Source organism: Mixophyes fleayi, chromosome 2 (genome assembly GCF_038048845.1).
Source record: "Mixophyes fleayi isolate aMixFle1 chromosome 2, aMixFle1.hap1, whole genome shotgun sequence".
Classification (NCBI taxonomy): domain Eukaryota; kingdom Metazoa; phylum Chordata; class Amphibia; order Anura; family Limnodynastidae; genus Mixophyes; species Mixophyes fleayi.
The window spans coordinates 181,636,155-181,765,802 of record NC_134403.1 but is presented as its reverse complement, the minus strand read 5'-3'; the positions used below and the strand labels follow the sequence as shown (position 1 = coordinate 181,765,802).

The window sequence follows — 129,648 nt, the reverse complement described above, 5'->3', positions numbered from 1 at the left end:
TAAAACAACGGATTTTAGAGCATGTAGGGAATATCAGACATGCTCATTTGGACCAACAATGTTTTAAACCACTCACCACGGTAGCACGCCATTTTTTACAAGTACATGAAGGAAAATTTGAACATCTACATGCATTTGGCATAGAAAAAGTATCAATAGGGATAAGAGGAGGAGACATTATGAAGGAATTGTTGAAAAGAGAAAGCAGGTGGATATTCCTATTTCACTCCATCATGCCGTATGGACTCAATGAAAATATTAATTATTCCTGTTTTCTGTAGAAACACTTTTTGAAGATCTTGAAGAGAAAAGAACATTTCTCCTGTAAAGGAAATAAAAGCATTCTCTATACTCTCTATATCTTTGTAGAAACATGAGTCCATAGATGTGCAATAGGGTATCACATACGTATAGCTATATTGTTACATGACTACAATATACTGGGGGTATTTTTCTTCACTATACATTAGAAAGGATGGGCGAATAGGACTATGTATATTTTTATCTTATCCTAATCGTATCTGTGGATCTGTATTTTCTTATATTTATTTATATTTTCATTTCTGTGATTTTTATCATTCTACTCCATCTATACTCATATAAGAATCATATCCATGTTTGGATTTATTTAGCTTACTCTACAATATGTTCTTATGTTTATTATTTTATAATGGGTGCATATGTATAACTATTTAGTCACAATAAGTAATGACACAATAAATATAAAAAATAAAAAATATAAAAAATTATAAAAATTATAAAAATTATAAACAATTCTAAAAATAAAAAATGAATGAACAATATCAAATAAATATTAATGAATAAAATATTAGATACTCACCTTATAATTTTTAATAGAATTTAGTTTATTCATTTTGAAAGAATTCACATACTAACATATATTATATGGTATTATAATTTATATTTCACTTCATTTCACTTTCATAAAATTTGTAATATATATAAGAATATACACATAGTATTATAAGAAATATATGCACAAGTAATATAACATAAAAATAAGAATAAAAATAAATAATAAACATTTAATAAAGAACAAAAAAGAAATAATAAAAATAACAAAAAATAAAAAATAAAAAATAATCAAAATAAAAAATAAAAAATAAATAATAAAATAGAAAAAAACAAAAAAATTAAAAATACGAATAATAAACAATAGAAGGATATATAATTAAATATAGAATAGATAATCTATAAATAAGAAGACTAAAACGAAATAATGATGAAAGAATACTCATAAAAATCATAAAAATAATGAACAATAAATAATAAATAACCAATAATAATTCGACGAATAAAATGTGTAATAAATAATCAATACACATGAAAATCAATCAAAAGATAATACTTAATTATAAGTCATATAATGGTCAATGTATGAAAGAGAAGTGAATAAACAAGAAATAATAAATGAAGAATGGATATCAAAATGGAGAATCAATACACTATAATTTAATCACTATTTTGAATTACTCACCTTATATTCTGGGGTTTCATTTTGCACATATCTATCTCTTTTTAGAGTCTTAGGGTTTTGCTTTTCATATTTATTTTGCACTTTATCTGTCACCATAATCCCAGTCCCTTTATGATTTATATCTCACCTTAATATAATTTTATATTTCCCTTCACATGGCACTCACATCTTACCCTCATCCATACCTCACAATCCTTTTATCCATATAATTAGTCAATAATGTATTTGTACCTAATCCTATTAATAATCGCCTTATCCCCAAGTCAGCTACTATTTTTCTTTGTAGAAACGAGTGTACTTGTCCCCAGTATAATGGGATTTTTGTGATCCAACATACAATTGGCTTGCAAAGCCATCAATCAACAATCACCTAATACCATTGGACGCCTATAGTATAAAGGAATAGCTCTATCTCAGATGGGTAATTTCCCATGACTAAGCCGATTACGGCGAAACGTACGTCGGGCCACGTGTGACGCGTGACGTCACACACCCGGAAGTGTGAAGCCGGTCAGCGGAGTTAGCCGCGATCGTGTCACACTCTAATGTTCTAATGTTACAATTTTGAATCAAGTAGTGCGCTTTGTTTAGGGCTATAGCACCAGGGTAACTCTGTCTGACAACAAGAGGAGGATTGAGGTTCCTCATATCGCTAGTCAGACCCTTATCAGCCACATCTTCATAGGCTGAATTGACTTAATTTCCTATGTAGCAGATATGTGTTAGAAAGAAATCCTCTGTGGTCATGCCCTAGTTAATCCCTCTCCTCTATACACAGTATGAGAGGATACTAGGTTAGAGCACCAAGGTTTTGGAACTATATATACATTTATTTAAAGTTCCTTTGTATGTCTATGTCAGATTACTATACCTGAGTGTTTTTGATAAATTATAAACCCTACTAGTGCATTCCTACACTACAATCATCTTATTCAGAGTGGACACATTTGCTGGTTATATGAGATATACTATGTATCGATGAATATAGGGAATATAATTGAATCCCAATAAATTGTGTTATTTTTGAATCTCATTGATATAATGTCCATAATTATGGGCAGTATTCCCAGCAAATTATAAGTGTCACAATTTTGTGACCACCGGCTTCCCAAAAGGGTATTTTTAATTACTTCTATCACTTATCTTTAATTTTCATCACTTCTATATTTTAATATTCGCCGACTGTGATGTTATCTGACATATTAATTTTTAATAAATCTTCAATAAAATTTGTTTTTAAATACTTTTCAAGGGACTGGAGTGCCTCAATTTACAATCTCTTTAGGTGACTCTTCTCACCATTTTTTTCCTGATAGTAACTCTGGTTGTGAGAGCACCCCCTCATTTTGAATTATATAAATAACTTTCAGATACAAATGATGAGGAAGTCCTAACCTTAGAGCGAGATGGATTTGCTTTTTTCTACAATAGCTGCTTGCAACAGTTCACATCTCGCTCATATACAAGTAAAGACTCAATGTAGGTCTTAAACCTTGGATCAAGCACAGTGGCCAAAACGTACTGATCCGAGTTCAAGATCTTAATAACTCGAGGATCATTGTGAAGCATATGAAGTACTTGATCAACAAGGCCAACATACTTTGCTGAATTGCTTGCTTTCAGCTCCTCCTTCAGTTTCTCAAGCTGCTTTTCCAATAGTCTAATTAAAGGAATGACTTGGCTCAAACTAGCAGAGTCTGCACTCACCTCACACGTCACAACTTCAAATGGTTTCAGTACCTTGCACAGCACTGAAAGGATTCCTCACTGTGCAAGACTGAAATACATCCCCCCTCCTTTCCCAATGTCATGGCTTGTGCAATATGCTTGGATGGCTTTGCGCTGTTCCTCCATCCTCTGAAGCATGTACAGGGTGAAATTTGTCACGGGCACTAGGAGTCTTTACCCAGTATCACCCGCTGATGGTCTTATCAGAGCAGTAGAGTTGGTATATGATACTCTGGTGGCAGGGTGATAATGGAACTGGAAACAGCAGATGGTGAGAGAATGCTCAGAAAGTCTATGACTAGCAGCACTGGTAAACAATAGGTAATTGAACACGAGGATCCGGATGGACAAGGACACGTGAGGGTAGTCAGTGGTCTGCGCACGGCAAGTTGTACCACTGCTATAGTGAGAAGAATGTCCAGGAGTAATAAGGAGGTGGAAGTCAGCAGTCTGCGTATAGCAAGTTGTACCGCTGTCTGTAGTGAAGGAATGGAATCCAGGTGAAGGTAACGGGGAAGTCAGTGGTCTGCGTGTAGCAAGTTGTACCACTGCTTATGTGAGAGGATATATGCAACTGGTGACACAGGGAAACAGGAATCAGTGGTCTGCCTCTAGCAAGTTGTACCACTGAATATATATGTGAGGAAGGACACGAGGAGATAAATGCAATGCAGAGTCTACATGGGTACACTGAACTTGATCCCACGTTGAACTGCACACAATAATAATAATGAATGAACAGCACTGCACAGATAAACAAAGTCACTAGAATAGTCCAGCAAAAGGAAACAGTCAATAATAGCAATAGTCTCAGAGGATGGAAACTCCGGAGGAGAACAACTCAGTCCAGATGGATATGCAATACACCAGCACAGTCAATGAGAAGTATGCATACCGTGGTTCAGATGAGCAGGCTGTTAGAGATAGCTGCAGGGATACCTGAGCGGCAGGGAACTGACGAGATGAGAAGTCCTTGCAGAATGGAAGCGGCAGGTAGGTGCAGCTCACTGTAGGTAGGCCAGCAAGGACGACAAAATACTCAGGAAGCAGTAGTATATCGAATTGAACAGCAGGAGACCACGGGAGAGCTGAAGCGATGTAGCAGAGCTGGAAGCCGAGGAGCGTAGACTCGATGCTAACAGGCAAGTTGACACAAATGGACACACTGTAGAAGCAGTAGGCAGCGGGTCAGCTGACGGCAGGTAGAATGCAGACTGGAGCGCTGAGACGAGCAGGACTCTGTAGACACGCTGAAGTAGCTAACAGGAATCAGCTGGAACAGTAGCGATGTAACACAGGAGAGTTGGAGAGGTCTGTAACTTGTTAGACACACGGAGGCAGCGGATAGGAATCAGCTGCTGGAGTCACGATGAAACACAGGAGAGTTTGCAGTAATCTGTAACTGTAGATATACGGAGGCAGCGGATAGGAATCAGCTGCTGGAGTCACGATGAAACACAGGAGAGTTTGCAGTAATCTGTAACTGTAGATACACAGAGGCAGCGGATAGGAATCAGCTGCTGAAGTCACTAGGAACACGAGGAGTAGAAGTGGTCAGGAAACCACAAACGGCAAACAGGAATCAGCATAAGCTGAACACACGAGGAGGCACTGGAACACCTTCAGAGACTCATGAGGAATGAGACTCCAAGATCAGGCAACGTGGTATTGACCACAGGTGCTTAATATAGGGAGTGTTGCCTGATCAGCCAATTAAGTTAAAGGAACAGAACTGAAGGTTAGAAGGGACTGCACATGCGCAGTACGTCATTATAATGGACGGACACGGTTCCTAACTACCTTAGAAGTAGCACTCACAGTCCGGTGAGTGACAGTACCCCCCCCTTTTAAAGGTGGGCACAGAACACCTGGAACCGGGTTTGTCCGGAAATTTGATATAGAACTTTTTCAAGAGGGCTGGAGCGTTGAGATCTTCAGCTTTGATCCATCAACGCTCCTCAGGACCAAAGCCTTTCCAATGCACGAGGAGCGTAGAATCGATGCTAACAGGCAAGTTGACACAAATGGACACACTGTAGAAGCAGTAGGCAGCGGGTCAGCTGACGGCAGGTAGAATGCAGACTGGAGCGCTGAGACGAGCAGGACTCTGTAGACACGCTGAAGTAGCTAACAGGAATCAGCTGGAACAGTAGCGATGTAACACAGGAGAGTTGGAGAGATCTGTAACTTATTAGACACACGGAGACAGCGGATAGGAATCAGCTGCTGGAGTCACGATGAAACACAGGAGAATTTGCAGTAATCTGTAACTGTAGATATACGGAGGCAGAGGATAGGAATCAGCTGCTAGAGTCACGATGAAACACAGGAGAGTTTGCAGTAATCTGTAACTGTAGATACACGGAGGCAGCGGATAGGAATCAGCTGCTGAAGTCACTAGGAACACGAGGAGTAGAAGTGGTCAGGAAACCACAAACGGCAAACAGGAATCAGCATAAGCTGAACACACGAGGAGGCACTGGAACACCTTCAGAGACTCATGAGGAATGAGACTCCAAGATCAGGCAACGTGGTATTGACCACAGGTGCTTAATATAGGGAGTGTTGCCTGATCAGCCAATTAAGTTAAAGGAACAGAACTGAAGGTTAGAAGGGACTGCACATGCGCAGTACCTCATTATAATGGACGGACACGGTTCCTAGCTACCTTAGAAGTAGCACTCACAGTCTGGTGAGTGACAAAATTCCACCTAGTTACCACCTCTTGCTTAAATTGGTGGCAGGGCAAGTTAAACTGCTCTTGAAGCTGCTGTGATCTCCTACATGCTGTGGCTGAATGCCTGAAATGGCCTGAAATTTTACGGGCCATCGACAGCATCTCCTGCACCTCACGGTTATTTTGTAGGAAGCTCTGCACCACCAAGTTGATGGTGTGAGCAAAACAGGGAATGTGCTGGAAATCACCCAGCTGTAATGCTCGCACTATATTGTTGGCGTTATCAGAAATTACATATCCTTGGGAGAGTCCAAGTGGTATAAGCCATGTATCAATCACATCTCTTAGTTTGCGTAACAAATTGTCAGCTGTATGCCTGTTAGTGAAGCCGGTGATACAAAGAGTGAACTGCCTGTGACAAATGTTACGTAGTGGTGTACATGCTGCTGCTGAAGGTGAATGACCAACCCAGTGGGCCGTCACATTCATATAGTCTTTGGTTTGCCCACTTCCACTTGTCCACATATCTGTGGTTAAGTGGACAGTGGGCAGAATAGCATTTTTCAGCGCAATCTCTACATTTTTACATACTTTTTGGTATAGTTGTGCAATAGCTTTACGGGAAAAATGGTGCCGCGATGGAATTCTGTAACGCGGACACAAAACCTCAATTAACTGTGAAAACCAGCTGCATTTATTGTGGAGATTGGATGCAGATCTAACACTAACATTGCAGCCATGGTGTCTGTGATTCGCTTGGCGACTGGGTGACTGCTGTCATATTTGCTTCCCCTAGCAAATGATTGTTTCACAGTTAATTGCTGAAATGTAGGACTGCTAATTTTCTTGACCTGCCTCTGGGCTGACGATTCACCCCCAGCAGCAGCAGCAACAGCAGCAGTGGGACTAACGCTTTCTTCAGAGGAATCAATTAGAGTGCAGGAGTCATCCAGCCTTAATAAGTGGGATGCAGGACTAACTCCGATCGTTACTGAGGATATTGATGAGGATGGTGTGGTGGGTGTATTTTGTAGCCATCGGGATGTCGGTGACCGGAGGGTCTTAGCTGATGGAGTGCTGGGGCTTTTTTTGGAAGCAGTTTCAGCTTTTCCCAACACTTTGCCATGAACTTTAGTTAAATGGCGTAACATAGACTAGGTTCCGAGATGGTTAAGGTCCCTCCCTCGACTGACTGTGGCCTGACATACACTACAAATGGCTAGACAATTGTTGTCTGGATTTTGGTAGAAATAATTCCACACATAAGTGGATTTTTTTGTTTTATGGCCAGGCATGACAATGGCCTTTTTCTTGTCACGTGCCAGAACTACTGCCACTGGTGCAGGACTTACACAACCTCATCCTCATCATGATCCTCATTAGCGCCCTCGTTGCCTACACAAATCTCCCCCTCATCCTCCTCTAATTCCAAAGTGGCATCCTCAATTGGTGTATCACTGGCTACACTCGGGCTGTTCAGGCACACATCAGAACTGCTGAAAGGGCCCTTCTTTATGGGTACACTAACAGAATGCTCACGATTAGACATACCACTGTTGGATGGACTCTCCACAGGGATTGGTGTCATTTCGGATTCAGAGCAAACATTATCCTCTAATGCCTTACTGTTATCTTGCAGCTCGGCTTTGACGCGTAACAGTAGTTGTGCACCACTTGTAGGCTCGGTAACATTTTTGGATCTGCCACTAATAGAGAAAGGCGGAGGCCTCATTCTCTCTTTGCCACTGCGTGTGTAGAATGGCATGTTGGCAATTTTTTTTTTTTATCGGCTGTTAATTTTTCCTCAGTTAAGACTTTGTTTTCGCTTCAACACCGTTAAAAAATTTTTAGTGTGTGTTTTTTTGGATGATTTCAAAAGACGGTGTAGTTTGACATCGCCTTTCCCAGATGACGTACTGGGAACACTACCATCAGGACTGGTGACAGAACCTGGTTGCTCATTTGTGGACTGCTTTGAATCCATTCTGAGCCCAAATCACTTGTAGTGCTACAAATTGTTTTTGGCACTGCTGCAATATAGTACTTTTTTCACAGCCAGATAAATTTCAGCAAAAGAATGGGTGACACCCCAAAAGCAAATGGATGTGCTAAATATATAAATATATTTTTTATTAAAGTGCTGCAATATAGTTCTTTTTTCACAGCCAGATAAATTTCAGCAAAAGAATGGGGGACACCCAAAAAGCAAATGGAAGTGCTAAATATATAAATATATTTCTTATTAAAGTGCTGCAATATAGTTCTTTTTTCACAGCCAGATAAATTTCTGCAAAATAATGGGGGACACCCCAATAGCACTTGGAGTGCCAGAAACTGAACAAAAAACCCTCCTCTCTTCTCCTCTTACTGCTGTAACAATCTGGTATTAATCATTCAATGCTGTTTAATACAATCAATCACTGTCCCTGCGCTGATATAGCCAGTGTGACCTAACCCTGCTCTCTCCCTGTCAAATGGCGATGGATTGCTGTGGAGGCTGATATTTATGCTTTTTAAATCTCGCGAGATCCGAGCTCAGAAAAACTAATACATCATGATGACGTTTTGCCTCGATTTCGAAACCTAATGGGCGGGAGAGTACCGAGCGTACTCGGCTCGGTACTCGGATACCCTAAATTCTGATCTCGGGGAACCGAGCCCGCCCATATCTAGTACTCAATAGCAGGTCCCAATTCCAAATAGAGAGAATAATGTTCCTATTAACCGTTATAACCCATCACATAAATATTACATTTTCTTCAACTCGTTCTTATCTTTTTCATGAGGTGACAAAGAATAGTCCTAATTCCCAAATAAAGTTATTGAAAGACTTTTTACCGGTATATGAAGTCAAAAACAGCCTTACGGAGGAACTTAATATCACCATGCAAACAGAAAGCGATATCGGACTCTATCCCTAACTGGGAACAGAATACCTTTCCACCTTTTTCGGCCGTACACTTGATGTGCTTTATCAAAATATGTCTGACGAAGAACAGAGAGGGGAAATATTAGTTCTGCTTCATCTACAGTACTTGTCAGGTAGACAGAGGGAAGGAATTCTGCATCCTGTGGATCCTAGATGACATGTTTTGTCCTGTTGTGCCCAGGACTTTCTCAAAGCTTTGTCAAAGTCACTTTCCCATTTTTCCTGCTTCCAACACATCTACTTCAAGAACTGACTGTTCACTTGCTACCTAATATATCCCTTGACAGGTGCCATTGTAAGGAGATAACCAATGTTATTCACTTCACTTGCCAGTGGTTTTAATGTTCTGACTGATCGGTATATATACTGTATATTGTGAGTTTGAAGTGTTCCCTTTCTCAAGTATGATTGGGGAGTCAAAAAATGATGAGAGCAGCAGTGGAGCACAGAATAATTTACCTCCTACTGAAGTAGGAAATGTTGTTGAACCAGTTGACTGTATGTCGGACTTTGAAGTGGGAAAATATATTTTTGCCTCAGAACAGTTAAAAGACCCCACTCTGATAAAGGCTAGAGAAAATGTAAAAGTGGTTGATGGAATCTCAGTAAGGCCAGATAGTAGGTTGTGATACCATCACATGGCAATGAGTTGCGGGTTATTGTATTGAATGTCTAAAAAGGAAGAGGATATTGTGGAACAGCTAACAGTTCCCAGGGTATATAGAAGAATGGTGTTAGACCTGGCTCATGGCTACATAACTGAAGGGCATCTAACCACTATACCTCTGGTTCTGGAAGTAATAGTAGCTGAAAATCTCTCAAACACTCACAGCATGATGCTACAGAGATATAAGAATCAGAGACTTGTTTTTGGATATACCTGGTAAATGAACAGTTATTAAACATGGCATAGTCACTGAACCGGGTTTAAGCTCAATTTAAAACCTTATAGAATACCAGAGGCCCAACGGAAATTAGTATCTAAGGTCATTTAAAAAATGTTGGAATTGGGTGTAATTGAAGAATCACATAGTGAATGGTCACGTCCCATTGTGCTCCTTCCGAAACCTTACACTTCTACAATAACTTCCGAAAACGAAATAAGGTGTCTTAATTTTGATGCATACCCAATGCCTCATATGAATGAGCTTTTTGAAAAGCTTGGGACAGCATGGTGTTTAACCTCTCTAAACCTACCCAAAGGGTACTGGCAAGTACCTTTGACAGACAGAGCAAAAGAAAAGACAACCTTTTCTGCTTCTGAGGGTCTGTTTCAGTATAAGAGGTTACCATTTGGGTTACATGGGGCACCCACCACACTTCAACGAATGATGAATAAAATTTCTAAGGTCCCATAGAGGGAATATGTTGCGGCTTACCTTGATGATGTAGTCATCCTTAGTCCTGATTTGCAGTCTCACTTACCCAGGGTACAAGCAGTGTTGAGACTCCATCCTTGGGGCAGGGTTAACAGCCAACTGAAAAAGTGTAACTTGGGCATGGAAGAGGTGATGTACTTGGGTACACCATAAGCAAAGGTGTGATAAAACCCCAACTTAATAAAATTGAGGCAACACAAAAATTACCACGACCCTTAAATAAGAAGCAGGTGCAAGCATTTTGGGGAATCACAGGCTGTTATTGAAAATCTCAATTTTTCCACTACTGCTGTCCTGTTGACTGACCTTAGCAAGGGTAAAAAGTTAGTTGTAATTAAATGAAATCCTGAGACAGAAAAAGCTTTTCAGACATTGAAGGTAGCATTGTGCACCCAACCCGTTTTAATCACTCCTGATTTTAAAAATGAATTTGTCGTGCAGATAGACGCATCAAATGTAGGGGCAGTGGGAGTAGGTCTTTAGAGTCCAGCCGGTCCAGGGAATAGGGAATATATGTGCAGTAAGTCCACCTCAATTTAAACCCAGTCTTGTATGCGGTTTTGTGTTTGGACTTATTCTGTATCAGGCCTGCAGTACCTCTGTGTTACCAGAGGTGTTATGCTGTTATGATGTTGGACATATTCCCCTCACCTGCGGGAATTAATCTCATTCCCCTGCTGGATAACCTGCACTTGCTTTCCTGACTATTTATCCCTGCACCTCACCATGCACATTGCTGGTCATTGTTAATTGTTCTTGTTTTGAGCCTGTGTTTTAGACTATCTGCTTCCAGTATTTGTTCTCATGCAACCCTGGCTCTACCTGCTGCCACTGTATAGTGGAAGAGTGAGATATGTCTAAGTTTAAATCAAGTATGGTGTTGAAATCCCCACCTAGTATTATATGGCCTTAGAAGTCAGATGGAGCTTGTTGAAGAATTTGTCAAAGAAGGGCTCCTGTCCCATGTTGGGGGCGTAAATTGAGACTACTGTGACAGGAAGCTAGGAAATTATTCCAATGAGGATTATGTATCTGCCCTGATGTTCCAGAATTGTGGAGTCTAAAGTGAAGGGGACAGAATGGTGAATTAAAATAGCTGTGCCTCTGGCTTTTCGATCAAAATTAGAATAGTAGGCTTGTATATGGGTGCGGTAAGTATTCCAGATGGAACAAATCCCGACGGAACATATCCTTACAGATTTATCCCTCCATGTATAAAATACTTACGCTGAAAATCCTGACTTACACTTAAAATATTTACACAACTAGAATACTTACACTTAAGAAATCAAGAAAAAAGATGAAAAGATAGATATTCCTTATGGAATAAATATCGACACCAGAAATACTTACATGGAATTATTCCTTACAAACACCAAATACTTACAAAATATAACGTATGAAATACTTACAAGATAAAAATCCCGACACACAATTTATAAATCCCTACAAATATAATGTAAATGGCGGCAATTAAATCTATATCCCGCCCCAAATATTATGGCGACAATGTAATTTATATCGTGCCCGCCCACAAAAGTATGCCTACAATGTTATGCATATCCCGGCCACAATTTTATGGCTACTATGTAATGTATATTGCACCTGCCCACACAAGTATGCCTACAATGTTATTCATATCCGTTTCGTTTTTTTTGTGTAAGTATATATTCCGTGTAAGTATTTTAGATATGAGGGATTTTCATGCGTCAGCCAATCTTCCTTGTAATTATTTTTAGATGTAGGGATTTTCGGTGTAAGTATATATTCCGTGTAAGTATTTTATATGTGAGGGATTTTTAGACGTCAGCCAATCTTCCTTGTAAGTATTTTTTCCTTCGGGATTTCTTCGGTTTCAGGATTTTCATGTCGGGAATTGTCCGTAATTTTTTCTTGCGCCGGGATTATTACTACCTCCCCTTGTTTATAGATTCCATTTGTAAGACCTGGATGTGAATGGGCAAAATGAGTTTCTTGGGAGTAGAATGATATGCGCACTAAGATGTTTAAAATGTTGCATTGTCATTGTATGTTTCTGCGGAACATTAAGTCCATTCACATTCAGAGACAGAATCTTAAGTGTCATGGCAGATGGTGAGAGTGGGAGCTGCATTCAGGGCAGCACGGTGGCTAAGTGGTTAGCACTTCTGCCTTACAGCACTGGGGTCATGAGTTCAATTCCCAACCATGACCTTATCTGTGAGGAGTTTGTATGTTTTCCCCGTGTTTGCGTGGGTTTCCTCCGGGTGCTCCGGTTTCCTCCCACACTCCAAAAACATATTGGTAGGTTAATTGGCTGCCAACAAATTGACCCTAATCTGTCTGTCTGTCTTTGTGTGTGTGTTAGGAAATTTAGACTGTAAGCCCCAATGGGGCAGGGCCTGATGTGAGTGAGTTCTCTGTACAGCGCTGCGGAAGTAGTGGCGCTATATAAATAAATGGTGATGATGATATTAGTATGGGGAAAGGGCTCAGGATGGAGGAGAGACTAGAGCTTTCCATTTATTTAATTTTAGTATGTAGTATATCCCTCCCTTCTCTTTTTGATGAAATCTATGTGCATGAGGAAGGCAGATTTATCACAATTCTAAAAGTTTAAAAAGAAAGTTAGCCACTCTGGGCCCGATTCATTAAGGCACGCAAAATAAATGTAAATTTCATGCATGTATATCAGGCACATGCATTTCCGTATGCAATAAGGAGGGGATCTGAAGATACGTCTCTTGTTCAATATGGGTCTAGGTACGTTCTGGTCTAACAAACAATACACTGCCTGCGGGATACATTCAATACATATGTGGAATATAAAATCCAAATGAACGCACTGAAAATTTTTTAAGTATTCAATGATTGCCGTCTGTTAATATTTATTGACAAATTGTTTTCGTTCTAATACTTTTATCATGGTGTTGTTAATGTCTGTTGTAAATAAAATGCATTTTTACAACTGATCCTGATAGCAAACACATGTTCTAGCATGCATAGACGACCATCATCACAATCACTCTGCACTTAACATCCGACCTGTAGCTGGAGCAAGTGATACAACAAAAAAAACCCACATACTTTTGATTTGCCTAAAGCTTGAATCGAACGCTGCTGCGTGCGCTTGGCATGCCCTTACTGTACTGACTATGCACATATGTTTATTCCCTCCATGTTCCTCAGGCTATAATAAGGGTCCTTTGCGCTTGAGGATAATTTGGATGTTGCTATGTTCAAAGGTGTATAGTTAGGTTCTTGGCATCCCAAGCGAGATTTTAGGCATAATACGTAATGTACATTCCTTAATGAATCAGGGTCTCTCTGTGTAGCTTCACTAAAGGATAGAAGAGTAAACTGGACAATTTCACATTTATGTTTTAAAGAAAGCATTGCAGAGTGATATGAGGGGGTACATGTTCACTTTAAACTTAATTGCAAGTAAAATTATGTATTTCTGGAAAACTACCAGGGTTAAATATATCTAATAGAATATGTTTTCTTCATTACATAACCAACCCCCCTCCCACATATAAACAAACACACAAACAACTACAGTACAATTTGAATATAAAATAAAGACAATAATAAATGTTTTAGACTTTTTAACAAGCAACCTTAACATCCCAATTTATTTGAGGTCATTCTTCTGTCTCTAGTATTAAGGTAACAGGAGACCGATTAATACAGTTACTACAAAATTATATAACCTTGATGGTGAGGTACAAAAGGTAATTTATAAAAAATATGTATACATAAATTTGTAACACCTGTGGGTAGGCAACATGGTATTTAAAAAAGCCCTTGCAAGTGGTTGTTGGTACCACAATGAGACTACACATCACATTTGCAGAGAAGTACCAGATAATGAAGTCCCCAGTATAACAATAGAGTCACCTTAGGGTTGTGTACACATTATATAATTGGAGCAGCAGAAGTATTTACACAGCCCAGTTTAGCTTATGTATGGCTAGTCAAGCTGGTGATAGAACAATAGTATGCAATCATGGACTTAAGCTGGGTACACACTACAGAAATTGCGACCAACTTTTTATGCCGAGCAATTTTACATGCGACCGATGGTCCGATCGCTTGGTCCATGGACTGCATACACATTAGCCTTGTTTAGGACGATAAAGGGAAGAGCGGATGTCCCTTTAGCGACTTTTTACAGCCATGTTGTCGTGAGCAATGGCTGTAATTTCGTACTCACTGTTGTGGATCGGTCGGAAGTTTATACACACTACACAGCGGAAACGAGATTGGAACAAAAATATTAAACGGTACGACCAACCAAATGAGACGATAATCATCCATTTGGGCAGACTTTCGACCATCGTGTCACTGTACACACTGACCCGACTTTTGAACGAGCAGTCGTATGTTGGCTGTTTGAGCCGATTATTGGACGAAAACAGTGTAGTATGTAACCAGCTTAACCTGTCACATTGGGAGAGATTCAATTGATGGAGATGTGGCACGCGGACATTGCGCTGAGCACATTGCACGGCAATTACGGTAGGAATCTCTGCCCATTTGAACTCGTACATAAAAATAAGTAGATTCCAGCTGTAACATCGGTGTGAGGTGTCTCTGTGGATGTTCCGGAGACACCTCACACCAATTGGAAACTCCCCCATAGACTGTGAATGCACTGAGCTCTCTCTTTGACATCACAATAACTAGGAATAAAATAAATAAAGGACTATACTCAGGCAAGCTGTTACCCTCCACAGCTTTCTATAAGTGCATTTTTCACACAGTTTTCACAAACAGAACCAATGTAAAGCTTACAATGTGCACAATTAATGAAGAAAGTTACTAGCACACCTCCTGACATTGTGCCGTCTATGAATGTTGAAAGTCCCTGGCAACTGTAGTTGAGTATGTTAATTATAGCACCATATTCCTTGTTGCATGACTTCTGCATAACCATTTCTTCAGTAATTAAATGTAGTAGACTCACAGTCTCTATCTTGCAAATAAAGAACCTATTTATACTTTAATAGGTAACTGAATAAATCCATGTGGCATGCATATGTGTCCTCATACTATGCATGTGGCATTCAAAAAAGCTTATTAGTTTTCCTAGAAAAGTGGTGTAGATAGAGAATAGCAGAGGACCTAGGACTGAGCCTTGTGGTACTCTAACTGATAAAGGAAGCGAAGTGGAGATGTTCCAGAGAAATTAACACTGAAAGAGCAATTAGATAGATAGGACGAGAACCAGGATAGGACAGTGTCTTGAAGACGTAGGGATTGTAGCGTCTGTATGAGGAGAGAGTGGTCAACAGTGTCAAATGCAGAGGAGAGATCCAGAAGAATTAGAAGAGAGTAATCACCTTTATTTTTAGCTCTGTGGAGTGTTGAGAGCGAAAGCCTGATTGAAGAGGATCCAATAGATTGTTTGCAGAAAGGAAACGTGTGAGGCGAGTGTAGGCAATTCGCTCGAGAAGTTTGGAGGGGCATGGGAGCTGAGAGATGGGGCGGTAATTTGAGAGAGAGTTTGGGTCAGAATTTTATTTTTTGGGAATAGGTGTAATCACTGCGTGCTTGAATAGTGATGGAAAGATACCAGTAGAGAGAGAGATTACAGATTTTAGTTAGAGGTGGAATGAGCACATGAGACAGAGACCTACCAATTTGTGAGGGTATGGGATCAAGAGGACAGGAGGTAGAGTAGGAAGATAAGAAGAGAGTAGAAACTTCCTCTTCATTGGTGGGATCAAATGAAGAGAGGGTGTTAGAGGATGCTGGGAAGGAATTGTGCTGATTGCTAGTCGAGGGAGATGATACCATTTGAAGTCTGATTTTATCAATCTTGTCCTTGAAATAGGAAGTAAGATCCTGGGCACTGATGGTAGTCGGAGGGTTTGGGTTGGGAGGATTGAGAAGAGATTTAAATCTGTTAAAAAGGTGTTTGGGGTTAGAAGCCTGAGCATAGATGAGAGATTGGAAGTGTGCTTGTTTAGCAGTGTCCAGAGCACTTCGATTGGAGTGGTAGATAGCAGTATATGCGCTGAAATCATTAGACGTATAAGATTTACGCCAATGACGTTCAGCTTTACGAGAAAGTTTTTGTAGATTTCGTGTTACTTTAGTGTGCCACGGTTGACAACGAAGTCTACACGGAGTATGAAGAATCGCTGGAGTCACTTGATCAAGGGCAGATGCTAGGGTTTGGTGAAAATGAGGAACTGCCATATCAGGGGAGAGAAGGTGTTGGGGAGAGGTGGAAAACTGTTTAAAATCAATAGAGTTAATATTCCTGCGGGTATGAGGAGGCTTGAAAGAGTTTGACAGCAGGTAGGGTAAAGAACTGGGAGTGAGCGAGTAAATAATAAGGTGATGATCCGAGAGTGGGAAAGGAAGTGTTAAGGAAATTAGAAACTGAGCATAGTCTAGAGAAAACAAGATCAAGACAGTGGCCATCCTGATGAGTAGCGGATTCAATCCATTGGGATAGGTTAAGTGAGGGGGTCTATTAAATTTAAATATAAAAATATCCACAAAGAACACATATGACAAGGTACATAGGTAGTTTCAGGGACTGTTCTGAAGAATCATTTTTCACTGAGAACAATTTCCAACTATTCATAGCCTGATAGAATTGCCAATTATATTAGTATCAACTGTTCTCTCAGTTACAATGGTCTGATGGCACCTTTAGCCGCTGCTTTGTATGGACTCCACTGTAGAGTCTGCACATGGGTTTAAATGGGTCTCTAGTCAGTTGAGCATTTTTATCCATTGCCAATCAAAATTTTAACTACGACCCCAGTCAACAGCACTAACACAGCTATGCACAGCACCAGCCCGCGACGCAGAATAAGCTGTTTTAGGGAGAGGACTTCGCCTACTATATTGGAAGCTTCTGATGGTGAATCTTCTTCTAAAACCAGATGCTCTGTATGATTCTCATTAAAAATAGCATCTGGCAAAATGACAGCCCCAGTAATGCCTTGGTCCACAATAGAATACTCGTTGTCAAAGGACTGCATATCACCTGCAATACAGAACAGAGAATTCCATTATTGATATATTCTGGTTCTATTCTATCTTCTTTTCTTGAACAGAAATTCAATGGAAAAGTTTTTATATAAAATACACAAAGGGCATGAAATATATTTTTCTTAAGTGGTCTCTATTTTGTCAGGCAGGTTTACATTTGGTCTCCCACACAATTTATTTAGTCTGTTAAAATGCCTGTTAAAATGCAAGAGAGTCTCTGGGGTATATTTACTAAACTGCGGGTTTGAAAAAGTGGAGGTGTTGCCTATAGCAACCAATCAAATTCTAGCTGTCAGTTTGTAGAATGTGCTAAATAAATGCTAACTAGAATCTGATTGGTTGCTACAGGCAACATGTCCACTTTTTCAAATCTGCAGTTTAGTAAATATACCCCTCTATAATAAACAGCAGCAGGGGTGTCCTCTTGCTAAGACATTGCTGGGAGGCACAAGAGTCTGCCCTGCAGTTTAAATAAAATGACCTGCCATTATTTTGTGTCCTGTACATGTATGTATACTAACAATTGTCATAAAATGTATTGATATGTATTAAATGAAGGTTTTTATGTGTATTGCAGATCCATCCATCTACTGATAATGTGATGTGAAGTCATTGGTTGGTACCACATCACATAACACTTTGCAGTGTCAACCAATTTAGGAGACACTACGATTAGCCTAACATCTACGTGTACCGGTTACTCAGCTGTAGTGCCAAACAGCCATATCTGTCCAATTTGTCCATCCAGGTATGTGCAACTGTGACAGGATTGCCCTGTGTTTGCAGAGATTATGTTCTGTTATGCTACAGATTTTACAAATAAAGTCCATCTTATATAATTTGACCAAACATGTAACTTAGGTTTGATCTCTTCGTATAGAATTAGGGCATGTGCAAAGGATAAAACTCTGTGGGGGTAATTTGCTAAATTAACTTATGCAGTTGCAGTTTATTCCAGATGGCAAATATAATGCTGCACACCCTAATTTTGTATATCTCCCTTCTGTTCATGGAGACAATTTTTCAAATTTCACATTTGAACCAGTTCCTGAACGTTTTTTTTTTTTTTTTGTCACCCTAAATAGTGCTTACTTACTATTAAGTTGCAAGGTTTCAAGCTATGAGAGAAAGAGACTGGGAATTTAAGGAGTAGATTTTAAGGTGTGCAGGCTGGTTTTGTAAATTTCGGGTGGTGATGAAGAAACTAGATAAGGTTAAAGCTAGGGATGTGCACCGGCCACTTTTGGTGTCTCGTGTTTTGTGTTTTGGATTCGGATTTCCTTGAGGTTTTGGGTTTGGATTTGTTTCGCAAAACACCTGACGAAAGGTTTTGGTTCGGATTTAAAGGTTTTGGATTCGGATTTATTTTGAAAAAAACATAAAAAGTGTTAAAATCAAGTTTTTGGGTTTATTTTCACTCCTACGCTATTATTAACCTCAATAACATTCAATAACAATCATTTCCACTAATTCCCAGTCTATTCTGAACACCTCACACCTCACAATATTGTTTTTAGTCCAAAACAGGCTCTACTGAGGCAAGATGTCGTCCTCATCCTCAACCTCTGATTCCTCTCCCCCTACAGTGTGTACTTCCTCCTCCTCACACATTATCTATTCGTCCCCGCTGGACTCCACAACCACAGGTCCCTCTGTACTATCTGGAGGGCAGTGCTGTACTTGATTGAGGAATTGATAATTCATTTTTATGAACATCATTTTTTCAACGTTCTGAGGAAGCAACCTCCTTCGCCGCTCACTGACCAGGTTCCCCGCTGCACTAAAAACTCTTTCCGAGTACACACTGGAGGGGGGACAACTCAGGTAAAATAGAGCCAGTTTGTACAGGGGCTTCCAAACTGCCTTTTTTTCCTGCCAATAACAATATGGACTGTCTGACATGTCTATTTGGATGGTGTCAGCAAAATAATCCTCCACCATTTTTTCTATTGTGACAGCATCCAATGCAGCAACAGTAGACATGTCTGCAATGATTGGCAGGTCCTTCAGTCCGGACCAGATGTTATCAGCATCCCCGCCAGCGGGTCTTTTAGGGAAAACTGAGCTTTTTCCTCCAAATTTTTGTTTTCCATTATATGTAGCACAAGAGAGCGTACCCCTAAGCCACACACACTCGGCAAAGCCTTTAAAAATTATATGCGGCACAGGAATGTACCACTGGACTTATACTGCAGAATCAATGAACTTTGTAATATTGCAGTACCAATGGACTTATACTGCAGGATTGTTTTGGATATTTTTTTTTTATTTATTTTTTTTATAATTATTTTTTTTTTTTTTTTTTTATAACTTTTTTTACAATTTTTTATAACTTGGGAATAATGGGGAAATAACTATGCCCTTAAAAGGACAGAGCACAGGACACAGCACCACTGGACTGAACAGGACACAGCACAGGACCCAGCAGCACCACTGAACTCAGAAGGACAGAGCACAGGACACAGCACCACTGGACTGAACAGGACACAGCACAGGACCCAGCAGCACCACTGAACTCAGAAGGACAGAGCACAGGACACAGCACAACTGGACTGAACAGGACACAGCACAGGACCCAGCAGCACCACTGAACTCAGAAGGACAGAGCACAGGACACAGCACCACTGGACTGAGCACAGCACAGCATAGAATATAGCAGGGCAGAGGACCACCTAACACAACCTCCCTCTACCCTGATCAATGCCTGAGTGAAGATGGCGGCGGCCAGCAGGGAATTTATAGAATCCGAGTATCGCGAGATCCGACAACGGGATTATAACTCGGAGCCTCGCTTTCAGTTTTGCAATTAGCGGGAATACCCGGATCTGTCTCGGATCCGGCTTGGATCGGCAAGGTTCGGATGGGCTCGGATTTCAGATATCCGAGCCCGCTCATCCCTAGTTAAAGCTGCCGTGTGAGCAGCTTGGGGCTTGGTGCTTTGGATGGAGATATTAATATATATGTGGCACAACAAATAACAGAAGAGATATTATAAATGAAGCTTAATTTCTTGCACTCCCAAAGCCTCTGCTTCACCTTAAAGAACTTGAGAAAGAAAATAGGCTCTAGTCTGTCCTCACTGCTCTGTACCAGCCCATGTGACCTAGACCCCTGTGTTCCAACACATAGGAAGGCACCAAGGAAGGAACACGGAAAGATAGTAATATTTTTAGGACTCATAATAAGGACTATAGTTCTTTCTCTTTGTATAGATAATACAAAAATATTACATAAAACTACACTTGGAAATTAAATATTATCATCATGAAATACTTGCCATTTGCAACCATGCCAAATGCAGTGCTGGAAGTCTCCAACTGTGAAATGGGCTCAGGGTCTTCTTTCATTGGTTTCACTCCTGCTCGAACTTGAGCCTAAAAGATAAATATAGTTTAGGTTTTATTTTGAAATATGCTATAACTGTCTGATATACTAAAATATATGTAATTTACAGTAAACACAAGTGGCCTCATTCATTAAGGAAAGTAAAGCAAAAAAAAAAAAAGTAACTTTGCACCTTGGCAAAACCATGTTTCATTTGAGGGGAAGGTAAATTTAAAATGTGATGGCAGATTTATGCTTGGGGTAGGGCATGTCCTAGATCAACTTCAGTGTACAAATAAGCTATGAAGTATTTGTGTGCTACATGAAAAACAGACAGTATTCAACTTATGTGGAAATAAAAAACTAATTTACACCCCTTGCATTGTAACATGGCTTTGTCCAGGAGGAAACGTAATAATTTTTTTGCCTTACTTTTCTTAATGAATCAGGCCCAACAAGTCCATCTAGAGTGTCCTATTCACAAGCAGGACTGAGCACTTTATTTAAATAGCAATAATTTAAAAAGGACCATTAGAAAATAAATAGAAGCTGTCTATAAACACTCAATATTTATATATATATATGTATATATATATATATATATATATATATATATATATATATATATATATATATATATATTAAAAAATGTTCCTACATGTACCTAAGGAATCTAGTCAATAAGACCACTATTATGCTATCCCTGTTTATGGTACGTATCAATCATAACAAGAGACAAGATAACAGTAAGGATCAAGTGAAAATACTAATCTATCTGTTTTAGGTTCTATTGAAAAAAAGCTAACATCAGCTACACATGAAATACTACTGGGCCTGTTGCTCAAATCAGAGCCGTAAGGAGGGCAGTGCGACCACCTAGGGCGCAATTCCCTGGGGGTGCAACACCGCCCACTATGTGCCGATAGTCCAGATCCTAGGTGCATATGAATGCGGTGCTGTCACAGGGCAGCACATTTCAGCAACTGATTGCAAAAAATGAAAGGGCACGTGGCTCCCAGCTCCCTGCAGTGTTGTGATGTCACACCGCTGTCAGTGGAGAGGAGGTGAGAGGAAACAGGAAGGCAGAAAGAAGAAGCGGACAAGGAGAAAAGAGGATTTATGTACTTACGTTAAATCCGTTTCTCTGATTCCGTCTGGGGGCCACTGCTTACCATGGGTTGTGGAGGGAGCTTGGGGAGTTGGCACCTAACTAGTTAACTTTTAGTACTGCCGACAGACCCCTCCCCTCTACAATCCCCCTGCCTCTTCCTCTTCCTGTCAGTTAATTAAAAAGCCCCAAGGAGAAAAGACCAATCAACCAAAAGCACACAGAAGAAAAGCAGAAGGGAGGGATCGCAGTGTCCCCCAGACAGAATCAGAGAAACGGATTTAACGTAAGTACATAAATCCTCTTTTCTCTTTCATCCAGTCTGGGGGACACTGCTTACCATGGGGACGTTCTAAAGCAGCCCCCTAAGGGTGAGACTACTCTGAAAATCCCGCTCGTAAAGCATTACGAGCGAAATTTGCATCCGCAGATGCAAATACATTAAACTGGTAAAATTTTGTAAAGGTGTGGACAGAGGACCAGGTGGCTGCCCTGCAAAGCTGGTCTGCAGAAGCCCCATTTCTCGCTGCCCACGACGCCCCTACCGATCTGGTGAAATGGGCCGTAAGTCTCTCCGGCACAGGACGGTTAGCCTTTATGTAAGCTTGCTTAATGGTTGCCGTAATCCATCTTGCAATGGACTGTCTTGAGACTAGCATCATAAAGAACAAACAGAGAATCAGTACGTGTAATCTGAGAAGTTCTCTTGACATAAATGCGGAGAACCCTAACCACATCTAGACTGTTGATCCGAATGGGAAGTAGATGAGAAGACCGGAACTACAATTTCCTGGTTCAGATGGAAAGCCGAAACTACTTTTGGAACGAAGGAAAGGAGGGTTCTTAACACGGCTCTGTCCTCGTGGAAAACCAGATATGGTTCCCGACAAGACAGAGCTCCTAATTCCGAAACCCTATGTGCAGATGCAATAGCCAAAAGGAAGAGGACCTTCCAGTTCAACCACTTCATATCTGCCACAAGTAATGACTCAAAATGAGGCCCCTTAAGCATATCCAGTACCAGGTTGAGATCCCATGGTGCTGTGGGCGGAACATAGGGAGGCTGAATATGCAAAACTCCCTGGAGGAATGTCCTAATATCTGGTAAATCCACTAATTTCAGGTGAAAAAATACTGACAGAGCCGAAACCTGAACTTTTAGGGAACCTAACCGAAGCCCTGCTTCCAGGCCATCCTGAAGGAAAGCCAACAAGCGAGGGAGGCGAAAAGAGGACGAGTGACAAGTGTTATTTTCGCACCATCTGATGTAGGCTCTCCAAATCCGGTGATAGATGCGAGCTGAAACTGGCTTTCTGGCTCGCATCATATTATTCACTACGCTGGAGGAAAAACCTCTAGAACTCCAGAGGCTGGCTTCAACAGCCATGCCGTTAAACTGAGCTGAGGTAAATTCTGGTGATGGAAGGGACCTTGCAGAAGAAGGTCGTCTCGAGACGGAAGACGAAAACCTTGTCCTTCCGCCATAGAGATTATGTCCGCGTACCAGACTTGGCGCGCCCATGAGGGAGCTATTAGAATTAATGGCAGACCGCCCTGCCTTACTCGTCTGAGTACGCGAGGAAGCATGGGAATCGGAGGAAACAGGTATCCCAACCTGAACACCCATGACATAGTCATAACGTCCACTGCCACCGCTAAGGGGTCTCTTGCCCTTGCGCAAAACCTGTGAACCTTTCTGCTGTGTCTGGAAGCCATGAGATCTATGTCCGGAAGACCCCACCTCTGAACCAGAGACTGGAAAACTTCCGGATGGAGTGACCACTCCCCCGGCATCATCTGGTGTCGACTTAGGTAGTCGGCCTCCCAATTCTTTATTCCTGGAATGAAAACTGACGATATTGCTGGAACAAATTGTTCTGCCCAAATTAAAATTTGAGCTGCAATATTCATTGCCGCTGCACTCCTGGTTCCTCCTTGCCTGTTGACATATGCCACGGCCGTGGCATTGTCGGATTGAACTCTGACAGGGTGGCCCTGAAGGAGGGACTGGGCCCCCCGGAGGGCCAAAAGAATAGCCTTCACCTCCAGCACGTTTATTGATAGGGCTGATTCCTGAACCGACCAAAGTCCCTGGAGCCGGAGGTGCAGAATTACCGCCTTCCAACCTTTCAGGCTGGCGTCCGTCGTGGCTATGATCCATGGCCATGGAGCGAAGGACCTGCCCACTGTCATGTGATCCTGAATCAGCCACCACTGAAGCGATTCTCTCGCCCTTGGAGATAGAGATCCTCTGGAGATCCAAACATAGGTGGGATCCTGACCATTTCGTCAATAGATCCCACTGAAAACAACGAGAATGGGCTCGACCGAAGGGGATGGTCTCGAAGGAGGCCACCATCTTTCCCAGCAGCCGCATGCACAAGTGCATTGAGGGGTTGGGAGAAGACAAGACCTGAGTTGTTATACTCTGAATTGAACTGATCTTCTCGACAGGTAGGAACACCCTTTGCTGGCTGGTGTCCATAATAAGCCCTAGGAAAACCATGCGTTGACACGGAACCATCTGGGATTTCTTTAAATTTATTAGCAATCCATGGCCCTCGAGAACCGCCAAGGTGAGGGATAAGTGATGACGTAAGCAATTCTCTGTGGAGGATTTGATGAGCAGGTCGTCCTGTGAGATCAGGGTATCCAATTCCGGGCCGAACAAACCTGCTGCTGAAAAAGGAATGGTTTCCACTGACTTTTTTGATTCCGCATCTCCTTCCCAGTATTTCAGCCATAACGTTCTTCTTGCTGAAATAGATGCAGTCTGAATAGAAGAGGATACAGCCGCTGAGTTCTGGGCCGCCTCATAAAGGTACCCCGATGCCTCCTTCAAATGCAAAGCCTGGGGAAGTAAATCAGAGTCCTGCAAGGCCTCTGCCAGCTGGTCTGCTCATGCTTCCATGGCTCTAGCCACCCAAGCTGAAGCAAATGTGGGCCTAAAGGAAGAACCCGCAGCCGCAAATATAGATTTTAGCTGGGATTCCACTCTGCGGTCATTGACATCCAGCAGAGATGCAGAACCTGGAGCTGGAAGTAAAGTGTGCTTGGCCAATCGGGCTATTGGAATATCCACTTTTGGAATACTCTCCCAGCGAACCACATCTTCCTCCTGCAATGGATACAGGGGAGAGAACCTTTTGGGAACAGAGAACCTCTTATCAGGCTGTTTCCAGGCTCCTTCTGCAATATCCTTAAGCTCTACGGAAGGGGGAAAACGGATAGCCTTTGTTTTGGCCTTCTTAAATAGACTTCTGTCTCTAGGAGTAGTATCCTCCGGTTCTGGGAGGTACAACGCTTGTCTCACTGCTAAAACCAAATCATTAATAAATTGGCTTTTAGAGCTTTCTTCCTGTTCCAAAGGTTGAACCTGGTCAGGATCAGAATTAATTTCCCCCTCTTCCTCTGAAAACTCCTCAGAGTCTGAAAGGACCATAAGGGTATTATCAGATCTAGGCCTCCTTCTTTTAGCAGGCGGAATGTTTGGGGATTCAAGTAACTGGTTTAGTTTATCCAAACCCTTTATAAATGCTGCAGACCATGCCGGTTCTGTGGGAACAGGGGCTTGGTCTGTATGAGAAGAGGAAGGTCCTGGTATAGACGTTCCAATAGAACCTATGGTAACAGGGAGGCCCAACTGAGTGCTAGTATTATTAGCCACCGAAGTAGCCACAGTAGATAGCAATTGATTAGGTTGAAAAACCATCTGTGCTAAAGAGGAAACCGACTGTGACAGAGAGGTCACCCAGGTCGGTTCCTCCGTCAGTGGGGCTGAAATATGCTGGGCAGGGGGATTGTAGAGGGGAGGGGTCTGTCGGCAGTACTAAAAGTTAACTAGTTAGGTGCCAACTCCCCAAGCTCCCTCCACAACCCATGGTAAGCAGTGTCCCCCAGACTGGATGAAAGAGAAAAGTGAATTGCTTTTCATCATTGAGAACGGGAGAGAGGGGGCTGTAGAAAATGGGGGAGGGATATGTTGCTGGAAGGAACAAGGGGGGGATATTGCTGGAGAGAAAATGGGGGTATAGGGGACTGAAGATAAGGGGGATTCAAAGGGCTGGGCGTTAAAGAAAAAGGGGTATTTTCTTTGTGGTATGACGCATAAATACTATAAAACATAATAAGTAATTAAATATAACTATAAAAAATAAATCGATAATATATTCAAGCAGGCAGTGTTGTCTTTATTAGCAATTATGGTCTCTATTATATGTGGGGGAAATTTGTAAGCTATTGATTTGATTTTGGGGCTTGTGGAGATATAGGCTATTTTATAAAATAGGAATGTTATTAATGTAATGTAAGGGCTAGCATCAGGAGGGATATTCCTGTTTATTAAAAAGAAATGTTATTAATATACTGTTGGGGCTGCTACTGGTAGGGGAATATGTTGGTCAATTAAATGGGAATGCTATTAATTTAATGTTGGAGCTGTTTGGGAGGAAGGGGGCATCAGAGTTCTCTCTTGCCCAGGGCACTGAAATATCTATTTATGACTCTGGTCCAAATAAAATATCTATTAGACTTTTCTGTAGGTTTTTAGATGTACAATACCACATATAGACAAAAGAAGCATACATTTTGTTTATTGTAGCAGCATAAACAGCAATAGTATGTGCAATGTATCTCAAGACTATGCATACAGAGCTGGTATTCAACAAAAGCCAGTTCATATAAGGTAGTCAGATTAATAATATTGAGAGTCAGGACAGAATCATAATCTGAATGCATAACCAGTAATAATAATCAAGGTGCTTTTATCAGTCCTAGTTGGTATTGGCAGAAGCTATTGGTAAATGCATGTATTAGGTGATAGCAGAATGTGAGTAAGGATGATGAGTCCACACATTTGTAACTGGCAAACAGTCTTGTGGAACATAGGTATTTATATATATCAAAGGGTGCACTACGTAATACACATCCATGTAGTAACTGATATCCATATCACATACATTGTAGATAGACACTGGGGTACTTGTAAACTGCACATCCATGCAGCAGCATTAGTACAATCACACTATGCAGTACCTTTCAGCCTGATATCAAGAGAGAGCACCATGAACTGAAGAAGGAATCTTGCGCAGTAGTGGTGTGGTGTGCCAATTGATAATATGCTATTACATTTATGTCAACTTTTTCACTTGGTATTTTGCACCCTACACATGAAATTCCTAAAAAAATCAATCACAACCTTAAAAAATAACTTGGATTATTGAAGTTCTGGAGATAGATCACTGCATTCTGGGGCTGGTCCGCAGTCTGCAAAGGTGGGTACTGCAATCAGACCCACAAAGTTATGAAGAGCTTACCCCAGTGGTAGAGTGGTTTCGAGCTTTACAGCAAATACATTCACGTCAAAACCGACGCCACGTCAAAAGCCAGTTTTGACAATTCTTGCTACAAGGCCCAATGCTAAAACTGCTACGGACAGAGAGCGGGTTACAAAAGTGGCTAATCTGAAGTGCTTTAAATGTGGTGAGCCAAGCCACTTCAGAACAGTGTCCTAAACTACCGGAACCCATGGACTGTTCTGTTGAGTGTGTTGGGCCTGCTATCTCAAATTGTTGTACCATGAGTCCCACAACAGGAAGTTCTTGTTTGTTTCGGGTGACTGTCTTCTCAATCAAAACGTTGTCTTGGCGGTGGTTGACTCTAGGAGTGAACTCATGTTGGTTTCCGGCTCTGCGTTGTCCATGTCTTAAAGCACTGATAACACTATTTACATTATTCATGTTTATTTTTTATGGACTCTTTAATATTGTAAATTAATAGAACTTTAAAATGCTGTTCTGAAATGTGACATTAAAAAGTAAACTATGAAGGATATATAGTGCAGGTGACATTTCAATTCAAAACCAGAAAAGTTCAGATGAAAAAACAATATATTTCCAAAAAATGACAAATACCTCTTGACATGCTTTGTTCCAGTCCATACGCAAAACGTAGACCATGAAGAATGAGGCTTGCAAAAACACAGGGAACATCATTCCAGACCAAAGGCCTTCAAAAAGGAAATATGATGTAAACATTCTGATTACTTAAGAATACTGAATTAAATAAGTGACTTGAATATACTGTTTAAAGTTTATTTGTATATAATTTGTATTCTAACCCTTTACAGCCCGTTATGAATGGCATCCTAACTTCTGTTTTACATGCAAATATACTACTGATTTTAAGGCTGTTCAAAAACATTCATCCATTTCAAAACAATAGTTACTACATTTTGGAGAAACAGTCATACAAGGGACATACCGTCAACACTAAACAGCAGATCATGAATCTTTTCTGGCCAGTAACCTAGTTATTTCAGGCCAGTTTACATTTCGGTCTTTCAAATTATACTTTGGTCCAGTTCATCAGTAGGCTGTGAGTGCGTGCAGTGTAGTGGTGATATTACCAGAGCGCTCTGCTCACAGCCAATAAATGAAGCCCCCGGGAAGTGGGCCACTCACTCAAAAGGTCCATCCACATTGCACTTTTCTTTTGTTGCTTTACTTGTGTTAAACAAGGTTAGCGGTTATCTATGCTCTTCACCCATGAACTTTCAGATTGACAAAGAGTAGAGAGAGAAGTGTGGTGTGGTATCAGTAGAATCATTGGGAAGCCAGGAAGATCTGGCGAAAAGAGCTTGGAATCTAAGTTAGCATGCGTTTTTTTTATTATAAATTTTCTCTTACCAAACTCAATTCAAAACAATATTTTTTTTAGTGTTGGGTGGATTTGTACTTTAAGCATAAAGTTTTTATCTCCATAGGGTTTGTTTTGACATAGGGCAGATTATGGGATGAACGGTGCCTCCATGGCCCTGCTCTTACACCACTGTTCCTGCTCTGCTCTCTCGGGACTTGGAAAGATAAAAGGCACCTGCCAACCTATGCTGGAAACAAAAACATTTTTAGGCTCAGATGGGCTAGCAGGATGCCCTGGACCTGTGGCAGGATGAAGCCACATAATGCAGTCTCTTGCTCAGTGGAACATTATTGTTTTAAATCTATTTATTTAATATTTTACAAAACATATTTGAATACAATACAAATGGTTACAAGTCTTTCAATAAGATTAGACAGTTGTAGATAAACTTAGGACTTGAAATTATGACTGTTTCATGCTTGGTGTACATTGATCGATGTATAAGGTAACCAAGATAAAATGTGAGTTTTGGCTTGTTGATTGTGTAGTATTTATGTTTATGAAATCTCTCAATGACAACTCATTTAATTCATTCTTAAGTTGAGTTGTGAGGGGGTTTGTTTTTGTAGAGAGAAAGTAGAGATAAGGTAAGGCGATAGGGCAGGAAGTTTGTGGGATATGTTGTGGGGTGGGAAAGGGGGAAAGAGGATGAGGAGTCAAGAGATAACCATGTAGTTAATAATTTCTAATGTTCCTTTATAAGGTTCCTGCACTACCAGCTGTGCCCCTTATGTTCCAAGTTCCAGCTGTAAATAGAAAAGGAGTCGGCGAATGCACTGTGAGGTGGATTCAGGGAGCATGCACAGTGAGGGGACTTCACAGCGCATACACAAACTCAGGTCAGTGGGGAAGCTGCAGACCTCAGCACCAGCCCTTGGTGTGGAGTGATAGCAGGGATCCCAAATTTTATGGAGCTTCTTTACTATGTTGTTTTGCAAGCTGATTATGTTGGATATTAACACAATACAATCATCACCTCCTGGTGAGAAAGTGAAGCTTTCTCCATTTACAAGCAATCTGGTGTTTTGCTGCACATCATGGGCCTGAGTCATTAAGGAGAGCAAAGCATAAAAAAGGAGTAACATTTCACCTGGGCAAAACCATGTTGCATTGGAGGGGAGAGACAAATTTAAAATGTGTGGACAGATTTATAGTTGGGGTAGGGCATGTCCTAGATCAACTTTAAATTTCAATGTAAAAATAAGGCTATCACACATTTATGTGCTAGATGAAAAAAATTCATTATTTAACTTTTGTGCAAAGTAATAAACTAATTTGCACCTTTTGCATTGTAACATGTTTTGTCCCAGTGAACATTTACTCCTTTTTTTGCCTTACTTTCCTTAATGACTCAGGCCCCATATGTGCATTATAAGTTTACCTGTGGATTTATTGACATGCTTTGTAGAAAAGCAAATCTGAAAAGGTATGTGGATAACCTTGTGATATTGGAAATTAGTAACTGTATACCGCTCCAGTAAGATGTGATATTTAGGCAGGATCGCCAAATATGGAGAAAGCTACCTACATGCCCATATTGCCTTCAGCACAGGTCAGATGTGTGGGGGTACATACAATGGAGTGTCACGATAATTGAACTTTTTGTTACTCTTGTTGATATTTTTGCTTCCTCATCTTATAAGAGTTCCTATATCAGCTTCCCAGGCTAGTTCATCGATTTCTAAGAGTGGTGTCTCTGGGGCTAGAATTGTATGATAAAATAGGAAGATTGTACCACTTTTGAAATGTGTGGACAAAGTGGTGTATTTGAAGATACTGATAGAATTTTGGAGACAGGACAGAAGCTTTTCTATTGTAGTTTCGCGAATGTCTGCGATGTAAAATCCCCTATTACATACATGGTAGAAGCATGTTATACCTTACTACTTTTCCCCAGGGTGTGGTACGGCATATCGATGCCGAGAAGAACGACAAGACTCACCCCGACGTGACTATTCCGAACGAGCTGGTTCCCGACTCTGCCCGATGACGACTTCTCTTCACCCTGACAGCAGCCAATGACGATGAAGCAAGGAGGCGGCTGCAGCTGATGACGTCATTGAGCATGCCGACGTCATTATCGCTGTTGTTAAGGGGGTGAGGTAAGTATGCACCCATGTACAATGTATTTTAGAAAGGATTATACATTGTACATGGGTGCATACTTACCTCAACCCTTAACAACAGCGATAATGCCATTGGCATGCTCAATAAAGTCATCAGCTGCAGCTGCCTTCTTGCTTCATCGTCATTGGCTGCTGTCGGGGTGAAGAGGAGTCATCATTGAGCAGGGTCGGGAACCAGCTCTTTCGGAATAGTCACGTCGGGGTGAGTCTTGTCGGGGTAGTCAGCATCGATATGCTGACTACCACCGTTTCCCCAGAGGGAACAGGGGAAGATCCAGTATGGGTGTTAGTGGGGAGGGGTGATCTGATAGGTGGAGGCTTCTGTTGATGCGGTTAGTACTGTGGTACAATATTACATTTTTTATCTTCCATTGTTACAGTATGATTATACCTCCCAACATTCAGTGTTTTGGAATCGGGAAACAGCACCACATCATCTTTTGTGGACGTGGTTGTGACATGTTGATGTGCTCCCTTAACTACAGCCATGCATTGCTGCATGCCAGCCACTCATTCACCACTGATCTGCTGTGCAGAGGAACAGCGAGTAGGACAGTCCAATAGAATCAAGTCTGTCCCACCTAAATCGGGACCTTGGGCGGTACGATTTTCTTGTGATCATGTGAAGAGACCATACACTTTCATAAATTAAAACAATCTCTGTTGTAGGATGATATCAGTACTGTGTTAACAAATGTGAACATGCCCTAATTACATGTATAATATAGAAATATTTACTACGCTTTTACTCATTGAGTTGAACAAACCTGACCTTTGCTTGCTCTGGTTGTCACACTGAAGGTCATTTATAAAAGGCTTTTTGCTTCAGTGTGAAAAAACGGGCGGAACTAAATAAAAAAAAAAGTTGACCTTATTGACGGGACCATAGCATGATATTTATAAAAAAAAAAATATCACTTGCAAAAAAAAAACCCAAAAAAAGTGATAGTCCGATGCTAGGCCAGGTGTGGAGTAGAGCAAGCGCATGGTGCAAGGTAAATTTACAGATTTTTTTTTATTTGCCTATTCATTTCCAGCAACTCTTAATTTGCACTTTTTCCATGTACACATTTTATTCTTACCCCACTAGAGTTCATACCTATTACTCCAAGTTTCACTGCAAACATCAGTGATATTCCTATGGGTAAACCGAAAAGATAATACCCAACAGCATTTGTAATTGCACCAATCTTTTGCTTTCCAGTTCCTCGTAATATTCCAGCACATGTGCCCTGGAAAATAATGTCAGGTGTGAATTATTAGAAGTAATAGTGAACTACAGACTACTACATATATGACTTGGATACATAGATAGATACTTACAGCTACAGCATCACATAGGTGAAATGGAGCAAAGATGAGCATAAGACGGGAAACCAAGGCAACAATCTCTCTAAAGAAAACATAACATTTCATTACAGCTCAATATAAAGTTTAATAACCAGTAGGCTCTTATTCATGTATACGCAATATATTTGATGATTTGATGTTTAAAAAAAATCACTGATTATATTGAGCAAGATTTATTGGAGGGAATAAATACAAAATCACCAAGGGATTCTCTAATCAATGATCACCCATTAACTCCCACTTTGTATCTTTTGCCAAAAGTCCATAAAAATGTATGTGATCCTCCAGGACAATGTGTCAAAACATTATTCATTATTTCAGCCTTTGGTTTCTGACTACTACTTACAGGCCATTGTTCGCTAAGTCCCTATGCAAGATTTCTTATTAAAGTTTAAAGAACACTGAGTAATTAGATTTACTTAAGTGGTATCATTGATGTACAAAGTCTGTACACATCAATACCCCATGAGAAAGGTATTATCGGGAGAAAATGTATCATCACGTTTTGTGAATTTTTTTATATAGTTATTATGCTTTGTGTTTGAAAATAATTATTTTAGATTGCAAAATAATTTTTATCTTCAGGAACAAGGTACGAGTATTGGGGCTAATATGGCCCCATGTTACGCAAATATTTTCACATATAACTAGAAATGGTTGATATATGCTCGTTTTCAATATATACATTTTTTTTAAATGTTGAAAATGTTTGTTTGTGCACAAAGGTTATTTAGATAATATGTAGTAATATTTGCTGTTTTTGCTATCATGTGTTCTTAAGTTTTATGGGAGAAATATTTCTCTTATATGTTTAATCTGATTATAACATACCCTAAAGATGTACATTTAAATTATTATAGAATAATAAGAACTATACACGACTGATTGGCAATGCAAGAGTTCATGCTGTGTGCCCTCAGCTGTTTGACTGTAATAATGTAATAACACATGACACCTAGGAGTCATTGTGAGTGGTGAAAAAAGATGTATAAAAAGAGCATTAGTTTGTGCACATTATATATCCAATGAAGGGACTGTGATAACGAAACAAAATATATTATTCTCTCATTTCCTGCAATTGAAATAAAAGGACTAATCCTTAGTAAAGCCAGATTTCTGAGTGTGCTGCCATTCTCTGTGTTTGGATACCAAATGTTTGGTGGGATCAGCGCTGTTTCATCCGAGGGTCATGATCTCAGAGAATAAATGATGGAACTAGTAGTACAGATACGGGATCACTTATCCAGAAACCTGTTATCAAGGCAGTTTGCAAACCGAGAAAAAAAATAAAAATAAATATTTCTGCAATTTGTAAGTAAAATAAAAAAAAATAACTTTGTTTTTTTTTGTACACTAAATACATAAATCAGGATGTTCTTAATGCGTACTGTACCGAACAAGTAACGTCTTACTTGTTCGGTGCTATCTAGTGACACGCATAGGTGTAGGTTTTAATACAAAAATAATACCGTGACAGTAATCACTATCAGTCGGCACTTACACATGCCCTGCAGCTGGTGCAAACGATACGGGTAAAAATCACACTTAGAGAAAACCAGAACTTGTATCGCCAGCATCTGCTTTGTCACGCCCTCGGCACTCCGTTACTGTACACTCCTTTCAAGCGCCCCTTCCCTCCCCCAGTCTGCCCTCAAATCGTAGGCAGTTGTAGTTGTGATTTGCATGCGGACAAGAATTGCATGCAAATGTATTCATTGTCGTAAGTCCAGTTCTGGCGCATGCGCAGTGCTATTTCACGCAGGATGCGCCACACAAATGGACTTTGATGTCCTAAGAATAATCAGGGCCCAGATGTTTTGCACTTCGTGAATGACTGCCTGTGAGGGGAGAGACAGGGGTAATACTGAAATATCATTTAGTATATTATAGGCATTGTGCCTCTACATTATAAAACAACCCTCTAGAAAAACCTTTGTCCCATCACTGGGCAAGATTAACATTTTAGAAAATCTTTATATTTTGTGTTTAAATGTCTTTGAATTGTGTGTTTGCTATTTTATTATGGAACTGATAAATGAAAAATTACACAAATGTCACACATTATCTTTATCAACACAAATGTACCAACCTGTCAGTGGTAAAAATATAGGCAATCACATTTTTTAGTCCAGCCAGCATACTACCAGTCAGCACGGAACAAAACACTAAGAAAAAGAAAACCAGAATGAGAACAAAAGATATCTAAACATATTCTAATATACATTCTACCATACATACATAGACCTCCTGACACTACATTCAGGCACTGAGCATTTCTATAACTCTGCAATATTATCACTCCCCAAATGACACTTTTGGGTAAAATCATATTATGTATGTTTAATATAGAAATTAAAAGAAAAATATTTTTCTATTTTCCCTCTGTCTGGGGAGAGCATGGAAAAGCAGCGCATGATATATGCCAATTCCCTGGTTTCGCTTCAGTTAGGCCACATACTGATCAGTACTTAGTTCCAGGCAGCTTCCAACTTGCTTCACAGCTCTCCTTCCATAGGAAGCACCAACAAGAGAGTAAATGAATGATGGAAGCCACCCAGTAGTGAACTTTGAACATTTTGCAGACCAGCTTGGGGCCATTTTCATGCAGTTTGCTATTGTTCCATTTTGTACACATGTACTGCAAAAGACAATATGTAAAATATAGTTTCACTCAAAACCAATAGGTTGTCTTAAAACTCAAGCAAAGTGTATCTATTTAGTTATATTTACAGACTGACTTTGCTAGTTGTTTCGGTCCTGGGATACCCAGGGATATCTGTACTTTGCAGGTCCCCTCTGATGATCACCTTTATGATGCTGTGTGTTTTCTGGAGTAAGGGATATCCGATGCAGCAGCTGTAAATGATAGGCAGCTGGTAGCTCCCTCAATAAGCAGTTAAGTTTACAGCCATTGCATCGGATACCTCCTGCTCCAGAGAGAGCGGATATCAGTGCTACAGGCGAGTAGCAGAGCTGAGTGCCAGGATTCTACTAATAAACTCTGGGATTCCCAAATTAATTGTATATGTGTGTTTGGAGGTTTGAAGATGCAAAGTAGAGAACCACTTCAATACAATAACTTGCAAACACACACTCATGACATGATCTTTAAACACTGCCTAAACTCCTGCACAGCCTTATTAATACAAAATAATCTTGCATCACACTAAATTCCACTCTTACCTATACACAAAAGAGCCACTTTACAGGAAGTCTTTGCTTGCTCCACATCTCCAGCTCCTAAAGCATTTCCTATCCTCACACTTGCAGTCACACTGAATCCAACAGATACCTGCGTGCAAAAGAGTTCATTTGTGCATTCTTTGAATCATAGCACATTAAATCATTGTAATAATTCCCTTGAGCCCATTTATCATCATAATCATTTTCACATTTATGCTAGATATCCAAAAAAAGACCTTAATAACATTTTTATTATATGGTGTAAAGTAGAGATGGTCACTGACCCCCGTGTTTTGGTTTTGGATTCGGTTTTGGATCTGGATTACCGTCGTGTTTTGGTTTTGGTTTTGGTTTTGCAAAACCGCCATTGCGTGTTTTGGTTTTGGTTTTGGTTTTGTTTGGTTTTGTTTTGCAATTTGTTATAAAAATTACATTTATTGGTGCTAAAATAACATAATTTAGGTATTATTTTGTAGCTACATTATTATTAACCTCAGTAACACTAATTTCCAGTCATTTTTTATTCAATTTTGAACACCTCCTATGTCACAATATGATTTTCATACACTTGAAAAGAAAAATTGCTGCAGTTCTTGCCAGTGATAACAAAAAGGCCATTGTCATGCCTGGGCATAAGACCAAAAATCCACCTCTTAAGTGTGGAATTATTTTTACACGAATCCTGGCAAGAGTTGTCTATCCATTTGTAACATTTTGAAAGCCACACTCAGTAGAGGTAGGGACCTTAACCATCTGGGATCCTCATCCATGTTTCGTCATTTTTCAGCGAGTTATTGGCAAACTGTTGGGAAAATCAGAAACTTTGGTTAAAAAAAAATTAACAACAAGCATTCCAGCATAATCTACCTCCCTTCTCTCATCTACATCCCAGCACCTGCAATCTTCCCCCCCAACAATTGGCAAGTAAACAATCCTCTGCAAGAGGAAGCAAGAATGAAACCTGTCACCCAGTCGCAAAGCGGATCACAGACGCCCTGGGTACTATGCTAGCGTTAGATCTGTGTCCAATGTCCACTATTAATACAGTTGGTTTAAGACATTTAATTGAGGTGTTATGTCCCTGTTAGCAAATGTCATCACTATACCATTTTACTAGAAAAGCTTATTCTCTCCTGTACCGGAAAGTTCCTAAAAATGTCATTATTGGGTGACAAAATGGTATTCTACCCACTGTACACTTAACCACAGATATGTGTACAAGCGGAACTGGGCAAACAAAAGATTATATGACTGTGAAAGCCCACTGGGTTGGTCTTTCGCCTTCCCCAGCATGGACAGCAGCAGCATGTACCCAGGTGCATCACATTTTTGAGAAGTAGGCTACTCTGTGTATCAGCAGCTTCACTAAGAGGCATACAGCTGACAAACTGTTCCAAAAACTAAGGGATGTCATTGAAAGATGGCTAATCCTGCTTGGAGTCTCCTGAGGATATGTCATTTCTGATTACGACCCCAATATTGGTCCAGCATTACAGCGGGGCTGAATTCCATCACATTTCCTGTTTTGCACACACTATCAACTTGGTGTTACAGAACTTTTGAAAAATGACATGCAGGAGATGCTGTTTGTGTCCATAAACATTTAGGGTCAATTTGTGGTTTCTGCAACAGCATGTAGGAGAATACAGCAGCTGCAAGAAGACTAGCATTTGAGGGGAATATACTTTAGTCCAGCGAAGTAGTTACCTGTGAAGAAAGTGCAGACACAGTTAGCTTGAGTCAAGTGATTGCCTTAATAATAGATTTTGAAAAGGTGCTACATAAAATTATAGTGTGCAATAAAACAAAGTAAATGTGCTAACTATATTTTAATTGTAGATGAAATACTTAATTTTCTTTGCAAGGATCCCAGACTTATCAACATCTTGTTGGGACGTCTTCTCCTTCAGTTTCTCTGGCAACTGCTTGTAATAAAAGAAATTGCTTTCCCAAGACACCCAGTGGTGATGCAGATGAGTCCGCTAAACATTTTGATATTTGCTGTGCTGTAAAAGAATTGCCCAAAAACCGTGACAGCTCTGCCCTAAAATCAACTAGTCATTCCCTTTGGAAGGCCATTATCAGCAATTACATCATACTACACAGACTTCTATGATATTGGGATATTGGGATGAATTAGTATTGTTGGAGGAAGATTATCACTAAACCCTGCCACCTCTCCAGTTTCGCAATGAGCTATGGTACAATAAAATGTAACTGCAGATTTAGACCAAGACTGTCAGCCCTATTATTTCTATTTCAGCAATTACAATTAGCAATGGAGCAATGGAGCTCTTCTCTTTGGGTGTTACCTATATAACGCAGCACAATTTGCCTGCAAATTCTACAGACAAGCCTGCTTGTCTTCCTCTCCATCAATGACTCTTAGCAATTGAGCACTCGTCTTTGGGTGTATATTACACCCAAACATTATTAGTGAAAATTATGAAAAATACAGTTTAATCCCTGATAGGCCCTCCACCATCCTTTGCATGTTAATAGTAGGATTGGTTGGAATTATGGTCAAGGTCACACATTTTTTTGACAAATCCTTCAAACCAGCCCAGATGTCAAACTGTTGTGGTCTGCCCCCTGCGTCATCCCTGCTTGTGTTTGGAAAGTGCATATTGGTGCCAGAACCTCACATGCCAGAACTGCTCCCACTGGTGCCACACTGCTGCAGGACTTACACAATCAACCGCATCCTCATCGTCGGATACCCAAATCTCCCCCACATCCTCTTCTAAAGACAAAGTGTCATCCTCACTTGGTGTATCACCGGCTACACTCGGGCTGTTCAGGCACACATCAGCAGAACTGCTGAAAGGGCCCTTCTTTATGGGTAGACTAACAGAATGGTCACGATTAGACATCCCACTGTTGGATGGACTCTCCACAGGGATTGTTGTCATTTGTGAATCAGAGCAAATATTCTCCTGTAATGCCTCACTGTTATCTTGCAGCTCGGCTTTGACGCGTAACAGTAGTTGTGCACCAATTGTAGGCTGGGTAACTTTTTGGGATCTGCCACTAATAGCCAAAGGTGAAGGCCTCATTCTCTCTTTGCCACTGCGTGTGTAGAATGGCATGCTTGCAATTTTTTTTTTATCGTCACTTAACTTTTGCTCAGTTACACTTCTTTTTCGCTTCAATACAGTAAAATTTTTTTGGGTTTTTGTTTTTTGCACTAATTTGAAAACACTCTGTTGTTTGACATCGCCTTGGCCAGATGACGTACTGGGAACACTAACATCAGGACTGGTGACAGAACCTGGTTGCTCATTTAGATCATATGTGGACTGCTTTGAATCCATTCTGAGCGCAAACCACTGGGGAGTGCTAAAAATTATTTAGTAGATTCTGCTGACAGTTATGACTTTTGACAGCCAGAAATATTAATGCACAATTAGGGAGGACACCCCAAAAACACTGAGGAGTGCTAAAAATTATTGAGTAGATACTGCTGACAGATATGACTTTTGACAGCCAGAAATATTAATGCACAATTAGGGAGGACACCCCAAAAACACTGAGGAGTGCTAAAAATTATTGAGTAGATACTGCTGACAGATATGACTTTTGACAGCCAGAAATATTAATGCACAATTAGGGAGGACACCCCAAAAACACTGAGGAGTGCTAAAAATTATTGAGTAGATACTGCTGACAGATATGACTTTTGACAGCCAGAAATATTAATGCACAATTAGGGAGGACACCCCAAAAACACTGAGGAGTGCTAAAAATTATTGAGTAGATACTGCTGACAGATATGACTTTTGACAGCCAGAAATATTAATGCACAATTAGGGAGGACACCCCAAAAACACTGAGGAGTGCTAAAAATTATTGAGTAGATACTGCTGACAGATATGACTTTTGACAGCCAGAAATATTAATGCACAATTAGGGAGGACACCCCAAAAACACTGAGGAGTGCTAAAAATTATTGAGTAGATACTGCTGACAGATATGACTTTTGACAGCCAGAAATATTAATGCACAATTAGGGAGGACACCCCAAAAACACTGAGGAGTGCTAAAAATTATTGAGTAGATACTGCTGACAGATATGACTTTTGACAGCCAGAAATATTAATGCACAATTAGGGAGGACACCCCAAAAACACTGAGGAGTGCTAAAAATTATTGAGTAGATACTGCTGACAGATATGACTTTTGACAGCCAGAAATATTAATGCACAATTAGGGAGGACACCCCAAAAACACTGAGGAGTGCTAAAAATTATTGAGTAGATACTGCTGACAGATATGACTTTTGACAGCCAGAAATATTAATGCACAATTAGGGAGGACACCCCAAAAACACTGAGGAGTGCTAAAAATTATTGAGTAGATACTGCTGACAGATATGACTTTTGACAGCCAGAAATATTAATGCACAATTAGGGAGGACACCCCAAAAACACTGAGGAGTGCTAAAAATTATTGAGTAGATACTGCTGACAGATATGACTTTTGACAGCCAGAAATATTAATGCACAATTAGGGAGGACACCCCAAAAACACTGAGGAGTGCTAAAAATTATTGAGTAGATACTGCTGACAGATATGACTTTTGACAGCCAGAAATATTAATGCACAATTAGGGAGGACACCCCAAAAACACTGAGGAGTGCTAAAAATTATTGAGTAGATACTGCTGACAGATATGACTTTTGACAGCCAGAAATATTAATGCACAATTAGGGAGGACACCCCAAAAACACTGAGGAGTGCTAAAAATTATTGAGTAGATACTGCTGACAGATATGACTTTTGACAGCCAGAAATATTAATGCACAATTAGGGAGGACACCCCAAAAACACTGAGGAGTGCTAAAAATTATTGAGTAGATACTGCTGACAGATATGACTTTTGACAGCCAGAAATATTAATGCACAATTAGGGAGGACACCCCAAAAACACTGAGGAGTGCTAAAAATTATTGAGTAGATACTGCTGACAGATATGACTTTTGACAGCCAGAAATATTAATGCACAATTAGGGAGGACACCCCAAAAACACTGAGGAGTGCTAAAAATTATTGAGTAGATACTGCTGACAGATATGACTTTTGACAGCCAGAAATATTAATGCACAATTAGGGAGGACACCCCAAAAACACTGAGGAGTGCTAAAAATTATTGAGTAGATACTGCTGACAGATATGACTTTTGACAGCCAGAAATATTAATGCACAATTAGGGAGGACACCCCAAAAACACTGAGGAGTGCTAAAAATTATTGAGTAGATACTGCTGACAGATATGACTTTTGACAGCCAGAAATATTAATGCACAATTAGGGAGGACACCCCAAAAACACTGAGGAGTGCTAAAAATTATTGAGTAGATACTGCTGACAGATATGACTTTTGACAGCCAGAAATATTAATGCACAATTAGGGAGGACACCCCAAAAACACTGAGGAGTGCTAAAAATTATTGAGTAGATACTGCTGACAGATATGACTTTTGACAGCCAGAAATATTAATGCACAATTAGGGAGGACACCCCAAAAACACTGAGGAGTGCTAAAAATTATTGAGTAGATACTGCTGACAGATATGACTTTTGACAGCCAGAAATATTAATGCACAATTAGGGAGGACACCCCAAAAACACTGAGGAGTGCTAAAAATTATTGAGTAGATACTGCTGACAGATATGACTTTTGACAGCCAGAAATATTAATGCACAATTAGGGAGGACACCCCAAAAACACTGAGGAGTGCTAAAAATTATTGAGTAGATACTGCTGACAGATATGACTTTTGACAGCCAGAAATATTAATGCACAATTAGGGAGGACACCCCAAAAACACTGAGGAGTGCTAAAAATTATTGAGTAGATACTGCTGACAGATATGACTTTTGACAGCCAGAAATATTAATGCACAATTAGGGAGGACACCCCAAAAACACTGAGGAGTGCTAAAAATTATTGAGTAGATACTGCTGACAGATATGACTTTTGACAGCCAGAAATATTAATGCACAATTAGGGAGGACACCCCAAAAACACTGAGGTGTGCTACAAATTATTTAGTAGATACTGCTGACAGATATGACTTTTGACAGCCAGAAATATTAATGCACAATTATGGGGGACACCCCAAAAGCGCTGGGGAGTGCCAAATATGAAGAAAAAATAATAAACCTCTATCCTCCTCTCTGCACTAGCGATTTTGGTTAGAGCAATTGCAAGAACAATATTGTATTCTTTCTCTGTCCCTGCTCTAATTAGCCTATGACTACACCCTGCTCTCTCCCTCTGTCAAATGGCGATGGATTGCTGTGGAGGCGTGTATTTATAAAGTTGAAGTATCGCGAGAACCGAGTCCCGAGATCCGACGACGTCACAATGACGTTCGGCCTCGATTTGGATTCGGAATTGGCGGGAGAGTACCGAGCTGCTCAGCTCGGTACTCGGATACCCAAAGTTCGGGTGGGTTCGGTTCTCGGAGAACCGGACCCGCCCATCTCTAGTGTAAAGTGAAACAGGAAAGATATGTGATGCTTAAATTCTGGAATACACATTTCTATATTAAGGGTACTGCATATAAAAACTGTCAAAGTAGAAAAATTAATTACACAGACAAAAGACAAGTGAGGGTCGCGCTGTTAGAAGTCTGAATAATACATATGTTAAATAAAAAACCTGATTGTGCGGAGGTTCTCCTGAAAAGCGAAGAGAGACAGAGTAGACCAGACAGATATATAAATGTATATTTATTATGCTTAGCAATACGTTAGCATTCAAAGCATGGCACTTAAAAATACGCATAAAAACAAAAATGTGTTGAGACAGTAAAATAACATTTGCAGTACTGTAATACAGAAAAAAAAAAACAACTGCGGCTGTATGGTGAGTTTGTGTACACTATAAAATCCAAGTCATGTGAAAGTGTCCAAGAGCACAAATGGTATTAAGGACTAAACTTGTCGAAAGACCATTCGTAGGTTAATTGCCTTATATGTGGGTCTCATATGTCAGTTAACAGTGTGCATTAACAATAATAAATCTCTCGTTCACCTGGTTCATCGTGATCCGTCAGAGAAGCTGTTTAGCCGGCTTATAGAAAATACCTCTCTCTCCGGAGTTGTCCAGCCTATACAGCACATGCTCCGCTATGCAGCCTAGGTCCAGCTGGACCTAGGCTGCATAGTAGGTGAAAAGGCTGCATGGTAGGTGAAAAGAGAGACGGAAATCCAATAGAAAAACACACGCATATGTGGTACCACATATGTTTTCACCTACCATTCATTCCTGCATTTCCATCTTTGTCTGCTGTTTATGTGAGAGGCGTGCATCATCACGGGCTTTCGCTTGCCTGAACGGCCGCTCGGATTGCGCCGCAGCTGGGAGAGAGTCATCGTTCCAGCTGGACCTAGGCTCACCAAACTCACCATACAGCCGTGGTTGTTTTTTGTTTTCTATAATACAGTACTGCAAATGTTATTTTACTGTCTCAACACATTTTTGTTTTTATGCGTATTTTTAAGTGCCATGCTTTGAATGCTAACGTATTGCTAAGCATAATAAATATACATTTATATATCTATCTGGTCTACTCTGTCTCTCTTCGCTTTTCAGGAGAACCTCCGCACAAACAGGTTTTTTATTTAACATATATATTATTCAGACTTCTAACAGCGCGACCCTCACTTGTCTTTTGTCTGTGTAATCATTTACCACTGGTGGGAGTGAGCTATCCACCGTGGGTCTGCAGCAGTTAAGGAGACTGTTTAACATTTGTTTCTCCCTACCCCCTGTCTTTTTCCTTTAATTATTTTATTAATTGTTATCCCCGGCCAGATTCCAGTGTGCGCCATTAACCCTCAGCGGGGCCTTTTTGTTTATTTTAAAGTAGAAAAAATACACTTTTCCATTCTTCTGCCCATATTTACTTTTCCACAACCCTGTTAAACCTGTAAACTAAAGTTTCTCTATCTGCAATAGTGGGCATCAGTTTAAGAAAATGCCCAAAAGTCCATTCAAAGGTTTTGCAGGTTTTATTACTTGTGAAGGAAAGAAGTTCCAATATCAGAAATTCTCCCCTGCTCAGAACCCATCGACATTGGTATTCCCAAGTAATGTCACTGCATTTTAAAAAACTACCATGTGATATTGAATGCTGTGTGCAAGTAATTGGGTGCCTGGAAAGTAAATCATAGAAGTACCAGACACATTGCTATGAAAGAAGACCTCATTGACAGCCATGATAGCACTTTGCTATTTCATGTAAACAAATTATAACAATAAGTGTACTGTTCGCAATTAATTCTACAAGTATATATTATTCAGATGAGGGAACCTAAATTGAACAGGGAAATTTAACACTGCAGCTTATTTAAACACATGGGTATATTAATTTCGCAACAATATGAATCTGCCTTAGAGAAGCCAGCTTGCCTAACATCACTTGCCGCACCCACAAGACACAGCAGTCTTTTAAACCCTAAGCTCTTCTCCAGCTCAAGCTTGATTGAATGATGTCAAACCCATGTCTTCCTCTTGCAGAGATTGACACCTCTCACTTCCCCTAGATAAAGGTGATTAGAACAGGTGCTCTACTGGGCCAAGGTGCAAAATGGTGATACATTAATTTTTAAAACCATTACTAATATAAAATAGAATATAAAAGATAAAAAATAAATGAAAGAAAAATAAAAGAAAACATATTGTTAAATATGATTTTTTGTTAAGGCCTCATAAAGCCTTTTGTGAGGATACCACCTTTAGCTGGGATGGCAGTTATCCTCTGTGGGATTCAACTCACTCGGGTAGACCAGAATATATCCAAAAAAAGACTTATTATGACAGCACAACACCAGAAGACGTTCACAAGTTACAGGGTAAATGGTAGCATGTATCCTTCAGCAGCCTCTTGCAGTCAGCACTCCAAAGTAATAATCTCAGTCTCTTTCAGAGTCTTATCCTCCTGCAATATTACCACTACAGATTAGCAAAACAGTTATTGGCTCACACAGACCCTGTCCTGGTAGAGTTTCCTCCAGCATCACCACGATGCCTGGCCCAGAGTCCTTTTCGCTGATGTCTTGTACACCAGGATCCTCCAAGCTCGAATAGCTCCCTTGGCATTCTGCTCTCCCTATATTCTTCCCTGTATACACAGGAAGTAGGGTCAAATGTTTCAAACCTCCCTACTTTAGTTGCTAGACATTCTGTCCCTGTGTTAGGCTGATGGTCTGATCACCAACTCACAGAACAAGATGGCGGAGGTCTTCACCTATAGCAGCCGCCTTTCCCTTAGAGCTTGATATGCTCCCTGGTACTCAGATGCCCCCAGGACTTAACTCCAGGTGTAGTGTGAGTTGGTAATACAGGCCCGTAGCGGCAGGCCAGGAGGCTGGATAGAAGGCAGCAGATAGCCGAGGTCAGGGTTCACAGGCAAGCAGAGTAGTCAATAAACACGCCAAAGGGTCAGTGTCACAGGCAACATAGGGGAGTTCAAAGTACAGCCCAAAGGGTCAGGGTCATGGGCAAACAGGCAGAGTCCAAAGTACAGGCAGGGGTCATACACAGAAAATCCGACAGGCAGAGTATCCACAGGACAGGATCCACAACAGACAGCAGGTCAGCAACCTGGGTCAGAAGTGCTATAACCGGCAGGGAGGCTAAGCCCTCCCTGCCTTAAATACATAGACCAACCAATCAAGGCTCAGCCCTGTAATTATACACATGACGAGAATAATGCCACAAATAGCCCTATTAATCAGCCCACAGGCTGGGGAGAAATCAGCGCATGCGCCCAGCTGTACTATCTGCCGGGGCGTGCTGTTAAACATATGCGGCGTCCGGACGTTGCCTTGCAGGAAGTGACGTCCCGGTTGTCAAGGAGGCGGCCGGAACACCAGACGGGGCCAGAGCTGAGCCGCGGCGGTGCCCGTGGCCGCCGCGGCTCCTAACACCCTGTTACCTTGATTATACAATGGAATGGCTTGACTCAATTAGCTATTTTGGCTGGATACACTAAACATGGGGTTACAATATTAAATCAGGGAATGACACTGCATGCTTACATGAAACAAGACTTTTGACATATTGTATAAGCAGGGTTACTCCATCTGAGTCTGTGCTACATTTTGATACAATAACATTTATATTGATACATATTGAAACATTTCCCAATGCTATTTCAGTCAGTATATTACTGTGGAGGCACATTGTATATCATCTAGAAGTTCTAACCTAATTACATCTCAGATTACCTATTGACCTAGCTAATTAACATGGGCTGACAGCTAGTTAACTCAAACATTGTTCTGATTACAAACCAAATCTAAGCTGCACCTCATAACAATGGACATTTGAGGCAAATGGTAATTACCTTAGCTAACACAAGCAAAATTACTTCTGCTGTCCTGTTATTTTCACACAGTATGGCAATATTCTTTATTCTTTATATTTATACTATATACAATATTGCAGGTAATAGCAAGGGCAAAATGTACCTAATAACATGAAATAATAATACACATAATACACTTGTATTCCACATTGCTATTGTATTCCACATTGCTATTGTATTCCACATTGCTCTTGTCTCCCTGTTATTTTTCTTCCTGTTATTCTGTCCTCTTTATCTCACTGTTCTGTTACTCCTTGCCCTATTTTCTGTTTTTGTCTCCCTAGCCCTCCTTGTCTTTTCTCTGCTCCGTCATACTAGGCCTCTCTAACCGACCTCATCCCTTTCACCCCTGTTCTCCCTTCCTCCCTCCAACCGCTTTTACACCCTCCCTTCTCTCACCCTACTATGCCTCCTTGCTCTCGTTCCATACCCATACTCTCCCCCCGCTCTACCTCTCCCGCTCCTCCCCACCCTTCCCCGCGCACTGCCCATCTTGCTAACCTCATCCCCATCTCCCCCCTCTCCTCTCCCCTTTCTCATGCGCCCTCTGGAATGCTAGATCAGTCCGTAACAAACTGACTGCTATCCACGACCTCTTTTTATCCAACTCCCTTAACCTTCTTGCCATTACTGAAACCTGGCACTCCCATTCTGACACCACCTCCCCCGCTGCCCTCTCCTATGGTGGCCTCTGTTTTAGGACCCTTACTCTTCTCTCTATACACCTCTTCCCTGGGTGAACTCATCAGCTCCTACGGCCTCAATTACCACCTCTACGCTGATGACACTCAACTTTACCTCTCCTCTCCTGATCTCTCTCCCTCCCTCCTCTCTAGGGTGTCCGCCTGCCTCTCTGCCATCTCCTCCTGGATGTCCTATCGATTCCTCAAACTTAACCTCGCCAAAACTGAACTCATAGTTTTTCCTCCCCCTCACACCTCGCCCCCTTCTGACCTCTCTATCACTGTCGACAACACCTCTATCTCCCCTGTTCCCCAACTTCGCTGCCTCGGTGTCATCCTAGACTCCTCTCTCTCCTTTGGCCCCCACATTCTCTCTCTTGCCTAATCCTGCCGCTTCTAGCTGCGCAACATCGTTAGCATCCAGGCCCTTCCTCTCCCAAGATGCCACCAAATGTCTTATTCACTCTCTGATCATCTCCCGCTTGGACTACTGCAACCTTCTCCTTACTGGCCTTCCCCACTCTCATCTCGCTCCCTTTCGATCTGTACTTAACGCAGCCGCTAGGCTCATCTTCCTTTCTCGCCGCTCCTCTTCTGTCTCCCCCTCTACCAATCCCTTCACTGGCTCCCCTTCCCCTACAGAATCCTGTTCAAGCTCCTCACTCTTACATACAAGGCCCTCGCCAACTCCACTGCACCCTACATCTCCACCCTCCTCTCTATTCATGCTCCATCCCGCCCTCTCCGTTCTGCCATTGACCGTCGCCTCTCTTCCCCCCTGATCACCTCCTCCCACGCGCGTATCCAAGCCTTCGCCCGTGCTGCCCCCCTCCACTGGAACAAGCTCCCTCCCTCCCTAAGAACTTCTCCTAATCTGTCCAGTTTCAAACGGGCTTTAAAAACCCACCTTTTTCTTAAAGCCTTCTAGTCTCCCACTTAACTTCCTACCTTTTCTTCTGCCTCTTCCTCCCCCCTTATCCTTATCCTCCGTTCCTCCATCTTTCCCCCGTGTCTCTCTGTCTGTCTACCCCACCCCTTATGTACGCTCCTTTGAGCAGGGTATTCTCTCCTCCTGTCTTCACCACTGTTAACTCTGCTCTCCAGCTACTTAGCCCTCCCTCTTGAGGACCCTCTTTCCCGCGTCCCCTCTCACTCCCTCCTCTCCCCTTGGGGGTCTCCCTGTCATCAGTGTCTTCCCTCTTGGACTCCGTCGTTGGCGGACCTTCCCCTCTCCCCTCCTCCGCCCCTCTAGCTGTGCTTTGAGCTCACTGAGTTACTGTGATTATTGTTTACTGTACTGTGCTGTCTCACCTCGTATTGTAATTTCGTTTGTCCCTGTACGGCGCTACGGACACCTAGTGGCGCCCTATAAATAAAAATTAATAATAATAATAATAAAATACACCGATGCTCTGGTGTGTATACTTAGACTGGGCCAAGGATTAAATAGTACATTAAACCGTGAAAGCGGGTGATGAATACAAAGTTCTCAGTCCAGTAACACCCCGTTTCCTCACACCTTTGTTCAGCCATTTTTGTAACTTGCACAGATATTTCAGCTGCTTAAAAGAGGTTATTAATTTTCTGCTGAAATGCAGTTTTGCAAGATATAAGCCCACAGCCTTGAGGTGTAGCTAACAAGACATAGATAAGAATAATTGGCACATCTGGCCTTAGAAGGGGGAGAAAGCTAAACACCACAAGTGAGAAAAAACAACCCACAGCATATTCCGTGCACTGCTATAAGCTTATGACGTATAAATCACATATATTTAGAAGGCTAAAAAAAATGGAAACTTTGTATTAATAAATAGAGAATATTCCTTGCATACAGAACCTTGGTCTGTGCCTATTCTCTCCAGCTGTTACTGAAGTGCTTCCAGATATACTTGACACCACTATGCAAAACCTGAACAGATTTTAAATCTGACAATATTAAAAGTTGGAATTCTCAATTACGAAAATCTAGAGACCAACGCCACATTGCTGAAATGAAGAGATTTCTTCAATGCAGCCTAACATAATCTTGCTTTGAGGAAAATCTGAAGGGCTCACCATGTAAGCTGCTGTGGCCAGCTCCAGCATTATAGCCTGTGCACCAAGCTCCACAACACTAATGAGACCTAAAGAGAAATTAAAATAAAACTGCATGAAATACTCAACAAAGTATTAATTAAATGGCCACTTAACTCTAAATTATTAGTATTGTATTCCACTCATCCTGTCACTCAAAACTCACCTTTTCAAGCTTGACTATCCTACCACCTCCTAACCATTCTATCCATCACCTCCTCTTCCTTGCCTGCCATTTCCATTTTCTCCCAATTTGTCCTCGTCTCTCACCAACCCTCCCTCTAGAATAGAAGTTTTTGCAGGCAGGGTCCTCTTTACCTATTGTCCCATATCTGTCTACTGTCTGACTCCCTCGTATGTTCCATCACATCTTTTGCTGCACTTTGTGTGAGTCCCCATAGCATTACTCAATCTGTGCTACTTATATGTATTACCTCATATATTTGTTACTTTCTTCTGTATTCGGCGCTACAGAATCTGTGACACCTTATAAATAAATAATTAATAATGATAATAATAATATTAGCTTGCAATCCATCTAACCCATAGTACCTATGTAATCCATGTATTCCACAGTTGTGTAGAGCTTCACAGAGAAGAATATCTCTGGTAACATTGTCACTCTGTAGAGGAAGAGTTCAACTGACTAGTTAAAATGTCCACCAGGATGCTACAGGGATCCCCTAATGGGTACCCGAGCAATTTATTGACAGGAAAGGCTCTAGTGTGGGTCATACGACATGTACATTCCAGCAACATCATGTGGATGGCTGAAGTTATAGGTAACAAGCAACAGAGACTGTTTATTCAACAGAGTTGGAAATACAAGCTGAATTTTCTCTCAAAATCTAAGGGGTATACTTACTAAACTGCGGGTTTGAAAAAGTGGAGATGTTGCTTATAGCAACCAATCAGATTATAGCTGTCATTCTGTAGAATGTACTAAATAAATGATAACTTGAATTGGTTGCTATAGGCAACATCTCCACTTTTTAAAACCCAGTTTAGTAAATATACCCTTAAGTATTAATAAAGCTGAAATGTTAATTAACATGTTAATGTTAATGTTAATCTAAAATTACATCACAACAGACAAAATAATGACAATAGACAGTTGCTAATCACGCCTTTATGTACAGTTAAACATGTATAAACAGTTTGTCATTAGCAAAATTTGTTGGTAGAAACAGTGCATGATGACCAACCTGCCAAGAATCCTCCAATTTCAAAGCTCCACCATTCAATACACGTCATAAGCATGCTGGGTATGGCCAAACGTATGAAACAGCCCCACTCCTGGAAACAATCTTGGGACCAACCTAAAAGCATTCAGAAAACAGAAAAAAAATGTTCCTGGAACAGGGAAGAAAATATGTCTGACAAAAATATGGCAGAGGGTAGAACCTGTATTTAATTAACATGGCCTATTGGAAAATAATTTGTCTTCCAAATGATATAGTTACAAATTTGCAACATTAAAAATGTGGTGGGTAATAGAAAGATTTAAAAAAAAAAAAAAAGAGTTAAAAAAACAGACAGTGTGGTATAAGGACCGCAAACAATGTACTCATTTAATTACCATGGGAATTGAACACCTTGAAACTGTTATGTGTTGTGAATGCAAATGGCCTGAACCCAAAGATTTATATTCGAGGTTTTTTTCTTTTTATTAATTATCTACAATTCATTTAATTTTATTCATACTCACATACCTCCCCATGTTGAAATATGTAGTTTTTTCAAAATTATATAGACCAAAATCAGACCAGACATTGCAAATTGTGATATTGTATTTGCCCAAGCTGATCCCCTATAGGAAACAACCGGAAAAAAAAAACAGTTAAGTATAACAGTCATGATTACAAAGTAAAATAAAAATAAGCTGCAGCATTCCTCTGCTAGAACAAATTAGGCACCTTTACACTTGATGAATTCCTACATGTCTATTTAACAAAGTTGTTGCTTCTTCATGAGTGTTCTGTCATAAATGTAGATAACATTGATTTTATGCCAGTAATCTTATGTTAGCCAGGCAATCCCGGATAATCACCATTTCAGGGATATGTCATTGAAAATCAGTATCCCAGACAAGTAATGATTTCCTAGCACAATATCTGTTCCTTTGCTAGCAACTATCACACCTGGAGCACACAATGTGCACACATGGGAGGGTAGTCTGCACCGATTGCAGCAGTGTTTTGTGATGTTTGCTTTCCTTTTATTATCCTCCTATTCAACAGTGACATGTGCAACTACCAAGGTAAAATGCCTTAAATGATGAACAAGATAAATGATAGCGTATATCTATTGTAAAGAGGCTTATAAATACAATTTAGCAGGCCAAGTAGGCTGTTTTCGAGCTAATTGGTGGAAAATTGTGTATGGGCACAAAAGAAAAAGACGATCCTGACCTAAATCTGTTTGCCGTGAAAAAGCTAAGCACCAGCAAAACTCGCGTCGGTTTTAAAATATTGAATAAAAGGACAATTAAATCACCCAACAACTCCAGCTTAACCGAGCAGCTGATCAGTGTATTGTAGAGAGACCGATAGCAAGGCAGAAACTCTGTCTGTATTTTTAGTGCTGACATCTCCGTGGAGGTTCCGATATTATTTGCTAGTGTTCAGGATAACCTATATTGCTTGACCTACTATTAGAAATTCCATATTATGATCAATCCTTTTTTCATAATTTAGACCATTTTAATCTTATTGGAGCAGTGTTACTATATAAGCGGGTTATTAAGGATACCTTCTCCATGTTACTAAAAATTGAAACATAGTAGATGATAAATAACAATATAGGTAGCACGAAGTAGATACATAACTTTGGGCTCCTTTGTTCTACAAAATTTGCACATAAGTATCTGACTCTATATAGTATACACTTATTCTTGATCCAAGACGTGAACCAGAGTGCTTATATAATACACAATCAAGGGGTATATATTGAGGAAGGATTTATATATATATATATATATATATATATATATATATATGACTACCTTAGAAATCAAGAGATAGTTAATCTACTTGCAATTCTTCAATCCCCTAAGATTATGTGATATCATTCCTATAATTAATAGAGACTATTGGGTGTATCTAGTTATTTCAAAGGACACTTTCTGTCACTTTATCACTTACACATTTGTTAGTCATATTTTGCTGCGATTTTAACGCAATGTTTTTAATGCTCAATTAAGGTTAAATTTTATAATCTTAGCCAACCCTCCATTAAATCTCAATTGATCATCTAATATGGAGTGAGCAGTGCATCATTTGTAAAAAAAACTTATTTTTCTCTTTTCTAACTAAATCTAAGGGAGCCACCAGAAGTCCAACTAGATGGATGGTAGATGCATTTGGACAACATCTGACTGCATAGACCAGCTCCTGCCAATCTGTGTTTCTCCAGATGTTGTGAAACTACAAGTCCCAGCATACATTGCCAGCTATCGGCTGGCAAAGCATGTTGGGGCTTGTAGTTTCACAACAACTGGAGAGTCACAGGTTCACCAGGGCTGGTGTAGGCAATCAACATCCAATTACACTACTCTCGCTCTGTCAGATCTTACACATCTAATTATGTGCATGGTAAAGTCTGACATAGATCTGAAAGACCTATGCCTGGAGGCCAGGTCGACCACTGTATGGCTAAATGTAGGGATGGACACTGCAAGGATGAATATCATATAGTAGTAATATGTTTAAATGCAAGAATACTCACACCACTCCCAGCTTCAGACCATACATAAAGATTGCATTCACAGCAACATTAATGAGATTCACTGCAAAGCCAACAATGACCTGGGGCCACATTATACCCTGGAATAAAATGATAAAGATTCTCTTAGCCAACAATAATAATAGCATGCTGCTAAAAGGAATTACGGAAATATATTCTAATATATTAAAAGATATTGCTATAAGTTAATTACTGTCAAGTCATTATTAATTAAGCATGGTATATTAACCTGCATGCAACTGTCTAACAATTATATTCCAAACTTTTGCAGTTGTTGCATATGCTTACTATTTATTGTTACACCTAGGGCCTCCTCCTTTATCTGCAACAGTGTATTGTGAAATAAGCACTATAGAGCAGTGATGGGCAACATTATATACTTTGGCGATTGCATGGTCCGGCCCTGCAACCTTCACGTTACCTTAAATCTCAACACATTTAGTTAAAACAATACATTTAACTAAAGAAAGTGACACCCACCTGTAATAGCAACAAGAGGCCCTTGGGCCGTTTGTTGCCCATCACTGGCCTAGGGGGAATCCATCTATTGTTTTCAAATATTTTTGAGCTGCTTTGACTTTTGACAATTTGACCTGTGACATATTTTAATGTGCATGTTCCTTTGTTTACCTTACTGTTTCCCCACTTGAGGCTGTTGTTAGGTTTTGTAATCCATGGTACATTATCCTGACAACAATATAAAAATCATTATCTAATACAAATTACTTTTTTCCCTTTAGCAGAATAGTGCTTACTATAAACTTTTTTTCTACTTATAAAATTGAATTGATGGTTGAGGAACAAACAGCAATTATTTAATTATTGTTCTTCTTTTTCTTCTTCATTTATAGGGCGCCACAAAGGGTCTACAGCGCATTACAGGACAATACAATAAGCATGTTGTATTTAAAATCTCAACATAGCTATGAACAGACACACCAAGCAATAAGATATGAGTGAATCCCTGAACATTTAGAAACTAGAAAAGGGAAGGAGGAAAGGTGGGCAACTAACTAAAGCAAGTTGAAACTGTGCCCAGTAGTGTGGGCGCAACTAACAGGATTATAGCCAGTGATTAAGATGCAGAGACAAGGGATATGTGGAGACCAAGGGAAGGAGCCAGATCAGGAGGTTCAAAATGAAACTGGTATGCTGAAGGCAAAGGTAACAAGAGGAGTACGACATGATGTAAGAGAGGCCTTCTCGTGAGAGGCTACAATCTAAAGGGAAAGGGCAGACAAACTACAGACACATAATCAGTGTAAGGATGCAGCAATCAAAGTGTTATGAACTTACCTTGTCCCCGCTCCGCTGCGCTGTCAGCGTTGTCTGGCAGCTGTATCCGCTCTGCTGTTCAGCGCTTCTCTCGATGGCGTCCCCGCACTTCCGGGTTCTCCCTGCATCTAGTCATGTGACTCCTGGGCGGGGAATTCAAATCTCTATATCTACTCTGCTCTGACACGCTGCCTGTGTCAGAGCAATGTGTTTCCTGTTCCTGGCTACCCGTTCCTGTGTACCTGACTCCTGTGACCCTGCTCTTTGTGTACTCCCATTTTCCTTCTACTCCTGTGTACCAACCTGGCTGTGACCTGACTATTCTTTGGCTTAATCCCTGGCACCGCGAATTGGACTGACCATCCCGTGTACCGACCCGGCTGTGTTAGCGACTACTCTCTGGATTTCCCTCTGGCACCGTATACCTTATACCTCCTGTGTACCAACCCGGCTGTGTCTCTACTCCTCTGGACCCATCTCCTGCTAGGCACTCAACCGACTCTGTTCATCTAACCGGTTACTGCTCCAGGCCTCCAAACCCTGGAATTCACGGTTAGTGCCTGTATTTGCATCACTTTGTCAGATTGCCTGTTTGACTACCGATAACTTAGAGCCTTCTCCCTTACGTCAGTAGGCTAACTTGGGGGCCGCGACCTGCGGTTCTTCGGCAGCAAAGTCCACCCTACCTTGCGGTGGTTCTTGGTGAAGACCAGAAGGCCGTTAGACTCCGTGCCCTAGGTAAGCCTGTGCAAATACTGACTAAGGCATCAGAACTGTAACAGTTTGCTCTGACCCACTTATCTAACTGATGGAAGCGTCAGGAAATCCCTTCGCTAGGGAATTACTGGATCACTTAGCGGTTCGGGTTGAAGACCAGGGGAAGAATCAAGAACAGTTATTACAGATTCTACAGACTCTGTCTAACAGGTTGGACACACTCCAAGGTACGGTCTCTGTTCAAGCAGCTCAGGTGGCAGCTCCTACTCTTCCGCCTGTTCCGGCTCCACCACCCGCTCCCTCTCAGAGCAGCCCTGCCGTTATTGCTCCAGCCATCTCTCAACTCCGCATACCTAACCCACCTAAGTTCAATGGGGATCCTAAGGAATGCCGAGGGTTCTTGAACCAGTGTGCTATTCAATTGGAACTACAGCCCAGAAACTTTCCTACAGAGAAAACTAAAGTCGCTTATATAATCTCATTATTATCTGGTCAAGCGCTTGCCTGGGCTTCTCCTCTTTGGGAACATGATGACCCTATCCTTCATAATTCTGCCACTTTTCTGGAAACCTTCAGACGCATCTTTGATGAACCCGGACGGGTCTCCAGTGCTGCTTCAGGACTCCTCCGTCTACGCCAAGGTACCCTTACTCTGGGACAGTACGCTCTCCAATTTCGCACTATGGCGGCTGAGCTACGTTGGAACAATGAAGCTTTGGTGGCCACGTTTTGGCAAGGCTTGTCAGATCGTATTAAGGACGAGTTAGCGGCCCAAGAATTACCCACTACTCTGGACGAAGTGATTTCTCTCTGTAACCAGATTGATATCCGGTTCCGTGAACGCACTCAAGAGAGAGAAAGTTCCCGTCGATCCACATTCTGCTTGGCACCTCGATTTCAGAGTCCAATTACTCCTGAGGAAGAGCCTATGCAGTTGGGAAGGGCACGTTTATCCCAGGAGGAAAGAGAGAGGCGATTCAAAAACCGTTTGTGCCTCTATTGCGGGGAACCCGGTCATGTTTTGAGCCAGTGTGAGAGGCGTCCGGGAAACGACCGGACCTAACTGATGTTGGAGAGGCTAAGTTAGGTAGGTCTATTCCCTCTCCTGTGGATTCTAGTTTTTCTATCCAAGTCCTTCTGCGATATATTGATAAACAACTGTCTTTTCCAGCACTTATTGACTCCGGAGCAGCGGGGAATTTTCTATGAGCTGACATCATAGAGAGGTTAAGTAAAATAGAACAGACCTTAAGGGCGCTTCACTAAGGTGTGCAGCCGTGTACCCACCCCAGAGCTTCCACCAAAAAACTCAAAAATAAATACACAGTACACACATATGGGTACGTACACTGGCGCTACCGTCTTAGACTCACAGGGAACCTCTGAAAAGAGGACTGTATCACCTCAATCCTCTCGTCAAGCGAGGTACATAATACAAGAAAAAACAAAGAAGGAAAGAAAAAACATGGCATAATAACGTAGGACACTCAATAAAGTCCACCACCACTATGGGGTATAAGGTGATCCTCCAAAATGGGTGATGTCAATGAAAACTTCCAGTAAGCACCCGTGATATATTCTTCAATTCTCTCCCCCTTAGGGTATATGCTTACATAGCAGAAGATCAATATGCGCCTGTAGGGTAGTGCTCTGCTCCCTTAACAGTGTTGCAGTGTATGTTTTCTTTCACTCAACTCCAACATGTAGATATAAAAAGAAGAGAAAGCACAGCAACCACAATAGTGCATTATCACAAAGCACATTTATTATCCATAAAAACAATCTGAATGATTAGAGTCAATGGTGTGGACCCGTACCAAGTGTAAAGCATAAAAGTGCATGCGTATGAATATTCACTGCTGCAGCTCAGTTCCAATATAAACAGCACTGTCACCTGTACACACGATAACCGGGTCACCAGCCGCCAACGCGTTTCAACCCACAGTCCAGGGTCTTTTTCAAGGCATGACTCTTACAATCCAAGTCCCAGTTTAAATACTCTTCATTCCCCGCTGATCACGCAGAGGCGCTGACGGAGTGTTCACAGCGTGACTCACTCAATGACCAAGGGGCCTTATAATTGATAAACAACCATCATTTGAATTAGCCACAACAGATTTTAAGGAAGAATGGAATAAAATCTTATCCACATGTTCTTTTTCCCTTATGGATCTAATTTTACGTGATAGGAGACAGGATCTAAGGGAATTAGAGACAGAGATTCAGAGATTGAAAGAACAGGTGACTCCCTTTGAGGGCTCACAAGAGTATAAACGGATAGAGGGGAATATAGAAAGAGTCATCCTCAAGGACTCAAAGGAGACCATGGAGAGGAAAAGAAAAAAGTTCTTAAGGGATAGAACAGCGTTATTGGAGAAAAAGAAAAACATTTCCTCCAAAATAGAGCAGACGGGTACTTCCCCTGATTATCGGTTGACTAGTCTCAATAATGAGGCTTTGAGAAAGAAACCCTTTAGGGATACTAACATTCAGGATCAGGTAAAGTCCAATAATCAAGGAAGAAATAAAAAAAGTAAAAGAAAAGAGGAGGGACGGAATGTAACACCGATAGATAGGAGGAATGAAAAATGGAGTCATAATGGGTATAGGAATGATGACAGGAGATCATCGCCTTCTGTATTTGATAGACAGGGGAAGGGAGACCCATACAACCACAGCAGACGCAATTATAATCAGGACAACTTTAATGTGTCTGTGGGAAACAAGTATCAAACGTTAGATGAGTGGGTAGATGATGCGAGACCATCATCCTCACATCATTCTTTTTTAGGAAGGAAACCGCTCTGGAACGTTTGGAGATAAGGGGGAAAAAGAAAACCTGTAGGGGAAAAAAAGGGGGGAAGAAAAACAAATATAATAATAAAAGAAAACGATTAGAGGAATGCAGAATGGATCCTCCCATTGAGGATGGTATTGATACTTCTGTTTCCAATTCAAAAACAGCGAATACTTCGATAGTTATCAATTTGAGCAATACCCCCTCACTAAGGAGGAAATGACTGTATTAGAGAAGGGTTTGAATTTTGCGCCCTCTTGTAATATGAATATATTCAACACATTTGTAGATTTACAAAAATTCATAAGGAAAATCACCATTAAAAATTTTTTTGCTCTAAAGGGTCAACAAGATAACAAGGAGATCGTTGTTAATACTAATCATGAGATTGACTCTAAAAACAGATTTAAGAAAAAATCTACTTTTTTCCCCTCATATATCAAGGGGAGCTTTATAGACTCTTTTAATAAAATTGTAACAGAGGAAATAAAGAAGTTTAGAAAGAACGAACATCATAGAAAGAGGAAAAAGCAGAATTTAACCTTTAAAGAGAGACAGGCTCTGGAAGGGTTGAGAAAGAATAAAGAGTTGGTTATCAAGCCCGCGGATAAGGGAGGAGCAGTGGTGGTCATGAATAAGGATTACTACATACAAGAGATCTTAAGTCAACTAAACTCAGGGGAAACTTATAAGAAATTGAGAACTGATCCCACCGATTCCATCGCGGATGGGTTGAAAACATTAGTAAATAAATATGTTGAAGAAGGGGTATTGGATAAAGAAGTTTCTGATTTTATTATCATCCCATTTCCTCGCACTCCAGTACTGTATACCTTACCTAAGGTACACAAAAATCTTAAAGCACCACCGGGTAGACCTATTGTGTCTGGTACTGGGTCAGTGACGGTTAATTTGTCTCAGGTGATTGATTTCCATTTACAACCGTTTGCTCAAAAGGCAAAATCATACCTACGTGACACTAAGAATTTTTTGCAAAAAATCGCTCAGATTGATTGGACCCCCGGAATGTTCTTCGTGACAGCTGACGTCAAATCACTGTACACGATTATTACACATGAATTGGGGTTGACAGCAGTCTCTGAAATTTTGGAAAATTCTGATCTTTCAGTGGGCCTAAGGAATTTTTTATTGGAGGGCATAAGCTTTATATTGACTCACAGTTATTTTCGTTTCCAAGATCATTATTATTCTCAGTGTATTGGCACAGCTATGGGCACCAAGTTCGCCCCAAGCTATGCTAACATCTTCATGGCCCACTGGGAGGAGTCCAGTGTTTGGTCGGGCCATCCATTTGGGACGAACTTGGTGTCCTGGTGCCGGTACATTGATGACGTGTTTTTCATTTGGAAGGGGTCTGAAAGTGACCTCAGCATGTTTTGTAGTCACCTAAATGACAATCAGATGAATATTGAATTGACCTTTGATATAAGTCAAATGAAGGTCAACTTTTTGGATGTAACGGTCTATGTGAAGGAGGATATGATGCAAACCATGACCTATAGAAAACCTACAGACACTTTAAGCTACATACAACGAGATAGTAGCCATTACTTTAAGTGGTTAGATAACATTCCCTTGGGACAGATGCGGAGAGTGAGGAGAAACTGTTCGGAGGATGTAGTGTGTAGGAGACAAATTTGTGAAATGAAGGAATCATTTCTTAAGAAAGGTTATGATGAGAATAAATTAAACACAGCAATGAAAACTGCAGTACTTTCGGATAGAAATATTTTAATGGCAGATAAAGCGACAGGGCAACAGAAGTCTGATAGATTTCAGTGGGCTTTTATCTCCAATTTTTCAGATGATCATCAGCATATAAAAAAGATTTTCACAAAACATTGGGATTTGCTTAAAAGAGACGAAACCATTGGGAGCTTAATTCCAGAGAAACCCATGTTTATTTTTAAAAAGGAACCTAATATTAAGGATAGCTTAGTGAGAAGTTGCCTAGATGAAGACAACAGAAAATCCATTAGAACAGTGGGATTCCATAGGTGTGGGTTATGTATAGGTTGCCAGACATGTAAATCGTCAATCTCTAAGACCACAGAGCTTAACATCAATGGGTATGAATTTAAAATTAACCAATTCATTACGTGTAACACGAGAAATGTTGTATATCTGTTAAGGTGTACTTGTGGCAAGATATATGTTGGTAAAACTACCCGCCCACTTAAAATCAGGATGCGGGAACATATATACAACATCAGAAAAGGTTTGGAGACCCACTCCGTCTCACAACATTTTAAACAGCATCATTCATGTGAACCCCGTCATATAGAACAGTTTTGGGGCATTCAATTGTTAGAGACCTCATGGAAAAATAGGGATCTGGCTGGGAATCTAGCGAGGGCAGAGATGCGCTGGATTTTCAATTTACAAGCATTAGCTCCCACAGGTTTAAATGCGGAGTTCGAGATCAAATGGTTTCTATAACCCACCATGTTTCATACATTTTCACATTTTTATTTTAATATATATATTTTTTACATTTTTTATACATTTTTTATATATTCTGATATATGTGCCTATCTGCCATGTGTGTCACAGTGTGTAGTTCACATTTTACCTATGATTTTATATCCTTTTTGCATATCCAGGGGGTGCTTCATGACACCTTCAGTTATGAATAGCATCTTATGTCTCATGGATTAGGTCGCATTGTGAATTGTCCTGTGGCTAGTTTCCTTTACAGTGTACATTTATCATGGGTGCGTTTACATCCATTGTATTGTTGATATTGTTATCCTATCTGCCCTGCATTTCATTGATTAGCCTCACTTCCTTGGGACGAATCATATGCGATTTCTGGTTCAGTTTTTTTGCAATGTATAGGTCATTAGCTTCTGACCCATGTTGCTATTGTAAATATACATGTTTTCATATTGCCCTTTGTAGATATTGTTATTTATGTGCAGATTTTTTAATAGTATGATTTTAATACTTTGTTTATTTTTATTTTCATCCCCTCATATCTGTGACATCGCTTTTTTAATATGCTATGATGCCCGCTGTTGAAGGAGATCTCATGTATTAGGTCTCAGTCTGAAAAAAGAACAGACAGACGATGTGATTTCCGTATGAACAGTGTGATGTTCAGATGTCTGGGATGCATAAAGTTATTCTCAACCAGACCTCGTTTTGGAAGGGGGGCGTGGTCATTGAGTGAGTCACGCTGTGAACACTCCGTCAGCGCCTCTGCGTGATCAGCGGGGAATGAAGAGTATTTAAACTGGGACTTGGATTGTAAGAGTCATGCCTTGAAAAAGACCCTGGACTGTGGGTTGAAACGCGTTGGCGGCTGGTGACCCGGTTATCGTGTGTACAGGTGACAGTGCTGTTTATATTGGAACTGAGCTGCAGCAGTGAATATTCATACGCATGCACTTTTATGCTTTACACTTGGTACGGGTCCACACCATTGACTCTAATCATTCAGATTTTTTTTATGGATAATAAATGTGCTTTGTGATAATGCACTATTGTGGTTGCTGTGCTTTCTCTTCTTTTTATATCTACATGTTGGAGTTGAGTGAAAGAAAACATACACTGCAACACTGTTAAGGGAGCAGAGCACAACCCTACAGGCGCATATTGATCTTCTGCTATGTAAGCATATACCCTAAGGGGGAGAGAATTGAAGAATATATCACGGGTGCTTACTGGAAGTTTTCATTGACATCACCCATTTTGGAGGATCACCTTATACCCCATAGTGGTGGTAGACTTTATTGAGTGTCCTACGTTATTATGCCATGTTTTTTCTTTCCTTCTTTGTTTTTTCTTGTATTATGTACCTCGCTTGACGAGAGGATTGAGGTGATACAGTCCTCTTTTCAGAGGTTCCCTGTGAGTCTAAGACGGTAGCGCCAGTGTACGTACCCATATGTGTGTACTGTCATAGAGAGGTTGTCGTTACCCATGCAACCATTGGATCCACCTGTCGCTATTACAGCTATAGACGGCAGCCGTATTATTGGAGGATCCATTAAGAACAGAACTGTCAACCTTTCTCTGCGCATCGGAGCCTTACACACTGAGGAAATCTCCTTTTTAGTCATCCCAGAGGCTATCAACCCTGTGATTTTAGGCCTACCTTGGCTCAGACTTCACTCCCCCACTCTAGATTGGCAGAAGCCTGAAGTTCTTGCATGGGGTCCAGGATGTCATTCCAGATGTCTTCCCAGGATTCATAAGCCCGCTATGGCCGGTCCTCCCACATCCTCTGGTATTCCTCCTTAATATCATTCATTTTCTGACGTCTTTTGTGAAAAGGAGGCTTCCAAGTTACCCCCACACAGACCTTGGGATTGCGCCATTGAATTGTTGCCGGACAAGATACCACAAAGAGGACGTGTATTTCCATTATCTTTACCCGAATCAGATGCTATGTCCCTATATATCAAGGAGAATTTGAACAGAGGTTTTATCCGGAAATCCTTGTCACCAGCAGGAGCCGGTTTCTTTTTCGTAAAAAAGAAGGACGGCGGACTGCGTCCTTGTATAGACTATCGTGGTCTCAACGCCATGACTAAGAAGAATAGGTACCCCTTGCCATTGATCTCTGAACTCTTTGATAGGGTCAAGGGAGCTTCTATATTTTCTAAACTTGACTTGAAAGGGGCCTACAACCTAATCCGTATCAAACAGGGGGATGAATGGAAAACAGCGTTCAATTCGCACGATGGGCATTTCGAGTACCTAGTTATGCCATTTGGACTTTGCAACGTCCTGCTGTTTTCCAAAATTTCATTAATGAGATTTTTCAAGACTTCCTGTATCGATTTGTTGTGATTTATCTGGATGATATCCTGATTTTTTCTCCTGATATGGTTACTCATCGCCATCACGTCTCCTTAGTTCTTCAACGCCTTCGCTCACATCATCTATATTGTAATTTGGACAAGTGTGTCTTTGAAAAAACGCATCTTCCTTTTCTTGGTCATGTGGTTTCTGGCTCCGGATTACGTATGGACCCCGAGAAGTTAAAGGCAATTTCTGATTGGCCCCAACCAGTAGGTCTCAAGGCCATCCAGCGTTTCATTGGATTTTCTAATTATTACCGCCACTTTATCAAAGGGTTTTCTTCCGTGATTGCACCCATCACCTCCTTGACCAAGAAGTCTGCCAACACTAAAACTTGGCCACCGGAGGCCGTGGAAGCCTTCAAGTACCTTAAAGAAGCCTTCATCTCGGCTCCTATTCTTCAGCAACCAGATCCTTCCTTCCCTTTTTTCCTTGAGGTAGATGCATCCTCTACTGGACTGGGAGCTATCTTGTCTCAGAAGAATTCTACTGGAAAATTTTCTCCCTGTGGCTTCTTTTCTCGCAAATTTTCGGCTACCGAAAAAAACTATGGCATTGGAGATAGATAACTCCTCGCTATCAAATTGGCCTTGGAAGCTTGGAGACACCATTTCGAAGGAGCCAGATTTCCTGTTACTATTTTTACAGATCATAAAAACTTGCTGTATTTACAAACTGCATCCTGCCTCAATCCTCGTCAGGCCAGATGGTCCCTATTTTTCTCCCGCTTCGATATGATCATTACTTTCAGACCAGGGTCCAAGAACAAGAAGGCTGACGCTCTCTCTCATTCCTTCGACTCCATGGATACAGAAGAAGAGGGTTCTAGACCCATCCTAGATCCAGAATGTATTCTGGCTACTACTCCCACTCACTTTATTATTCCTCACGGGAAGACTTTGGTTCCTCCACATCTCCAATCAAAACTCCTTAAATGGGCTCATGCCTCCCGTTTTTCTGGTCATGCCGGTATAAAGAAAACCTTGGAATTTATCTCCCGTGGTTATTGGTGGCTGTGTATCCACTCAGACGTTCGACAGATTGTGACGGCATGTTCCACTTGTGCTCAGAACAAAGTCCCTCGTCAAGCTACATACGGTCTGCTGCAACCTCTACCAATTCCAGATCGACTTTGGAGTCATCTTTCCATGGATTTTATCACAGATTTACCGTCCTCCAGAGGTTTCTCAGTAGTATGGGTGGTCACTGATCGCCTTTCCCGGGCCGCTCATTTTGTGGCATTAAAAGGTCTCCCTTCTGCTCCTGTTCTGGCTCAACTCTTCATCAAAGAGATTTTCCGCCTACATGGCTGTCCAGATGTTATCGTCTCTGATCGGGGAACTCAGTTCGTGGCAAGATTTTGGAGGGCTTTTTCTCGTCTCTGTGGAATTAAGTTGAATTTCTCTTCTGCATATCATCCTCAAAGTAATGGTCTCACTGAAAGGACGAATCAAGAATTGGAGAAATTTCTCAGATGTTTCATTTTAGCTAAACATGATGATTGGGTCGATTTATTACCTTGGGCAGAATTCGCTCACAATAATAATTCGCATGATTCCACCTCCACTTCTCCCTTTTTTGCTCTTCAGGGATTTCATCCTAAAGTTCCACCCTTCAAGGATCTACCCGCTTCTGGAGTTCCTGCAGTTGATTCCCTTCTATCGGACTTCTCGGCTAGGTGGGATCTTATTAAACGCAAATTACTTCACACCTCTGCCATCAGTAAAAAAGCATTTGACGAAAGAAGAAGACCATCTCCATTACTTGCTCCTGGTGACAAAGTATGGTTGTCTACGAAGAATCTTCGCTTGCTGGTTCCCTCTAGGAAATTCGCTCCCCGATTTATTGGCCCCTTCAAGATCATAGAGGTCGTTAATCCGGTGGCCTTTAGATTAAAGTTACCTCCTACCTTGAGGATTCTCAATGTGTTCCACATTTCCCTTCTCAAGCCACTTGTTATTAACAAATTTTTCTCTTCAAAAAAACCTCCTGCTGCTATTTCTGCGCTAGATCAGGAATTTGAGGTTAAGGAGATTCTAGATTCTCGGATTTCCAGAGGTTCCTTGCAGTTCCTGGTTGATTGGAAAGGCTACGGTCCTGAAGAGCGTTCTTGGATTCCTGCACGAGATCTTCATGCTCCAAGTTTGTTGAAGAGTTTCCATACCAAGTTTCCTCAAAAGCCTTATAGGTTGTCCGGAGGCTGCCCCTGAAGGGGGGGTACTGTTATGAACTTACCTTGTCCCCGCTCCGCTGTGCTGTCAGCGTTGTCTGGCAGCTGTATCCGCTCTGCTGTTCAGCGCTTCTCCCGATGGCGCCCCCGCACTTCCGGGTTCTCCCTGCATCTAGTCATGTGACTCCTGGGCGGGGAATTCAAATCTCTATATCTACTCTGCTCTGACACGCTGCCTGTGTCAGAGCAATGTGTTTCCTGTTCCTGGCTACCTGTTCCTGTGTACCTGACTCCTGTGACCCTGCTCCCTGTGTACTCCCATTTTCCTTCTACTCCTGTGTACCAACCTGGCTGTGACCTGACTATTCTTTGGCTTAATCCCTGGCACCGCGAATTGGACTGACCATCCCGTGTACCGACCCGGTTGTGTTAGCGACTACTCTCTGGATTTCCCTCTGGCACCGTATACCTGATACCTCCTGTGTACCGACCAGGCTGTGTCTCTACTCCTCTGGACCCATCTCCTACTACGCACTCAACCGACTACGTTCATCTGACCGGTTACTGCTCCAGACCGCCAAACCCTGGAATTCACGGTTAGTGCCTGTAATTGCATCACTTTGTCATATTGCCTGTTTGACTACCCATCACTTAGAGCCTTCTCCCTTACGTCAGTAGGCTAACTTGGGGGCCGCGACCTGCGGTTCTTCGGCAGCAAAGTCCACCCTACCTTGCGGTGGTTCTTGGTGAAGACCGGAAGGCCGTTAGACTCCGCTCCCTAGGTAAGCCTGTGCAAATACTGACTAAGGCATCAGAACCGTAACACAAAGCAGGAAATGATCAGAGAATAGCTGAGAGTTTTGGTGGCATCATTGGGTCTGATACAAGCTATGTTGCAGGGAAGAGTCAGGATTGGGTGAGTTATTGGATATGGCAGATAAAGGAGAGGGAGAAGTCAAGGATGACACCCAGAAATCAAACCTCGAAAGAGATTAGGGGGTAAATGTATTAACCTCCGGATACATTTATCCCTAGATGTTGGTATTGCCAACAGTGATGGAGAGGAGAGGGGAAAAGACTCTTGAGGAAGGGAAAACAATTAGTTCAGTTTTGGCCATGTTGTGTTTAAGGAAATGTTGGGACATCCAGGAGGAGATTGCTGGACACCCAGGAGAAGAGAGAAGGGAAGAGGTCAGGAGATGAGAGATAGGTTTGGGTGTCATCGACAGAGCGGTACTGGAGGCTGAAGGAACTGATAAATTTACTCAGTGATTTTTATGAACCCACAATCAGCGACTGATAGCCCCTATACAGAACTTGTGGTGCAGGATGTTCTTCAACATTAGCATCCGCCTTTCCTGGAACCACACTGTTCACTAGTACTCGGATGCCCCCTGGACTTTATCCAAGTAGTGTATAATAGTTATCAGTTGTGAGTGAGGAAAACTCCCAGCTATGGAGCTACACATACACAAAACAAGACAAGACACGATAGAGAAGCGTCAATTGGCAGGGTGGGTCAGAGGGCATGAGGTTAATAAACAGGCAGAAAATTCAAGGGTTGACAGAGATCCAACAGTAAGGTCCAGTAAACATAGCCATGGTCAAACACACTAAATTCAGCAGAAGATATACTAATCTATATAGAGCAAAGGTACAGGCACTAGCCTAGGTAAATCTAACATAAGTAATGCAATAATGACAAATGAGTGCACTTATGTAGGTCCTGTCAGACTGAGAAAGGCACTGTAGACTCTAGATGTACTGGAACCACTAACTGGTATTTACGTCACTGAATAAGGAGGTGCGGAGTCTATCGCACCCCTGGTGTTCACCGAGGACCCCCGCAAGGAGGTTTGGGCTAAGCTGCGAAGTGTACGCAGGTCGTGGTTCTCCAAGACAGTTACCAGTGCAGTGATAAAGAACAGTCAGAATGGTCCGGGTCAAAAAAATCAGGAGGAGACGGCACTGAAGGGAGATCCACAGAGAAGTCAGACAGGCCAAGGTCACAATGATGAGGCGAATAGCGCAATCCAGGAGAATGGTAGACCAGCAGATGGTCACAACAGAAGGAAATAACAAGCACAAAATTGACTTGATTATTGCAACCTCCTGCTAACTGGCATACGTGACACCCATATATCCACACTTCAATCCATCCTAAATGCTGCTACAAGACTGATCTACCTCTCTCACAGGTCCACATCTGCTGCACCACTTTTCAAATCCCTAACCTAGCTCCCTGTGTCCTCCAGGATCAAATTCAAATTACTCACCCTTACCTACAAAGTCCTCGACACTGCTCCTGCATGCAGCTCAAGTCACATATCAAAATACTCTCCCTCCCATCCTCTTAGATCTACCTGACCTGTGCCTTGTCTAATCTCTGGTAACCATCTCTCACTCCCGCCTACACTCTCCTGTGCTTCTCCCCACTTATGGAATTCCCTACGACGGTCAATTAGATTTTTGCACAGCCTTTAAATCGTTAGACGCTCTTTGAAAACCCATCTCTTTATTAGAGGTAACCTTATCCTCGATAACACTATTCACAGTACTGCACCCTCTGAACTATCCCAATCTCTACTCTGAACCACAGTTACTCCTCTTGTTTCAGCTGTGCCCTCTTCCACTTATAATGTAAATATCAAATAAGCAGGGTCCTTCAGTTCTTTTTATGTCTGCATTTATTTTGTCTACCTTGTATGTCCCTGTTTTATTTATGTGCTGTTTTCCCTATTGTGCGGCGCTGCGGAGCACTGTGGCAGTGTGGATACATTGAAGAGGTGGGCAAGATGTGAGTAGGCAACTGGGGAGAGGGATTTAAGGAGGTGTGAGGGAATGGTATCCAATGGGCAGGTCGAGGGGGGGAGAGGATATAAGTAGAGAATGTACTTCCTCACCTGTGGTGGGATGGAAGGAGCACATAAGATGATTACTAAAGGGCAATGGGGATTCTGAAGCAAGGGGGGTTTGAGAGAGATGGTAGATTTCGTTTCTGATGGAATTAATTTTGTAGGTGAAAAAAGTGACAAAGTCAGTGGCAGTGAGGGAAGATGGGAGAGGAAGAGGGTTAGGGCAGAGAGAGTAGTCCAACTCCCCAACCAGGTTGGTTGACTGAGGTCATATGAGAGACTTGAAGAAGTATTGTTTGTCTATGGAGGGCAGAGCTGTAGGAGAAGAAAAACTTAAAATGAAGGGATTCTGCCAGGGAGCAAGATTTCCTACAGAGGCGTTCAGCAGTACGTGAGCATAATTGAAGGATCCGTGTAAGTTTTGAGTGTCAAGGTTGGGGTTTTGAACGGCAAAGACAAACAGAGGTGACAGGGGCAGCAGGGTAGAGGGCAGAGGAGAGGGTGTAGTTGTAGTGGGAGGCCGTCTGGTTGGGACAGGCCGGGGTGGTTAAGGGGGAGAGGAGAGTGTGAAGGGATAAGCAAAGACATCAGTGTCAAGGGTATCAAGATTATGCCTAGTAAGAGGGAGAGGGTTGGGTTGATTGTAGATGTGCAGCAGATGAGGAGAGAGTAAAGGAGAGAAAATGATGGTCAGAAAAAGGGAATGGAGAGTTGGATAAGTCAGAGCCTAAGGTGAGAGAAGACAAAGTCAAGCGATTGACCAAGACAATGGGAGGGGGAGGAGGTCCATTGAGACAGGCCAAAAAATGAAATAAGTACAAGAAGTTTTATGCAAGCCGGGTCAAAGTTGTTATTTATGGGGATGTTCAAGTCGCCCAGTATTTTACTTTATTAGTTGCTTATTTTTGTAAATTAAATTATTTATAGTTTACAAATTATGCTATGGGGAATCATTACTATTTTTTAGAGTATCCGCGCATTTGATTAATCAATGTTTTAAAATAAAGCATAAGGTTATTTAAAACTAATTGGGAGAGCAAGTCTCCTAGTTACAACAAAAAATATATAATTCAGTATGTGTATATCATCAAAAGATCGTATTGGGGTTACCATCTTGTGGGGTAGATGGCTGCACTATATACAGATCAGCCAAGTATATCACACCAGTCATCTGTTTTGGTTTGACTAGCCGCAGCTAGTTTTATTCACCATGTTCAATACAAACTAAACATAAACAAAAGTTCCTAGCCTGTTTGGCTTATTAACGCACAGGAACATACTCTCTCCAGTAAGGGACCATGTGTCCCACGCATATACAGAATACAGGACTTGCTGGTCATCATTTGCTGTGTCTCTCAGGGGGCATCCAATCTCCTTCACAGGTCTGAGAGAGGAAACTGGCTAGCAGCTTTTTATCAGCTCCTTGTAGGTTCAAATCCCGATAACAGCAACTTGCTAATTGGCTGGAAAACCCAAAATGGGCCTTATAATTGGAGCCCACCCTTCTCTATCCATTTATACCCCAGGGACACTTTTACCAGCTCTTCCAATAGCTAAATACGCTCTTTATTAAGCTTTTTCTCAAACACAGACAATCTATCTGGGGTTTAAAAGCATAAAAGACAGAAAGCCTGGGACATACAGTATATACCTGCAATTTGCCACTTTCCCAGTGCTTTTGTCAGAGTATACATTTTAGAAATATTTTTGAAAGAAACAGCATTAAACCATTTCTATAGAGCTAATGGATTCAACAGTTACAGAGCTGGATTTTGTGGAGAGTGAGGCTGGCATAAAGAGGAAACTGCGGTTGAAAACAGAATCAAATTGTTTTTTTTTTTTATTTCAAACAGAAGGCAGTTAGAGGAAATAATAACAATTACCTCCAAATCAGGCTAAGGAATATGAAGTTCCTATTTAATGAGATAATATTTAAGTCAGTAATAGTGTTTCACAATCAATCAGTGATATGTCATGGCTAAGCACCGTTTAAATTAACATTTGGATCTTTGCCTGGTTAAACTGATTTTTTTCTCATTTCTCCTACGGTCATGATATAGATACATGCAAGACATTTTAATTATCATTTGTCATAATTGTGCTATTTGAATTCTCTAATATATTGGTATATTATTGCAGTTAAGTTTATTTTGTAAACGTTGGATTAGTAAACGGAAGTCCACTGAAAGAAGCTGATCATGCCAACTCCAAAGTCTCATTAAAATCTGATATTTTTGCATTGTGAAAAATCTCTAAAGTATGTCAGAATGCAGAGATCCCTTCTAAACTAATATTAAAATATTACACATATAACAAAATCTCCTTTTATACATTTAGATAAGCAGAGCATTACAAAACTGATTTTATGGAAACCAGTCATTTGTCACTAAAATATAACTACAAAATAGTGCAAATATTATAGAGAAATACCTGATTTTGTAAATATCGTGTCTGCAGCTGGTAAAGGAAAACGACCTGTGATAATAAAGGAAAAATCAACATCAAATATACCAGTAATAATGAAAGATGCTGCTTATAAAAAATGGACAGTTTAAAGTGAGGAAAACATGTGTTGCAGTTATAATTACATTTAGTTATGAATTAATTTATTATGCTATGTATGCAAATTACATTAAGTCCCATCCTAGAGATCAATAGCTGCATGTCTCAGGTCTTCTAACTTTATAAAAATTGGTACTTATTTTTAAATCTTCTCCATTGCACTTGAACCCCTCCAAAGGGGCTCTCCATCCAATGGTTTTATTTTGCTGATGTTATCAGCGTGGGAAATGAATAACAAAAAGATTTACAGAAGAGAAACAGGATATGAAAGCAGAAAATATTTTAGTGTGCACATTTCAATGTTTGGGTGTTAGGATCTTTTGTTTTTATTTTAATGTTTTTTAGTTACATGTTTATATGTGTGGCTGTTTAGGGAGCTTTACTTTTATTCCAGACATTTCAGCTGTATGGATGTTATTGTTGCCAACATGCTGGGGCTGATATGCAGAATGATTAATAGCCACTTGACACAGACTTGAAAATAAACCCCAGGAAAACGTAACAATGTCTGTCTTGCGTTAGATTGACAATACTATTGCACGGTGCCAACCACTGGGAAATTATATTCTGAAGGCAGAGCAAAATGCCAGGATATGTGGTATGCTCCAGGGGTATTGCCGCCAAGATTGCAGATCCCTGAAAGGGGCAGCTGTATATCCTTTACTTCAGAATCATAAAAAAAGTGGTGAACCTCTTTAAGGGAGGAACTCAGCTGAAAAGTAAAATGCTTATTTACTAAATGAATCTATATATACTAGTATACAATTTCATTATCTGGTGATTGAAAGTTATCATAATTATCTATTTCAAAGTGGGTGCTGCCGTACATAATAAAGGTCACTTACAAATCACACAGCCCCACAGACACCATCATCTTGACTTGACAAATCCATGAATTTTAGAGTAATAACAGGTGCATTAGCATAAAAATATAGGCACATTACAAAAAGGAATTTGAGATGTGGGCTGGTACTTTTGCACTTTCCTAAATGGTCCTTATTATTAAAACAAACTGTATCATTACTGAAAACTGAATTCTCTGGCCATCTATTTAAACAAATGTGATATGTAAACAAATAGAGGCACAAAAAGTTTCCTGCAGCATACATTTCTGCTAACAGGGAAATTTACTTATTAATCAAAGTTAGGTGGGACAGAATTTCACAGAAAATCTTAGTGTTTGGGGAGCAATTTTGAAATATCTTTTTCTGAGTAACCATTATGTAACCATTATTCAAGGAAAGATAAGACTATAACATATACCATCTCCAACTGCATTTCAAATAGTTTTTTGAAATAGTTTCATTTGAAGAATTTTTATGAGGTTAGAAAGAAAACTAAACTAAAGTAGTTAAAATGAAATAATAATTGAGGGGCCATAAGTGTAAAGAATAAACTTATTCACCATGACAGATGGCAATTGTAAAACAATTGGGTTTATCAACAGAAAGTTTTCTTCCCCAGATAGATCACTGAAAAGTACCTGAATTTATGTAACAGTACGGACTTTGTACTTACAGGAAGAGCGGGGGTAAAAATCATCACATAGGTCTGTGTTAGCCTAAAAAAGAAAATATGCGTGTTATATTGAATTTTATTCGTAGACTCACTGCATTTCATTAACTAGGAGGTTAGCAAATAGTCAAAAAACAAAAGTTAAATGTTATAGAGGTCATTTACGTAATCCTGTGAAAGTTGATAGTTGAGTAATCTTTGTGACATTATCTTCTAAAAATTAACCTTTATTATTTCAAACACTGTAAAAAAAATTCCATGTCTTCAGTGCCAGCAAAAATCCAGTTATCATGGGGTTTTCTGCAGATGGATTTGTTAACTACGTAATGTCCAGGTGGTGTTTGCACCTTCATGACCAGATTAGATTTCACTTTTTAGTCCCTCCCTAGGGACCACCTCCTTCAGTGCTTGAGTGAATGAGTTCTCTGTACAGCGCTGCGGAATAAGTGGCGCTATATAAGTAAATGGTGATGATGATGATGATGAGGAACCCCAGATGAAACTTAGCCTCCACACATCAGAGAGCAATGTTGCCTGCCCACCAGCCTCCACACATCAGAGAGCAATGTTGCCTGCCCACCACAGCACACCACCATTTCACCCTACTGATGTAATATCATATGAAAATCCAATTTCTGAAGCCAGCACTGAATATTGGGTCCTCCTTTGTGGCATACAGGAGTTACCCTGACTATACTGGATACGTCTTTTTTAGAAAAACATTCACAAAATTGAAATTGTGCTTTAAAAGCCCATTAAAATATAGTGCAGGTTTCAAATAATTCTAAGGCAGACCATTCCACCTGTTACAAAGTTCTTTTCTCCTAAAGGTTACCTGTGCTGAACTAATTCATTAATGAAAATATTGCTTTTAAACATCAATTACCTCAGTAATAAAACACATGTAAATGTAACTGTAGTTTGAGAGAAGATCATTTTGCTCTGTGGGTAGAAGAGGTCATGTTAGAGCAACATGGGCAAAATGCGTTGCCTCAGCCAGCTGCTCCCAATCTTATTAGATCAGGGCACCCGACTCTTATGTCAGGTGACCTCCTCTGCACAGTGTAGGGAGGTCACTTGGAATAGCTTGCGGAGGGCGTGTACTGTGTTCTCCCTCTTTCTTTTCCAGCTATTTCACATTGCCTATCAATATGTGAAAGGATCTCCTATAGCAGGCTTGGCTAACCTGTGGCACTCCAGGTGTTGTGAAACTACAAGTCCCAGCATACCCTTCCAGCAATAAGCTGCTATATATTGGCAAAGCATGCTGAGGCTTGTAGTTTCACAACACCTGGAGTGCCACAGATTAGCCAAGCCTGTCCTAAAGGATATATATGCAAAGACAATACATGTGATAGTACAAGTGGGAACAGTCCGACTGACTTTTATTTATTTTAGTTTTCAGCAATATTTCATTCAGACAAACTGCATGAACTCAGGATAATAAAAAACAAATGCATAACTTTCAATATCACCGAGGACAATACTGCAGTTGTTTTAAAACGAAAATACCTCGGGCAAAATTAAGTTATCATTGTTAAAGTGGACCTGTCATCTGTATGCAGTGGAAGCAGCCATTTTTTTGGCTGAAAAATATATTCCTAACAATACAACCTATTTATTCACTAAGGGGCATATTCAATTAGATACGAGGTGACACAAAGTGTCTCCCGAACAGTACATGGAGTCACATAGCGTCAGAGTTTTTTTTAGTAAAATCTCTGCTCATTTCCCTTTGCATCCCCTTGACATTTGAAGGAAAATGAGCAGCAATTTCTGTACCATATTGACAGGCACGGAGCGCAGTCGGACATTGAGGCGATGTCCAGTGGCACCTTACGGCTAACTCAATCTGCCCCTAAGAATCAGTACCCATGAATATTAGGCAGGCAGTGCCTCAGTGATGTCACTGGTCCATAGCAACTTGATAGGCTGCATACTGGTTCAGCCTGCAAAATGTATGTCTCCACTGTGGGTATAGGTGGAAAGTCCACTTTAATTTAGACCTGTGGTTATTTGGTGGGCTGCAACAATGTTTAACCATGCCAGCAATCACTTCATGAGTCACTCATGCAATAGTGAGGCACTAAGTAATAATGTCTCTTTTTCGGTCTTTCTTACTGTGTTTGGACATCCCCTTAAATAATGTAATCCACTATATTATCATGTGTTATGAAGTAATGCTCACCTGGCAACATCTGGATTCTGTCTACAGAGCAGCAGCACCTGTTCTGTGTTAATGAAGATAGCCCAGCATGGGAAACAACACAGCATTAGGATGAGAATCCCTCTCTGTAATATTGTACCCACGCGCTTCAAATTTTTTCCTCCATATGTCTGCGAGGTGATAGGAAGGGAAAGTAACTTAATAATGTTAATATATGAAAGAACCAAGATTACTTAAGCAGCAGTTTATGCATAATATAATAATGGATTCATATTTTTGTGAAATATGTTTGCTTTGCAAGAGAGATGGCAGAATAGTAGGAATTAAGGATGAATTTAAAGTTGATGAAGTCAGCAACGGAGTGGCATTTCCTCCACTGGAGTTTAGAGGAGCGGGAGCACTTTGGAGGAGACGAGTAAGGGTGGAGTGCCATGGTTGGGGGGTTGGATTGAAGTGTGCCGAAGGGGGGTGGCTGGGGCTGCAATATCAAAGGCAACAGAGAGTGTTGTGTTGTAAAGAGAGACAGCAACATTGGGACATGATAGGGAAAAAATGGGAGCAAGTAAGAGTTTGAGGGAGGATGCAAAGGTTATGGGATCAATGCTATTGATGGGAGGCAGTGCACAAACGACTTTGGGTGGGAGAGGGGGGTAAGAGGTAAAGAGAGGGTAATGGTAAAGAAGATTGTGGTTAGAGAGGGGAGAGACAGAATTGGAAAAGTTGGAGATGTCACAGAGATTAGAGAACACTAGGTTCAGGGAGTGACCATCATGGTAGGTGGCAGAAGTTGTTCACTGGGTGAGACCATAGAAGTGAGAGTTAGAAATTTAGAGGCAGTAGTAGTAATAGGAGAGTCAGTAGGGATGTTAAAATATCCAATTATAATAGTGGGAAGATCAGAAGAGAGGAAATGGTAAAACCAGGTAGCAAAGTTATCAAGAAATTGAGAGGAAGGGCCAGGGTATGATAGATGACAGCAACAAGAAGGTGAAGAGAGGATAAGAGGCTGATGGAGTGAACTTCAAAGGAAGAGAAGCAGAGGGTTCAGGGGAAATAATGCTAAAGGTGTAGCCAGGAGCTAGTAGGACACCTGCAGCACCTTCTTGGTGGTCCCCAGGACGGGGAGTATGGCAGCAAGAGACCCCCTTTGGCACAGTGCAGCAGAAGAAGCAGTATCAGAAGGGAAAATCCACGTTTCTGTAAGGGTCAGGAGACCAAAGGAATGGGAGAGTAAGAGGTCATGAATGGGAGTTTGCTGCAGACAGATCTTGCAATACAGAGTGCGCAGGACAGGGGAAGGTGAGTAAGAGGAAGGATGGAAATAAGGTTGGCGGGATTGGATGTTCGGGTGGGACAGGGTGATATGTGGTGGATGGGGGAGTGATATCGGACAGAGGGGATAGGCTTGGGTCTGTAGTATGGAGTAATGATAGGGTGAGCCATGTGGGGGAGTGAGAGAAAGTGTTGAATGGAGAGTAATAAGGTACAGGAGATGTAGTAATTGAGACCTTGCAGAGTCATGAAATAGGAGAGAGCCAAGTTCCAGTCCAAATCTAGTTTAGACTCAGTTACAACTCCTCATACTTGTGATGGCAGGCAAAGATTTGAATAGGCTTGAAAATACAATGATTAGATAGAAGACTGAAACAGCTGTTACATGGGGAGGGAATGGCCGGGCAATTAGAGTCTCATTAATCAGAGGAGATGTCGCAGTGAAATATACTGACAGATAAAGCAATTTTTTCTTGAGGTGAGAAGGAAATAATTTCAGAGCTCACACCAAAGTTCTTGAGATGTGAAGCTTGCAGCCAGGGGTTATGGAAACATCAGGAGCAAAATATGGAGTTGCAGGGGAATGATAAATGTCGTCCTTATGTAGCTGTGTTTTCTGGCAGAATGATTCCCAAGTGACAGAAGATGTACCTGTACCTCATCAATCTTATCAAAAGACAAGCCTACTAAACCTGTGTGGCCCCAGTCTCTTGCATCAACAGGTATTGCGCACCGATTATAATACTGTAATTTATCTATTATCAGCAGTATTTATATGATTAACAACTAATGTACTGTGTAAAGGAATGAGCTACCATTATTAAATATCAAACAACATCAAATGAAGATTCAATCAAATCAACCTTTGACCCATTTATTTACCTTTTTTTTATTATAACCTATTGGGGGTTAAAAGCAGAGACCCTACTAGTGCCGAAAACACCACAGTGGATGGTGGTTAGAGGCTACTTGGCCAACTGCATTCTACAAACAAGATGAACTGTTATCTTATAACACAGCGAGACAATAATCAAGTTAAAAGAGTGACTATTCTTCACATTGGGATGTGGGCATATTTCTAACACTGGAAATGTCGGCAGTTAACCTGTCGACATGAAATGTTAGCCATCCTAAATGCCAACACTTCCATTCTGTTATAATTAAAACAGATCTTGTAGGACGCTTCACTCAAGTATGCAGCCGTGTAAACACCCCAGAGTTTCCACCAAAAACTCCACAATCAATACACAGTAATACACAGAATGGTACGAACACTGGCGCTTCCGTCTTTGACTCACAGAGAACCTCTAAACAGAGGAATGTATCTCCTCAATCCTCTCGTCATACGAGGTACATAATAAAGAAAGAAACAAAGAAAAAACATGGCATAGTAACACAAAACACCAAATAAAGTCCACCACCACTATGGGGTATATGTTGATCCTCAAAGATAGGTGATGTCAAAAAACTTCCAATAAGCACCCGTGATTCTTTCTTCAATTCTCTCCCCCTTAGGGTATATGCTTACATTTAAGGAGATCAATATGCGCCTGTAGGGTTATTCTCTGTTCCCTTAACAGTGTTGCAGTATGTATTCTCTCTCACTCCACTTCAACATGTGGACATAAAAAGAAAAAGAAGCAAAGCAACCGCAATGGTGCATTATCTCAAAACACATTTATTATCCATAAAAACAATCTGAATAGTTAGAGTCAATGGTGTGGCCCCGTACCAAGTGTAAAAAATGAAAGCGCGTGTATGCTAATAACCACTGCCTTGAGAAAGACCCGGGACTGTGGGTTGAAACGCGTCGGCCGGTGACCCGATCATCGAGTGTACAGGTGACAGTGCTGTTTACATTGGAACTGAGCTGCAGCAGTGGTTATTAGCATACATGCGCTTTCATTTTTTACACTTGGTACGGGGCCCCACCATTGACTCTAACTATTCAGATTGTTTTTATGGATAATAAATGTGTTTTGAGATAATGCACCATTGCGGTTTCTTTGCTTCTTTTTCTTTTTATGTCCACATGTTGAAGTGGAGTGAGAGAGAATACATACTGCAACACGGTTAAGGGAACAGAGAATAACCCTACAGGCGCATATTGATCTCCTTAAATGTAAGCATATACCCTAAGGGGGAGAGAATTGAAGAAAGAATCATGGGTGCTTATTGGAAGTTTTTTGACATCACCTATCTTTGAGGATCAACATATACCCCATAGTGGTGGTGGACTTTATTTGGTGTTTTGTGTTACTATGCCATGTTATTTCTTTGTTTCTTTCTTTATTATGTACCTCGTATGACGAGAGGATTGAGGAGATACATTCCTCTGTTTAGACGTTCTCTGTGAGTCAAAGAGGGAAGCGCCAGTGTACGTACCATTCTGTGTATTACTTCCATTCTGGTGACAACTTGAAAAAAGTGTGACTGTTGAGATTCACAATGGCAAGAAAGCAGGGACTGCTAAAATTTGGAAACAACATTGAATATTTAAATTCTAGCCCTTGGACATGAGAAGGGCAAAAAAGACAAGGTATTTTTAGTACACAGTTACACATATTTTCAGTGAGTGATTTAACTTGGTTTATTATTCAGGGACAAGAATCTGCCTATCCCGGGTGGTAGAGAGGGTGTGTTAGCATTGAATGTTTAAAATTAAATTGGTGTATTATGCACACACACACACATCATGCTTTGTAAGGATGTCTCTCCTTTTCATTCTTTTGACATCATGGGACTGATTCACGTTTGAACGTAAGTCCATTTGCATGCCGATTCGTGAATGAAATAGCTCTGCGCACGCTCAGAAACGGACCTTACGTCAATGAATTGTCCAAACGCAAATGACATTTACAACTGCCTAATATATGAAGGTCGGAACAGGGGTGGCAAGGGGCGGACAGACGTGGGAAATGTCCAGTAAAGGCATGCTAATGCAGTTGATCGTTGTGATGTGATCTTACATTGCAAAATGCTTGTGCGCATATTGCAGTCTGTTCTGTCTGTCTACATAAGGCAAGTACCATTTAGGCAGAGCGTACTTACATCCAGACTCAAATTGAAATGCATATTGAGATCCGCTGGGATTTGAAACGCTCAAGTTCTGTGCTCTTTTTTAAACCATAACTTGTGTGCAAGTTGCATTCCGATTTGAATCAGGCCTGCGTGCACATCTGTAATGTATATGTCCCTCCACCATTTGATATACACATTCTGGATAAGTGTGCTTAATATTGTCTGAATACTAATGCCAACTCTCATTCAATGTCATCCCAGACAGTGGAGCAAACAGACACTTTACTGCAGTGTATTGTGGGCAGGCCATGTCTGATAAATGTTGGTCTTCCATGCAATGTTTAAAAATACCTTGGGATATGATAATTAAGTATTGTGAAGACTATTTTAAGCTAAACATTGCATTGATAATACACAAAATAAAATCTAGGATGAGTAATCAATAAAGCTGACTCTCTGGTAGAATGGCCAATATTAAAATGATTTTGTTACCTGGATACTATACCCTGTACAACACAATCTATTTAAAATTTCTAAATATATATTGAAACAAATTAATTATTTTTATTTTATGGACTTGCAAACAACCCTGTATCTCCTTTACATAACTGCAGAGACCTAAAAAATCAGGAGGAATGTCGGTGTCTGATGTATGTCTGATGTATATATAGGCGCCATGTCACCTCCAAACTTGCTCATGTTAAATTTTGGTTCATACAAGATTGCTCTAATGCAGCCTTTATTACAGAGCATATTATGTCGGACCAGTGATGATATAATATACAATTCTGGCCTCCCATGCAGCCTTCAAACCCAAAACCGTATACATGATACATCATTCAAATGTTCAAAGTATTGAATATGTGCCTTAAAAGACTGAAATGTAATACACATTATACCGACATAACACTGAGAAAATACAAATCTGTTGGAATTAAGTGTAAACTGGAAGACGGAAAGTTGAGGGTGCAAAAAGGTGTGAGACTCCTAAGAGACATATTTGACAGTAACACACTGATGACCTTTTAGCAACTTAAAAATAAATATGATATTACCAATTCATGGCTCTTATAGTATTTATGACTGTACATGTTAATAGAACCCAAAAAGGGGAGCTTATCCACCAAATCTGTGGTGTGACATTCCCAACAGGAACAAGAAAATTGCACTTATAAAGCACTTGTCCTATATCAGATCAGACATAGCATACAACAAATATTGAAACTGTCAGAACAATCCTCCCGAAATTAGTACACCCCGATCAGGTTGCATTTGTCCCAGGCCGACAGGCTGCAGATAACACCAGGCGGACTATAGACCTCATCCAACACATTAATGAACGTAAAATGCCCTCCCTCCTCTTGTCCCTCGATGCTGAAAAGGCATTTGACCGCGTTGGCTGGCCCTTCATGATGAAAACCCTCTCAGCTTTTGGCTTCAAAGACCGCTTTCTTAAAGGGGTCTCCGCTTTGTATGCCAACCCCGCTGCTTCTGTCCAGGTGAATGGGTGTTCCTCCCCATCTTTTCAAATTCAAAATGGAACAGGACAATATTGCCCTCTCTCCCCACTCTTGTTTGGACTAATCATAGAACCCTTGGCTATGAAAATACGTCAAAATCCAAATATCTCTGGCATACAGCTATCCTCCAGCATCTATAAGATTGCGCTCTACGCAGACGATATCCTCCTTACTATCACCAACCCCCTAACATCTTTACCAAATTTATTCCAGGAACTCGATAACTTCTCCATAGTCTCAAACTTTAAGATCAATATGGCCAAGACAGATTTCCTGGACCTCAATATCCCTCCTAAGTTGAAGCAGCTCTTGGAACTAAACTTCCCCTTTCACTGGAATTCCGATACCTGGGTATAGCAATCACCAGAAAGGCAGAAGACCTCTACCAAGCAAACTACCCTCAATTGATAGCGTGTCTAAAAAAAGACATGATCACCTGGGATAAATTAATAATATCTTGGTTGGGGCGGATTACATCAGTGAAGATGAATTTGCTCCCCAGGCTGCTTTACCTTTTCCATACCCTCCCAATCAGAATTCCTCCCTCTGCTTTTAAAATGCTGCAAGCCTCTGTCATGTGCTTCATTTGGTCAAATAAGAGACCCAGGATCTCTGCTTGTATTCTACAACGCTCTCCCATGGCAGGTGGCCTCGGCATACCCAATCTTCGCAACTATTACTATACAGCACGTTTTGCACAATGTGTCCAATGGCACTCTCGCCTGGAACCAGGGTCTGGGTTGACATAGAATCGGATCTCCTAGGAGGCTCACCAATTTGTTCTACCCTCTGGCTCCCAGCTGCGCAGCGCCCAGCTCCTTCTCGAGCTCACCCAGTAATAGCTCTCTCCCTCTCTATCTGGTCCCGATGTAACAGAATGGCATCTTTATCTCCTGCTCCTCCGATACTAATACCTCTCTAGTCGAACCCAGCCTTTACGCCGGGCCTATCACGTCCTATGTATACAAAATGGGTGGGGGAGGGCAAATTATTGCTGCTAAATCACATAATGGGGACCCTAACGTTCCCTCAGTTCTCGGAGCTAGCCGGTCGGTGCGGGCTGGGGAAGGGACAGTTCCACCAATACTTGCAAATCAGACATTATCATCAACAGGTTAAGGTTCAATTATCTTCTAGGCCTCCCACTGTGTTTGAGAATCTATGCCTATCAGAACCATCCTCAAAAGGTCTTATCTCCACGCTGTACAATGCCTTGCTCCCCACCTCCATAGAGGTCAAGGACCGATTCCAGACGCAGTGAAAAGCGGACTTGGGAGCGTCCCTAGACCCAGAAGAATGGTCAGACATATACGAATGGACAGCACGCTGTTCCATAAATGTCCGTATTAAAGAAAACGCCAATAAATTGCTCCACAGATGGTACTACGTTCCGTCTAGGCTCCACACTATATATCCTCAAACGAGTCCAGCGTGCTGGAAAAACTGTGGCCACATCGGCAATTTCATGCACACTTGGTGGGACTGCCCCAAACTGCACCCGTTCTGGACAGAGGTTCTCACATTAGCAGCGGCTGTTCTTGACACCCCCGTACCCTCCGATCCTAAGCATGTGTTATTGCCCCTACCTCTTCCAGACCTCCCAACACATATTCATAAGCTTCTCCGGCACATAATCAGTGCAGCTACTTGTCAAATAGCTGCCTACTGGAAGAATCACATACCCCCAACTCTTCAAATGGTCTGTGGTCGAGTCTGGCACACCTATCAGATGGAACATATCACCAGTGTGCTTAGGGGCTCCTCCGTGTCCTTTAACAAAGTCTGGTCTCCCTGGGCTTCATATTGTAATCAACCCCTGCTTCAATTTTAGCTGAACCTGACTCGTTTCCGGAAACACCAGGTTAGACTGCTCTCTCCTGCTGAAAGCGTGAATTCCTTCTCCCTTTCCCTAGTCCCTCCAACCTGTTCTGCCCCCCCCCCATCTCTTCTTATACCATTCCCTCCTCCCGCTCTTCTTTTTCTCTTTCCCCTTTGTTTGTACAGCCCATAATAAAATAACATCTACATGCTACCAAATTGACTCGAAGTTGAGTTTATATTGTAAAGCACTGTGAGAGAATGTCATATATATTGCTCTATTTATATGTGCATATGTAATCTCACTAATGTACCTTATAAGAATTTTGCTATTCTGTAATATTGTTCAAGGTAAGATGTTACTAATAAAATGTATTTAAAAAAAAAAAAAGAAACTGTCAGAACAGTTTTAGAAATGTAGGGCATTTTTGAACATTCATGTTCCAGAAAACTATTTTTGCTCAGTATTTGTGTGTGACCATTTTTATGAATGTCTCCCAACATATCTATCCTTTCCTGAGTTTGCTGACTGACTCTAACTTATCTGTATATTACAGGGCTAAATGATATTGCAACAAATTCTGAATTTCATGTATATTAATTTAGAATACATGCTATGTCATATACACACACACATTTTTTGTCCAACATACCTGAGACATGAGTGTATCACAGGCAGAGGCTAAACCTGAGCCAACAGATATACCCGTTACATTGATAACCTGTTGATACATAATAAAATGCAGATAGTAAATATAATTGGAATCCCATAGTTAATTTCCAAAAGATGATCAATACTACTGCCAGTAGCTTCTTTCAAAATGATTAATAAATTACTTTGCAAGATATCCACATCATATTACAACTCTGCTGGGGGTCTGTATCTTAATTAGTGGAGAAGATCAATTCAGCTAAGAATCACTGTTTAATTATATTTTACTTGGGAGGCCAATTATTTATCAACTAGATACCATTAAATTAGCTCAGACCATTAATACATATGGATTAATTGCCCCAGAATTGGGTTTATGGCTGTTGATCACTAGGCAGGTTTTATGCAATTAATTAATTAATGTCAGTCATGTTGAGTGATATGGAATACTGATTTATTGTTAGTACAAGTTTTTAACAAATAATACATTTTGTATATTAATAATATATGGCCTTAGCTCTCATATATTTTTAATAGTTATGTTCGCTTAGTGAAATTCCAAATATTCACACCAAAGTTTAATTGCCTAGTTCTCTCAAATATAGCAAATCCAAATAACAGTTCTTTATACAAGGACTTACATAGTTATATGGTCTAGATGCAAAGGTGGACATGTTAATTTTGTTTTTTTATAAAATGCATGTTCACAAATAGGTATCCATATCCATAGTTTGTAACCTTGGAAGAAAGTGGGATAGTGCTGGTAAAAACAAATATTTGGGGATGGTGTTACATTGGAGAGTTTTGGGGTAACTGTTATTTTTCATTATTAATTGCATTAATTAAAAATAATTTTGTTTCCTTTTGGGTAGACCCCATATAATGAAGGGAAACTCTAACAGATCTCTTCTGCACACTAACATTATTAGGTGGTGCTAACTTTCATGACAACTGCTATTAGATCCAGACAGCAATGGATCTAATAGCTGATGTAGCGTTGTTTGAATATTCAGTTTGGATTACAAAATCTAGTAGCCATGATTTTATTTATATGCTACAGCTTTAATGAAATTAAGCTTTGCAAGAAATGAAAATGTTTATAGCTTTCATGCTTCATGGAATGTACCCTTTGCAAGTCTGTACTGTTTTGTCTTTGTGCTTAATTAGAAAAACAATGATAAGAGAATCAGTGTCTCCAAATCGCCAAGGCAAGGCCTCATATTTTAACACATTGTGGTTAAGGAGGCACACTCTTTCAGTAGAGGTGCACGTAATCAATAGTTATCCAATCAGAGTAAATGCCCAGCTAAATTCCCCTCTGCATAAGGGTGCCAAGATTTTTTAAAACATGGAGGAATGTATTATTGTTACCACTCTTCTTTGCCCAGTCAGATAATCTGTGTTCACGTAATTTAATAAACTTGACTGTTTAAAAATATCAGATCCTCTGACTACTTCATTTTAATTGCTACAACAATCTTTAGTCCAATCTGGACCTACCCTGCTCTGCTTTTGTTACTACCACACAGGGAATTCCTAGTGATGTCATGACCTGCCATTCTGAGCCCCTGGATGTTGAAGTGCTTCAAGCTCATTAAGCTTGCAGCACTTACTTAGAACTCAGTGTGCTAAAAATGAGAGGGGCAAGTGACACCCCTGGTCCAAGGATAGTTACACAGCTACCAGTAACATGTGACATAAGGAAACTATCAACTCAGAGAACCAGAGCCAACAGCCTCCTGTAAATTTACAGTGGCTGGTTGGCAAGTGGTGGTCAAAAGAGTTTAGCTAATTTGGAGGAGCGAGGAGTGAGCAAAATTAAACAAGGATTTCAGTACAGTATTAACCAGAAGTGCACGCAGAAGGACAGTGCGCAAGCCACCCCCTGTACTTTGCGGTTAATTGAATCCTCCCTAAGGTTCTAAATGTTTGAATAAAAAAATACCTATTAAGTAAATATAATTTTCTTAGAAATACAAGGAGGCATGACACTCAGGAACAGTTAAGACCCTTTCTCTCAAAACAATGAAACAAAGATATGTTTACAGGTACATTAAGCCATTCATGCTAACATTATTTTATGGATACAAATAAGCTTTAACCATGATCACCACTCAAATCACCTGGTATTTGGAGGTTTGTTCAATTTAAATTTGTACATATATTTTTTTCATTTTTTATTAAAGGCACAATGTAATTATAATACATTTAATACTTACAGCTACAGCAAGTGTCACTGAGTCTAGCTCAATCTTCCCCAAATGGCCACAGAATATTGAGCTCACAATATTAATGAGGAATACCATCATTTGTGAGAGGAACTAAAACAAAAACAATGAAATACTTTTATTTAGTGTGATTTTATAGCATTTCTATGATCAGGACTTATCAAAATAATCACTGTCATGGATAGGTTAGTGTACCATCTGTGATTTGTGTGGAAGCGAATCCTTAATTTTCCAGTCACTCTAATGAAACCAGGTGACGGCACATAATGAAAAACTCTTCCCTTCTGTTATATAAGACCACAATTAATTTAACTACCTCCACCAGTTGTTAAAGTCTCAACATATTAACATATTATATATTACTTTATTATAAAATTGTAGCATATGATGGAGAGTTTGAAGCTAGAGTAGTGAAAGATAAAATCCATTACCAAGTTGAATTAAGCACCATGAGCATGTCGGGTCCGACTTCTTGAAAATGGCATGTGACAGAGGACAGGATATGGTTCCACATGGTGAAGGAAAAATATTTTCTCCAAACATAACTGGTTCAAGGGGATTTGGAGTGTATAATGTTCCAGAAATACTTAAATATAGGCAAGAAGGGGCTTAATAGCATTTAAACATTAAATTATCTTGTACTTAAATTACTTTTAATCTACTTGTAGTATCTTGTACTTCGATTTAACATATGATGTATGTAAGATGATTTGTTGCCTTTGTTTTACTAAAGTAATTCACATTGTTCATTCACTGGACTCCTGTGTTTATTTGCTGGCCTTGTGTGTTCAATCAGTGGTAATTCTGCACCTATTTTTTGGCTGAAAATTCTAACTATTACTTATTGATGATGGTACATGTCTCAAAATAGTTTTTTTATCTTGTATCTTCTACATACACCATCCTCTTAAACAAGAGAATTCCCTTAACACTGGATGATTCATCCTACCTCATATACTTTCAAGTCAGTCACTTCTATCAGTCACTTTGCACACCAGCACCAGCTGAACAATACTCCCCACTGGACTCACTCTGTTGTCATAAACTCATGGCTGCCTTACATAACACCTCTAATAGTTTAAAAAGAACATGGATGCCCCAGGTCGGACAATTATGAGGCCAAAACCCCACTGAATACTATATGATCCATCTGTCTTAAAAACACAAATTAAGCAAGAAGAGACTCTTCCCCCTACCCTTTTCTTGCACCCCTCTTCCCTATCTAGCTCACCTGCAAATCACTAATAGGGAAGAGTATTTAACATCACCACCCTTAAGCAGAAATCATATAACCTTCTTGACACAATACCTAATTATAACATTATCACATAATGTTATGTTGGAATACTTTTTCTCACTCAACTATGTTCCAACTAGTATATTGTTTTAGGGAGTGTCCCCTCCTTTTTTTTCTTCCTCAAAACAACCTCGCCATTGCTCTTCCCTTTCCCACCTAAAACATTTGTCTGTTTAATGTTTTTATTATTTAAAAAACAATTAAAAGATTATTTAAAAACAAACTGCATGACATGCAGAATTTTTTTTAAGGTAAACATGATACCTACACACAACTGTGAATTAAACAGATATCTAAACAACCAACATATAAATAAGCCTATATTAGAGTATATGACACTGCAGTTTATTAAAAATTTATGGAGTTGTTGTAGGTTTATTTGCATGTAGTTAGCCTTGTCCTACGCAGTTTGAAATATTCATGAGCATTAATGAGGAACAAAGTATTCCCTGTGTCAATGGCTGTGGGTGTGAACCCATTGTGCTCCTAGTGGTTGACACTGGCTCATCTTGGCTGTGTAGTAAAAGGTGACTGCTCTTCAACTGGGACCTATGAACTATGTTGTGAGAAATTAATAGGTCCTGGCCCACAAACTAACACAACTAGGCAACTACTGGAAATCCACCAGCCATGCAGCAATTTAATGCATGAAAACATGCAGACATGGTCAAGAGATTCAGTTGTTGTTCAGACAAAACACCAGGATGGGAAAGAAATGTAGTCTAAGTGTATTTGACCTTGGAATGATTGTAGTTGCCAGAGAGAGTGGTTTTGAGTATCTCAGAAATTGCTGATGTCCAGTGATTTCCATAGAGAATGGTTCGCAAAACAAAAAATATCCAGTGAGCAACAGTTCTGCAATTGAAAATGCCTTGTTAATGAGAGGGGTCAAAGGAGAATGGCCAGACTGGTTCAAGCTGACAGGAGGTGACAGTAACTTAAATAACCATGCGTTACACTGGTATGCAGAAGAGCATCTCTGAACACACAGCATGAATGAAAATTGAAGTCGATGGCCTACAGCAGCAGTCCTACACGTCTGTCGGCAAAGGTCAGGAAACCAAGGCTACATAGGGCCATGCTCATCAAAACTGGACAGTTGAAGATTGGAAAAATATTGCCTGGTCTGATGCATCTTCATTTCTGATGTTACATGCAGATGGTAGGGTCAGTATTTGGCTTAAACAACATGAATCCATGGATCCATCCTGCCCTGTGTAAAGCAGGTGTAATGGTGTGGAGAATGTTTTCTTGGCACAGATTAGGCCCATTAATACCAATTTAAAATTATTTAATTTATTGTCATTACTTGAGTATTGTTGCTAACCATGTGCATCACATTATGGCCACATTACCATGACAAAGCACCATCTCACAAAGGTTATGTCATCTAAAGCTGGTTCCATGAATGTGATAATGCGATCAGTACTTCAATCACCTTTGGCGTGTGGTGGAACGGGAGAGTAGCAGCATGAATGAGCAGTTGACAAACCTGTCTCAACTGCATGATGATATCATATCAACATGGACCAGAATCTCTAAGCAATGTTTTCAGCACCTTATTGAATCCATGCCACAAAGAATTCATACTGTTCTAGGGGCAAAAGGGGCTCCTACCTAGTACTAGAAAGGTGTACATAATAAAGTGGCCACTAAATGTATATTTATTATAACATTACATTCACTGTGATAAAAAAAAAACTTAAATAGTGCTAACAATATTTATAATATGTAAAACACCATGGATATCAATTAGCATAGTTCATGTAGGTTTCATAAATAAATCATCTTATGAATTAAATAAAAACATTTCTATCAATTATAGAAAATATACTGAAAATTCATAAATCAATTGCATATAAATATTTATAATAATTCATTGACAACAAAAAACTTTAAGAAAATGATACTCAGTCTGCTACACGCTCTGGTGTTGATGATGGGAGCCTACCTGCGTATCACCAGGGAGATCACTCTCACTCCATTGTACCATGTCTACGAAAACATGTCAGGCTCCTTTGATTCAGGAGTCTGAATGGTGCAGCTATCATAAATCACTCCTTTCCCTTAAAAGGTATCCTCTCTCCTGAATTGAGCATGAACAGAAGAGTCTATGTTGATATGAAACAGCCAGATGGTTATAAAAATGAAAATCAAGATAAAAATCTTGATGCGTTTTACTCCCTTCAATTTTGCTCTTTAGAAGCATTTAGTAAACACAGGTGCAGGGGATAGTAGTATTTCAACTCGAGTTAACCAATGAGACAAGCAAGGTCCATTAAATAGACACAGGCTTAACCTCATTAATTATACTAATATTAACTATTAACTCTTTAACCTACCATTATGGTAGCACTGTGGCAGCATGCCATCCATAAACCATTTAATTTTATGCCTCATGGGTGGCCTAGAGTTCAGCACACTGGTTCAAAGATGTTTCTGCCACCACACTTCACCTCTGTCATCCTAAACCACTGCTTTGGCACTCCAAGCTCATTTGCTACCTTTAGAGGTGCTTCCGTTCTGTTCAACGCAAACTTTATCTTTTTCAAATTTATCCTGTTCTCCTATTATGCTGTCACCTCTCTTGCCAAATAGTCCTACTTCTAAACCCTTATCGTCTTCTAGTACAACAACCCCAGACGCCTCTTTTCCACCATCTTCTCCCTTCCAGCTTTGAACTCCTTGCCAAGTCCGACCAGACTTGCCCCCAACTTTGAATCTTTCAAGCGTTCCCTCACCTTTTACACTTGCCTATCCTGCCCCATCCTAAGACCATTCCCTCTTCATGCTCTATCTGCCACTTCCATTCCTTTCCCTCTACCCCTATTATGTCCGTTTGCTTACCTCCACCCTTATCATCTGTTTACTTCCATAATCCTCTTGAATGTTTAGCAACTCTCTAGCTCCTCATCCTCTTTGTAATGTTTTCTTTGTTCTAGTTTTGTTTTTTACATAGCTGCTTTCTCTATTGTCTCTTGAACTAATTTTTACTGATTCGATTATATCTCTTGCCCTTTATTTATCTGTATTTTGTTCTGTTTTATTTCTGTTGATTGTGCGGAGCTGCAGATTTTGTTGCGGCACATAAATAAATTAGGAGATGATGAGGTACACATTGTATAGATTATAGAATATGTGTTACCCGTCAACTGTGAAGTGGGACCGCCAGGGTCTGCTTGGTTTAACGACACCTACAGGGAGGTGTGTATTCTAATGGAACAGTAGGTGTTCACCAGTGACCCCCGCAAGGAAATGTAGGCTTAGCGGCTTCTGTCCGCAGGTTGCGGTTCTCCCAGTAGGTAACAAGCAGGGCCCTGTGAAGAGTGCTGACTGAACAGAGATGAAATTGGTAATATTAATCAGAAGGCAGGAATGCTGGAGTCCAAGTATACTAGGCAGCAGGATGCCTAGATAGAGAGGTGAATGTCAAGACAGCAATGCACAATAGTCCAGGTGATGCTGAGAAGCACAATAACTGGAACAGGTTAAGTGTACAGTTCTGCAGCAAGGATACACTGAGGAACCCGGAATGATGGGAAGCAGAGTGGCTGGATCAATGGTGATGTGAGAGGTAGCAGCAGAGATACACGATGGCCCAGGTGATGCTGGGAAACACAGTAACTGGAACAGGTAAATGTAAAGTTCTGCAACAAGGATTCACACCAAGTCCAGAGAAGCTGGACAGCAGGATGGCTGGATGAGCAGGAGTCAGGAGTAGACACAACTTTTCAGGCAGAGAGACTCAAAGAACTGGCACACTATGAATGAACCAGGTGCTTTAAGTAGTCTAGCCATTTGAGCGCAGTGTCCAAAAAGCAGCAATGGAACTCTTTAAAAGATCACATGTGCAGACCTGATTTCAAACATGGTACTATCCAGAAGCAGCTGCAGTGTTCCCACACTGAGGAGGAGCAGAGGAGGGAGCCGCAGGTAAGAGAACCGGAGCCCAACCAAGCGATCTGGTATGTGATATGTAAATTACCACTGAGGAAAGTTTAAAATTAAATAGTTTAAGGCACTACAGTTTTTTCAGATGATTATTGGGCCAATCACCCGATTATCAAATGATCAACCCAATATCGCATTAATGTGTACGGTCCAACGATGAACAAGAAGCAATAATAAACCTGTTTTACATGCTCCATATGTCATTTATGTGTTCCTGTATGCAAGTGTATACAACATCCATTGGTAACACAAATGTGAAAATACATAATAATAATAATAAAATAAATCATAGTAATTGCGCAGTTGTGAACAGAGTTAACAAACTTATACTATACACAAAGCTGTACAATCGAATGATTGGTGATGATGTATTTCCTTTTCCGGAATCTATGTTTGTGGGTGTTGTGTGCATTGAGGTTCAGCCTTTTATTTAAATTTATTTAGCATATTGCTGAGGTCATATATCTGCACAGTGTGTACGGATTCATCATCTTTTCGGGACGATCTTACGATAGACAAAATTCACAGCCCAGAGGCTAAATTGTGTAAAAATCATTTAAAACATATATAGTGTGTATGCATGAATTCGGACGCTAATCGAAACTTCAGTTGTTGGTAACATATCATCATCATCATCATCATCATTTATTTATATAGCGCCAACATATTCCGTAGCGCTTTACAATTGGGTATACATAGTTATGATGTGATATATACATATCAGTCAAAAATTTCTGTAGTGAGTACCCAGCCTTATACTGACATGTTTAGTTACTGCTTCACCTTTATTTGTATTGTAGACAATTACATACATATGCAAAAAAACTACAATAAATATCTTTCTGCTCTAGTGCAATTGTTCTCTGATCAATGATTTTCTAAAATGAGATATACTCATATGCTTTATCTCTAATCCTTGGCAATCACATACAATTCAGCTCAGTAAACTCTGTGTACTTTAGTCAAATGACTCAGACTGCATAAAATTACCTAATGCAGCAAAGGTGAATGTAAGCAGCAGCCAAAAAGAGGAAATACTGAATGTTTACTCAGCACATCAAAAAATCCAACATACAATATACAAAATATATAAAACTCATCATTAAAGCAACAAAAATTATTTGCCAATAGCACAAGATTTTAGCAATGTCACAAGAAAAAAATTAATAGCAAAAGTATTGTCAGTAAGTCAGACAATGAGTGTTAAACCAAACACTCCACAACCCCCGCCACAAAGGATACCATGCCACCCATCTTTCTGAAATGAGAAACATCAAACAAGTCATACAAGAAGAGGTCTACAAAGCAGTTGCTGGTCTTACAACTAAAATCTCTGAAATTTGTTCATGGATTGAGACATTAGAATGTAAAGGAGGAAATCACCCAATACCAACAAGAATCCTAGCAGGGCATCGGTCAATCGGTCAAGGAAGACTCAGGTCCACACTATATCCTACTATTTTCTGGCAAACAAGAGAACATTGACAACAGCAGCAGACAAAACAACCTCAGAATCCATAACATCCCTGAATCAGTGGAATTGTCCCACCTGGAATATTACCTCCTGTGCCTGTTCTTCATGTTAGCTCGATCTATCCTGGACAAATTTATGCTTTCGATCAAACTCATCGAGCATTATGTACATGTGCCAAGCATCCATCATCTCTAAGAGATGTCCTTTTGTGCCTCCAATTCTTCAAAGCCAAAGAAGAAATATATAGAAAGACAAGGACCAGGCCTGAAATCATCATGAATGGGGTGAAATTACAGGTTTATAAAGATCTGCCCCCCTTAACATAGGCCAGACATCATGAGATGAAGGAAGTTACTTTGTCACGACAATATCAAATAGTTACTAAATGGACAAAAGTATTTGGCCACACCTGTTAATTATTGAATTGAGGTGCTTCAATCAGAACGGTTGCCAGAGGTATATAAAATTGGTCTCCATTTGCAAACATTTGTAATACAAAATGGGTCGTTCTGAAGAGCTCAGTGACTTCAAGCGTGGTACTGTGATAGGATGCCACCTTTGCAATAAGCCTGTTCATGAAATTTCATTCATGCTGGATATTCCACAGTCAACTGTAAGTGATATTATTAGAACGTGGAAGCATTTAGGAACAACAGCAACTCAGTCATGAAGCAGAAGACTGTTATGGCAACCGATGCGGTATAAACCTATAGAACTGGTAGAAGAGTTCTTCACCTTTAGCAGCCGCCTTTCCTGTAGAGACTGGTTATGCTCACAGGTACTCAGATGCCCCCAGGTCTTAAACTCAAAGTAGTATAAGTTTATACTTACACGGCTGTGCACAGCTACAGGAGGTAACACACGGAACAAAGGCAGGCCAGCGACTTGCAGACTGGACGGAGCACTGGAGATGTCAGGTCCCAGCAGGGTGAGGGTCACAGGCAACGGTTCAGAATCTGGGTTCAAGCAATAGATCAGGATCACAGGCAATGGTTCAGAGTTCGGGTACAGGCAATGGATCGGGATCACAGGCAATGGTTCAGAGTCTGGGTACAGGCAATAGGTCAAGGTCACAGGCAATGGTTCAGAATCCGGGGACAGGCAAAAGGTCATACACAGGCAATCAATCCAAAGGTTAAACACCAAACAATAGCTCAGGAGCAGGCAGCAGGACTGGAAACAGAACACTATAACTGGCAGAGAGGCTAAGCCCTTCCTGCCTAATATACTGCAACTAGCCAATCAGGGCTTAGCCCTGTAATCATACACAGGCCAGGGTAATGGGTGATAATGAGTCTTAATTAATCAGCCGCAGGCTGTACACTAGCGCACGCGCCCGGCTGCCCTGTGTTGCCAGGGCGTGCTTATACTGACTTCGGCGTCCAGCCATTGCCCTGGCAACGGGCGGGGCCATGGAACCGGATGTGACGTCCCGGTCATCATAACGATGGCCGGGACGCCGGGAACCAGGGGCAGTGAGTCGCAGCGGTGCCTGCGGCCGCCGCGGCTCATAACAAAGACAATGTAAAATCACAGAGCGGGGTCAACGACTGCTAAGGAGCATGATGCGTAAAAGTCGCAAACATTCTGCTTATTCCATAGCTGAAGAGTTCCGAACTTTCACTGTCATTAATGTAAGCACAAAAACTGTGCGGCAGGAGCTTAATGGAATGGGTTTCCGTAGCCAAGCATCTGCATTCAAGGCTGACATCACCAAGACCAATGCCAAGCTTCGGATGGAGTGGTCTAAAGCACGCAGCCACTGGACTGTGGAGTAGTGGAAACGTGTTCTGTGGAGTGACGAATCATGCTTCTCTGTTTGGCAGTCAAATGGGCGAGTATGGGTGTCACACTTCTGGTATCACAAACGAACCCAATAGCCAGGTATTTCTGAATTCAAAAGGATTTATTTTGGTATACAAATAAATCTCCAGAGTCCAACAAATAAAGTCCAAAGTAACAAGAGTATAAAGGTCTGGTGGAAGTATCAAGTACTTGTAGTCCAAATCACAAGGAGGCAAGGTTCTGTGGAAGCATCTGGTTCAGATACAAACACAATACTCGTGCAAAGGCTTCATAACAGGAAGTGCCTTTTCTAGGCCCAAACAGGAAATGGGATCCAAGATGGAATCTTCATGAGACAGTCCCGGCCATCTTGGATAAGGGCTATTGTAAGGGCAAGTTCATAACAGAGATCCAAGATGGAAACTTCATGATGCAATCACGGCCATCTTGAATGAGGGCAAAACTAAGGGCAAGTACATAACAGGATGCCCCCTTCTCAACGACGTCCTCTGGACGACTTAGGACCAGGCTTCCCAGGATGCTGTCGATGAAATGCTTTTACCAAAATTGGGGCATGAACATCCTTTGCAGATTGCCAAGAGTCATCTTCTGGCCCATATCCCTGCCAACGTAGCAGATACTGTAATTGGTTTCGAAACATACGAGAGTCCAGGATCTTTTCAACAATAAATTCCTCATGCTCATCAACTTGAATTGGTTCAGGAGGAGGCAAAGAGCGACCAGGAAATGGATTCTTAACTGAAGGTTTTAATAATGATACATGAAAAACAGGATGTACCTTCATGGAATCAGGAAGATCCAATCTAAAAGCCACTGAACTAATCTGTGCAATGATCTTATATGAACCAATAAACTTACTTCCCAACTTAGCAGATGGTACCTTCATTCTTAAATGTCTAGTTGACAACCATACTTCATCACCAATACTAAAAGTTGGAGCAGCCCTTCGTGATCTGTCAGCATCACGTTTATATCTTTCTTGAGCAGTTTTCAAAGTCTCTTTTAATAATTCAAGATTATTTTGCATAATAATCAGTCTATCTTCCACAGCAGGAATTGGAGAATCACAAGGAAGATTGGGACAAATATTTGGATGATATCCTAGATTAGCATAGAAAGGGCTAAATCTTGTAGATGAATGTTGAGAATTATTGTATGCAAACTCAGCCATGGGGAGGATATCAACCCAATCATCCTGTAGGTGACAAATATAACATCTGAGATATTGCTCAAGTGTTTGGTTTGTTCGCTCCGTTTGTCCATTTGACTGTGGATGAAATGCAGTGGACAAGTTCACCACAATGCCAAGGGATTTGCAAAACTGTTTCCAAAATCGTGATGTGAATTGAACGCCTCGGTCTGACACCACATCATTAGGAACGCCATGCAAACGAAAAACTTCTTTTATAAGTAAGTCGGCTGTTTCTTTTGCTGTAGGAGTACCCTGGCAGGGTATAAAGTGAGCCATCTTTGTCAGTCTGTCAATTACCACAAAGATAGTGGTCATATTCTTAGATCTCAGAAGTTCTACAATAAAATCCATGGAAATGGAATCCCATGGATGTGTAGGTATTGGCAAAGGTTGTAGTAGTCCAAAAGGAGAAGCACGAGGAGTCTTAAATCTGGCACACGTTGTACAAGAGGATACATATTTTGCTATATCTTCCTTATAGTTGGGCCACCAGAATGAACGGCTTAACAGTTCTTGAGTTTTCTGAAGTCCTTTATGGCCTGCTAATTTAGAGTCATGGAATAGTTGCATGACCTTTAACCGTGCTTTTTCTGGAACGTATAGTTGATGTGCCATATGCCAGACTCTGTTGTCATAAGATAATTTAACATTTTTTGGAGGATTCATGAGGGTAGAATCCATATCATATCCATTCTTGATCTCTGTTAATAACTCCGTTGTACAAATAACCCCCAAAAAATTTGAATCAGGAATTATTGTTTGAACAGGCTTTACCTGTTGAGGATTCTCCGCATAAGCTCTTGAGAGGGCATCAGCTTTTCCATTCTTCGATCCAGGTCTATAGGAAATTAGGTAATCAAAACGGCTTAAAAAGAGAGCCCATCGAGCTTGTCGGGGAGATAATCTTTTTACTGATTTAAGGAATTCCAAATTCCGGTGATCGGTGAGGACTATCACTTGATGCTTTGCACCTTCTAAAAGATGTCTCCATTCTGAAAAAGCAGCTATAATGGCAAGAAGTTCTTTATTTCCCACATCATAGTTTCTTTCAGGAGCAGTCATTTGCCTTGAATAAAAAGCACAGGGGTGAAGTAACATTTTTTCTCCTACTCTTTGTGAAATTACTGCTCCTATAGCAGAATCTGATGCATCAGTTTCCAAAACAAATGGGAGTGTAGGATCAGGATGAATTTATATAGGAGCTGACGTGAACTTAGTTTTCAAAATGGAAAAAGCTTTATCAGCTGCTGGTGACCACTGAAAGGAGGAAACCTTTTTTGTGAGCTGAGTAATGGGGGCAGCAATTCCAGAAAAGTCCTTTATAAAACGTCGATAGAAATTAGCAAAGCCCATAAATCGTTGCACATCTTTGATGTTTTTAGGTATGGCCCAATCTACCACAGCATGCACTTTACAGGGATCCATACACAGTCCTTGAGGGGATATAATGTAACCCAAAAATTTTATTTGAGTACGATGGAATTCGCATTTCTCCAACTTGATGTATAATTGGTTTATACGTAGCCGTTGTAAAATAATTCGAACATGTTCTTGATGTTCTGGTAAAGAATTAGAAAAGATAAGGATATCATCAAGATATACAATAATGAACAGATCAAGCAAATCTCGAAAGACATCATTTATAAAATGTTGGAAAGTAGCAGGGGCATTACATAACCCGAACGGCATCACAAGGTACTCATAATGTCCATACTTTGTTCGAAAAGCCGTTTTCCATTCATCACCTGGTCGAATGCGTATTAGGTTGTACGCTCCTCTTAAATCAAGCTTTGTGAAAATACTTGCTGTCTGCAGTCTTTCCAATAATTCTGGGATGAGAGGAAGTGGATGTCTGTTCTTTATAGTAACTTTATTTAATTCTCTATAATCAATGCATGGCCGCAAAGATCCATCTTTATTTTTTACAAAAAAAATAGGAGCCCCTGCTGGAGATTTTGAAGGACGTATAAAACCTTTAGTTTCATTTTCCTCCAGGTAAGTCTTTAGTGTCTTTAATTCAGGATCAGCTAATGAATAAATCCGACCAAAAGGAATAGCAGCCCCAGGTAATAGATCAATGGGACAATCATATGGTCGATGGGGTGGTAATTTGTCAGCGTTTTGTTTGTTACAGATATCTGCAAAATCCTGATATTGAACAGGCAATTGTTCCTCCACAGAAGAGGGGGACACTGAGATCTGACTCTCCTCCTGTGCAAGCGGGACCATACCGATAGGATCTTGAAACGTTAGGGTTTGAGACTCCCAGTTAATGGCTGGGTTATTGTTAGTGAACCAAGGGAGACCCAAAATTATGGGAAAATTTGGAGAAGAGATGAGAAAAAAAGTGAGTTCCTCCTTATGATTGGGTTCTATCATCAAGGACATAAGTTCTGTCTCATGTGTGATGGGACCAGAATTCAGAGGGGACCCATCAACTGTCTCCATCAATACAGGGGTCTTTCTTTCTTGAAATACTATATGGTTTTGTTTAGCAAAATCTATATCCATGAAATTACCATTGGCTCCTGAATCCAGCATTGCCATGGTTGAAATAAGTTGAGAGTCTATCTCAAGTTGTATTGGTATTGAAAAATGATTCTTTATTCTTCTGTTCTCTCTCTCCAATGTAGACAGTGAAGAGATTTGAGGAATAATAGCATTCAGTTGATGTGAGCAGCATGAAATAATAGATTCCTGGTCAGAGTCTTTAGGTTCCATTAAAGTAGCAACTGTCTTGCGAGGTCGTTGAGAACAATTAGAAACATAATGTCCAGATTTACCACAATACAAACAGAGATTTGCTTGTCGTCGTTGATCTCTTCTTTCAATAGAAATCTTTTTGCGAATGGTATCTATTTGCATTGGCTCAGACTCCTCAATTTGTTGTGTTGCAGGAGTTCCAGAGTAATTTGATATTGCTGGTTCTGGATAATTAGGACGAGTCCACATGGAACCCCATCTATCTTGTTTCCTCTCCATTTGACGAGCATCAATACGAATACAATGTTTAACAAAGGCTTCAAATTCAGTGGGTGCATCAGCTCTAGATAATTCATCTTTAATGAACTCAGATAACCCCTTTCGATAAACAGACAGCTTAGCTGCCAAATTCCAATCAGTGTCCAAACTCCATCTACGGAAATCAGAGGTGTATTCAGCCACTGAACGTCTTCCCTGACGCATTTTTAATAAAACTGACTCAGCAGTAGCACTTCGATTTGGATCATCAAATATCTGGTTCATTGCATCCATAAAATTAGAAAGATTTTGTAATATGGGACTTTTTGCTTCTATCAAAGGAGAAGCCCATGCCAAGGCATCATCTTTCAACAATAAAAGAATACAACGTACTTTCTGTACATCAGTCAAAAAATAAGTAGGATGTAAATCAAAATGCATATTACATTGATTAATAAAACCTCTGTATTTTTTACGATCACCTGAGAATCGAGCCGGAGGTAGTGGGAGTGTGGGCTGATGTACTGCAGCTGAAGGTGCTACAGCATTAACTTCTTGAAGCCGCACCTGTAGTTCTGTAATAACTCCATTTTGTAGCGCTATTTGATCTTTGAGTTCATGAACATTTATTTGCAACTCCGTTACGTGTTGATTTTGCTGTTGAAAATTATTTGTACACTGGGTCTCCAGTTCTTGAAATTTTGCATGAAATTCCTGTAGTTGTCTTGAAGCAGAATGCATGTGGAAACTCAGATCCGAAAGTCGCTGTAAAGCAGATGGTTCTGACCCGGCGGGCTCCGTCATTTTGGGCACGAGTATCCTGTCACACTTCTGGTATCACAAACGAACCCAATAGCCAGGTATTTCTGAATTCAAAAGGATTTATTTTGGTATACAAATAAATCTCCAGAGTCCAACAAATAAAGTCCAAAGTAACAAGAGTATAAAGGTCTGGTGGAAGTATCAAGTACTTGTAGTCCAAATCACAAGGAGGCAAGGTTCTGTGGAAGCATCTGGTTCAGATACAAACACAATACTCGTGCAAAGGCTTCATAACAGGAAGTGCCTTTTCTAGGCCCAAACAGGAAATGGGATCCAAGATGGAATCTTCATGAGACAGTCCCGGCCATCTTGGATAAGGGCTATTGTAAGGGCAAGTTCATAACAGAGATCCAAGATGGAAACTTCATGATGCAATCACGGCCATCTTGAATGAGGGCAAAACTAAGGGCAAGTACATAACAATGGGTTTGGCAGATGCCGGGAGAACATTACCTGCCTGATTGCATTTTACCAACTGTGAAGTTTGGTGGAGGAGGGATAATGGGAAGGGGCTGTTTTTAAGGGTTTGGGCTAGATGCCTTATCTCCACTAAAGGGAAAATGTAATGCTTCAGCATACCTAGTCATTTTGGACAATGCTATGTTTCAAAATTTGTGACAACAGTTTGGGGAAGTCCCTTTTCTATTCCAACGTGACTGTGCCCCAGTGCACAAAGCAAGGACTACATAGACATTGTTTGATGTGTTTGGTGTGGAAGAACTTGGCTGGACCACACAGAGCCCTGACATGAACAACTTTGGGATGAACTGGAACGGAGATTGCGAGCCAGGCCTTCTCGTCCAACATCAGTGCCTGACCTCATAAATGCTCTACAAAATGAATGGGCACAAATTCCCACAGAAACACTCAAACATCTTGTGGAAAGCCTTCCAAGAAGAGTGGAAGCTGTTAGCGCTGCGATAGGGGGACCAACTCCTTAGTAAAGTATATGTATTTGAATATAATGTCATTACAGTACCTATTGGTGTAATAGTCAAGCGTCCGAATACTTTTGTCTATATAGTGTATATGGGGCTTTCTTTTTAATCTACAGGTCAAAGGAAAGACAAAATACCAAACAGGGGCCTTCAACTCCTGCACAGACTAAACCTCTCTGGTCCAACTCTCCAGACTGGAGACCTTAGGCCTGACGAATATCATAGTCCTCATATCCAATGTACACCAAAAACGGGAAAAATTATAACAGCTACTTTTCTACCCAAATGTGGGAAACACTTACTAACAATTCTCTACACACATGTATCTTTTCAAACATGTTAAATTGTTAACTTGGTGTTAATTTCTTATTCTATATTTTCAAATATATTTAGGACGTGTTACTAAGACGACTATGCGAACATTGTGGACTCTCTGCCCCACACCATCCATACTTTGCCTATGTCTGACTTCCAGATTCAAGGATGGTTTCGTTCCCTCATATAAGGCTACCTATTATTTGATGTTTATTAGATTGAGTCTCTATTAATGTGGGCAGCTTCCCAGTCTGATCAGCTATAAAACTAGAGAGATACAGGACCTCATGGTTATTATCATATATGTACATCTGTTGTTACTTGGTTATTGCTATATTTTTCTGTGTAAAACTATCAGCTCTCAACTTGTAGTAACACAACGCCAGTTCTACTTACGAAAAGTGTCCCTTTCTCTCCAAATGGCTAACAAAACTCATTATATTTATTACACTGTTGCTTATAGTGTACTTGCCTCAATTTCTTTCACTCTCCTCATTGTTTGCTGGATCAGAGCCCCCTCATGGTTCATAAGACCTATATCGGACACATAAAGTCAGCCCTTCTCACCCACCCCCCTTAATCTGTCTTACCTACACTTGCTCCACTGCCTATTGTCACCTACCTCCCAGGGTATCCTATTGGTCTACACAGGGTATCTCTTTTCACAGCTAAATGCCTCTTAAAATTTTGACATTTAATGTGAGAGGTAGGTTCCTTGCAAAAGATCAAAAACATTCCAATCCCTTAATTAAATGAAAGGGGACTAAATTTTCCTCCAAGAAACATACTTGGATGAAGCAACATGTTACTCAGAACTTAGGTCCCAATCTTTCTTTACCATCTGTGACGATATGCAGTATATCATATGGGCAATGCAAAAGCTACAGCCATACCTGCATGGACGGGATTTCACCATTATTACAGACCATAATCCTCTAAGATGCCTGAATAGAGTTTCTGGGGATAATGGAAAGCTGTTAAGATGGAGTTTAATTTGTCAGCAATATAACTTCACCATTCAGCCCTGGAAGGGCGCAGAACATGGAAACGCAGATGGCCTCTCACGCTAAGGGGCAGAAGTGGTGAATTGGCAGGAGAGACAGTGACAGGTCACATTTCTCCGTGCCATAGGTTTAGGGGGAGGTGTGACGATATGTAGTATATCTAATGACTGACTGATATTTTCTGTTGAATTCATGTATGACAATGTATATTGTATATTGTATGTAACCTTGTAATATAATCTCAGCGTGTGCTTTGCTAGATGACATGAGTTTAAATTTATACAAGTGTCAATAATCTGTTGAAATTAGCCAGACCAGGGAGAGATAGGCATCTCTGAGGAGTTTAAAGCCCCAAAGATGTAAACCATCTAGCCAAGCAGAGGTGAGAACTCAAGGTCCAGTGAACATTCCCCATCTCAGGACATCCCTAGCTGACTTTTAAAGCCCTGTGACATTTGGGAGATCAATCTGCCCTGACATTGACAGCTAAACTCCAAAGCTATGTAGAAAAAGGTTTAAAATATTCTGCCTGAGACAATAACGTGTGCATTTTCATGAGGGGATCTATCAAGTCTGAAATGTTCTATATTTCTCAATTGTGTTCCCTCACACACCAAGTCTTAACTAGTAAGTAGTGACTTTGGTTTTATTTCCTATTTTATTTTCTGAAACTTACTTGCGCAACTTAATGTATGTCTTTTTATAAACTTTTTTTGTACCTAAGCCTTGGAAATATTTTTCAGATTAAATTAATTTAATCTAGTGTGTTCTCCGTGATTCTTTGTGAATTTACGAAGCCCATGGAGGCTCATGCTACATGTGTACGTGATTTAAGTGTGAAACATTAATAAGTGGTTTTGGTGAACGTAAGGACACCATAATAAATCCTTTGTGGTGGGAGAAAAGATGTATTTATTGCTTAATGACTAAGGTGATGCCAGTCACGGCCAGCTGTTCAGATTGTTGTATTTGGGACATGCTGGGCATTCGTGACACTATTTATCATGCATGTTAGCCTAGTCACAATCATTCTAAAAACAAAACATTTTGGACTCCTACGTTTATATATAGATCTGACACTTGCGCCTCCTTACACTTGGAGATGAAGAACTGGGAAAGAAAGAGGCATGCAAACGCATACTGAGAACAGTAAGGGCATGTTCGTAAGTAGATACCAGGGGCGGATTGGTCATAGGCCTTACTGGGAACTTTACCGGTAGGCCGATGACCTAATGAGGCCGCCTGTCAGTTTTTTTCTGTTTTATTTGATTTTTTTTTTCTTTATTTTGAATGAGTCCGCGGATCTCCGATCACCAGTCCCTCCCCCTTTTGAGTGGCCTATGCCAGAAGAAGTGGATATCACATGGGACGTGCACCATGTGACAGGTGCCGTCCCATGTGAGCAGAGAAGCGCAGCTGGAAGTGGCTAAAGGGTAAGAGATCGCGGCGGTGGCGGGCTTATGGTAGGGTCTGTGAGTGTGTGTGTGTGCGCGCGGAGGGGGGGCCGACTCCAGTGTGTGAAGGCAGCAGGGGGGCTGATGGCACTGTGTGTGTGTGTGTGTGTGTGAAGACAGCAGGGGGGGGGCTGATGGCACTGTGTGTGTGTGTGTGTTAAAAGTAGCAGGGGGGGGCTGATGGCACTGTGTGTGTGAATGCAGCAGGGGGGGGCTAATGGCAATGTGTGTGTGTGAAGGCAGCAGGGGGGGCTGATGGCACAGGGTGTATGTGAAAGCAGCAGGGGGGGCTGATGGCAATGGTGTGTGTTGTCCACGGGAGCTTGGGGCAATGTAGTGTTTGTGTTGGCAAAGGGGGCTTGTGGCATTGTAATATGAGTGTGAGGTAGGTGGTGGCTAAGTAATGGGTGCTATTTTGTTTGTGGAGTGATGGGATGGTGGGGCAATTTAATTTAATAGCGGGGACTATTTAATATGGGATGGTTTGGGGGCTATTAATTGAATGTGGGGGTGAGTTTGGGAAGAGGGCTATTTATTGAATATGAATTATTTAATGCCGGCATGTGTGTGGAAATGGTTATATTTATTAAAAGTGAGTGCTGTTAATTTATTGCTGGGGCTGTTTGGAGGGAGGGAAATAGGTTTATTTATTAAATGTGAATTCCAGCATTTTAACGTTGGGGCTGGAGGGAAGCCTATTATTAAATGTGGGTGCTTTTGATTCAACACGGGAGCTTGTTGGAGTTTTCTAAATTTCATGTACTCATTTTTCTTCCAAATAGGGCCCCCAGCATTCCAGGATCCAGACAAGCGGCAACTGATCAAGAGACACCAGTAACCACAGGTAGGGAAAGCAACAAAAACAGGTAGGAAAGAGCAGGACAGTCTGCCAACTGTATTTTTCTATATTGGCAGTTCCTCTGCAACATGTTATTAAATAAACATGAATATGTTTCAACGGGACAGTCCTGATTTAGGGCTCTGTCCGATGAGTGGGAATGTTGGGACAACGGTTGTATGAAATGGGCAGTCTAGCAATATTCAGCCCTCTGATGGCATAATCAACTTTGCACTAATCCCGCCTACTTTTGTGTTTGCCCTGCCTACACTTGATTTGGTCCCGCCCACATGAGGCCACCTCCAGATTTTTTTCCAGGGCCACTATATGTTCCCAATCCGCCCCTGGTAGATACACATACACCTGTCAATAGTCTAATCACTTTCTCGTGCCTGAGGAATGCTACAATTACACATTGATGATAATGACATTGTGGTCGACTGCAGCTAGCTGCTTCTGATTGGCTGATTGTAGATTCACCTCTGAAGTTTTCTTCATTGATTGCTGTGACAGGATGGACCGCCTATGTCACCCTGTCTGTTGTTGCTGGGAACCGGCTGGGCTTACTTTGCCACCGTTCCCTTACGTTATCCCTAATGCGCCCTCTTTCTGCAGTAGGAGAGTCTTACAATGCTGCCACCACTGAGCTCCTTTATGGCGCTCAGAACCACGTTCCTTCTGGGTAACTGTCACTGCTAGTGTACTCCCGTGCTGGTACACTTGGGCTGGTAACTCCGGACCTCTTTCTATGGATCAGGGTTGCTGTTGATGGATCCCCCCTGGCCTATCACACTGACCAGAGCTGCAGAGTTGCGGCAGAGCAGTGGTACTGGAGAGCTGGGTCCAACCTCAAAATCAGCCAGTGAACGGATTAGATTTAGGGTCTAATCTGTAGGTCACAGGATTACAGCGATATTGAAGAAGTTGTCAAGCAGGGTCTTGAAGCAGAGTGATGTTTATTGCTTAGGTGCCCTGACAAGGACAGTTCCACTGATTAACGGTATCAGTGGTCAGGTCATTTGGAAAATCAGAATGATATATTACAAGCTCAAACTGTTCCCTTTTATACAGTTCTGACATAACTCCTGGCAGGGGGTCAACCAGCCCCTTGGACCTAGCTGGCTCCAACCCATCTAGAATATTTCCTCAGATCTCAGGATGTAATCTAATTTTGCATCTAACAATTGAACTTCCATATCAACTTGATTTCCATCAGATCTCAGTATGTAATCTAGTTTTGCATCTAACACAATTTATCTTCCACATCACTCTGATTTCTGCAGGTGTTCTGTCTTGATTGTTTAAAGTTCCTGTCTGTCTAACACGACCTGCATTCAGGTAACGGCCCCCTGTTGTGCAGTCAAGTCTTGGTCACTCACATTGAATAGACTTAATTAGCCTTAATGAGGACATTCTCTAGACTATACAACAGACTTACAAATGCTAATCAGAAATCAAATATATACCTTAGACATGAATGCATTTCCTCTAGAAAGGTTACAAACAAAAGCAAATCCCTTTCCTGGCCAATACATTTCCTACTAAAAAAGTGCAATACAATATCAAACATAAGTACATTTGCAATTATATAGATAAGCGCCCTGCGCTATTTCCTTTACATAAATTTATACCATAAGTTAATTATATGTGATCCAGTCACAATTGCGCTTAGGTTATAAGATTTTATGGACGTATTTTAGAATTATTTCTTTGTTTCCGCTAGTTCCATTCTTCCACTCAAGAAGAAAGATTATACCTGCTGTATTATGGAGAAGTTTTTTTTTTATGCTTCAAACCGTTGTGACAAAATGGATTTACTCTGTTACTCTGTCTTGCTGCTGGTAGTGGTTTTACTGATCTGCTTTGGGGATTCTTTTACCGCTAGTACTTACCATTACTCACTACTAGTGTAACTCAGTGCACCAGTTCCAACGTCTGGATATTGTAGCACCTCTTTGATGGTGACTGTAGCTGATTCCTCCTGACCATTTACTTAGGATCAGGTCTGCAGGGTTAACAGGCAGAGCATTGCCTCAGGGAACTGAGTTAAACAAAGGACAACCAGGGAACGGATTAGTGGGTTAACTCTTATTCTGGTTACATAATTAAGCAGATAATAGGTGTCATGCTAGATATTATAGATATATAAACAAGTGTGTTGTTTATTGCTCAATAGTAGCTCTTAATAGAGTGGCTACACATTGAAGTAGTGAAGATGCATCAGATAGAATGCAAGAATGCACACTCTTTACATGGGGCTCTGCTGTCCCTTTTACACAGTTCTTACTTGTAATCAATCCAGGTTGATTCACATATCTTAAATGTGAACAATCTTGGATCTTTTCACAAATTTTAACATTTCTCTTTGTGACTTGTGTTCTTCTTCTCATCTTCAGTTTGACAGGGGATCAGCCCCCTATTCACCATGGCACCGCTAAGTCTGGGAGATGTCCCCTTTAAAGCACCCAACCAACATAGTACCAGAAGACTTGTTCTGGGGTTTAGCTCTACCCTCCAAGCCTGGCTCTGTTAGGGAGTTTTAAACCATTAGAAGCTCCTCCGACGTTGCTGTACTGCGGCTAGCAGTAGTGCATGGCTACTTAACTGGAACACTAGAGACCAGGGGTAAAACACTTCGGAGGCCCCCCTATCTCCACTGGATCATAATAATAATTAATTAATTTTCTAATACATTTAATCATTTATTACTTTTAGCTTAGGTGCACAGCGCAAGTCATGAACCCATCAGTCATTGCAGAGTCAGACATCAACCCTTCTGACACTTAGTTCATGATCTTGATGAATTTAACCGAGACATATCCACTCCATGCCTCCAGCGACCCATATGCCTTCCTAGTATGCACCTTCACTCTGCACCACTCCTCTTCACCCTTCCCCACTTCACACCCATGTCCCAAGGTTTTCTTTATTTGCTTCCTTACAACTTGGCTTTCCAACACCTTCCTGTTTACTTTTTTAATACGGTTCAGAGGACAAAATATACATATACATTTGCATGCATGTTTTAGCTGTATGTTTTATGAATCTGTTGTTGTGAACTGGTAGACATTTCCTAACCTTTGCAACTGTACTTAAAAATGAAAATGAATAGACTTACAAATAAATAAATGTCAGTGCCAAGTTCAGTCAATGTCAAAATAAATGGAAAAGAATATATATATATATATATATATATATATATATATATATATATTTATTTATATATATATATATACTGTATATGAAATGTATATATAAATATATAAGAGGTGACATTTATGAATTTCTGCTTTGTACGCTACAAAAATTGCCCTTGTTAGATAATTTCACACAACATGAATCAATCACAGCAATACCAATGAAACTGATATGAGACTACAAGGTCAGGAATTGTACAGCACCACTCTTTCCCCTGCTACAGTCACCATCAAAAATGCTACATCAAGACAATGTGTGACCACACTCGGTCTGTGTATGGGGGTCATTGTCAACCTGGAAGACACCCCTCCCTTCTGGAAAGAAATTCTGCAACATGGGGTAAAGATGATCACTCAGTACAATTTAGTGACAATTATCATCGAGTTTGACTTTGCAGGGAATGACTGCAACCAATCCATGCCAAAGTAGTCCATTGCCTATGCTCTTTGCATCACTGAGCTGCATTACGTGTTGTTCAGTAATGTTTCACAAGCATACATTTTAGGGCAACAGCAGCATATTCAGTTCATAATCTGGCTTTTTTTTCTCTCTCTCTCTCTCTCTCTCTCTCTCTCTCTCTCTCTCTCTGTCTCTTTTCACTACATTTTCTATTATAGAATATACCCCTATGTGTGATTTGTTTCTTGGGGTTATGCAGGTCATTTGTATAAGTGTGGTGCCATGTAGATAATCTGATATATACTGAGATCATGCTATCCTATAAGCAGTAACTGACAGATCAGATGCAAAGGAAGAATGTCAGCAAGTAAAGTCGGAACTGAGAGTTTACACATTAACCACATACAAAGAGCAAAGTCAAAAGTAATCTCAGTAGATACAGAAAACAATAAGCAGGACACAGGGGCTGGACAGTTCCAATGGGGACTCTGCATGATATATTACAAGTGAGGATCTGCATACAAGCCAGGAGCTGGGTACATAGAGAATGGGTGCGTGTAAGACACATTAATGTACAGCAGCTCCCACCCTCTAACAATGTGAAAACATTAAAAGACGGAAATCAGGTCTGTGTTAAAACTGAAGTGACAAATCTGTTCATCGGTGACACAAGGAAATGGTTGCATTGCAGCTGATAATCAGAAGCACGCATCACACAGTGCTCATGACAGCACTCTAACAAAAATGCTCATTAGGAGGCTGTATATCGCCCTAAAGAAGCTTGACTAGGCCTGATCGTGCCAGCAATAGACAAGCAGGGTCAGCTTTCTGGGCAGGGTGGACAAATCAACACCGTTCCCGCCAACCCATATATTTCTTGCCGTGATATTCCTGGGGCATGGTTGCTACTTATTCTGGCTCCACTCTCACTGTGCACGCGCCCTCTCAGACCCTGCCATTTTGTAAAACAGTGTTCTTTAACTGCAAAATCAGATGAAAAACGTGCTATAGCATATCGTTGCGATCACTGACCTTATAGATATTGAAATCTTGTATAAAACTCCACTATTTAATTCCAATAACGTCAATGTTTTCTAAGTAAAATAAAGGAGCCCATTTATTTAAAAGCGGCGACAGGGATGGTTTTCTATCACTGCTTATTGCTGAGATAGAAAACTTACTTAATTTACTAAAATAAAACCACTGCGATAGCTGAATGATACTTAGATGCCTGGCCCTACTGTCTGGGAGCAGTAAGATTAGACTTACCGCTTTGCCGGGCCAAGTGTACAGGGATAAGCGGATGCATGACACAGATTGCTGGTTCACACATGTGCCGTGGCTTCGGTTTGCAGTTCCACTTGTAAAACAAATATTTATTTTTTTTAATAAAAAAAAACATCTGAAAATATAATTAAAAAATAAAATATTATTCCCAGATGAAAAAAATGCTTTATTTGACTATCGAAGCATTTTTCGATAGTCAAATTGTATCTCCTGCTATCGCCATCCTGAGATGGCAATAGCCAAAGCACTGCTTTATATTGGGAAGGCTACAGCCAGAGAAAGGCTGCAAATTATCACCAGTGGAGGATAACTCTGGCATTAGCACTGCTATTACCGGTTTTAAACCCTTGATAGATAAGGATAAACACTTTCTATTTCTGGGGGAAAAAACACTAGTTCCACCGAAAGTAGGGCTTTTATCTTCTTAACACAGCACTAAAAATGTAATAACTGCTGCACACTGTTTATTGCTTTGCACAGATTTATATTAGTGAAAGCTTGCACTTATTATATGAATTAAGCGACATATTTAACAATAACCGTTTTTGTCATCATCATTTTCATTTCTTACCGCAATCATAAGGAATGAAAGATCAGGACTATTTATTAAATGTGTTCTGCCAAAACAGCAGTCAGCAGTAAATGGTTGTCCAGGCTAACACCATAGTTTACCTGTCTCCTCTATGGTCACCATCGCAAAGTGGCCACCTTTGCGATAGTAACTCAAATGGAAAGCAGGAAAATGCGGTGAGGGATCCGAAGATCCTTCTACTGCAGTGCACTCCTACAGGGGCACATTTATCAATGTTCGCATAAAGTGAAAAATTGTTTTCATTCCTTATCGCATTGATAAGGATTGAACTATTTCTCAAATTTATGAAGAACGCAACACAGAAACAGCAGTTTGTGTAAACTGCTGTTTCTGTGATAAAAAAAAATACTTACCACTGCCTCTTTGGAATGCGCTGTCTCCCAATCTCCTCTTTGTCTGCTTCGTTATTTTTCTTACTGCAACTGCGCATGTGCAGTTCGAAGACCTGGTCATGCGCACAAACATCTGCAACTATAGTTGTAGAGAGAGCAGTGAGTGACAGGGAGGGATCATGTGATCCCTCCACATATGCGCTGTCCAGCTCTGCTCTTCGGAGCAGAGCTAAAAGCACTGAAATTTTTCAATTATGATAATGTACGCCAGCACGTTAGCATAACAGGTTACCAAAAAAAACTTTTTTCGGAACTTGTTAGAATGTGGAAGTAGCAGTCACCATATTATTGAATGGTGACTGCTCCCAAAAATGAAACAGAATGCAAAGCAGCAGAATGCACCGTTCATAAATATGCGGGACACTACAAGTGGCGTGGAATTTACGGTAAGTGTCTGAAAGTGTAACATCGCTACTTGTTAAATATGCCCTAAAGGCTTCAATGGCTAACGACATCAAGAGCTCTGATAGGGGCATATTTATGAAAGCACGGTAGTGCACTATCGTGCACTTACCGTGAAATTAAGCTCCCTGGGTGTCCTCCGGATATCTGCTGCTTTGCACTCCTCTTCGTTTTTGGGAGCAGTCACCATTCTACAGTATGGTGACTGCTCCCAGCTCAAATCTAACAAGTTCCGAAAAAACATTTTTTTCGGAAACTTGTCTTGAAGCTGGCGTACATTATTATAATTGAAGAAATCCAATGCTGTCAGCTCTGCTCCGAAGAGCAGAGCTAAACATGTGTGGAGGGATCACATGATCCCTACCTGTCACTCACCGCTCTCTCTCACAGAGCGGGGATCTTTGTGCGCATGTCCAGTTCTTGGAACTGCACATGCGCAATTGAAGAATGAAGAGAACGAGGAGAAGACCCAGAGACAGCACTTCCGAAGAGGGGGGTAAGTATGTGTTTTTTTTTATCACAGAAACAGCAGTTTTTCGGAACTGCTGTTTCTGTGATCTGTTGTTCATAAATTTGAGAAATAGTTCAATCCTTAAGGATAAGGATTGATAACTATTTCTCACTTTTGCCGAACATTGATAAATGTGCCCCATAATCTGTTAAATCACGAAAAATAGCAGTCCCCATAGAAACTTTTGGGGACTGCTATTGCATGGGTTAACAGCGGAACCCCAGCAGATATTGGAGATCTCAGCTGCGATCCCCTAGTTATAAATCAATATGATACTTAAAAATGCGGTTTTCAGTTTTTTAAAGAAAAAAATTGAATAATAAATAAACCCCTAAGACTCTTTACAACATGATTTTGAAATATGGCAATGTGTTTCATAAGAGAAGCAAATACATTTCCATTCCATAATGCAACCAGATATAAAACGCCCAGTTACATAATATATAGTACGGAGGGTTGCAATATACTGTGTACAGTCGCGTGCTCCTCGTGTGTCATAGTGATCTTTGCTTTCTTACCACAGGGCCGGCCACCAGACACTGCTGTTTTACTTCATCCCAGAAGTGAAGTGGCAGAACACGGCGAATAAGCGTCCGCAGACATCCGGGCTCCCCAGATAGAGGTGCGCTCTCCTGCCTCAGTACCCCGCTGCTCTCTCCGTACACCTTCATTGTACTGCTTGGTATCGGTACTAACCAGCGAACCCCTTGTGACTCCTCGGGACAGGGACAAGTGAAAAAGCCAGTTTTATTTCTATCACATACGCCCCCAGTCGTATAAATAAAAAGAGGAGGAGACCTGGGAAGATAACGGCGCTGAGTTTACCATTCATACGGACTGTATTGTGAGAAGAACTGGAAATTTGTAGACACATATCTGATATCTATCTATCTAAATGGGAGAGTGTGGATAATTCCGCCACTTGTTCTCATCTGCCTTTTCTACTTTTTTTTTTAATTTCAGTGCTTACTGACATTAAAGTGAGGTGCTAGGGTTGGGGAGATAATACTGCAAAGTTAATCTATTTCGTTTACTTAGTGTTCTGTCATATAGAGCTTATTCTTTATGGTTTCGCAAAAAATGTTTTACATTTCTTTATGATACCTAATTTGGCAGCGCCCCCCTCCTTGCGTACATGCCCCCTATCTCTGCAGAGTATATGCACCCACCTCCTTCTGCACAGTACCTGTACCCCATCCCTCTGCAAAGTACATGCTACCCTCCCTCATCACAGTAAATGCTCCCCTTCTTCATTACAGTTCATGCCTCCCCCCTCCCTCATCACAGTAAATGCCTGCCCTCTCCTCATCACAGTACATGCTCTGATCCCCTCTTCCCCTCCCTCATTACAGTACAGCTCCCCTTCCCTCCCCATCACAATACATGATCTGCCCCCCCCCATCACAGTACATGCACTCCCTCCCTCTGCACAGTACACGTACCACTCCCTCTTAACAGCACACGCTACCCTCCTCCTTCATCACAGTATACGTCCCCCCCCTTCATCACAGTAAATAGCTCCCCCCTCCCTCATCACAGTAGATGCCTGCCCCATCACTGTACATGTTTCTATTCCCGCTTCCCCTCCCTCATTACAGTACACGCTCCCCTTTCATCATAGTACATGCTCTGCTTCTTACCCTCGCTCATCACAGTAAACGCCCCCTCACTCATCACAGTACATGCAACTCTGCACCCTCCCCTATTACAGTACATGCCTACTCCCTCCACCCATATCACAGCACATGCACCGCCACTCCTCCCCTTTCCTATCAAAGTACATGCCTACCCACTCCTCCTATATCACAGTAAATGCCCCAATTATCTTACCTTGATTGTTGTTTACGTCACTGTACCACGCTCTCCCAGCCCTTCAGTGGCGCATCATGAAGGAATAGGAGTCAGGTGGTCCATTTGGGGCCCACACGGACGGAGGAGTCCATCTGGTTCCCTACAGCGGTACCGGCTGTACCCCACGATGGAGGTCCTGCATTTATTCATTCTGGAAGGAAGCTTCTATTCACCTCTGGGAAAAAGGAACCCACACTAGCCTTGCGGGAAAGTTGTGCCTGAAGACCCTTGCCCCACTAAGGTGTCTTATTGCTCCTGGTGTCCATTGCTTCAGCCAAGAGGGACCTAAATATCCTTATCCCCTTATGGGGCCTTATGGCTTCCTGGGTTGGGTAGGAATGGGGCCTTTCCCCTTTTGGAACCAGGTCCCTTTGCATGTTTTTTTCACCATGTACTGAGAAATTGGAACACACACCTCAGGCTTCAACAGAAAAAATAGAGTGTGTTCCTGGCAACCTATTTGGGGAGGAATTTATTTTCCTTATGCACACTACTTCTTTAAGTCCAGACTTTATCATAAATACTGTAAATATAAAACACACACCCCTCAGTGATAGGACAACTGTAACATAGCGGGCAACATTTTAAAATAAATTGTAGTTTGTAGCTGAGCAGGTGCATCTCAGCATATCACATGCGGTACTGAACTGGTTAGCACTACACATTCTTTTTTGAGTTGGGGCCCTGTAAAAGTGTCCTTTTGTAGTCTATTTAATTTTGTCTCTTGCCCTCGCTTTCTCATATTTAGTGTCTCGTTTATAGAGTTGGACAAAACAAATTTTTTTTGGTGTAAGATAAGCATTTCCATATCGCATAGGTAGACTTTATTGTATCATCGACTTGTTCTGTCTAACTGCTTCTGATTATACACATAAGTTTTCCTACATATGTTCAGTGTGCAAATGCATGCAACTCGAGTCCCTTTATGTCTAACCTTGCATTTCTGTATTACTTCTGATTACTTCTTCTTACCACTAAAAGTATAGACTGGATGTACACAATGGCTATTTACATCACCTTCTCTGAAACCTGGGCTACTACCTCTATTTATACACATCAATTGCAATACTTATGTATTTTTTTATTTTATTAACTTTAATTTATACAGAGTCAGCATGCTCCATTGTGTTTTACAATTGGGAACAACCACAAAATTTCAAACAAGACTAGGAGATAAATGTATCATACCCCGGTTTTGTCCACTCCCTCGAGTTCGGCGTCTTCGCAGCTTAAATTTAAGGCGGTGCTGCCTTGTAAAGGGAAACTTACCTTTACAAGGCAGCACCGCTTTAAATTTAAGCTGCGAAGACGCCGAACTCACGGGAGTGGACAAAACCGGGGTATGATACATTTATTCCTAGGTATTAAGTAAAATAGAAATAGTTAAGAGGGCCGTACACGTAATCCCAAGTCTAGGATAATGATTAAATATAGATGTAACTGAGGGTTCATCCTGACAATGATGGATAGCATAGTGAAAAAGGAGAGTTGCAGGATACAGTACGGGTCAAGCAAGTGATCTGAAGATTCTGGAAGATGTGAATCAGGCTTGCCAGATTTCCTGTGGAATACATAATAAGAAAGCCTGGTGCATTCATACAATTCTCAATAGCTGTCAATTTTACGCTAACAGGGATGAGTCTGCTGGGCAGATAATAAAGGGACATATGAGAGAGGTAGTTTGTCTTCAGCTTGAAACACTCGACTGTGCACATGATAGTTCAGAAAGGATCTGTGGTGCCATTATAAATGGATCATTGGTACTAGGAATGCAATGGTCCTTGTCCTGTATGGCAAGGTATTGGAGGAACTCCAAGCTAAGTGCTCAATGGTGGGGCAGCAAGATCCGAGCTATGGCTTGCCGTTGAGAAAGATGGCCATATCCTGGTAGAATTGTAAGCTAGTCACAGGTGAAACTGCATAAAGGAATAATTTATAGAAAATGGAAATTGTTTATTTGCTGACCTCACCGATGAAATATAGAGCTTCATTTAATGTGTGGTGCATCCTTAGCATTTCATCTCACCTTTGAGCCTGTTCAGCTGACTCCGCCATGAAAGTGATGTGGCCCTCAGAAGAACACAGGTGAGCCAACAGTTCTAAGTATGTCTTTTTTTTTTACAATTAATCATTAAGTACAATCATGTATTGGGTATCAGATTTCTAATGCACTTGTTTATAATATTCATGTTCTCTGCTTGTGACGCCTATTTTGTATCTGTCAGCATAGAAGTATATTCTCCTGCATGGAGCAGAGTTGTTTTCCAACTATACACTTCTTCCTGATAGTCACAGGCCAGATCCAGGGATCAATAATCATTGTAGATATTCCTTTGCCCAATATAGAACAGTACACAAATATTGCTGGACACAAAGCCTTTTTCCACATCAGGTGGGGGTTAATTATTTAATGGGTGCTTGTGGCTGGATCACTTATAAATAACTTATTGTATGAATGCATTTAAAGGAAATAACGCAGGGTGCTTATTTGTATAATTGTAGATGTACTGGTTTTGTTGTATCATGTGGTACTTTGTATAGGAAATGCATTCATTTCTGAGGTATATGTCTGATGCAGTAAGCATTTGTTTGAGGAGTATGTAGTGTAGCTTCGAGAGGAAGTTCTCATTAAGGCTAATTAAGTCTATTCATGTGGGTAACCAACATGTCCTTTTTAGTCTAAATGCACCACAGGAGGTCAGTACTTGTGTTCCTGAGTGGCCTTTTGTCTAGTGTGTTAGAACCTGTCTGAACATTGTAAACAACACATGATGTAGGATATCACAGATAAGTGTAAATTTTGTTAAGTATAAATGGCATTTAAATCTATGTTTAAGGAAACGTATTGCATCCTGATACTAAAAATAACTCAGTCTTTTTGGGGCCAGCAAAGAGTTCAGGGGGATGGCTTACCCCCTGCTAGGCTGTGACCAAAACTGTATAAAACAGCACTGGTTTGTACTGAAATATATCATTATTGTTCCATCTGACTTTCTGATCACTGGTACCTTCAACCAGTGTGAACTGTCCTTGTCAGGGTACTTGAGCTAAATAAACACCACTTGCTTCAAGACTTGCTTGACAACTTTTTCCCTGCTGAAATTTCCTGTGATCTACAGATTAGACCCAACTCTAATCCATTTCCGGCTGTTCTGCGGTTTGGACCCAGCTTTCCGGTACCACCGCACTGCCCGCTACCCAGCAGCTCTGGCCAGTGTGATAGGCCAGGTGGGATTCATCCACGGCAACCCTGATATATAGGAAGAGATCAGAGGTAGCAGCCCAGGTGCACCAGCAAGGGGGTACACTAGCAGCGACAGTTACCCAGAAAGAACACGTTGCTGGATGCCGTGAAGGAGTCCAGTTGTTTCAGCAGCTTAAGCCCCTCCTACTCCGGTTAGGGGGCGCTTTTGGAATAAAGAAAGGGTACGGTGGCAAAGTAAGCCAAGCCAGTTCCCAGCAACAAAAGATAGGGTGTCATAGGCAGTCCATCCTGTCACAGATTTCTGGTGGCAAGTGGTGGGATAATCCCAGTTGGTTTCTCGTGTACCAGTCTGGAGAGCTGAGTTATTCAGGAAAGGAATAACTGCAGCCAGGAGAACGCAGTAATTCATAGTATGCCAAGTATATGTGCCCCTCAATTTGCTGCTCTTACTTACCTTTGGAGACTCGTCTTCCTCCAGATACCCGGGAGCTGCTTCAATAAAACAGCTGCTTTACTGAAGCAGCTTCAGCGGCGGCGTGCCAGACAAAAGTGGTCTCACAAATGGCAGGGCTGAATGAGTATCTTTCCAGTCCTTATATAGGGCGGTGCCAAATAAATAGCAGGCACTCTATAGTGCAGCTCCAGCATTGCTGGAGCGATTTGAGGAGGCGCCAGCCATGGCTACTGTGCCTGTCCTATTGCACCATAGACAGAAGACGTGTTATCAGGGCTGAGATAACAAGATGTGAGTTCTCTAGTAATCGCAATTTTTAAATTGGCCTGATTGCTTAACTGTGAGATTTGTTTTATGCAATGCTCCAAATAGTTTTAATTTGACAAAGTAAAAGGCCTTAGACCAGTGGTGGGCAAACTCAGTCCTCAAGGGCTACCAACAGTTCATGTTTTTACGATTTATGTCTGTAGAAGCAGCTGGGATAATTACTGACCCAGCCAAATAGATTAACTCAGCTGTGCATGATTAAAGAAATCCTATAAACATGAACTGGTGGTAGCCCTTGAGGACTGAGTTTGCCCACCACTGCCTTAGACAAATACCATATGTAAGATGTCTGCCTTACCTGTCAATTATTCTGTCATCAACTGTATTCTGTATTAATGATCTTTCTGCTTCACTATGTGATTGATATTACCTGCACAGGTCAAGTCCATCTGTAAGTGGTAGAGAGGGTTTTTTAAAGCCACTGAGTTGTCAATGTGTGAAAATGGATATTTCTAACATTATCTGCTTGTTTCTATGTAAGTGTGAAACAGAGAAGACATTATGAAGACCGCTAATTTGTCATATTTATTCAAACATACCGTCTGACCCTGCTCTGTTGCATAAACCTGAAGCAGCTAGGAGGTGCAGCCAGGGAAGAGAGCCAGGAGGAGGCCAGTGAGGAGGAGAGCAAGGAAGAGGCCAGTGAGGAGGAGAGCCAGGAGGAGGCCAATGAGGAGGAGAGCCAGGAGGAGGCCAGTGAGGAGGAGAGCCAGGAGGAGGCCAGTGAGGAGGAGAGCCAGGAGGAGGCCCTGGAGGAGGCCAATGAGGAGGAGAGCTAGGAGGAGGCCAGTAAGGAGGAGAGCCAGGAGCAGGCCCAGGAGGAGGAGGCTGTTGAATGTAAGTATCCTGAGGTAATAATGATGTAAATTTTGTGGGGTTGGGCCGCCAGCATTAAAGTGTAGTCATCAAAAAGCCTTTGTTTAACACAAAGAATTTACCCTAGACCTAGGCAACCATAATAAGTGTTTTTGGCAAACACCCCTTCCCTCCAAGCCACCCCACAAATATATATATATATATATATGCATGTACAACGAAAAAGTAGTAGTCCTTTGGCTACTACAGTGTTCAGCATAGCATGAACCTTTGCAGAGAGTTTCAAGTTATATAACAATATAACATTTCATGACTCTACAGAGCATGGCTAATGTGTAAACAAAGTATACCCATAAAAGTAATATATGTTGACAAAGTGATTTAAGCGTACAAATCTAATTTGTTTTTTTGCATATTTTTTAATAGCTCAAGAAGACCAGTTTCGTGCACCCCTGCCCTGGATTCCTGCACACCTGGTCAAGTTGACAATCCCCCATCCCTGACATATCTCGTTAAAAAAAAGTAAAAAATACCCCTAAAAAATGTATAATTAATAGAAACATTTTATAGCACATAATTTTGTTTATTTTTTTACTGTTTAGTTATTAAAAATTTTTTTTAAAACATTAGTGTGTGTTTTGTTTTAGATAAAAGAAAATGTATATTCATGTACATTTGTACCATAATGCCAAAATTTTTTTTTTTATTTTTTTTTAACTTTTTATTTACAACAGCAGATACATGTATACAGCACAACAGTACAAATTATACATCTTGTCCAGGTACCAATATTACTAGATATAAGGACACCAGATAAGAAAAATGAGAAATGCAAAAGAAAATAACAGACAAAATAAAGATACATCTTTCTCATCCAGGTACATTCCAGGAGGGAGTTAAAGATCTGCGAAGTGAACACTTGAGATAGAAAATGTTTTCCCCCAATAGCAAAGGTGCAACTTATACCATTGTACTTATCTAGCGAATAGAACACACTGCTATGATTTTTTATTTTTTTGTGGAGGTACGAGGGGAGGGGAGGAAGCGGGAGGGACAGAGGGGGAGAGGTGGATAGAGGGAGCACGAGGAGAATAGGAGAAAGAGAGTTACCGAGATTGAAGAGAGAAGAAGAGGGAGAAGCAACTTAGGCTTATGAGAGGCCTGGCATAGTACTGTTGTTAAAGCTATACCAAGGATCCCATATTTTGTGGAACGTGGAGACCTTGTCATGGAGGAGACTAGTCATATATTCCATGGATGTTGTGTGCCAGGTTCTTTTCATAACTCCCTCTTTAGAAGGTTGTGAGGCCTTCTTCCATTCACTAGCTATTTGTAACTTAGCTGCATTATAGATGTGTCGAATCAGCTTATCTGATGTCTTAGTAATGCCCTTGATAGGTTGGTAAAGGAGCACCGAGAGTGGATTCTTAGGCACGTTAATTGAGGTGACCTGTCGGACCAGAGATATAACATCGTCCCAGAATTTAGCCACCAGAGGGCAATCCCACCACACATGGAGAAAAGAGCCCACCGCCCCGTAATCACGCCAACATAAATTTGAGGTTTGGGGAAAGATAGCATGGAGCCTCTCAGGGACCATATACCATCTGGTGTAGACCTTGTATGAGTTTTCACGGATAGCTGTATTAATAGATGACCTTGAGATTTTTTCACGAATGAGCGACCATCTCTCCTCGTCTAGGGTCACTCCAAGATCCTGTTCCCAAGCCTGCTCAAACGGTTCCTTAGGAGGAGATGAGGAGGACACGAGGGAACTATACAGGATCGATATATAGCCACGGCGACCCGGGCTATAAATACAGTGCCTCTCAAAGAGTGTTGGCAACCGCAACCTAGATGAATGAGTCTGGGCTTGAATAAAGCTTTTAATTTGTACATAGTGAAAGTAAAGGTTGTTTGGAAGTGCATGTTTCTCCCTCAGGTCTGTGAAAGAGCGTGGAGCATGCTCTCCCATCAGATGAAGAAAACGGTCTATTCCTGCATTCCTCCAAGGGTAAGCAAAAGCATTGATGCACCCCTGTGGGAAACCAGGGTGTCTCCACAGCTGGGTGAGAGGCGAAGGATATGGGGCTAGTGTATATTTTTTGTTCAATTGGTCCCAAACCTCCAGTGTAAAACGGATGGAGGGCGTAACAAGGACTGAGGCTGGTCTGACACTCCTAGGAATCCAAGGTAGAAAGCGAACTCCTATATCTGGAGACAACAAATCTTCGATATCCACCCACCTCTTGGTTCCCAGTGGCGAGAGCCAAGAAATGAGATGAGTCAATTGTGTAGCTTGGTAATATTTGTCAAACAGGGGGAGACCCAGGCCACCATTATATTTAGATTTAGCTAGACAAAGTTTGCTGCGTCTGGGCCTCTTACCCTGCCATACAAACTCACCGCATATAGATTGAATGGAGCCCAAGAAAGAGTCAGGGACTTTAACCAGAAGGGTCTGAAATAAATATAAAAGTCTGGGTAAGACATTCATTTTGATGGCGTTGATCCTTCCGAACCATGAGATGTAAAGAGAACCCCAGGTCGATAGGTCACGTTTTATTGTAGACAACAAAGGGGGGAAATTAGCCTGAAACAAATTTTCGTAGGAGTTTGTTATATAGACTCCCAGATATCAGATTGCTTTGGGTCGCCACTGAAACTCAAAATTAAGCTCTAAGACTTTCTTTATGTGAGGTGAGAGATGTAGCGCAAGCGCTTCTGATTTAGAGTTATTTACTTTGTATCCGGAAAGAAAGCCGAAATTTTGTAATTCCATGAATAAATTGGGAAGAGAAGTTTGAGGTGATGATAATGTGAGAAGGACATCATCTGCAAACAACAATATCTTATATTGTCTACTCTTGACCTGGATCCCCCTTACATCTGGGTTCAGTCGAATCCGAGCAGCAAGTGGTTCGATACATAGTGCATAGATAAGAGGGGAGAGAGGTCAACCTTGTCTCGTCCCGTTCTTGATGCCAAACACGGAAGAACTCAAACCATTTGTCGACACCGAGGAGGATGGGCTATGATATAAGGCTTGAATACCTTGAAGAAAATTGCCAAAGAATCCAAAGGATTGGAGGGTTTGAAACATAAATGGCCAGGAGAGCCTATCAAAGGCTTTCTCTGCGTCTAACGTCAAGACTACAGAAGGAAGTTTGGTCTGGTTTATGTAAGAAATCAGGTCTATAGTTCTCCTGGTATTGTCTAGAGCTTGTCTGTTTGGGACAAATCCAACTTGATCTGGGTCTATAAGGTGCGACAAATGATTGTTCAACCTATTCGCCAGAATTTTGGCAAATAGCTTAATATCCGCATTTAGCAACGAGATGGGCCGATAGTTAGCACACAGTGTGGGATCCTTATTTGGCTTGGGTATTACTATGATATTAGAACGTGTAGTGTCTCTGTGAAATTGTTCCCCCCGTAGGATAGAATTGAAAATAGTAAGTAAGTGCAGAGACAAAATATGCTTAAAGGTTTTATAGTACGAGGTGGTGAATCCATCAGGACCAGGAGCCTTGGAAGTCTTTAGGGATTTAGGAGCTGTCTTAAGCTCCTCCTCACTAATGTCTTCGTTCAGTTTGGAAGCTATGTTCTTGTCTAGCCTTGGAAGGTTACATGTCTTTAGGAATTGTTGAATAATAGACGGTGAGGGAGGTACAGGGGTGCCCTCTTTATTCAGATTATATAGAGATTTGTAGTAGCTATAAAAAGAATCGTTGATAACTTTCGGGTCGTAACTCAGCGTACCCTTCTTGTCTCTTACTGCCATTATTGCCTGAGCAGCTCTTTTTGCCTTCAATTTGTTTGCTAGCATAGTGTCAGATTTATTACTTTTCTCATAAAATGTTTGATTGAGCCAGCGGAGGGCCCTCTCAGTCTTTTCTGCTAACAAAGATTGGATTTCACCTCTAATGGAGAGGATTTGCTTATATACTAATTTTGATTAAGTTTGTTTGTGAATACCCTCTAGCTGTTGCAACTGGGCAGTAAGAGAGTTTAGTTTCAAGGTTTGTTGTTTTTTACGAAAGGAGGCAAACTTAATAATGGCCCCTCTGATAACTGATTTATGTGCCTCCCAGACCGTGGAAAGAGGGGTGTCAGTGTTAGGAACCCCTCCAGCTGGCACAACACAACCCGGAATCTACTCTGCCAGTCAGGTGTTCACTGGAGCCCCTGATGGTGGGGACAGACTGGGCCGCAGACTGACAGAGGGTCGTGAAGTGCGTACCAGCTGGGGAGAACCCAGGCAAGGGGAGTCAGGTCCACGCAGAGGTCAAGGGCCGGCAGCAGACAACAGTATCGATGAACAAGCTGAGGTCAGGGGTCACAGGCAAATAGCAGAACGGGTAAACAGGCCAAAGATCAGGGTCACAGGAAACACGAGCAAGGTCCAAATCAAAGCCAAGGGTCATACACGGGGAGTCAAATCGAGATATCAGGATACAGGACAGGAACTAGCAGGTTAGCAGACTGGAACACAGAAGCTATAACCGGCAATGAGGCAGCAGACCTCATTGCCTTATATACCAGTGGCCACCAATCAGAGCCTAGCTCTGAATTAGACACAGCCCCCAGCATAATTAATAGGCTGCATTAATTAGCCCACAGGCTAGAACATATGGTGAGCGCTGCGCCCGGCTTCCTCTCATTGCCGGGACGCAGCGCCGAAGCGTCTTCTCGTTGCCCCGGCAACGGCCGGGTCAGGGCCGGAAGTGACGTCCCGGTCGCCATAGCGACGGCCGGGACGCAGGTGAGTGAGTCGCGGCGGCTGGGCACCGCCGCGGCTCGTAACAGTACCCCCCCCCTTGAGGAGGGGTCGAGGGACCCCGACATCCAGGTTTTCTTGGGAACCTCCTGAAGAATTCCTTCAATTGTTTAGGGGCATGGAGTTGTCTTCGCGGGACCCAAGATCGCTCTTCTAACCCGCGATTCCTCCACTGCACCAGGAAGTGCACCTGTCCTTGCACTTTTTTGGAATCTAAAATCCTTTGAACCACATATCTTAGTGGCTTACTCGAACTTCCCCCAGGCACAGTTGAGGATTGGCTAGGATACAATACCGGCTTCAACAATGAACAATGAAATGTGTTCGGAATTTTTAGTGAGCTAGGAATCTTCAATCTAAAAGCTACCGGATTGATCTGTTTGGTAATCATGAACGGCCCAATAAATTTAGGCTCTAGTTTTTTACAAGGCTGTCTGAGCCTAAGATTTCTAGTTGATAGCCATACTTTCTGGCCCACTTTGAATGGGCAGGTGGTACGGTGGCGATCCGAAAATTTTTTGGCCGACAATGAGGATTTTTTCAAGGAGGACTGAACTTTCCCCCAAATTACTTTCAGATCAGCAGCTGTGGAATGAATCTCCGGAATACCAGCAGATTTGAGAGAGTACAGAGAATTAGACCTGGGATGGAAACCGAAGTTACAGTAGAACGGGGAAGTTTGAGTAGATGAGTGAGATGAGTTATTGTAGGCAAACTCTGCCCAAGGCAGCAAAGATGACCAGTTGTCATGGAATTCTGAGGAATAACATCGGAGGAACTGTTCAAGTGCTTGGTTAACCCTTTCAGTTTGCCCGTTAGACTGAGGGTGGTATGCCGATGACAGACTGATCCGGATTCCGAGGAGGGTGCAGAAAGATTTCCAGAATTGTGCTATGAATTGTGAACCACGATCAGAAACAATATCGGAAGGAAGTCCATGGAGCCGGAAAACATGTTGTATGAAGAGAATGGCCAGATCTCGAGCTGTAGGAAGCCTGGTTAATGGGATGAAATGTGCCATTTTACTGAAACGGTCCACCACAACCCAAATAGTATTATGTCCTGCAGAAGGTGGCAAATCAACAATAAAATCCATGGACAAATGTGTCCAAGGTTTTGCAGGAATGGGCAATGGAAGCAATTGACCCACCGGGCGAGTCCTGGGGACTTTGTTCCTGGCACAAATTTCACACGAGAGGACATGACTTTTGATGTCAGCGGACAAGGATGGCCACCAGACCGTACGGGAAAGGGACTCCAGCGTTTTATAAACTCCAGGGTGTCCAGCAGACCTACTATTATGCGCCTCTGCAAGAACCGCCTTCCTTAGATGGACTGGAACAAAAAGACGTTGTTCCGGAGTAGTATCAGGGGCTAATTTCTGGAATCTCTGAAGTGTGATACTCAGATCTTGGGTTAATCCAACATGGATTATGGAAGGAGGAATAATAGGCTCTGGGTTCGAAACTGGAACCTGGTGTGCCAAGAAACTTCTGGACAGAGCATCTGCCCGGACATTTTTGGAACCCGGTCGATAGGTGATCAGGAAATTGAACCGGGTAAAGAATAACGACCAACGGGCCTGTCTGGGATTTAGACGTTTGGCCGATTGTATATATTGCAAGTTCTTGTGGTCGGTAATGACAGAGATCTGATGTGGAGCACCCTCCAGCCAATGTCGCCACTCCTCGAAGGCCCATTTGATTGCCAACAGTTCCCTATTCCCGACATCATAGTTGGCTTCTGCTGAAGAGAACTGACGGGAGAAATAGGCACACGGGTGTAGACGATTAGTATGAGGGTCCTTCTGTGATAGTATAGCCCCAGCACCGACGTCAGAGGCGTCGACCTCAAGAACAAATGATTTAGCTGGATCCGGGTGTCTAAGGACCTGAGCAGAGACAAAGGCTTTTTTCAGGCTTTCGAATGAGGCTACTGCTTGAGGCGACCAATTAGTTGGATTCATTCCTTTACGGGTTAGGGCGACAATGGGAGCCACGATGTCCGCAAAACCTGGAATGAACCTTCTATAATAATTGGAGAAGCCCAGAAACCTCTGCACCGCCTTAAGGTTGTTTGGTTGCACCCAATCTAGAATAGCCTGAACCTTAGTTGGATCCATGGAGAATCCCTCAGAAGAGATTATGTAACCTAAAAAGGATACTTTCTGCACCTCCAACTCACACTTTTCTAGTTTGGCGTAAAGGTGGTTCTCTCGCAGTCTTCGTAGAACTTGTTTAACGTGATTCTGATGTACAGACAGCGATCTGGAATAGATGAGGATATCATCTAAATAGACGACCACGAAACTACCAAGAAAGTCCCGAAGAACCTCATTGATTAAGTCCTGGAATACTGCAGGTGCATTGCTAAGACCGAACGGCATAACCAAGTATTCATAATGGCCAGAGTGCGTATTGAATGCCGTCTTCCACTCGCCTCCCTCCTTGATATGGATGAGGTTATACGCTCCACGAAGATCGATTTTTGAGAAGACAGTAGCACCTCTCAGCTGATCAAATAATACGGAGATTAGCGGAAGGGGATAGGTATTCTTGATTGTAATAAGATTCAATCCCCGGTAATCAATACAGGGTCTTAGTCCTCCGTCCTTTTTGGATACAAAGAAGCATCCTGCTCCTACGGGAGATTTAGATGACCTGATGAAGCCCTTCTCCAGATTTTCTTCAATGTATTCCTGCATGGACTTGGTCTCCGGACCAGAGAGAGAGTACAGGCGACCCTTAGGCAACTTGGAACCAGGAATAAGCTCGATGGCACAGTCAAAGTCACGGTGAGGTGGTAAGGTGTCAGCAGCTTTCTTGGAGAACACATCCCAGAACTCATGATATTGTGAGGGAAGCTGCTCCGGAATAGACTGAATCACCCGCAGGGGCAGTGACAAGCAGGACTGTGTACAGTAAGAGCTCCACTGGACAATTTCTCCTTTTACCCAGTCCATGACAGGGTTATGACGGGAAAGCCATGGGTGGCCCAAGATCAAGGGAACTGATGAACAATCGATAAGAAGGAAGGTTATTGACTCTGAATGGAGAGCTCTGATTTTTAATTGTAGTGGCGAGGTCTCCCAGGAAATCTTGCCACCAGGCAACGGACCTCCATCTAAGCCACAGACAGTAATAGCGGACTTGAGTTTTACCATCAGAATTTTAGCAGCGCGGCCGAACCCGATGTCCAGGAAGTTGCCTGCAGCTCCACTATCAACGAAGGCCGAAAGGTCCATTGAACGAGCACTAAACATGAGCTGTGCAGGGATCAATACGGCGTTTTTCGGGGAGACAATCTGCAGACCTAGGTGAACTTTCCCCTCGTTCCCTAGGCATGCTCTTTTCCCGGCTTATTCGGGCAGGAACGGGAGAAGTTGGCCTTTTGTGCCGCAATAGAGACATAGGCCCTGTGATCTTCTCTTGTCTCTTTCCTCAGGGGAGAGACGATACGCCCCCAATTGCATGGGTTCCTCACCATCCGTGGGAACAGGAATGAAGCCGGATGGAGGTGATGATGTCTCCTTTTCGATTTTCCGCTCTTTAAATCTCCTGTCGATTTTAATGGAGAGGTGCATCAGATCCTCCAGAGAGGTAGGAGATGGGTACTGCACCAAAGAGTCTTTGACCTGTTCCGACAGGCCAAGACGGAACTGACTCCGCAAGGCAGGATCATTCCATCCACTATCAGGTGACCATCTACGGAATTCAGCGCAGTATTCCTCTGCCGAGCGCCGGCTTTGTTTCAAGGCCCGTAGATGAGTTTCAGCGGAGGCAGTACGGTCGGGTCGTCATATAGTAGACCTAACGCCTCGAAGAAAGCGTCTACTGACTGCATGGCAGGACTGGTCTGCGGCAAGGAAAACGCCCAGGACCCTGGGTCACCCTGTAGAAGGGAAATGATAATCCCGACTCTTTGATGCTCTGACCCGGAGGAGCGGGGTCTCAATCGGAAATAGAGCTTGCAGCTCTCCCTGAAATTCCGAAACAGGGACCTATTTCCAGAGAAGCGATCCGGCAAGTTCATCTTAGGTTCACAGACGGAACTTGGAGTGGGTTGTGACACTTTTGCGGCTTATTCTTGAACAGACAGACGCTCAGCCAATCCCTGGATCATCTGATATAAGGACTCAACATGAGCTGCTAGGGCTTGTGCCGGAGACGGTGAGGATCCACTTGCATCCATTCCAACCTCGTCTCCGTGAGTGGGCCGGTTATAATGTTAGGAACCCCTCCAGCCGGCACAACACAACCCGGAATCTACTCTGCCAGTCAGGTGTTCACTGGAGCCCCTGATGGTGGGGACAGACTGGGCCACAGACTGACAGAGGGTCGTGAAGTGCGTACCAGCTGGGGAGAACCCAGGCAAGGGGAGTCAGGTCTACGCAGAGGTCAAGGGCCGGCAGCAGACAACGGTATCGATGAACAAGCTGAGGTCAGGGGTCACAGGCAAATAGCAGAACGGGTAAACAGGCCAAAGATCAGGGTCACAGGAAACACGAGCAAGGTCCAAATCAAAGCCAAGGGTCATACACGGGGAGTCAAATCGAGATATCAGGATACAGGACAGGAACTAGCAGGTTAGCAGACTGGAACACAGAAGCTATAACCGGCAATGAGGCAGCAGACCTCATTGCCTTAAATACCAGTGGCCACCAATCAGAGCCTAGCTCTGAATTAGACACAGCCCCCAGCATAATTAATAGGCTGCATTAATTAGCCCACAGGCTAGAACATATGGTGAGCGCTGCGCCCGGCTTCCTCTCATTGCCGGGACGCAGCGCCGAAGCGTCTTCTCGTTGCCCCGGCAACGGCCGGGTCAGGGCCGGAAGTGACGTCCCGGTCGCCATAGCGACGGCCGGGACGCAGGTGAGTGAGTCGCGGCGGCTGGGCACCGCCGCGGCTCGTAACAGTCAGGCGTTAGATTAAGTTCAAAGTATTCTTGGAGGCAAGACTCAATCTGCTCTTTAAACACGGGTAGCTTGAGTAAAGATTTGTTTAATCTCCAGGATGAGTTACTTTTTAGATTTATCCAACAGATCAAACGAAGCCGTGACTATTCAGTGATCCGACCACGGGTTGGTGAGTATATCAGTACGAGTGAGAAGTTGTATAACTTTACTGCAGCCCATAATCATATCAATTCTGGAGTAAGAATTGTGTGGATGTGAATAAAAAGTATAGTTCCGAGAGGAGGAGTTATGGGCTCTCCAGGAGTCGAACAGACCAGCCCCAGCCATGTGTTTAATCAGCGTTTTTGTTTGGGTGGTAAGTGGGGGGACATGACGTGTTCCTGACCTATCTAGATCCTCTGACAATATAGTATTAAAGTCTCCGCCTATCAGGAGAGGACCTCTCTGTATTTTACTTAGCTCAAGAAAAAATTTGTTAAAGAATCTAGATTGCCCCGTGTTAGGGGCATACATATTTGCCACAGTAATAGTTTGATGTCCTACCTGACCCACCAATATAATGAAGTGGCCTTCATGGTCTAGACTAGACGCTGTAAGCTGAAAGGGCACAGAATTCCTAATCATGACGGCAACTCCACATCTCTTGACTGGTAGGGAGGCATATTCCACAGTGGGGAATCTACGGGAGGACAAGGAGGGATGGTCGCCCTGTTTAAAATGAGTCTCCTGTAGGAATACAAATTCAGCTTTCAAATCTTTTACAGTTCTATGTAGTAGCGATCTCTTTTGTGGCGTGTTAAGCCCCTTAACATTAATGGACGCAAAAGTCAAAGACATGATGCTCTGTAAAAGTACTAAGGTGCGTACCAAGTTAGTCAAGGGGAGCGAGAGGGAGCAATTAAAGCTTGGGTAACAAAAAAAAGAAAGAGAAAGAAAAGAAAAGAAAGAAAAGGGGAGGTGAAGTGTGGAAGGGGAGTATTGGTAAAGGTATAAGGGTAGCTAGTGATCGACCACCTCGCCCAGCAAAGTGAGGGGGAAGAGGTGACCACTGAGGTTGAGCCCACGGAAAAGTGGGAATCCGAACCGTCTCAAGTAGAACGGGTCGAACGGGCTCAGGAATTGGGTTTCAAGTTACTAAAGTTAGAGTGATGTGAATAGGGAGATTATGAGGACTAACCTGTCCACACACTCCAATGACCCAGTATATATGGAGTGCAAGGCCGGGTTGAGAAACCTAAGCCAACCCACCCAGAAACACGTATTGTAAACAGAAATATAAATCCTTATAAACAGTTACGATAAAACAATAACGTAAATGAAGAAACATTTTAAGCTTTTTTAAAGACTTAAATTCAAAAACAGAATTCCAGAGGACCTTAAGTCTCCTTCCGTACTACGGCACCAGGACGCCGCCATGTCCCGCGAGCAATCCAACAGGCTCCAAGGATACCGACTATAAAACAGGACCATATTGTCGACCAGGCCCCAGCACTCGCAGTGTGCAAAACAACAGGAGAGCCCAGGGGACATGGCCGACCCTCAACATCAGGGAGATTTCCTAAAGAACAATTTGAAAAACAGAGTATAGACAAAACCTGAGCATATTGGAACGAGCAATAACAAGGATAATGCGTGAATAAATGAACAACATATTAAGTATGACATATCTATAGAACAGATTAGCAAATATAATTTGTAATTCAAACTTTACATAAAGAACTACACATAGTTCCTTTCAGTTGAGAATGTCAGGACCAATGGTACTTGCCCAGGGTGACAGATTTTGGTTTGTGGAACCGACACATCATCCTGGAAGCCGTAGAAGTCCAGCCTCCGAACCTGCAGGCTGACGTTTAGAATGGACACCTGGTACCAAAAGAAATGAAGAGATTCTATCTCTGGCTGGAGATCGGATCCGGATCCGGACGGCCCAAATCAAGTTTACGTAGCAAGTCTTTGCCTTCGGTAGGATCCCTTATGGTGATTTGGCGACCACCTGCGTCTACAATTAAACAAAAGGGAAAACCCCACTTATATTTATATCCATGCTCTCGTAAAGTTCTTGTGACGTCCTTCATTTCCCTGCGCTTCAAAATTGTGGAAGGAGCCAGATCCTGGAAGATTTGAATCTTGGAATCTGCAAATGAAATATAAGGAGAGTTCCTGCTTGCGGGGGTTATGCTTTCCTTGGTTTTAAAGGACAAGAACTTAAGGACCACATCCCTGGGAGGCTCTGTGTCTTTAGGCTTAGGGCGCAAGGCCCTATGTGCGCGTTCAATGCAGATGGTTTGTTCTGAGAGCTCAGGAACTAATTTTTGGAATAAACGTACCAGATAGGGTTCCAACTGCTGGTGGTCCACCGATTCCGGAATATTACGAATCCGAAGATTATTCCGCCGTTCTCTGTTTTCAAGGTCTTCTGATTTCTCTTTATAGAACAAAAGCTCCCTATTCAGATAGTCAATATCTTGCGTTGTTTCCTGCAACACTTTAGAGTTGGAATCCACTTTATGTTCAATAGAAGTAGTACGCTTCGACAACTGCGCAATTTCGCCGCGGAGATCCGCCGACAGTTTTTGAAATTCAGTTGTGAAGGTGTTCTGAAGTGAAACCATCATGGCTTGAATAGTGGCTAAAGCGTCCGCAGAATCAGTCGGGTTTCCCGCTGAGGCTTGAGGAGATGGAGGAGAGGTGGTATGCACGGGAGAATCTTGTCTTGACATGTGTTGGAGGATTCCCGTCTGCGTCCCCTTTTTACCTCTGGAGCTGTTTTTATGCATGATTAGTAGCAGATCACCAGGCAGGATTAAAAGATGTGAACAAGAGTGTCTCCGGGTGGGCCGGGCCAGAAAGTATTATTTAAACGGTCATGTCTACTCTGAGATGGAAAGTAGAAGATGTTGTTTAAGGCTTAAGTGGATAAAAAGTCACTTGGTTGTGTTAGACTCGCTTCAGCTGAGCGGTCGTTGTCTGGCCACTAGGTAGCGGTATAGACATAGTAGCAGAGAAACAGTATTGTACATCAGGCATAGGACAACACTTACAATTACAAGTTTTGAGTTAGACAGTAGAGGATGGTAAATCTTCACTCTTCTCAGAGGAACAGAGTTGAGCTAGGTTTGTTTGATATTAACCTCTTAATGCTTTGAGACTTTTTATATCTGTAGACTGCGGGCAACTGGTGTTACAGTATCCCTGGATCACACACTGGGAGGTTCCCATGGGTTTATCTGATGACAGCACAAGTACCCCTGCTGCATTAATGGAAACTGATGCGTTGATAGCTATTGTGAAGCTCTGCAGTCGGGTTACTCTCCAAACTGTGACCTAAGCCATTCCCCCATTTTGCCTCTGAATACGAGTGGCCACTATATACTATGTACTGTGTGTGCCTTCAGGGCTGATTTCAGTGGTAAAATGAGTAAATAAATGAGTTGACTCACTGAGCATTGAGAATTGCTGCCTGGGGGTTATTATTATCGGAGGGGTGCTTTGCCCTACCTCCGTAGTGCAGTTCAGCGTAACTCAGCCCCCTTCTGCGTCACAGCGTGTCCCAGCAGGCACCACGAGGCTCCACTCGCCGGAAGAGAAGGGAGCGATGGCGTCCAGGGACTTCCGGTCCCACAGTACTATGTTCCCCTAGTCCACCAGGGGCAGCGAAAGCAGCTGAAGACAAGGTCCTGCACTTGGACACCAGGGATGAGTGTAGCGACACCCGCCCTGCGGTCCCCCGATCCGGGCTGCTGAATTTCTATCCGCAGCGCTTCTCAGACTGCCGGGGTCGTGGGGAGAGCTCCAGAATAGTAGTTTATTCAGCCGACGGAGCCCCGGAACGGTAAGCAGCAACTCCTATATGGAGTATAAAAGCTCTTTGGGGTAGAATATTTTAGTATGGGTGGATTATAACTGCCGATTTTAGCCTCTTGGCACGGAGCTACAGGCAAGTGAGACCGTCTTGAGTGGCTACCTAGCTACGCCCCCAATGACGAAATTTTTTGCACATAAACGAATATATAATAATCATTTGTCATTATCAATATATGGGATCCAGTCAGAATATTGTCATAAATCATTACATTTTTACAGACAAACTCAAAAAAATGATGGGCCATCCAAAACTGCTGAAACAACTGTAGTGCTGCTAGCTTAGAGAGGAAGTAGAATTTTTTTTTCAGCCAAACATTGAGGGTTGACCCGATTTCACTATTACCAGCACTAGGTTTTGCCTCCCGCAGCATAGGGCCCCCGTGCCATAATGGCAACTTACCCCAGAGTAGTCAGCACTGGGCTACATTCCCTAGGGAGATGTGGCCCTCCACCTCCCCTACTCCCTCAGGGGTACCCACCCCTGCGCTGGAAGCAATATAGCCCTTCCCACAGCTCTGAGCGGCGTGTGTGGGGTAATAGTAATAATACATGAAGTATTTTATCCCTGGTGCACTACAGGTGCACTACAGGTCCCAGAAGGGCCTGCTGCCATTAAGAAAGCACTAGTACTACAAGTACAAGCATACTCCATGGCTGCAAGGCCATGCTTAGACTTGTAATGTCCCAAAGAAACATGTCAATACAACACACACAAGTGTAAACATCAGTTTTAATGCCATACATTAAAAATTACACACACTTTAGTGGTCACCTACATGAAGGACCTGTCATCTGTAATACATTGTGTGATTTAAATAAAATTGATGATGGAAAAATCAGCTCCTAAGAACACTTCTGCCAAATAAACTAAAGCATCCCTATTTATAACAATGCTAATGTCTAGTGTACTCAGTGTCGGACTGGGACATGAAGGGCCCACCGGGGGAAATGCAGCGGTAGGGGCCCACTACAATGGGGTGTGGCCAACTGTAAGAGGGGTTGTGGTCAGTCATTAAAGGGGATGGGGTCAGGCCATGGAGGACAACGTATAGCACCTTAGTATGGTCCATAAAGAAAAAGAGGACATTTGCAGTGAGGAGCCGCGAAGGAAAAGACAGAAGAGAAGAAAGAAGTCAATAGGAAAGTAAGTGAAGGGGAGCAAATGCAGCATGAAGGGCACTGTGTGAAACAGGGGAGACAGGGAAAGGGGAGGGATGAATTGAATACAATCAATCATCATCAGCTATTTGTGTGCTGTCCATTCTTTGTGGTTAGTGTTCTCTCCCCTCATAGTGTACACAGAAAACAAATGCTATACTACAG

At 41.5% G+C, this 129,648-nt stretch overlaps 1 protein-coding gene and 1 long non-coding RNA gene across 2 annotated transcripts; one reads left to right on the top strand and one right to left on the bottom strand.

Annotated features, from left to right (window-relative positions):
• Positions 1 to 13,180: 13,180 nt before the first annotated feature.
• LOC142138398 (multidrug and toxin extrusion protein 2-like) lies at positions 13,181 to 108,904 on the bottom strand. The gene is made up of 17 exons (XM_075195047.1): positions 108,626 to 108,904; positions 83,266 to 83,367; positions 81,048 to 81,116; positions 72,785 to 72,933; positions 70,600 to 70,642; positions 68,950 to 68,994; positions 51,858 to 51,955; positions 49,844 to 49,941; positions 49,337 to 49,450; positions 48,114 to 48,181; positions 34,995 to 35,103; positions 33,901 to 33,976; positions 31,785 to 31,854; positions 31,561 to 31,693; positions 27,549 to 27,643; positions 20,482 to 20,578; positions 13,181 to 17,199 (listed from the first exon to the last, which is right to left on the bottom strand). Exons 1-17 carry the CDS (start codon positions 108,776 to 108,778, stop codon positions 16,937 to 16,939), a joined length of 1,782 nt encoding a protein of 593 aa, XP_075051148.1. The 5' UTR covers positions 108,779 to 108,904; the 3' UTR covers positions 13,181 to 16,936.
• Positions 108,905 to 111,969: 3,065 nt separating this feature from the next.
• On the top strand, positions 111,970 to 115,323 carry LOC142140258 (uncharacterized). The gene is made up of 3 exons (XR_012688362.1): positions 111,970 to 112,043; positions 114,517 to 114,781; positions 115,187 to 115,323. It is a non-coding gene; the product is annotated as an uncharacterized LOC142140258 (long non-coding RNA).
• Positions 115,324 to 129,648: the final 14,325 nt, after the last annotated feature.

Excerpts from the sequence above, each read along its gene's own strand:
- LOC142138398 (XM_075195047.1), bottom strand. The coding sequence starts at position 108,778 with ATGAAGGTGTACGGAGAGAGCAGCGGGGTACTGAGGCAGGAGAGCGCA. Across the intron at positions 35,104-48,113 it reads TGGCCACAGCAGCTTACATG|GTATCTGTTGGATTCAGTGT; the intron begins GTGAGCCCTTCA and ends TTTTGCACGCAG. Across the intron at positions 33,977-34,994 it reads AGTGGCTCTTTTGTGTATAG|TGTTTTGTTCCGTGCTGACT; the intron begins GTAAGAGTGGAA and ends TCTTTTTCTTAG.